Source organism: Polypterus senegalus, chromosome 2, assembly GCF_016835505.1.
Source record: "Polypterus senegalus isolate Bchr_013 chromosome 2, ASM1683550v1, whole genome shotgun sequence".
In the NCBI taxonomy this organism is placed as follows: Eukaryota; Metazoa; Chordata; class Cladistia; order Polypteriformes; family Polypteridae; genus Polypterus; species Polypterus senegalus.
In genome coordinates this window covers 177,038,402-177,182,580 of record NC_053155.1, presented here as the reverse complement: position 1 = coordinate 177,182,580, position 144,179 = coordinate 177,038,402, and the positions used below count along the sequence as shown (strand labels likewise).

The 144,179-nt window shown below is 38.1% G+C and overlaps 2 protein-coding genes and 1 long non-coding RNA gene across 3 annotated transcripts; 1 reads left to right on the top strand and 2 right to left on the bottom strand.

Moving 5' to 3' along the window:
* Positions 1 to 34,673: 34,673 nt before the first annotated feature.
* Positions 34,674 to 57,790, bottom strand: LOC120523565. The gene is made up of 3 exons (XR_005632651.1): positions 57,506 to 57,790; positions 50,382 to 50,910; positions 34,674 to 35,092 (listed from the first exon to the last, which is right to left on the bottom strand). It is a non-coding gene; the product is annotated as an uncharacterized LOC120523565 (long non-coding RNA).
* Positions 57,791 to 57,859: 69 nt separating this feature from the next.
* On the top strand, positions 57,860 to 142,141 carry arl13b (ADP-ribosylation factor-like 13b). The gene is made up of 10 exons (XM_039744968.1): positions 57,860 to 58,127; positions 75,708 to 75,778; positions 87,185 to 87,434; positions 128,517 to 128,622; positions 133,799 to 134,001; positions 134,298 to 134,415; positions 138,140 to 138,413; positions 138,905 to 139,015; positions 139,400 to 139,468; positions 139,926 to 142,141. Exons 1-10 carry the CDS (start codon positions 58,069 to 58,071, stop codon positions 140,000 to 140,002), a joined length of 1,338 nt encoding a protein of 445 aa, XP_039600902.1. The 5' UTR covers positions 57,860 to 58,068; the 3' UTR covers positions 140,003 to 142,141.
* stx19 (syntaxin 19) lies at positions 113,281 to 125,604 on the bottom strand. Its single transcript, XM_039744969.1, has 2 exons — positions 125,438 to 125,604; positions 113,281 to 115,988 (listed from the first exon to the last, which is right to left on the bottom strand). Exon 2 carries the CDS (start codon positions 115,941 to 115,943, stop codon positions 115,065 to 115,067), a length of 879 nt encoding a protein of 292 aa, XP_039600903.1. The 5' UTR covers positions 115,944 to 115,988; positions 125,438 to 125,604; the 3' UTR covers positions 113,281 to 115,064.
* Positions 142,142 to 144,179: the final 2,038 nt, after the last annotated feature.

The following is a 144,179-nucleotide window of genomic DNA, read 5'->3' as shown; positions in this document are numbered from 1 at the left end:
CATAGTGCATGATGACACTGGGGTACTGTAAAGTTTGTGCAAGATGAGTACCCAAACAGCTTACTGATCTGCACACTAGCCAACATTCTTCAGTGAATTTCAGCAGGTTTCACTCTCTCTACCAAAAGAAATCTCACTACAGTGCATTGGTCAACTGTGGTGAAGCATCTACATTCATTTGACGTTGGCTTCAACAGGACGAACAGCAGAACACTGCATGGTGCATGTTTGAATATCCCATAAGCCATCGTGATTGTGTTGTATTGCTTCTGGTGCTATCCATTGTGGTTACCATATACTGTAATTTTCAAATTGCCTTTGCTTTTTGATTTACCCTTGTATATTGGCCTAGGGCCAAGAACATCTCTAGCTAAATGCCACCACCTAGTGGTTGTTGTTGGACTGTGAAACATAATATTTCCTGTTCTGTCCCCACCACTAGCTTCCTGGGTGTCTGTTAATAAGTCAGTCAGCTAGCCCAAGGTCCAGCTGTAGAAATGTTCATACATCAAGGGGAACTGACACAGTGAGCCAGTGGTGGAATTTTAAATCTTCAGACTTCACCGCAGCTCCATCACTTTCTGCCTCCTAATGCCTTGGAGCTATCTGCGGGTGACTAATCCCAGTGCTTCAGTGCCCACCAAAATGCCAAGCTCTGACCACATGGAGGTACTCACAGTATTGTGAATTCCCCACCACCAGAGTGTTTTTCATGTCCCTTTTCTTCCAGTTTATTTTCTCAATAACAAGCTTTAAAAGCACCCAATCCAAAGTGAAAGGCTCTCCTGACAACTCAATTTTCTTCACTCAGTGTTTTAGTTGGTTTTATTGAAGTCTTTCTGATTGATATGGACAACAAAGACCAAAGAGCAAACTGCTGAAAGCCAGAGGGGTGGCGTGGTGTGCCTCTCTGCCCCTTTTCTGACTTGAACATGCTGTTTAATGACAGGGCTCTTTGATCAGTCGTCTCTGAAAACAGCAATAGCAATTTTCTTAAATGAACAAAGCAATGTCAGCGCAGGCAGTGTGGCTAATTAAAACTAAAATGAAAAATAAATTAAACACAGCCGTGAGGGATTTGCTGTGCCTCTGCATGCTTTCAATGCACTCATCACCTGGAATTACAGAGAATCTAGAAGGCCAGTCTTTGTTTCGTCTGTCTGCTGGAACTTATTGGCTGCTACTCATCCTTGCAATATTCATCCTCACCTTTATATGCACAGGAATTGTTCAGGAAGCCACCCTACCACACCTCATGTTTCGTAGCCATTCTTGATTGATGAGTTCTTCTGTTTTGCCCCATATAGTAGACTCCTGCTGCCGACACATTCCCTGCTGTTGCATGGTACTCAGATAGTAATCCACTTTGGTCAGGTAGACACAAATCTGAAGATCACGTGCAGGCTGCAAGAATCGTTGCATCCACCATGGCTGCACATAATTCAGTCTAACAAGGTTTAAATGTGAGATAGATGGGATTGATGGAGAGTGCACTGAATGGGTCATGTAACAAATCATTCATCAATTTACTTTTACAGAGCAGAGCATCCTTTATGAGAGGTTGCTGAAGAGCACTAGGAAGATAGTCAAGTACAAAATATTACAGAAAGTTGCACACACAGAAATAATACAATAACTCAAATGACATTTTAACTGGAATATTTCATTTTTACTTGGTTTGCGGTTTACTGAGTATGGATGCTCTGATTTGCCATTACAGTACTGATTTTTATTGATTAATGGCAGTTATCCAAACAGTATCAAGTATAAGGCGCGACCCAACCCTACACGAGATGTCTGTGTATGACAGGGTTAATTTATACACACACTTGTATGCTACCTATGGACTAATTCTGAGTCTCCATCCTAACAGAAAAAGTCTTTGCAATTGGGGAAAACCTGCAAACTCTACACGGATGGTAACCAGGGTAGGATATGAACAATGAAGCTGAGGCAGTAGCCTAAACCTTTTGCCACACCAATCTTCTTCTTTTTTCAGCGGCTCCATTAGGGGTTGCCACCGCAGATCATCTTTTTCCATATCTTCCTGTCCTCCAAAACAAATCCAACAAATATATTCACACATCTTTTTATTAAGCGTTCTTTCTGTTGTTTTAAATCCTACATGTTGAAAATAGCAGTGTGTTCACAGTATATCTTTGTTTACTGTGTTATGAATTAGCATTAAGGACATTAATATCTTGCATTTTATGATGTTCTACGCTACCAGTCCAAAAGCTGCTGCCACTAAGAAAATTGTTGAGCCCAAAGACATGACTGTTAACAGTGAAAGGATCAAGCTGGAAATCCCCTCCATCTATTATGTTTATGGCCATGATTTACAGTCCACTACATTTTGGACACAAAATATTGAAGCAGTATACCTGTAGAGTGCTGCTGGATTATGGTTACAATGGAAAGGCATTATGCAATCTTGTCCTGTTACTGAAAGAAGAAGCACAAATAATTCCAGTTTTCTTTTTAAAATCAAAATACAATTATGCTTTACTACATATAGTGCCTTTAACAAGGGAGGTACGAAAGCATAATCCATGTTTTTTAAATAGCACAAACCAAAAGCAGCTGGGCTTGGGACAGCAGCTGGCATTTTAATTTTTTTAAGCTTTGCCTTGCATCAATGGATCTGACAGCTCAACAGATGGCACTCAGCAGTCTGGAGAGAAGGACCAGAGGGAAAGACAGCATGATGCCAGGGTGTGCCTTGTATGGCAGAAAGGAGAGAGACAGTGGTATGAAAGACACAACCTATTGTCTATAAAGTTTCAGGAATATCCATTTACCTCAGCTGCATGTAGAGTGAAAGAAAAAAAAATTCAATCCAAGTTGGCAAATCAGCAGCATGTGTAGCAAACGATAAATCTCTGGACCCAAGACAATAAAGCAAGATTTTTTTAAGGTCAGACTACTGATATTTAAGATCCAGTTTTAATGATTGTTGTACATACAATAGCATTTTACTGACTCTGATCAAGTAGGAAGGTTGAAGGTGTGACACCGTTGATAACTGCTTTTGCTTTTGGACAAGTGAAAGTCGGCAGTTGTTTTGGAGCCCACTTCCAAAAAGCATGATTTATTGCTTGAAAGAACTATGACATTGGATTGATGATCCTTCATTTTTTCCTAACATTTTCTTTACTGTATTTGGAAGAAAGTGCCTCACAATAAAAGGAGTTACCAGGCTGGCACCCCAAACCTTTGACAGTGTCAACCCTTTTTATATTACAGTGATGTAAATGGCTAGATTTCCCAGAGGTAGATGACATATTGGTCACAACTTAGAGCACTGAATTGGAAAGTTAGAGACCAGCTGAGGTTACATGACTCCAAGTACAGGTTAAGGCGCAGCGGATCAGATTTGCAGAGGCACAGTAAAGACACACGACACACGACTGTGTTAACACTCTTTATCTTACACTAGTCAAAGATGGGCAGTTTTAGAGAGTTGCTAATTAATTTTGTTACTTTCCTCTGTAGTTCCCTAATGTCTGACATATTTCAATTGAAGACACTATGGGGTGAGAACCTTTGGGATGAGGTTTGGTCCATCAGTTACAAAAGGGTGCACAAAAACACAAAAAGTAACTTCTTCTTCATTCTTCTTGAAATAAAACCCTTTCCTGTCTTAGAATTACTTCTGTGCCTCACTTGATTTACTCAATAAATAAGTCTGCAGAGTCCATCACTTTGCTAAAACTGTCAAAAGTCAATGAAACAAATTTATTAGCATTTCAGAAGGAAGACTGCATCATTAAAAAGCTACTTTGAAGCAGCCTGAAGATCTCTGTAAAATTACAGATGTGCATGTCTCATGTTGCAAAACAAGGATTACACTCAAATCTTGGCTGGCGGTGAAGTGTTTAGTGGCTGGAAATTCTCTACAATTGGTGTTTATCTAAGTCTTTTATGGTGCTCTTTAATAATGACAGCAGATAAAGATTTTGGAATCTTGGTAATAAGAGACTATCATGGAGTCTAATGTGTTGCTCTGCCCATAACCTAGAGACACACTCACATTTGTGCTCTCCAAAGTGATGTACCAGACTGTTCTTCTGGAGCATAATCCTTTTAGGATATGCAGAATGCACAATTAAATGTGCCGTACATACATTCTTTTGTCTTTATGATGCAGTTAATAGCAATATAAATCACTTTATAAACCAATTAAAGACAGTTGAACAGACAGCCTTTACAGTGAATATTTATAGCAAATACTGTATATTACATTACTTAAATTAGAGCAGGAAAGCCGTGGCTTCTACTCAGATTAGATTGCTAAGTACCATGTAACTGCTACATGACTTCTAGTTTCTGTTTTAAACAAGTTAAAGTAAGTGCATTGTTTTAATGGGGGTGCCAGTTCAGTTACTCATTCTATGGCAATACCTTCGTCTAGGACGTGTTATTTTATGGTTCTAGTACACACGTTCTTACCTGATTGTATACCAGACCCTGACAGTCAAACTCCAATTTCATGCTTGGATTAAAAAGCAGTGTATGAATTTCATCTAGATATTACTACGGTAGAGACCAGTAATCCAACAGTCCATCAAGTGAGGCTAATCTCCACAACAAGAACATAACTCAAAAGTGTGAATTACTCCTTTTGGTTAACAACATAAACCAAGAATGTATTGGATTGAATTGGATTAAAAAACCCCGTAAGAAGAAGAGACAGGAGGCACAGCAAGGTTTGGGGCAGCCACCCGTTTAATTCGGTTTCCTGGCTGCAAAAGTAATCAGTTCATAAGAGTCAAGTTTACTCAACAGAGTCCAATACAGAACTGCCTCCCAGAGCAAAGGCAGGAGGCTTTATAGGCCGGAGGGCGGAAGTGATGTCGTCCTTGGTGCCGGAACCGGAAGTGATGTCGCCCCGGGCGGGACCGAACTGATGTGTCCCGCTTCGATGTGTCGGCTCCTGGTGGGATTTCCCGGGAAAGACCTGTAGAGAACTCAGAAAGAGCGTTAGCGTACCCGCCCGGCAGATGTATAATCAGTCCTCTAAGCCCTTCAGCTGCCTCCCATGTACACGTGTGTGACAAGACTCCCCCCTCAGCCCAGACCCGTCGGGTTGGGCGACCTGCACCGAGAGGTCGTGAGCCCGGGAGAGGGCATCAGCGTTGGCATGAAGAGACCCCTGTCGATGAACGAGTGAAAACTTGTACTGCTGCAGGTCAAGAAACCACCTCGTGACCCATGGATTCGACTCCCTGTGAAGGGCCATCCACTTCAGAGGTGCATGATCCGTCACCAGAGTGAACACGCGATCCAATAGGTAGTACCGCAGCTGAGTCACCGCCCATTTGATCACCAGAGATTCCTTCTCCACCGCCGCACATTATGGGGTGTTCAACACCATCGACGCTTTGGCTCAACACGGCTCCCAAGCCTGTGTCCAAAGCGTCCGTCTGGAAGACAAATGGGAGAGAGAAGTTAGGGGAGATTAATATAGGTGCTGAAGTCAGAGCCTTTTTCAAGTCACTGAATGCAGCCCCCGCTTTATCAGACCATACCACTGTGTTAGGAGCTCTTTTCTTCGTCAAGTCGGTCAAGGGCGCTGCTCTCTCGGAGAAGCGAGGCACAAACTGGCAGTAGTACCCGGCCAAACCGAGAAAGGATCGGACCTGCTGCTTGGTCTGTTGACCGGGCCAGGCCAGTATGGCTTGTAACTTGGAACACTGTGGCCTCACAGTAGCCCCTAGTAGCCTAGGTAGCCCAAATATTTGGCTTCTCTCAATCCGAAGAAACATTTCTTAGGGTTGATTCGAAGCCCGGCCTCCCCCAATGTCCGCAACACTGCTGTGACCCGCTGTATGTGTTCCTTCCATGTACTGGAATAGATGACAACGTCATCCAGATAGGCAGCACAAAATGAGTTATGGGGTCGGAGCACTTTGTCCACCAGATGCTGAAAAGTCGCAGGCGCCCCGTGTAACCCGAATGGAAGGACATGATACTGCCAGTGTCCACTAGGAGTGCTAAACGCGGTCTTTTCCTTCGCGGACTTTGTTAAAGGAACCTGCCAGTACCCCTTTGTCATATCAAGTGTGGTCAGGAATTTGGCTGGTCCCAGTCTCTCAAGGAGGTCGTCCACACGAGGCATGGCATAAGCATCAAACCGGGAAACCTGGTTGAGCCGACGGAAGTCATTGCAAAACCTCCAACTGTCATCGGGCTTAGCAATCAAGATGATGGGGCTACACCAGGAACTACTACTCTCCTCGATTACTCCTAGTTCCAGCATTCGCTTGATTTCCAGTTCCACCTCCGCTTTCTTTGCCTCCGGGAGTCTGTAGGGCCGCTCTCGGACGATCACCCCCGGGTCAGTCAATATGTCATGCGCAATCAGAGAGGTCCGACCGGGCTGTTCACTCACCACCTCTGGGACGGAGCGGATAGCTGCTTCGAGCTCCTGCCTCTGTCTGGGCGATTGCTGCTTGCCGAAATTAAGGGAACTTACTTCAGCGAAGAGAGAGCGGGGCTGACCGGAGGAGGGATCGGGGTCCCTTTCCTTCCACGGTTTCAGCAGGTTTACATGATACACCCGCTCGCTTGGTCGACGATTGGGTTGTTTCACCAAATAGTCGACCAAACCCTTCCTCTCCTTAATTTCGTAAGGGCCCAGCCAATGTGCGAGCAGCTTGGAGTTAGAAGTAGGCACCAACACCATGACGCGATCCACCGGGCGGAACTCCTGGAGAGTCGTGCCATGGTCATAAAGACGGGGCCTGTGCTGCTTGCACCTCCTCCATATGACTTTTTAGAATAGGTCTAATGGCATCAAATCTATCGCGCAATTGGGCGATATACTCCAGAATATTTGTTGAGGGAAGTGCCTCTCCTTCCCAGCCCTCTTTTAAAATATCTAATATACCCCAGGGCTGTCTTCCGTACTATAATTCAAACAGAGAGAAGCCCGTAGAGGCTTGGGGAACTTCCCGGTAGGCAAAGAGGATGAGGGGGAGGAGTTGGTCCCAATTCCTCCCATCCTTGCTGACCACCTTACGTAGCATTTGTTTGAGAGTTTGGTTAAATCTCTCCACTAACCCATCGGTTTGAGGATGATACACCGAGGTCTTTAAATGCTTTATTTCAGTAATTTAACAGTCTCCTTGAACGTTTCCGAGGTAAAAGGCGTCCCTTGGTCCGTCAGAAGTTCTCTAGGAACGCCCACCCGCGCAAAGACTCCTACTAGTTCCCGTGCAATTATTTTAGAAGTGGCCGAGCACAACAGAACGGCTTCCGGGTATCGGGTTGCATAATCCACGAGGACGAGTATATATTTATGTCCTCGGGCTGAGGGTTCTAGGGGTCCTACTATGTCGACCCCAATTCGGTCAAAGGGAACGTCAATCATGGGAAGGGGGACTAGAAGAGCACGGTCCCTCCTGGGAATTTTCCGCAGTTGACACTCCGGACAGGAAATGCAAAAGCGGCGAACTTCCTCATTAATCCCCGGCCAAAAAAAATGGAGCTTGATTCGCTCCAGTGTCTTGTCGGAGCCGAGGTGGCCTCCAAGAAGGTGAGACAATGTGTTAAAAAAACACACACACACAGACATGAAATTGTATAGACAGCAAACAGTCACTAATGAAGCAGGAATTTAAAACTGAGTTTCTGAACCACTGTAATGGCCAGCATGAAAAGCAGATGCATGTGGTAATCACAGTCTTCAATTTTTGAACAGTAGTACTATCCTTCAGATTTAGTTGGCACTAAAGTAAATGGGCTTCCATTTTGTTTTATATTAATATGGCAATGATCTACTTGTTTCATAAAATAACTGAATTCCTTTGTAGGAGCTTGGCAGCAAGTTCTCAATGCAAAATGCCTAGGAAGGAAATTGCGCATGAAAAATGGATTTGAGTAATACAACATTTAAGCATTATTCTTATACAGCAGCGGTCATGAAGTTCACACATAAGAGTGTTTGAACCATATACAAGAGCACAAGTAGTGCTTTAAAGTCAGATAGCTTATATAACTCTCTTTTTTGCATTCTGACAACAAATAAATTAATTGATTTTTTGTTTTGCTCAAGGTCTGGATTAAATTGTTTGGTACCAGATCCGGACAGGGGTCCAACTATTGAGTACTACTGTTATACAGTATGTAGCCTGCTTTTGACTTGTATCACACATGCATTTGTGTAGTTCATTAAGTTTATGTCACCATTATACTCACTCTTAATGTGGATTCCCAGATTAAGACGAGTTTTTGAATTCCTTTAATTTAGAAATAAACCATTATATTATAACACAACTCAATCAAAAAGAAAATGAAAAAACATACAGTAGCTTTTATAATAGTATGTTTTAAAAACTTTTCAGGAAATTTAGCATTAAATCCACCACCAAAATGAGAGCTACTGTAGCGAGTAAAATGGGTTGAGCACAAGCCCTGCATATTTGCTTATTAATGAGTTTTGCCAACTTCTGAAGACGTTCTGAACAGATACTTGTGATAACATAGAAAAGTGATCTCCCACTTAGTTAGAGAGGATGGATTTGGGTTCTTCGAGTTGAGCAAAATAACCCTATTGCAAATAATGTGGCATAGGAAATTATCACACATTTTTCATAGTACACTTTTATTTCAACTGGTATTATTACTCTAAATTTTTCTGTTAAGGCATTAAAAGTGATTTTAAATCTAAAGTATCTAAGAGACAGAAATATTTTTGCCCAAAATGGTCTGATGAAGGGCATTTCCAAAATATGTGACTTAGTGAAGCAGATCCTTGATTACATCACTCACAAACTGGATTTTGTCCCTTGATGCATTTTATACAATTTTAGATAAGATATGTGTAATCAATAAACAATTTTAGTTGAATTATGGTGTGCTTGTCACATATTGAACTAGACTGTATTTCATGAATGGCTGAATTGCATTTCTTTTAAGAAATGTTAATTGAGAGATCCCATTTCTATCATTCCCTGTGAAGATTAAGGGTAAGTTCCTTAACAATTTTGATATACTCTAAAGATGCTGCAGTGCTTTCTAATGTTGTTTTTACACTCCAATCAAAATACATTAACCTTCTATATATGGGTCATACTCTTCTTGAAAATGTCCACTCATACTACACTGTGAAACAAATGACAGAAAAGCAAATCCCTAAAATCCTAGTTAGATTCATTGGAATGGAATTAGGTTTTTATGGTCAACATCTGCTCTTTCTTTAGGTTTTGGAATTTAGATGGTGATAGTTGTAGGTCAAGCAAAAGCGTAAGCAGTAGTTCCTTTGACTTGAATGGTGCCAGTGAGAGTATCAAACAATGGTGAGGTATACAGTACATTGAGAAAGTGTTTAGGACCCTTCATTTATTCAACATTTTGTTATGATTCAGACTTATGTTTAAGTCATTTAAATAAAGTTTTCCTCCATCAAGCAACATTCAATCATCCAGTATGATAAAGTAAAAGTAGGATATCAGAAATGTTTGTACATTCACATTAAGAGTAAAAAAGAAACTGAAACATCACATTGAGAGGTGCACTTAGACCCTTTTTTATGACACTTAAAATTTGACTTCAGCACATCTTATTCTATTGACCATCATTATGATGTTTCTACACCTTGTTTGGGGTCTACATGTGGTCAGTTCAATTGTTTGCACCTGATAAGGACAGCCACACATCTGTCTAAAGATGATCCCACAGCTGACTATTTGTATCAGAGCAAAAACAAAAAACTGCCTGCAAAACTTAGAGAAAGGATTATGTTGAGGCACAGATCTGGGGAAGGCTATAAAAAATCTGCAGCATTGAAGTGTCCCAAGCGTATAATGGCCTCCATAATTCCTAAATGGAAAAACTTTACAAAAAACACAACTCTTTCTATGGCTGGCCACTTGGCCAAATAGAGCAACCATGAGAGAAGGGCCTTTGCAAAAGAGATGACCAAGAAATCAATGGTCACTCTGGCTGAACCATTACTGCAACACTCCACTTATCTAGGCTTCAAGACAGAGTGGCTTGATGGAAGTTTTTCCTCAAAAAAAAGGGATTGGCTAAAATAACATCTCTGTGAATGTCATTTATGCAGCCTAGCTAGATCTAACATCTCTAACATCTCTAGACAGACTTTTGAATAGCTGTCCACCAACAGTTTCCACTCAACCTGACATACCCTGACGGGACCTGCAGAGAAGAATGGCACAACATTTAGGTGTGTGAAGCATGCCACATCATAGCCAAGAAGATTCCAGGGGCCTCATGGATAAATGTTACTTACACACAAAAATGTTCCTTATTCCTGTTTCCATGCTGAAATCGAGATGCATAAAAACTAAACTTGGCGTAAAGCCACGCATGTTTTCACAACATCTTCCGACCATGCATATGCACATACATTTTGGCTTGGTTTTGCAAATGGGCAACGCTCAGTGTCAAAGCAGTGCTACTGTTTCTGTGTGGTCTCCCTTTCTTTTTTAGATTTGCATCCAGGCTTATGAAATACATTAATATTAATTGCATTTCATTTACAAATTTAGGACACTTGATTGTAATCAGTCTGTATGAATACAATGGTGCATGGAAAGGACAAACTATTCCAACTACCATGGCTTCTTTACCATTGTTAAATAACATCACCAGTGGAAGAATTAAAAGAGAACATGTATTTACAGATCATACTAATTTCCTCTCCTCATGATGATGACTGGCTTCTAAGTCGATTTAGATTTCCAAGATCTATCCTTTTGGAGCTGTGTGCTGTTAGAATACTAGGCTGTATACTTGATATCATTTTTATGATGAAATGCATTAAAGTATATACAGTATATTACATTTGACAGATAAATTGTTAACTTTATTTAAATAATGTATACTGTTAATAATTAAACATGTGGGGGGCACAGTGGTGTGGTGGAAGTGCTGCTGCCTCGCAGTAAGGGGGTCATATCCTGGGTGTTCCCTGCCTGGACTTCATATGTTTTCCTGGTGGGTTTCCTATGTGTGCTTCTCCTACCAAAAGCACACAGATTATGGGATTTGGTGATGTTAAACTGATGTCACTAGTGTATGTGTGTGCTTGTTTTCACCCTGTGATGAGCTGGTGCCCAGTCAAGGGATTGTTCCTGCCTCACACTCAATGCCTGCTGGGACTGGCGTGACCTTGGATGGACGGATGAAATAATCAACCCAGTATAATGAAGATTTTTCAGTGTTCCTTAAACGTTTGGAAGAATTGATGTTCTAAGCTCACAGCTGGTTTTACATTTATTACACTTACTTATTATGTGGCGATTGGTTATGTGGAGAAAGAAAACAGAAGGACAGGAATTGGGGGTTGGTATGTTTGACAGAGACAGTCCTGCTGCAATAAATTATTCCATCCAGCTCATCACTACCGCTGTGCCACTTTGCCCCGACCTGTTTAATACATACTTTAATGCATTTCATCATGAAAATTATATCAAGTATAAATCTTAATATTCTAGAATGTTCAAAGAGCTGTAATATCATGAATGTACTGTATTCTGTGTGCCTAGCAATGTCTGCACGCTCCTGCTGGCATAAGAGAAAGCCAGTTGAAGAAACACATAGTGATTAACAATTGGGTCAGCAAATACTTAGAATGCAAAGCATTTGATGGGTTACTTTAGTTCTGATCGGGTCTGAGAAACTCTAGTAAATGAAACATCGATTTTAAGATGAAGTTTAAAACATTCTACTTTAATGACAAAATAAACTATGAGATTAAAGTGGAAGTTTTCTGATTAAGTGCTTAGGGCACCAAATAGTATGTTTTTCCTTACCTACACTTCACTGAGAATGAGCCCTATTTCTCATTTGCTGAATTTCTTCTTTTATTACATGTGCTTTTGTAAATTTTCTTTTAACAAAACACTGAACAGAAGCAGCTATTTATATTGATTTGCATATTCAAATAGGCAATTCTGGGATGAGCTGGGGTGGGGCTATAGGTGTGTGCATGTAAGTTAAACTTCATGTTGATTAATTTAAGCACAGTTTTATGCATCTGAATTTTTGTCTGTATGCCATGTTTTAGTATGAATTCTATGCAAGGTGTTATACACGATTCCCCAGGTTGTAATGGCTGCCAAAGGGCCTTCAACTATGCACTGAGTAAAGGGTCTGAATATATGTATTAATGTATGCATTAATGTAACATTTCAATGTTTTGTTTTTAATAACTTGGTTAAAATTTCTAAAATCCTGTTTTTTCTTTGTCCATTTGGGGTACTGAGTTTTTCTTAATGAGAAAAATAATTAATTTAAATGATTTTAGAATAAGGATGGAATATAACAAAATGTGAAAAAGGTTAAGGATAGGTTTAGGAAAGGGGTCCGAATACCTTCTGAATGTAGTCAATGTATGACAAAAAAATGACAGAAATTAAAGAATGTTTTATGCTTGATAGTTGCTAATAAATTATGTCAGTATACAATTTTATGAACTGCAGCAAAGAAAAAAGGTTTGCCTGAACTCATAAGCTGTGCACTATCCTCAGTATTGTAGAACTTTTAAAACTAACTTTTTAAAACAAATAAATGGTCATAAGGAAAAAGACAGTAGCCCCATTGTTTTTCAGGTAAATGGAGCATAGATCAAACATTTGGGAATTCTAGTTAAATATTAAATGAGATTCTTTACAATTGTAACCTGGCAATGGTTAGACAATTCTGACTAAGGTTATTTTTTTTCCTTTAAGTAAATTAAATGATCTTAATGGTAACTGTAGTACTGCAAAAAATGGTCTTTGTGCACAAACTGCAGAGTTTTCTTTCCTTTGATCTCAAACGTGCTTTTGGACATAAGAACACTCAAGGTGAAACTAAAGTTCAACACATGTTTAAAGTAGGAAGCAGAGTCATTGGGGTTGATCAAACATTTTAGGCCAAGGTCAGCTATATGTAAACCTTATTGTAAAAATAAAAGCTTAAGCAAATCCTTAATGATTCAGCTCTTCCTCTGCACAATAAATTTTGTTCATTGTTTGTTTTGCTTTGGGTTACTATTACTAGTAATGTTGTGTTGTTTGAACTTAGAGTCAGTTACAAAGCATTACAGTCAGTCATGGTAAGTGTTTTCTTGATCTTTAGCCTTTTCATCTCATCTGTTTCTCAATTTCTTCCCTCCTCTTTTTATGAAGAATACTTGCACAGGTCAGTTTGTTCTATTCTATAAATCAGTATAAATGACTAGTTTTATTGTCAATTACACAGTAATAGCCATGTTTCTATATTTTAATTTGTTAATCTGTCTCCACCTGGGTTCGCTTCCCGGATCCTCCCTGCTTGGAGTTTGCATGTTCTCCCCGTGTCTGCGTGGGTTTCCTCCGGGTACTCCGGTTTCCTCCCACAGTCCAAAGACATGCAGGTTAGGTGCATTGGCGATTCTAAATTGTCCCTAGTATGTGCTTGGTGTGTGTGTTTGCACCCTGCGAGTTTGTTTCCTGCCTTGCGCCCTGTGCTGGCTGGGATTGGCTCCAGCAGACCCCCATGACCCTGTAGTTCGGATATAGCGGGTTGGATAATGGATGGATGGATGGATGGATCTGTCTCCACATCTCTTGCACCCACTAACACTTACATAAGCAATTTAAATGCTACTGCTGTAGTTAAAAAACAATAAACTGAAAATCTGAATGATTCGTGTTTTAATATGGTGATTGGCATTGCTATTATATATATATATATATACACAAAACAGAATTGACTTGTTTTTTACTACTACACTATATTTAGTCAACAGTCCTCAAAGTACAAAATACATGTTCATAAAGAATTATGTAATCACTGCACTGTGCAGTAATTTCAAGGAGAAAAAAAGATCAAGCCAGTTCAGACTGTGCATGTTGTAATCAGTGTGGAATGGTAAAATCAGAGCAAAAATCATTTAACAGTGTAGAAAGCCATGAGTCCATTCTTACCCAAACCATAATCAGGCAGGACTTTTATTATTCTTTTCACGTCAAATTGCAATCTTTCATGACAGGATGGATCTGTCTGGATATGCAGTACTGTACTTTTTTAAAAAACATAAAACAAAAAAAGATTAAATAAAGAGGCATTGCCATCCAAATCACAGGGTACATAAATATATTCTATTAAATACAACTATGCAAGTAAATGACAGAATGCCAAATGTGGCCACTAGATACAAGAAGCCCCATGCAAGTTTATCCAAGTTATTTTTAAGTACTGCTTAAAAGCAAAAAACATTAAAGTAGAAACCACACATTTAAAGGGGACTTTATTGCATGCATCATCACATAAAACAAAGGCTGCCACTTTAAATCGATCTTTCAGTGTACTAGTGTTAGGCGTGGTGTGGGTCATGCTACTAAAAAGTGGAAGCAGAACAAGGAAAAAAATGGTCAAGGCGTACATTGTCAATCTAATACAATTATTAAATCACAACATGATTATCGTGAATTTGACATGAAGCCTATGGTTTCGGTGGACTTTTGCCATAGCCTCTACAACATGCCCCGTGTGTAGTCAAACATTCTAAGCTATTAAAATAAGACTGTTACCTTATCAATACTAAAAGAATGAAAGGCTGACTAGAGCATTCTGAAACAGTAAACCTTGGTCAAACTTGTCATAATAAAAAGGAAAAAGCTGAATTAATTGAGAAGGACTAAACAGTAGAAATATTAAAGGGCCTTAAAATAGCCAGAGAATTTAAGCAATTGGAAATTTTTTTGGCCTTCCTGTCTGGTGTTGTGATTCCCCCAATTTACTGGGAGTTAAAAAGATTGTTTCTTCTCACTGTAATCTCTATCAGTCTCCCTGTCGCTGGTCTCCTTTCCCACTATCTTTGAGCCTTCACCTAACATAATTTCCAGCTGCAGACTCAACTAACAACAACAACACTTGTTTATATAGCACATTTTCATACAAATGATGTAGCTCAAAGTGCTTTACATGATGAAGAAAGAGAAAAAAAGACAAAATAAATAAGAAAATAAAATTAGGGAACACTATTTAAAATAACAATGTAAGAATTTAAGTCCAGTCCAGTGAGTACATATACATTTTTAAAGTCTAAGTGAGCCACATAAGTAATTTTTTTTGCAATAACATTTTAGTAAAGTAAGGTCCAGTCAACCTTTTCTAACTTATAATGGTTTCTTTCACATTAAGATTTAATGAAGATATGCTGCTTTCCTGCACGTCCCCTGTATCCTCAGTTACCAATAGCACAATCTAGGTTTTCTATTCTCTGGCTTTCTGCAGCATCATTTTTAGCTTTCTTACTTGAGAGGTCTTAGACAAATCATATCTGAAGTACACCCAGTACTTCCTGGTAGCACCTGCTCACCTATACTGGCATGGAGGTTTACTTGTTTTGAATTCTTCTTCAAGACCCTAGTGGGTATCCAACCCGTCTTGTGCCTCCTTTGCTCTTGGCAAAAATTTACAGCTTTCATTAATTTTCATAGACACAACTAATCTACACAAACGTATTGGCATTGCAATAATCTAAAGCTATGATTCAGAGAACTGTGGCCATTGCTGCTGATGAAATAAACAGATCCATTTGGTGATCACCACCCCTTTACACAGTGTTTTACTTTTGAGCAGAGATGGTCAAGCCAAGATGTAAAAATGAACTGGAGACAAAGTTTAATGCAGTGGCTGAACCCTATTTGAGCCCATTATTTCATATTATAGTTTTCAAAGCATTGACCTGAGTATATGTAGCACCGGAAAGAGTCAGGGAGAGCAAATGTGGAGTATGTGAGGTGAGACAACATCACTGACTTTTTAGGCATGTTTAGAGGACTGACATAAATTGTGAATTGCACCACTTCACATCACTTACTTCTCTGGTCAGAACATCAACCCACATAATTTGCAGATGCTGGTCTCATGTTTCTCCATTGCTCTTAAGGGTTTCTTATAGCACATGCCATCAATTAGACTGGCCATAGTAAAAACCTCCTGTGGGAGTTTGTGCATGCAGCGCATTTTGAATGACCTTGTGCCATGGCTGCTGCGATGACCTCTATTGGATGGAATCTCTTGTTGCAAAACAGGAAAAGGAAATTTTATTAATTTAATATAAAAGAAGTCTTTGGTACTCAAACAACCATACAAAAAAAGATATTAGTTTGTCTGCCAGAGCTCCATCCCATAGTGTCTAATTGGCACAGTTTACACATTTCACTGGCAAAAACATGTCCATAGTGCTAGCTGATTTTGCAGGAACAGTACAGTCATACAGCAGGTTAAGCATTATATAGTGAGTAACAGGTACAAATTGAAACCAAATCCTTGTGTTCTACATGCCAAAGCCTTAAATTAAATTAATTGTTTTTGTTTTCTTGCCCTGTGTTAGGTTTTGGATATCCCTTTCAGTATCTCTTAAGTTGGTTTATGTTCAGTCAGTCAGTCATTGTTCAACCCGCTATATCCTAACACAGGGTCACAGGAGTCTACTGGAGCCAATACCAGCCAACACAAGGTGAAAAGGCAGGAACAAATCCCAGCCAGCTCACCACAGGACACACACACACACACACACACACACACCAAGCAACACACACACACCAAGCACACACTAGGGACAATTTAGGATCACCAGTGCACCTAACCTGCATGTCTCTGGACTGTGGGAGAAAACCGGAGTACCCAGGGAGAACATGCAAACTCCACACAGGGAGGACCTGGGAAGGCTGTGTTTATGTTACTCTATCCCAATAAGTGATTACAGGCCAATCAGAAGCCAGGCAGAAGACATAAATGATGTTAAAACCCCTCTTGGAAGTGGTTTGTGATCCAAGCATAAAAGGAGATATCAATCTGTAGTTGTTGTTTGTTTGTTAAATATTTATATATTACTTTGTGTTGCTAAAGACTATAGTTCCTGAATTGGCTTTAACTATCACAGATTGATAAAATTTCTCAAAAGCACTTTTATTTCAAAAAACATGTAGAAAAATTAAAGTGCACGCCCCACTAAAGAAAGCAAATAAGCTTTATTTTATTTAGTCTCTCATTGAAGCATTATCCCAAAGGAGACTCAAATAGGCATGAGTGTGATTTTAATATGAGAATTAAATAAAAAGGTTAGATGATCCACAAAAACCTAGGCACTTATAGTTCAGGTTGCCCATAACACTTTGGGCATCATTCAACTGCGGGCTAGTGGGGTGCTTGCTGTCGGCCCCTAGCCCCATGTTGTTTCTCTTGCTGCACTCTATGTCCCAACAAAACCTGAATTTGCCCATTATGGAGATTCTTACAGGAGCAGCACACAAATTCTTAAATTTTTCCAACGTAGGGTAAACTGGCTGTAACTGCAGATAGTGACAGATAAAGCAGTTCAGTGGGTAAGTTATTCTGAGATCTGATCAGCAGATCATAGTTTGTGCTGTGGCAGACAACCAGGAGAGGGGAGAGGGGCAATATCTTCCCTGGGCGCAAGAAGGCAGCCCCCCTGATTTCCATCAAGGACCACGGATACGGACCTGGAAAGCTCAACCCTGTGGGGGTTCATGGCCACCCCCAGGGTGCGCCTAGATGGTTCCCGAGCCCTGGAGGATAGCACTTCTGCCACACCAGGAAGTGCTGCCGGAAGACAATCTCAGAGCACCTGGAGCACATCCGGGGCGTTATAAAAGGGGCCGCCACACTCCATTCAATGAGTCGGGAGGAGGAAGACAGAGCTTGCGAGAGAGGAGTGGAGGCAGCCAAAGAGAGGAAAAGGACTGAATAGTCATGTGTGAGTTGGTGGAACCCGTATTGTAAATACTGTAAATAAACATGTTTGTTATGGACATTGGCGCCGTGTCTGTCTGTGGCAGGGATACCTTTTATAGTGTACACCAGTGGAGATGTCACGAAACACCCCAGTGGTGACAGGGTAGAAGATGCTACTAGACGATGTTGCCTTATGTTTGTAATGTCATATGTAACAAATTGGAAAGCACTTCAAAGCTTTTACTCTGACTGGGACTGAAGGCAATCCTAAACTCCCAATTATTTTCCAACCATTCTGCACCCTTTGGCATACCTACTAGATCAATCAAGGTTCAGGGACAGTTCATTAACAGCCTTGGACATGCTGCATGTGCATATATTAAAATTTGAAACAACTGGAGATACTGAAGAATGCTAGGCCTGGGATTGACTCTCCTATACTATTAATTGTTTCATTTTATGTAAAAAGTGAGATTTTTGCTGTTGTTGCTTGTGTCTCTCTTGTTTTTCTTCTCTTTTTTTTTCTCTGAATCTCTATTTTTCCTCTGAATCTCTATTTTTCCTTTGTTTGAAGTAAATGGTTGTATCTGTTGTGTTATTATTTTTTGTTTGACTGAGTAGCATGCCATTGCAATATTCTGGGTTTTCGACATAAAACATAATATTTTAAAAATTATGGACAGGGGTAGAGAGGAAAGAATATTTGGAGCCTAACTACAAAACTAATAAAAAATGTATATACTGTATAAGGAGGGATATTCACAATGAGGTTCATTAAAAGTCAGTTTTGAAACACAAAACCAATGAGCAGGTCTGACAAAATTACAGATGACAGGGAATAAACAAATTTTGATTTACAAGACAAATTTTACGATAAAAGGGAAAATGAAATAAAGAAGATCACCAAATAGAGAGTTTCTTTAGAAAAAAAGGGAAAAGAAAACAAATGTCCTAAACAGAGTGCAAGAAATGCACAAGATTCTTTAAAAATGAGAATTTTATTTTTTTAAAGATGAGAAAATGTACAACAGAAAGAAGAAAAGATAGCAACAGTTGTAGTCTTTTCCACCCAACTTTACAAAATCATAGGGAGAAGATAGGAAAAGAGGATTTGGGGAAAGTTATAAAAGAAGTAAAAATATCCAAAGAAGGATTAGAGAGGATGATAGATCTAAAAGAGAGAGAAAATGCACTTAAAAGTTTCAAAACTAAACAAAAGTATAAACTGTCCTTCAATTGAGTTGTAAACATTTGGGAAATATGTACAGTAACAAAGACCCATTAAAAGTTTATAGAGAGGTAAGAAAATATGTAAGGGTCCCAAAAGATGGCAATAACATTAATCCCCAAAAAAGAAGATTTGTAGAAGTGAAAAACTGGACACCCTTTACTTTATTATGTGTCAATAAACTATGGACTAGATTAACTAGAAAACAGAGTAAGGGAGAAACTGAAGAGTATAAATGGAGATTAAGATTGTGCAATGACAGAACAAAAAATAGCGGCTAACCTTATACTTTTGAGAGAAATAATAGAATACACAGAGGAACGTTTATTGTATTCATGTAAGAAAACACAATACTTGGATTAACATATGTATCTTCGTGGCAACTAAGTCAGTGCTAATTACTATTACTGCTTGAATGGCAGATATCTTTACAGCTGTCTCTGTGTGTGTGTGTGTGTGTGTGTGTGTGTGTGTGTGTGTGTTTTAAATGAAGCAACAGAAAGTGATCTGGAATAACACAGGGAGTCAGGGTCAGGAAACTGGAACAGCAACACTAAGGTTTTGAGGCCCTCTGTGCCAAAACAGAACTGAACAGAAGGTAGAGACATAGCTTATTGCTTTTGTCTGTCTCCTATTTTAAAAACTAATGGCTAAACAGAGTAAAGGAAAAATATATTTCTAATTGCTCACAATGTGCATGTGTAATGAAGCAGAAGAAACAAGATAAAACATTTGCCCTGTTTGCTGCTCACCTATATTTTCTGAGATTGTGTGTTGATTATGGAAATGGAATCCAATTATTCAAAGATGCAGGCAGCCACTTCATTGCTTCTCACAGAGATATAAGGGGATTAAAAGATTAGACAGCAAGATGTGCCAAATATGGCATGTTTCACTCTTTATTAACTTTGTGTCACCTGAAGCAAACACACCACTCTCATTGGGAGCTTCTTGAGAGCTCAGGCTGGTATCAGCAATCTCAGGTTTTATTAAAATGTGCTTATTTCTTAAGATTATTTCTGAAACACTGTTTCAGCTTTCTGTCTTGTCATGAAAATGGCAAAGATACAGGTTACAATTTATGGATGTTTCAGTGGTAAGACAAAATACTTGTACTACATCTAAATCCACTTATCTTTTGTGTGCCATAGAGGACAGGCTGGCATCCTGGCTGGATGACAGCATGCCATCTGGATCGAATGGAAGGTGCCAGGGGATGGACAAACAGAAGCAAGAGACTGGAGTCTGGAAGTGCAGCCCTGTTGGGGTCTCTGGGTGCTACAAGGGGCTGCTATCAGGGGTGGACTGCAAATAACCCAGTACTCCCCACAAGACATGCTGGGTAAGCAGATGCTGGTCCAGGTCTAGTATAAAAGCAGTCCATTGCCTTACTTCAAGCAGTTGGAATCAGAAGACAGCTGAAAACACTCAAATAGTGGTGGAAGGAGCAGAAAAGTTGTATTGTTTGTACGGTTTTGGCTATGTTTCATTGTGTTTAGTGGTTGTTGGTTTAAAAAAAATCCATTATTTAAACCCGTGACAGTGCTGGACATTACTGGGTCTGGGGTTTGGTGGTAACCCATAATGGGTACGACCTATAAGACCAAAGCAGCCTGTCTGGAGAGAAATGATTTTTAAAATAGTGGGCAAAGATGAGATTCAATGGAAATCAATAAACTCTGCTCCTGATCAAAGTTACCTGTCTTGACGTCACAGTGGTTTAGGCTTTGGACTTGAAACCCTGAGGTTGTGGGATTAAATCACACAACTGATAGTGTGTAACCCTGACCAAATTACTTCACCTGCATGTGCTCCAATTAGAAAAAATAAAGAAATGTAACTAATTGTATCTCAAATGTTGTTAGTCACCTTAAAAAAATATAACAGTAAAATAAATAAATAATATAGTACCTCCAAATATTTAGTTTACTTATTTTTAGACTATGTCTGAGTCCGCATCTCTGTCACATGAAATGTAATATTAGGCAAATTCATGCGAAACATTAGGATGGTGCATTACAGTGTACATGTAATCTAAAAGCCATGTTAGCTTCTAGAGACGCTACATAAAAATCTTTTTTAAAGAAGATTAGACATCATTAAACTGCATAAGATGGTTTGCTCACACATAGCAGAACCTGTTTTCCTACTTTCTATGTACTAACACTTTATATTCTATTTTTATTGTGCTTTTCAGAGCCCTGATGCTCATTTTTTAAACTGGGAAATGTTTACTTTCATGAACACTTGAAGAAGAGGATTCCACAAGGCTGGAACACAGACTGAAATGTCTCTGTCACAGTACACTTTGTAATCTTAGTAACAAGAAATCAGGGACCAGATTGAGAGAATCAAAGTTGATGGCAGAAACATACAGTAGAAAAGTGTCAGAAATATAAAGTGGTGCTTGATCATTCAAGGCCTTATAAGTCAGAACAAGTAGTCTGGATTGAATTGGCATACAGAGTAGTGTTTGAAAGTTGGCATGACAAGTTCTGACTACCACGAAATCTTGAACACTACCAGCAGAAATTTAGAAAAACTATACTTTGAAAAAGACTTTATAAGTTCATATAATAATCATTAAAACCCACAAATGTTTAAAAAGTATAAGCTAGCTTTATTTTTTGTTGTTTGTGTTATTTGCTTTCAGGAAAGGATTTGATGCATGGAAACCAGAAGCTGTGTTCAACCATCTTATATTGGTGAGACTAAATGTCATTGAATGCCATGTGACTTCATCACCTGATCAATAACTTGCATAGCAACTATAAAAAATGTGCTAGCCATACCAAGGCAAGAAAGAAAAGTATGCAGCCAGAATAATGATAACAAGTAATAAAAAAGAAAAAGGAATCTCCAAAGTTCAAAAATGAAATGATGCCAATAACACATGCAATGATCGATGTATTCCTGTATGCTTTTAGGTGTATTCTAAATGCATTTTTCTGTTAAACATATATGCCTTAGTTGACATCCCTAAGGTTTCGTGGGGTCAAGCTTTGAACTATACCAAGAAATGAAATAACCAAAAGTAACTATGTGTGATTTCTGAGATAAAGTATTCCGAACTTGCAAGAGCAGAACAGTATAAGAGTGACCTTGGAGTACACAACCACAACTATAACATCACATGGATTTACTGATTTAATATTTTTTAAAGAAACTGAAAATTTGTAAGTAAAAATACAAGTAAAGCTTGGGGGGGGGGGTTATATTAAACCAACAATAAATGGAAATGATCCAGAGTTTAAAAGCCTTATATTCAAATAAGGTAAAAGCATGGCATGATATGTGATTGATTTGAAACTCCCTATGAAATAAAAGCCAAACCATCATTTGCAGAAACATGTGGTTCCATGTATATATATAACCAGGTGGTGGACTTGAAGTAAGAAAAAATAATTTGGCTGCTGGTATATCTCAGTAACATAATGTTCACAAATTTGTCAGTGATGAAGTAACTTCAGCCTTTTTGTTTAAAGAACAGCCACTAAGCTGAGCCATTTAGTTTCACTAAAACTTCAAGAAGATGAGGCTGATCATCTCAGTCAATGCAACCAAACAGCAGTTATGAAAGGTGTACTGTTTAAAATGTTTTCATTGATGGAAATCTTCTGTATCTTTTTTGTTTATTTGGGACATATAAATATGCAGATTTCCCATTGTGGATATTGAAGTAGAGGATATACTGATCATGGAGGGACTCAATCTGCTTTCTGCTGCCTTAACGATTTTTGTCAAATCTGTTTAGAGATAAGGGTGACTTTAATTTGGCTAACTGCCATGGTTGGGAAGCATGCAAGTGTAATTAAGCTCACAATGTGAACAGGTAGACACTGCACCTTTTAGAAATTTTACTTAAGGAGGAAATGTAAAGGAAACAGAGAGGGACAGAAAGAGAAAATCTGCAATGCAACGGTACAGTAGACCTGGTTATAGATTTTGTTTAGTTTACATATCTTGCTTCATAATAAAGGTATTTGGCTTTGATAGGGATATTTTCCTCCTAATAGAGCATTAGAGGGCTTAATTCTCTTAGAGTTGTTCAGAGTGTCAAATGTGGAACATAAGCCCTCAATTTTGCGTGTTCAGGTCAAATATTTTACCCATTTGGCTGAATTATTGGAACTTTTGATGTATTAATTTTAACTTTGCACAGTACAGTATAGCTTATTAAGAAATCAACTGAAATCTTAGAAATATGATATCATAAACTAGGGCTTTGAGCAGCCTGGAGCACATATGCAAACAGCTGGTTGATGAGCAACTAAACCTTCCCGATGATGATCCAATGTGAGAAAGATATAAGTACCTCAATGAGAAAAAGGTTATTTTAGAGATGAAGAAACTACAAGGGAAAATGCATGTTTTGACACATTGATAAATATCTGAGTTAACAGTACAGATACGTGTTTTCCCAATTATGAGTCATTTTATGGCATCTAGTGGTTACAGTGCTAAAAATTCTGAAGATGCTTGCAATGTGGATGGCTAGTCTTCTGCAGTTACAACCTTTCTCTGCTCATAGCTCTGTGCTTTAAAATACATCATTGATTAATAATTCTCTCATGCTCCCAAGTTGTTTGTGCATTCATCCCCTTAGTATCTATCACTCTTATTCTGTTTGTCCATATTTACAAAATATGGCAGACTAACAAGGGTCCATTTAATCTGTCAAGTTTATTTGGTTAGCAAAGTTGTCCCAGCCTCTAATCCACATATCTATACTTTTGATCACAGGGTTTTGAATTTTGACTCCAAATTTTGTCCAGCTCTTTATGCATTTGCTTGCTCAGATGACCCTCATCCATCCAGTCACTTTATTAACTGTGTGAGCTCTGTGAATGTTAACTCCAAATCCATGTTTCACAACATTAGTAGTTGTGTTCTAGTTTGCTTTAGAGTTTAAGTGTATATTGATGTAATAGTAAAGATTACCTAGAATTATCATGGCTTAAAAACCTCTGAGGTGCTGGAACAGTGGAATTCTCAAGTGAACCTTAGAGTGAGTGTAACAGCAATATCGTACATGAAAGCTTAATGTTGGGCTACTTAATAGTATAATGTATCAGTAGTAATCCCTATAACTCCAAAGTCCTGGGCTATGCTATGTGGAGGTTTCATGTTCTATGTCCATCTGAGTACTTGCTAGTTATTTTTTCCTCACAGATCCCAAAGATATGCAATGAGTAACTTGCTCCGATATGAGGGAATGTAAGTGTGAGAGTGAGTGTGCCCTGAAGTTGACCAGCAGGATTGTGAGAATTGTTACAGACAACCCACAGATCATATCCAAAGACCTGCAAGAACATCTTGCTGCAGATGGTGTATCTGTACATCGTTCTACAATTCAGCGCAATTTGCACAAAGAACATCTGTATGGCAGGGTGATGAGAAAGAAGCCCATTCTGCACTCATGCCACAAACAGAGTCACTTTTTGTATACAAATGCTCATTTACACAAGCCAGATTCATTTTGGAACAAAGTGCTTTGGACTGATGAGACAAAAATTGAGTTATTTGGTCAAAACAAAAAGCGCTTTGCATGGCGGAAGAAGAACACTACATTCCAAGAAAAACACCTGCTACCTACTGTCAAATTTGGTGGCGGTTCCATCATGCTGTGGGGCTGTGTGGCTAGATCAGGGAAGTCGAGGGTCGGATGAATTCAGCCCAGTATCAACAAATAATGTTCAAGCATCAGTCACAAAGCTGAAATTACGCAGGGGTTGGATATTCCAACAAGACAATGACCCAAAACACAGTTTGAAATCTACAAAGGCATTCATGCAGAGGGAGAAGTACAATGTTCTGGAATGGCCGTCACAGTCCCCTGACTTAAATATTATTGAAAATCTATGCGATGATTTGAAGCGGGCTGTCCATGCTTGGCAGCCCTCAAATTTAACTGAACTGGAGAGATTTTGTATGAAATACCTCCATCCAGAATCCAGACACTCATCAAAGGCTATAGGAGGCGTCTAGATGCTGTTATATTTGCAAAAGGAGGCTCAACTAAGTATTGATGTAATATCCCTGTTGGGGTGTCCAAATTTATGCACCTGTCTAATTTTGTTATGATGCATATTGCATACATTCTGTTAATCCAATAAACTTAATGTCACTGCTGGAATACTACTGTTTCCATAAGGCATGTCATATATTAAAAGGAAGTTGCCACTTTGAAAGCTCAGCCAATAATAAACAAAAATTCAAAGAATTAAGAGGGGTTCCCAAACTTTTTCATATGACTGTATCTGCCGATCTATCAACATCCACTGTTTGATGTATTACAGTATTTGTTCCTATGATTGGCTTTTCATCAAGAGTAGTCCATTTTTTAAATAAAATAGAAGCAAACTTATCATTGCTTTTACTACATGCTTAATGCTAATGTTCTGCTAAAAGATTAACTACTACTACTGCTACTACTAGTCCATCCCAGACTTTTGGCAGATTAGGAAAGCTTTTCCTCCTGCATATTTGGCCTCATCCACTTTTCCTAGATTTTCATATTCATAGAAAATTGTTTGTCTGGTCTAATGTTCAAAGTAGGCCAAGATAGAGCAGTCCATGTTTAGCCGTGATCGATTTCTTTTCCATAAACCAAAACTATTGGCTTTACAAGGAATGAGGAACCATCTTTGTTAGGTCAAATTGTTTCCAATTGAAATTCATAGTGTGCTTTGAAGGGTAACTTCAAAACATAAAATTCTTCTAATCACCTTTCACAAATCTATACTATTCAATAACTGTTCCCCTGAGTGATTCAAGTAACTCATTAACCTCACTTTGTATATTAGGTGCTTCACAAAGCCAAAACATTAACTATTCAAGCACTCCATCACATTATAGGGCATATTGCTAAATACTGTAGTCATCAGAATGGCATTTATTTTCTTTAAGAGATTAAAGAACACCATATATACAACACAGAGATTACCTTTGAAAAGCAAGTGAATTGACTTCTTATTTTCATTCTTATTATATGAAAACCAGCATGCATGGTTTTCACTGACTATTTTAATGAAAACTATGTATAGTTTAGGTAGTATTTATATCTTTCATGTTTGTAAATGTCATCAGTATAACTGTCATATTTAAATACTGAGGATTCTGTCAACATTTTATTTTTAACATTGAGTTATAAGCAGTTAAGAGAACATTACAAAAGATTCTTTATATTCTTTAAACTGGGATACTGTGTAAACTGGGAAAGAGTCCTATCCTATTAATTCAAAGTGAGGACTCATAGCCGCTTAACTGCCCATTCCTTACAGGAAGGCAACACTAGACTGTCCACATGAAGACATATGAGTGAGCACTGGCTTCCTGTTAAATCCTCCCAGCCTTGCCTTGGATTGGCCTACCTGGCTCCAGCTAGTGGCCACAGGCTGCCAACGAAAAGGTGCTGTTGGGAGAATATTATACCAAAACTGGCACTGCTTTACCACGCTACACTCTTAAAGGTTAGTTTTACTTTGTAATACAGAGAATACTGGGGAACAGGAGAATTAGAAGTAGTTTCTGGTGATTTTCTTAGTATCTAATCAAATTCTTCATGATGGCGAAGCAAAGGATTTACAGTTACCAAATAGTTATATCAACTTGACATTGTGACCCCAGCCTTTAAAAGACTCATACAAGGCAAAGTAGATTACAGCAGGCTGGAGGCCCCCAGTGTGTGTGGGAAATCACTTAAACCATTTCTTCATTCAAAGGATAGTACCATTCTTTAACTGGACCCAAAGCTTAAGAAAACAAGTCTCCATTTCAATACTTCCGACTTTGATTGTTGTCTTAACATGAAGTAACACAAGGAGGGCATAGTAGATAGGGACATGGAGGACAGTGAAAGGCTTTATAATCCTTTATAATCCAACATAAAATCCAACAGAACTGTCTTCACAATGCAAAACACAATCCAAATCAGCAGGGGCATTTGATAAAGGATCTTTGAGCTCAACATTTAGCTCCTGTGGTCTCATTTCTTAATTACACATGCATGTTCTTTTTTCCAGCATTCTGTTTTTGCAGCCATCTTTCTTAAGGCAATGTGCATCTACCTTTGAATCTATTTCCCTCTCACTCAGTTAAGGTAAGCAGAAATATTATTTAAATGTAGCTGAACACCTCCCTCCCCACATCTTTTACACTTAGATACCTTTAAGAGGTTTTAAATTACTTTAGACATGATAACCCACACCATTTCCACTTATTCATATGCAATATATGGGCAAATTTAGGAGATTACTATGAATTTGCTAACTCTAAAATATAACAGATTTGTCTAAGAGACTTTAGAAAATGGGACTGCACTGCCACCTTGTGTCTGCTTCTGATAGTGCTGCCATATAAAGAGTAATATAAAGCAGGCATGTCAAACTCACTACTATTGGTGGGCCGCTTCGACTGCCATATGTGCGTCAGTGTGCCGCACTGTACCAAATACTATTATACTATTATACAAAGTTACTGTAGCTTTCTTTCCAATACTGAAAACTTTAAAAAATGTAACACTTAAAGTTTAAAGTTTAAAGAAAAGCAATTTATTTCCATACAATCTCTGTACAACAGCGTACAATTAGAGTCTTATCTTCTTAGCTAAGTCCTTATATTATTATATTATTTTCATTATATTATATTCATTGCTTATATAGGAGTCTTAAAGTGTGAGATCTATTTCTTTTGTCCCGACACTTGTCATCTCTTGTTAGTAATCAGTTTGTCAATATCAGGCTTGAAATCTTGTGCAGCTGCAACTTTTATGAGGAACTAGCAGAATACCCGCGCTTCGCAGCGGAGAAGTAGTGTGTTAAAGAAGGTACGAAAAAGAAAAGGAAAAATTTTAAAAATAACGTAACATGATTGTTAATGTAATTGTTTTGTCATTGATATGAGTGTTGTTCTCATATCTATTATATATATATATATATATATATATATATATATATATATATATATATTGGCAGCTTGGAGAAGTAGTGTGTTAAAGAAGTTATGAAAAAGAAAAGGAAACATTTTAAAAATAATGTAACATGATTGTCAAAGTAATTGTTTTGTGTATTTGGTGGCAGCGTCACGAAGTTGTTTTCGTTAGCTGAATCAGAAAATGTACCACGACGTCTGACACGCCTCCTTTTTACTGTTTTCTCACAGCTTGGATTGCTGCTGTCATATATATATATATATATATATACACACACACACACACACACACACACACACATACACATACATACATATATATATATATATACACATATATATACACATACATATCTTCATATCTACATATCTATATACATATCTACATATACACATATATATATATACATACCTATCTACATCATATATACACACACACAAATTATATATATGTGTGTATGTATGTATGTATGTACGTACGTACGTACGTATGTATGTGTGTGTGTGTGTGTATATATATATATATATATACACATACATACATATATATACACATACATATACTTGTGTGTATAGCTTTTATATATGTGTGTGTATAGCTTTGGTCACTGAGTGCAAGTGAGAAATAATAAAATATAGTCTATAAGTTATTAAACAGTAAAACATTAACGTTTTAAGAAGTACAGGTACATTGAGCACTACTGGAGTGGTTGCGGGTAAACTACATTTTAAAGACTGTGTAACACAACAGGTAAGTAACTAACAGCAGCTAAAATGTATATGGATCATCTCTCGGTAGTAGATCCCTTTTGAAAGGCGCTACACGACGGCTGTGGTATAGAAATTACATTTTCTATGTGAACGTTCAAATTTGTGCCTCTGGTAATGTGCCTTACCGGCATTTAAAGAAAATTAGTTTTGTGTCCTCTGCAGTGTTAAGCGAGAAAGGCTTTGGTTTGGGATCAAAGGAAAAAAGGTGTAAAGAAAGGAAAGTTGCCTTTTTCTTTTATATAGTATAGAGAGATGTGTTCGCTGACGTTATGATCGGCTTTTGGGGACAGTCGCGGTGGGTCTTGTGTAGACTGGTGAGACGTCCCTGCCATTAATCGGCTGTGATGGCACGTGCAAAAGAAAGTGTGAATTGCCTTAATATTATTTTGCCGTGGTGTAGAAAAGGGGTCCCGTGTTTGCACTTGTCTGGGCTATAGCGCAGGGGGAGGATGAAAAAATTAAAAGTGCTCACTTTGACTTAAGGCAGAAGCGCAGTCAGCGTCTCAAAGGCCGGCACAGCTATGCACGCGCTGGCTGATCGACTTTTGCTGGGCAGGAGACCACAGTTTTTGCAGACTCGTTCATGATATCAAAAGTCTCAGCGATCTTTGGAGGTCATTCATATATTATATGATATATATATATATCAAAATACCCGCGCCTCGCAGCGGAGAAGTAGTGTGTTAAAGAAGTAATGAAAAAGAAAAGGAAACATTTTAATAACAACGCATCATGATTGACATTGTCATGAGTGTTGCTGTCATATATATGCCTGCCTAAATAAGTCACCCTCGCTTTGCTCTTAACTTTTTTACCGTTCATTTAATCATGACTAGTGGCGGAAAAATTATAAAATGGAAGGAGGATGGCTTTACCAAAACAATTATTGATGGCGAATCGATTATTTATAAAGCTTGAATTGGTGATCTGTTTTTCTGTGTTAACCTCATATTTTTCATACTTCTTCTCAAACTAAGGTGGTGCGAGGGTAAAATGAATGGGATGCGCTGATCAATGTAATCTGCTTGTAATGCAAAGTGTGATTAAATGCATTATTTTTTAACGCGTTATGGAGCACATGCATCGAAGCTTCTCAGCTGTGCTTGTGCTAAGAAAAGGAAAGTTTTAAAAATAACGTAACACGATTGTCAATGTGACCTTTTGTAAGTAGTGCCTGGAGGATTCAGTGTGTAGAAACTCTAGAGAGAGCGTGTGTATTAACTTGTGGATTTTTCTGTGAGTATTTGGTGGCAGTCTGACAAAGTTGCTTCGAAGACGGCGTTAGCATGAGCTCAGCTCAGAGCGAAATTAGATGAATGGGAGGGGATATGATGACGTGACTCCCCCACCCGCCTTAACTGTCAATCCCCACAAACACAGTCTCGGAATTTGCATAAGCACACCCCTTCACCTACAATTTTAACTTAGTTATAAAGTGATCAAAACTCTCGTTTATATCCTGCGTCCTCTCATTAAACTTGTATCCCGCATTACCTGTGGGCATGTGAAACGCCAGCGGTAGCCTGTCTATGAACTTAATTTAAAGTTTAGGTTTACACCTTGCTTTCTTTTCGAGGTAGCATCACTCATGAATATGGTAGTATATGTCACTCGCTCGCTTCTTATTGTTTCGCTGCCTTCTCAATTATATAATGCATGTTTTCTTAAGCGCTTTTTGGAGGTCTTCCTGGTTTTCTACGCACTGCGTTGACAGTCAGTTCACATGATTACGTAGGAGGCGTGAGGATGTCACACGAAACTCCGCCCCCCACGTCATTCCAGCTCAACTCCATTACAGTTAATGGAGAAAAATACCTTCCAGTTATGACCATTAGGAGTAGAATTTCAAAATGAAACCTGTCCAACTTTTGTAAGTAAGCTGTAAGGAATGAGCCTGCCAAATTTCAGCCTTCTACCTACATGGGAAGTTGGAGAATTAGTGATGAGTGAGTGAGTGAGTGAGTGAGGGCTTTGCCTTTTATTAGTATAGATGAAAGGTGCTCGGCAGTAAGTCTTAAGCGATGTGGGGTTTTGATAGCTTTCATTAATGAAAACAATTGCTCACAAAGGTAAGTGCTTCCAAACATAGACAGTACTCTCCATGCCAACTTATGGATCTGCACATACGAGGGTGGCAGGTAAGCATACAAGTATACATGTATTTTGCCATCAGAATAGAATCTGACTGCAGTTCAATCAATTCTATTTGGATATCCTCAGGTGCATTCTCAACGTTGTAAGAGTATGTGACGTAAACAGCGCAAAGTCATGTTTGTGTGAACTGAAATCGCGAAAATGCTCACTGAATTAATTGCTCAGTAATACATGTTGGAAAACAAATCCTCCAAAAATCTAATTTTACTTTACTAAGTTTACTTCAAAGTTAATATTGTAAAATAAGCCAATATGCAAAAAGCCCCCTGACCTACACTAATTATACAAACTCAAAATCACAAAAATCTGTTAATAAACAACTCACCAACTTCTCGCGTCCACTTCAGATCTTCAGCTGTAGTCTGCACTGTTTGTTACAATACTAGCACAAAATTACATAAAACTAGAGCAAGAAAATGTGAAAATATGCGGGCAATTACTACTCGTGATGTTCAGTTGTGCCCAGTGGCCAGTCTCAGCAGCCCAGCCAGTAGTGTAGCCCAGTGGTCCGCAACCTTTTTGACACCAAGGACCGCTTTACTAGAAGCAAATTTGGAGTTGGAGTTTGTGGGATGATTATGGGAGGGTTCGTAGGGCAATTTTATACACAATTTACATTACATTTCTATTATTAAGTTATAATATAGTAATAGAAATTATACAGCTCACCATAATGCAGAATCAGTGAGAGCCCTGAGCTAGTTTTCCTGCAACCAGACGATCCCATCTGGGGAGGATGGAAGACAGTGACACGCGAAGTGTGTTGTTTATGTTCAGTCTACTCCGTAATCTCGTTTTGGTTGCTGTCACTGCAGAAAACGTGCATCACAAAGATAGGATGATGGAAATGGAAGCAGCTTCAATAGCTTCTTTCGTGTTAGTTTAATCTTCTCCTATCTACAAGTTATGCTGACGATAATTTTTCTCAGCATTTCCTTGCGATAATGCACTTTCAGGGTGCGAATGATGCCCAAATCCAATGGCTGAAGCACTGCCGTGCAATTGGGTGGGACAAATTCAACGTGAACATTATCCCATCAACCCATCTCTATTAACTAGTGAATCTTACTCTGCATTCATTGCTTCGTACTCCTGCAAAGCCTTCCCAGCATCTTCCTCTTTCATAGTCAGTATCTGGGGCAACTGGACCAGACCAGTGAATTGGTGTTGGCTGTCACTGCACCACTGACTGGCTGTTTTTGCATGTGCAAGGACAGATACCTTAGACAGCAATAAAAATTTGGTGTATTTATGTAAATATGTTTTATGCAATTATTATTGATATATAAAAAACTGATAAAAAAAATGTACTTGTACTTCTGGCGGTATTGACGCATCCTCACAGTATAGTACGTATTACAACTCTGATATGTAAGATTATTAATGACACAAAATTGTTCTATTTGTTTTATTTTAATTTTACTCATTATTCACACGTAAATACTGTATACATTCAATTTAAATAATGTTAGCAAGTTATGATGGTTGCATAATTGTTTTTTCCTTGGGATAACAGTGGGAACACTAAACTAGCACGCTATAAACATCAGCGCTCTCGCTACGCTACCACGGCCATGGTGCTAGTAATTACAATAACAGGCAAGCATTTACCTTGGCTAACTTGATCTGTTAAAATGGTAAACATGTTAATAAACCAACACAGGCCAGCCTGTATATTAAGAATATTCCATATTGTTCATAAATGGTAAGACTATAACTAGCAAACGTACCAACTTAGCAATCGGGAAACGACTCCCCGGTTGCACTACCTGTTGTGGCTGAGCGTGCATCTGACTTCAGTGGCTGAGCGTGCATGTGGCTGAGAGTGCACGGTCTGCAGCCAGACCCTTCTCCCTCTCTCTGCGCTGCTGCAAAGCCCCGCCCGCCTAGCGTTCTGAAAAGTGTCCTCAGTGAAGGGGGCAGCCTTTCACCTTTGAGTCTCGTTCAGCAAAATGAACAAATCATTTTTCGAGTCGTTTCGTTCAATTCTGTTTCCGGCTCAGACTGCATAGGTTAAGCTTATGGGGCTATCACGTGATGAACGAACGACTCGAAAAACCCGAAGACTCAAAACAAGTGAATCAATTTCAATGCAGAAACTATAGGATCACTCCCACGAGATGACTCGTTCTTCCCGAGTCACATTAAAGATTCGTTCAAAATGAACAAATCGTTCAAGAACGACCCATTATTAGCACTGCACGCAAGACAGAGAGCCCTGCCGCCAACTCACAGAGCACCGCCCACCAACTCTAAGACCATAGGATACACACGCATTTAGTGTATAAATGGATATAAATAATTGCATGTAAACGATTCGCCAATATCTGTTGTATTTAAACGATACTGTTTAAAATGTTATTGTTTTTTCATCAGAAAACCCGGTTTCCACGTCTACCTGTATTAGTTTAAATGGCACTTTTACCAATCACAATACGGTGGACGTGCTGATTTATCGTGTCAACTGGGCAACACAGTAAATGCAGTGTCTATCTATATATGTCTATGTTTTCCGTAGCCTGCTACAGGAAGGTACTCTCTTGACCATTGGCATTGGATTCGCTCCTTGCTATTTTCGTTATACTGCAACGGTGGTTTCCTAAGCCTTTGTTATACTGAATTCCTTTCTCACCATTTTCCGTTCCTATTCTTACACCGCCGTATGCTACGACGGGCTTCGGCTAGTTATATAATATTTGTTGCAATAAATTGCTATAGGTAAAACTGCATTTAACTACATTTAATTATGATAATGATGATGGAAATAAAAAAAATCATAAAATTAAATGTATTACCAGGAACATGACGGGGATGTAGCAGCTTATTGTTCCCATTACATCTTACATCTTACACAGCATGTTCAATGTTTATACGTTATTGTTAAACTGATTATGTATAAGTTAAAATTAAATGAATAATAGTTATTGAAAGAATATGCATTATATTTATTACAGTATAGTTTTTAATATCGTGTACACATTTATATTTCCAAGTTACAGAAAATTCAGATGGTTGTTTCAATAAAATACACCTTCGGGTTGAGTCATTTTCTCATATTTCATATCTGTTTGCTTTTTATCATTACAAATATCTGTACAAAATTTGAATCATCCATCTGTAATTATAACCATAGTTTACTTGAAAATTCGTGAAAGTATTTAGTTAAAGTACCACTTTTGGTTACCGGATGTGGCCCAAAAGTTGATAGGATTCCTTATTTTTGATATACAGTAAAGCAGGTGTACAAAATGTCACTGACCTAGGTCAAAGCATTACACACAGACATAATTTCAAAAATTGTATTTTCGGACTCAAGAAGGTCTAAAACATCAAGACTCATCAAAATCTCAAGGTCAAATTTTTTCACGATTCCTATACTTTCTCTATACTATGTATACAAGAAAGTAAAAAGAATAACATGAATAACTAGAAATGGAGGAAGCCACTGAAACCATAGCATGCTGTCTACTTTATATCAGTGCCATACAGGGTGGTCCAGATCTAATTATGCATATCCAAATCGTCTAGGTGACTTTGATTTATGCGGGGACGATTCCATTTCGGCACAAAGACAATTCTTCATGTCATCAGTTTGCACACTTTTCGCTGGTCTGGGATTTTTCGGGTAATTTTCTATGTAATAAACCTAATAAGTTATAGCGTAATGAAAATTGCATAATTAGATCTGGACCACCCTATAGATGTGTTACAACTGGCACAAAAATAAGAGATTAAAAAGCTGTAGCTAAATTCTGGAGTCTCATGATAAGTAACACAGTGTATGTTCATCTTGAATGAGGCACAAAATCTCCACTCCACCCCAAACTGTTAAGATGTCTTTGTTCTGCCACCTACCAAACCCTTACTAAGGCTGGTATGGCTTTTCTTGTTCTTTTTGTGTACACTCTGCTTCCTCATTTATGTGTTGTGATAAATTACTTCACAAAACACTTTCAAAGAGTTGGGAAATTGCCCCATATATTGATGTGGTGCAATATTGCTGGTCAAAAGATGAAAAAACATCAAACATTCAACATCAAAGGATGGGTGATCGTCGTTTTTAATACAGTCAGAAAATGACTACAGGAAATGGTTATACAGGAAATGATGTAATATGGGAAGTGATGTCATCAATGGGGGACGGAAGTGATTTTATTGGAGGAGGACCGGAGGTGATGTCATCAATGGAGGACCAGAAGTGACGTCATCAATGGGAGCCAGAAGTGACGTTGTGGATGAGGAAGTGGATGAGGACCCATTTTCTGAAGTACGGAATGTTGGAGGTGAGATTTGTCTTCTTTTGTTCTAGAAAATTAGAGAGAGAGGCATCAATGCCGCTATAAAACTCTTATATCTGGTAACAAATCGCTCAGCTCTGGGCTTGTTGACTGTCTCCTAAGCGCGTGTATGTGACAGTGTAGATAGGGCATTATTTATTTTACTAAAGGTGTCTGCGCAAATTGGGAAAATATTCACTATACAATAAACGGTTGTAAAATCCAAACTGAAGTGTTAAGCCTGTGCTTTACTATTACTTGTTACACTTTTTACACTAATTTATTGATGTGAAGAACATTAATAGTGCATAATGCATTTAGTTGTGTTTTGACTATTTGTGAATGTACAGAACATCCATCCATCCATCCATCCATCCTCTTCCGCTTATCCGAGGTTGGGTCGCGGGGGCAGCAGCTTAAGCAGAGAGGCCCAGACTTCCCTCTCCCCGGCCACTTCTTCCAGCTCTTCCGGGAGAATCTCAAGGCGTTCCCAGGCCAGCCAGGAGACATAGTCCCTCCAGCGTGTCCTGGGTCTTCCCCGGGGCCTCCTCCTGGTTGGACGTGCCTGGAACACCTCACCAGGGAGGCGTCCAGGAGGCATCCTGATCAGATGCCCGAGCCACCTCATCTGACTCCTCTCGATGCGGAGGAGCAGCGGCTCTACTCTGAGCCCCTCCCGGATGACTGAGCTTCTCACCCTATCTTTAAGGGAGGTGAGAATGTACAGATGTACAGAATGTACAGAACAACAAAACATTAAATATCAAAATAACACAAAATAATCCCTGAAACCACAAACCAGCTTTGTGGAATTAACCTATGTAAAATTGATACAAATTAAAAGTCAGTTTATTTCTGTTTATTTTCATCATTCATCTTTTCATCTACAACGCTCATAATTACTCTGACAATAGGGGGCACAACAGAGGGCACAGATGTTACATATCTTACATTTTTAAATAAGTTCTCAGACTCATGCACTGAGGTGATCACTACAAGAGAGATTTCATTTAATTGATCATAAAAACCATGGAGTTAAAAGACACAAACACAAAAACACATAAAAACCCTGGGGTTCCATCTTTTGCATATACCTAAATTTATCAATTCCTTCTCCATAATCTCACTGTTTTGTACCATAGTGGTTAGTGTGTGACTTCTTTCTGATACCAAATGGTATTCCAATTGGTAACTTGGATGCACATGTGTGACAGGGGCTGGAGCCATACAGCTAACTAATGAAAAATGATATGAAAAAGTTCAGAAAAATACAATATTAATACATAAAAAGCTCTATAAAATGACATCCTTCAATGGTGCAATAGTCTATAGTGGCAGCTTCAGGCAGTGCCAGTCCACTGTATGACATATGTACAGTATATATTGTAATGTTTTGGGTTCTGTGTTGCACTAAAGATATTAATAAAGTTATTTTTAACAGCACACTTTATTCTTGAAGAAGTAGAAACATTTTATACGTCTTTTAGCAACAAATAAAAACACAAAAGAAAGATCAATTCATCATAAAAACTGACTCCATTACAGTCTTTTCAATTTTTTTTTATATTCTAATTTTGAAAACTGGAACATTATAATGGCAAGCCACTCAATCAAACACATAATAATAATAATATGACAGATACAACCATTTTCTTTAAAATGAATACCAAGAAAACACAAGAAAGCTAAAAATACAAGGAATAATTCTGACCCCAGTGAAAGTCTTCTCCCCTAAAACAGTCCATTCAGACCTAATAAAATTCCAAAGCATCTTCTCTTGAAGAGAGGTAGGGATACCACTTTCAAAATACAGAAACCCCATAGCTAGGAGACAGCCTAATTGTATTAGCAACAACAGTTTTAAATACTTTTATTACTGTGAGATACAGTACGAGAGTTCCATGTTAAGGCACTTGGTCTTGCAACTTTCTGACTACTGTTTATAATAAAGTGTGTTTTGTTTGAAACTAAATCATGTCTAGAAAGGGAAAACACAGCATTTAGTGGCCAGCATGTAACTATATATATATATTAACTGTTTAAGAGAAATACATTTGAAATATACTGTTTATATGCAGTATTCTTTCTAGAGTCTTTTAGCTGGGCGCTCCGCCCGGATAATTTAGTTGAGCGCCCAGCTGCCACCTCGCATGACATTGTGAGATGACAGACGCAGATCTAATGATTGATTGCTTATGTGGAGAAAGAAAAAAAGAAGGATAGGAATTGGCGGTTTGGTAGGTCAGATAGAGACAGCACACATGCAATAAAGAAAGCTCGCTCAGAAGAACATCCATGTAATCCTGTGTTCGTGTCTCCGACCACCAGATCACGAACCCAACATTTACACAATATTTAAGTTAAACCTGTGCAGTACCCATTCATTCATTCAGTTTTTTGGAGCCTCGTAACACCTGCCATAAAGTTCTCTACACTGAACGTACACCTGGGGACCCCTTACTGTGAGGGAGTAGCACTACCGCCAGATTAGTGTGCATGTTTAGTTCATGCTTTAATGAATTTCATCATGAAAATTATATTAAGTATTTACCTTAGCATTGTAAATGTTCAGAGAGCAGGAATATCATCAAGTGAATGCATTCTGTGCTGCGATCCCTCACAGTGTCTCCTCATTCCTAGAGGAAGTCCATTTAAGACGCGCGTAGTAATTAACAACTCGGTCGGGGTACACTTAACACAGCATTTAATGTACTACATTACCTTATGACGGGGTTTGAGAAAATCTAGTAAATTGATTTAGTAAACATTGATTTTAAGATCAAGTTTAGTTTATGACATTCTACTTCAATGACAAAATAAACTATGAGAATAAAGTGGAAATGTCGAGAATAAAGTCAACATGTCGACTTTATTCTCGACATATAGTTTTTTTTTTCTTCACTGTGCCTGTTTTTTTTTTTTGTTCAAAGTGGCCCTAATACACTTCTGTAGTTTTGTTAAAGTGACCTATTTGCCATTCCTTTTTGTTCATATCTTGCCCTGCCGTAGTGCAAGTGTGCACTGAATATCCAACAGGCTCTCACTTTCCCACTCAAAAGTCTTATTCATAGGTACTTTTAAATTTTTCCAAACGTTTTACCAACATGAGCAAAAAAAGTGTTCAGAAAACAACACTGCTCAGTTATTTCAGAAAAGAGACGCCACAAACTAATGAAGGTGCAGCGTCAACTCTTCATGTGGCAATTTCAGACAAAGACATTGTAGAAGCTGGTCCTTCTGGGGAAATGTCTTCAGCACACACTCCGCCAATCGATAAATCTAAGCACCGCTTATCCGACTTAAACAAACAATGGTTTAAAGATTTTGATTGGCTAATGGTCAATGAAAATGGTATGTGAAAAGGAGTTACCTTAGGTAAACGTGCCATGCACAAGAATTCGAAAAGAAGGCAAAAAATGAGTTACCACATACGTTGTTTGAAAAGCTGTTGGGACACTGTAAAGAAATGGGTTGTTCCTTTTTCCAACATCTCAATGTTGGTAAAATGCACATTACACCTCTGAAAGAATAATGTAAGAGCTACTGGATTTCTTAGCATCAGAAATAAAATCTAATATACTGAAAAATATACATGCTGAAAATTTTTCAGTATTCTGTGTGATGAAACCACAGACATCTCAGTTGTAAAACAATTAATTATTTACATTAAATATGTTTGCCAGGTCACTAAAGAGGTCAGAATTAGTTTTGTATCAACCTACAATATGATTTATGGCAAAGCGGAGACTATAACCAGCACGCTGAGTGAGACAATGGACACTCTAGGCTTGAAAACTGTGTGAAATGATGAGTCTCAACACATTAAAAGAAGGTTTGGGGCAGCTACCCGTATATTGTTCCTAGCTGCAAAAGGATCTTTTACAGCACAATCGATGTTGCTGGTTTAAGTTCCAAAATGAACTGACTCGGTTTGGCTACATGGCGGATTTATAGTCTGTAACCCGGAAGTTACTTCAATCGGGGAGCCGGAACTGGAAGTGATGTCAGTCTTGGGACGGAAACCGGAAGTGATGTCAGTCTGGGAGTTGGAACCGGAAGTGACGTTGAATCAGGCAGGTTTTTCCATAAGTGATCTGCAGAATTAACAGAAATAGGTTTATAGCACCCCGCCACCCCCTGGCCCGGCAGGTAATCACCTCCACTTGGTCCATTCAGCTCACTCCTAGTCGCCCCCCTCAGCCCAGACCCATCGGGTCGGGCGTACCTGTTCGTGAGGTCGTGGCACTGAGAAAGGGCATCAGCATTGGCCTGCAACAGACCTCGACGATAAATGACCGAAAACTGAAAAGGCTGTAGGTCCAAAAACCACCTCGTGACTCGTAGATTTGAATCCCTGTGTAATGCCATCCATTGTAATGGAGCATGGTCAGTCAACAGGGTGAAGTCCCGACCCAGGAGATAGTACCTCAGCTGCGTAATGGCCCATTTAATGGCCAAAGCCTCCCGCTCCACTGCTGCATGCCTGGTCTCCCGGTCCAACAGTTTCCGACTTAGGTACACAACGGGGTGTTCCACTCCATCGATGTTTTGGCTCAGCACGGCACCAAGACCTGTGTCCTAAGCATCCGTCTGGAGAATGAAAGGCAAAGTAAAATCAGGAGCTTTCAAAATAGGAGCTGACGTAAGGGCCTGCTTAAGGTCACTAAATGCAGCGTCAGTATCATCATCCCAAACCACGTGATTAGGTTTCCCCTTCCTTGTAAGGTTTGTCAAGGGCGTTGCTGTCTCGGAAAACCGGGGTACAAACCGGCGATAGTAACCCGCTAAGCCGAGAAATGCTTGTACCTGCCGCTTGGTTATCAGACGGGGCCAATTCGCTATGGCATCAATTTTGGAGCATTGTGGTTTGACCATACCCCGGCCCACTAGGTAACCTAAATATTTGGCTTAGACCAACCCAAAATAACATTTCTTAGGATTAATACAAAGTCCGGCATTTGCTAGTGTCCGTAATACAGCCTTAACCTGCAGCAGGTGTTCCTTCCATGTGCTGGAATAGATGACAATGTCATCTAGGTAGGCAGCACTGTATGAATTATGGGGTCTGAGCACTTTGTCCAGCAGACGTTAGAAGGTAGTGGGTGCCCCATGTAATCCGAATGGAAGTACACGATACTGCCAAAGTCCTCTAAGAGTCTTTTCCTTTGCGGAATCCGTTAAGAGAACCTGCCAGTACCCCTTGGTCATATCAAGAGTAGTCAAAAATTTGGCATGTCCTAGCCGCTCGAGAAGGTCGTCCACTCGTGGCATCGGAAAGGCATTGAATTGGGAGACTTGGTTAAGCCGACGGAAGTCATTGCAAAACCTCCAACTTCCATCTGGCTTTTTAATCAATACGATGGGACTGGACCAAGGACTAAAAATTTCCTCTATCACACCTAGGTCCAGCATTTGTTTGATCTCCAACTCCACTTCTGCCTTTTTTGCTTCGGGAATCTGATATGGGCGTTCTCTGACTATAACCCCTGGTTTCGTCACTATGTCATGCGCAACCAGGGAGGTTCGTCCATGATTTTCGTTCACTACCTCTGGGACAGACAGGATAACTGCTTCAAGCTCCTGTCGTTGTTGGCTAGTCAAATTATAACCGAAGGTAAGGTGTAATTTATGAGCGAAGAGTGAGCAGGGCTGTCCGAAGGAGGAATTGGGATCCCTTTCCTTCCAAGGTTTAAATAAATCCACTCTTTAGGTCGACGATTAGGCTGGATAACTAAATAATCGACCAAACCCTTCCTCTCCTTAACTTCATATGGGCCGTACCAATGGGCCAGTAATTTGGAATGTGAGGTAGGAACTAATACCATGACTCGATCTCCCGGGCGGAACTCCCATAGAGGTAAGCCACGGTTATAACACCGAGTCTGGGCTGCTTGCACCTTTTCCATGTGAGAATGTAAGATAGGTCTAATTTTTGCAAATCTATCGCGTAATTGCACAATATATTCAAGTATATTTACAGAGGGAAGGACCTCCTCTTCCCAGCCTTCTTTTAATATATCCAATAAACCCCGAGGCTGTCGTCCATACAATAGTTCAAAAGGGGAGAACCCTGTGGAGGCTTGTGGGACTTCCCGATATGCAAAAAGGATGAGGGGGAGGAGCTGATCCCAGTTCCTTCCGTCCTTTGCGTAACATCTGCTTGAGAGTTTGGTTAAACCTCTCAACTAGACCATCTGTTTGAGGATGATATACAGAGGTCTTTAAATGTTTTATTTTCAGTAACTTAGCAGTTTCCCTGAACGTTTCCGAGGTAAATGGAGTCCCTTGATCCGTCAGGATTTCTTTAGGGATTCCGACTCACGAAAATACTCCTACCAACTCCCGTGCAACATTTTTGAAAGTAGCTGAACGTAATGGAACAGCTTCAGGTTATCGGGTGGCATAATCCACCAGGACCATTATATATTTATGTCCTCTGGCTGAAGGCTTTAGTGGTCCCACCAGATCAGCCGATACGTTCAAAAGGGACATCAATTAGGGGTAAAGGGATTAAAGTAGCACGGTCCTTTCTAGGAATCTGCCGTAATTGACATTCCGGACAGGACATGCAAAAGCGGTGGACCTCCTCATTAATCCCAGGCCAAAAAAATCGGAGCTTCAAGCGCTCTAAAGTTTTCTCAGGACCCAGATGGGCTCCCAGGAGGTGGGTATGAGCTAGTTCACAGACTTGTCGCCGGTAAGTCTGTGGAACTAAGAGCAGGGACCTCACCTCTCCTTCATGATCTGCCACCCGATATAAAAGGTCATCATTTAATACAAAGTGGGGACCTTGTGGCATGGGACCACTACTAAGACCACTGCATTTTTCACAAATTTAAGGGAGTCATCATTTCATTGCTCCCTTTTAAATGAAGCCGGTGTCTGCCTAAACTGAAACTGCAGACGACTGAGGGGATCAGATTCGACCTCAAGGGACATGGTTTCAGACCGAGCCGGCGCAGTGCTTGGTGATGACGTTTCGCTCTGCAACGGTCCGGCTGTTTCCACATCATTTTCTAAGGCCGTATTCTGTTCCCCTACCGGTTGTGTATAAGGCGTGGAGGTAGCCGAGGACGTAGAATCGGTGTCCATGACAAGACCGAGTGCTTTATTAGGGATAGCGAGCGTTATGCCGCAGTTTATATCTGACCAGTCTCTACCCAGTATCAAGGGGAATGGAGGATTGTTGTGTACCACCACTGTTATTTTCTTTAGAACGCCGTTTTGGCAGATGTAACAGCGGGCGGACTCATATGACAACACTAAATGGCGAGCAACAATGGAAATGTTACTGCCAGAGTCAAATAAAGACTAGCGCTTCTGTATGAGAAAAGGCCAGAGGATTAGTAGGAGCACCCTGCATCAGAGTTTTCCAAAGCATGCTCCGCAATGTAAGAGTAAGACTCTAAGTTAGTGGCACAACTCCCTCTGGGTTCACAGGGATTTCCTCCTGCAAGGTGTTAATAATCCCCACAAGATTGATCATGTTATTATTTGAATGTCCCCAGGTCAGCTTAGCAGGTAGGCCCTTTATTATTATGGCACAGGCCACCTTTTCCACAATTAGTCGGGCATTTTTACTATATGGCCTTAGCCAACACCCGACTTTCTGCTATAGTGTCATGGCCTGCTCTCGGAGGGTTTCCTCTGGGTTATATTCCCAAGTCATTATTTCCCTCACCTGCCGACCCAGGGCATCCCCACCTTTCTCAAAGAATTTTTTCTTTGTGGGGTTCTTTGGGTCGGTCCCCATCCTTGAGAGCCCATAATAGGTCCCCACTGTGTTCCTTTCAGAACCTGGCCCTCGTCTGTAGGTCTTCTGCCTACGCTCCCAGGTCCTCTTTAAGGAGAACTGGGTCGGAACATACTCCAGATCTCCCCGACACACAACATCAGACCCCAGCTCGGCAACACAAGAACGGTACTTCCCTACCTGATGTTGGTGTGTTGAGACGTAAAATTGGTTCGGCTTCCGATTCCACCAGGAGGCCATCCTGCTGACTACATCACTGTGAAATGATGAGTCTCAACACATTAAAAGAAGATTTGGGGCAGCCACCTGTATATTGTTCCTAGCTGCAAAAGGATCTTTTAGAGCACAATCGATGTTGCTGGTTTGAGTTCCAAAATGAACTGACTCGGTTTGGCAATATGGCAGATTTATAGTCCGTAATCCGGAAGTGACTTCAATCGGGGAGCCGGAACTGGAAGTGACGTCAGTCTCGGAGCCGGAACCAGAAATTATGTCAGTCTGGGAGCCGAAACCGGGAATGACGTTGAATCAGGCAGGTTTTCCCGTATTTGATCTGCAGAATTAACAGAAACGGGTTTAGAGCACCCCGCCACCCCCTGGCCCGGCGGGTAATCACCTCCACTTGGTCCATTCAGCTTACTCCTAATCGCACGCGTGTGACAACTGCTAATCTGGTTGGACTAGGGTCAGATGGAGCGGCGGTTATGACTGGAAAACAGAAAGATGTGGCACAACTGCTTAAAGATAAAACATTTGGACTCTTGGTCAACTGCCACTGTGTAAACCACTGATTGGCCCTTGCAAGTGCCCAAGCAGCAGCTGCTGTACCTTATTTAACAAAACTGAATGACATCTTAAGGCAGCTGTTCTGTTTCTTCCAAATCTCTTCAGTTAGGATGGCTGGTTTAATGGAAATTCAAAATATTCTGAACATTCTTCAGATTAAGCTGAAAATGGCCAGTGACACTAGATGGCTGTCTCGTGACTTTGCAGTACGGTCACTACGACAGTGTATGATGAGTGTCAAAGCTGCACTGGAAAGAAAGGCCACTGAAGGAAATGACATCACAGCTGGAGGATTAAGCAGATGTATTAAAACATACAATTTTGTTTCCTCTTTGATGATGCTTTCAGACGTATTACCTTTCTTGTCCAACTTATCTAAGGCTTGGAAAAGACAAGATATCAATCTTACCGAAATTGAGCCAGTTTTGCTCGACACATAATTGTCCATCATGGAGTTGAAAGACACTCCTGGGAGATATTTTTAAAGCTTTCATCATTGTCTGGCAGAAGAATGGTCAGATCTCCACATTGTTTATACACAGAGTGATGTAATGTCATTCAAAACTGCAATATATGATAAATACCTAGAGGCAGTTGCCAGCACCTAAATGCAAGATTCCCTGACATACCAATTATTTCCAGCTTTTCAAAAGTTTTCAATGCAGAAACTCATGATTCAAGCAAGTCTGCTGAAATTCATTTTGATCATTACTCCAAAAATGGTAACCCTCCAATTTTAAAATAGTGAAAGTAGCAGGCAAGAATGGACAGTTGCATCAAAAATGATCAGAAGTCAATCATACAAAGACTTCTGTCCAAAACAGATTTTACTATAAATGGCAATGACATCAGAGCTCAAACAGTCATTTCCAAATGTAGCCAGACTAGCTCATATTGGGCTAGTGATCCCTGTAAGCACAGCTGAATGTGAAAGGGGGTTTTCTGCCCTTAAAATGATCAAGACATGTTTGAGAAATTGCATGAAACAAAGCACACTAAATAATCTCATGCTGATCTCCTTGGAGGGCCCAGATCCTGGAGACTTTGATTATGGAGAAGCTACAGACAACTAGGCCCCTAGGAAGAAAATAAGAATAAATATTTAACTGAAGACACCTTCTGCATATGCAAGTTGGCTTTGAGGAATATTTTAAAATTTTTCTTCATTAGGTTTCCCATACTTTTTTTCATTGTTTTCACTTTTCTTCCTGACAGTGACAATACTTCTGCCTCTTGGATTGTCATAACAATTGTTATTTAAAATTTTTGTTAGGGTTGCAGGATCCTGAATTGGATACTTCTTAAATTTAATAAAAATATTCTGGCACAAGTGTCAAACCTTAAAAAAGGAAGTCATATTGAGCATTGGAAAATAATTAATAATAATGTAACTAATAAAAAGAGTGCAAATTTCCCCGTCCTGCCCCACCCGGCTACTTTTTCATGCCACCCGTCTGGAAAAAAATTCTGGGGAGAACACTGATATACAGTATGGATCTATCCCATACTTCACACAGATGATTACATTCAAATTAAGCACCTGAGTGATTTTGTCTTCAGGCTGACAGATTGAACTGCTTGCTTAAGCTTTCGCTATGCCTGAAATCTAAATACCAGGTATGAATTTAATTATATTCAAATTATTTGGAATAATTATTTGAAACTGGACAAAGTATTCATCCAGGATCTTCATAGATTAGTCTGGTATTAATGACTGTGCTATGTAATGGAATGGAGCACCATCCAGCATTGATTCCTCTCTAGCATCCCATGCTGTCAGCACAGCCTTAGCATCTTTACATTTACTGTAGTTCTCAACATGTCTTAGCCTACTTAAATGCCCACAGCCAGCAACATTGTGTGTTCACTCCTGGAAATAACTGTATTACATGTGTAGCAATAGGACATAGGTTGTACAGAGTGAACACAACTGTTAAAAATTAATTGTATTAATTGTTTTGAGATGTTTTTAGCAATACAGAAGATGATACAGAGTGCATATATAAAAATGCAAGTTCTGTGTATACAGCAACAGGTTACTCTGTTTCTTATACTGAAATATGTACAGAAATTATACCTTAATATGGTAATTTGAGAGTTCAGTGACTGATAATACAACCAAAGCCTAATGGCGCATATGTCCCAACAACATAAAAACTATAAGAAAAAGAAAAACTTGCTAGTAAAATCCAAATGTACAAAAGATAAGGATCACAACATAAAAATGCCTATAAAGGGAAAGAAACTGTGATAAAACATATCACTAATATACTGTATAACAACATTCAGTGTGGGGGCCAAGTAACTACATCAGTTGCTCCTGTTAAAGTGATAACAAATTATAGTAAAAAATAAAAAAGTATGAATAAAAGTATGAGAAGGAAAACAAGGGGAAGATTCTAATCCAATAACACATGCATTGCCAGCATTAACTTTCAAAACCCCAAAAGACAGCAGTAGATTAAAACCGGAAAGTTCTTTAGGTGTGGACTCGGCCAAAATCCAAAATTATCCCCGTCTACAGGTTGCATGGCTATATAAAAATAATACTTCCAATTTCTGTATTCTGTTACTGCTTCACTTATTGCTAAGAAAAGTCTGCGAGTCTTCAAACATGACTTCGGCCAGTCCTGCTGTTTCTCAGTTCTTGCTTGATGCACAAATTTGTTTACACTGACTGTTTACACTGAATGGCCTCCTCCTTTACCCTCATTGTCTTCATTTATTTCAGCTCCACACATGAACTAGTCAGATGGACCATTAAAGTCCCTGGGGACACATCAACTTCTCCTGTACTGTAAATGTATCACCATTGGGTAATGCAATAGCATGCCAGCAGCCAGCTGCTAAACTCCATTCACTATAGATGTTTCAAGTAGTAACTTCAAAGTTTGCTCCACCTCCCCATGAAAACCGAGTAAAGATCACAGAGAAACCATAGGAAAATGACAAAGTACTTTAGTTGCCCCATAACTTGTTCTTCAGACTTTTCAGGAAAGGACCTTAAGGGTAAAAGATGGTCACCAAAAGATCCATTGAGTCTAGCCAGGCAGTCAGATTAGGACTTGAAGTGCATTAAGGTCAGCTGACTTGGGGTCCCTTTAAAGGAGGGAGAGGATGAGAACAGGTCAGTTCTGTTGTGACACATCTTGAAGGAAGAATTCCACCATATCAGCACAAGGCATCATGGCTATGATGGAGTCTACTCAGATAAACTAGGAAGAGGCCATTGCTATACCCAAAGAAGCACTGAAGGAGGCCAACACAAGCTTTTTCTGCTGAGCTCTTTATTGGTAAATCTGTTATTTAATTAAATATATACTAACGCTTTAAAAGACAGAAACATTAGTGAAATGCTTTGTTTTATGGTTGAATGGGCACCCAATCATTCACAACACATCCTCGCACAATTCATAAGCCAATTGTGGCTCATGATGGGGTGGTGTTAGCAGGATCCAGCCCTGGACGGAGCCCACATGCAGGTTCAATTTACATTGCCAAATAATGTAAACATGTAAATAATTGAGAATGTGGATGGAAAACTAGAGTATCTTGAGGAAACCAGATACATATGGGGAAAAAGTGAGAACTCCATATAGACAATGACCAGGATTCAAACCGAGGACACGTAAACTCTAACACGTAAACTCTAAGGCAGCAGTGTTAAGTACTGTGCTACCATGCAACTCAAAAGTAAATTCATATTATATGAGCCTCAAGTACATATTGTACTTCATTGGCTTGTAAATATGCCTAAAAGAATAAAAGGAAGCATTTGCTGGTTGATCACTCTACTCACTAGGTGCGACTTTTTTTCATAGGACTGTAGTCCATATTCTGTAAAAGAGTGACACTGAAGAATAACTAAGTAAACTGTACTTTCATTAGTGTTAGCATGTCAGATCTCATTAGTTATTCCTGATAACTTGCTCCACGATCTTCCAATTACAGTATTTGATTTGTCTACATTCTAAAGCACCATCTGTGACGAACTTGAATGGTAACCAAAATGCAAGCCTAGTTCCTTTAAACAGAAGAAAATTGGATGCCTTTTACAGGATACAGAGTCCTCCATTCTGCTTCCTTGCAGCCAACTTACTCCAACTTTTTTGTCTTCATTGTGGACAAATAAGTCCAGTGTGTCAGAATGAATTTCAGTTAAGTGAGCTTTTCTTGAAATGAATGGAACAGCCAGCAGATTTTTGTCTTACTTTCGCCAGGATATGCTGCATTATGGTTGCCTTTAATATACAGAATGAGGGCCAGCTTGCTAGTCTATGCAAACAGGGAAAAAATCCTGCATAACTTGCTACCTTACTACCTGCTATGTAGAAGCACATTCAATTTATGCTACGCTTATAACTTAACTGGAGAATTAACACTATATTATAGAACACTTTCATTATATGATTATACACAATGACTAAAGTTTTCTAGACTGCCGCTGTAGCAGCAACTATAAAATCATCTTATATGGACTCCAAAAAACCTGTATAATTATAAAGTGCCAAAATGCCAAAATATCATCTAACTTTGCAAATTCTCTTGAGCTGAGCTTATTGGCAAAGTCTCTGTTCTCATTATGTCCCTCTGACACTCACTACTGGCAGGAATGCAGGAATGTTGCACCTATCAGACACCTAGGAACAGCCCCATTTTTCTCACCATTTCACAATGCTTTGCCACTTGCACCCTTCACATTTGCCACTCTCACCCTGTGATTGTATGCTAAGTTGAACAAATGTACTTTTTAGAAATGTAACCTTTTTTTTTTGGCTTTAAATTTTTTTGCAACCCATCTTCAACAAAATTGACAACCAAAAAAGAATCACTTTCCTTATTGCTGAAGTTACATAATAAATTCACCTGTTTAGCTGCATGTAAATTACAGCTGAGTTGGACATTCCCAATTCATATGCCCATCTCGCAACTATAATAAGTAATGCCACCCCAAAGTTAAGAAATCCTGACATAGATGCTCCTTTGAAGTTTGGTGTCTCTTATACTGTCTATCAAAATTCACAAGAACAGTTAACTCAGCCAGATGTTATCTATACATATCTAGTGTAACAGTGCTGGCAGCAGCGAGCCAGGCAATCTCCATGTCTTTCCGGATGAAAGACATGTTTTTTTTTTTCAACATCTAAGCTAAACATTTAGCATTCATAATAGTTTTTTTCATCCTCTCTCTCTTCAAAACTGATTTATTGAAATTACTGTCTACAAGCTTGTGTTTCCCATCCTGTCATAGCATGCTAACTACTGCTCAAAGAGTTGAAAATATAACTACTATGATACAAAAAATATTATTTACAAATTATGATATTTATAGATTTATAAATTTCAAACAGCAGCAATATACCTTACTTGAGTAAATTCAACACCTCTCCTCATTACACAATCCAAATTTACTAAGTTTCCAAGGGTTGAAATAGCCAAAGTGATTCAGTGAATAACAAGTGATAACGCTGTAATAAGTGGTCCAGCGCACAGTGCAGGTTTTAAATAAATATTCAAGTCCTGAGAGACTGCAGGTTTAGAATAGATACAGGTGGAAGCATGACGGCGCTGCTCCAAGGTTGATTGTGGTGCTTGACTGATCACACGCTCATGTGAAAATGTGAGTGGATCAGTCAGGTGCCTCATTCTCACCTCAGAATGTACAGAGGATCTCACCCACATCCGATCAGGTAATTTAAAGAAGCCTGTACAGCAGACAGAAGGGAGAACAGAAAAAGAAAAAAAGAAGAAAAAGAGATTAGAAGAGCCAAATAAGAAAGAGAGCTTGTGCAAAAGGGAAATGAAGGCAGATTGTCAGGGTTGGGCCTCAGGAATAGGAGCCTTAGGCTAAAGAAGTGGTCCATTATGCAGTGTCTCCTATGGATGCTGAGGGACTGGCGGCAGGAGACGTGAGTGTGACTCAGTGCTGCACCCCATGGATGCATAAGGCCTGACTGCATCTATTGGTGGGCATCTCCTTTTAACTGCAAGGTCTGCACAGGAAAAGTGGAGGAAACACCATGTTTTAGAGGGGAGTATTATGGCAAATATTCTAAGAAGGAACTGTCTCTGGATTTTAACCTCATTTTATTTGACTATTTATTGACTTGTTTTTATCCTCCACATGCACTGAATTTTATTGAAGATTGCCGTATTTCCCCAACGAAAGGCCGTGGCTTATACATTAATTTTACAAAATGCGTATTGGGTGTGGCTTGCTTAAATGGGGCGGCCTATCTAAAAACATTCGATAAAAGTATAATTCAGTGCACAAAAAGACAACATACTCAAACGATTCGTTGAATTTAAATGTACTGTTTACAGTACTTCAAAAAAATCAGATAGTGACGATGTTCAAAGATACAGTTAAAATAAGTAAGTCCACAGTTTGAAAAGAATATGAATTATGAATTGTCCAGTAGACAAAAAAATCATGACAATTAATAATGACGCCATCATTGGTTCAGTGATCACTTAATGCTGCTGCATCTAGCCTCTTCTTCACATTCGTCTCTTTTAGGTTCGTTGCTGCAATGTAAAAATTAAACTTTTTCAGGGCTTTGCTACATTACATCCTAGTATATAATACAAGCTAGGAAAAAAGGAAAATTTAACAAAAATAAAAGGAACAAAAGTTTATTGTTGGCTGGGGAAAGACAAGTTTTTAATTTTCGTTTGAACCACTGGAGGGTGGGGGTACAGCAGTACAGCAATGTCAATCATCTGTCTATACATAAATTCTTTAGAATAAAATTAGCAACAATGAAATTAGACATACCTTTCTTCAAATCCTTCAAAACCTGATCCGTAATTTCGATTGCGACCTGTGCTGCTGTGCTGTCGCTGATATTGGGCACGCTTTCGTCACTGGTATCGCTCTCAGATTGCAGATGCTGCTTGTGCTACTTGTAGGCTTGTAGGTGGAGGAAGGATTCCGGCTTAGCGCAAACCATTCTGTATGCTTTCTGGTTTCACATTGTTCCACGCTGAAATAACCCATTCACACGCTTGACTGTACGTCACATGCCGCTGCCGGCCAGACAGCTCACAAGGCACTTAAATGCATGATTGACAGCAATATGAAGTGGCTGCAGTTTGCATGCAAGTCCACCAGGTATTACAGCAACGTGACCACCAACCTTGTTCACTGCCTTCTGAACACTATCCATCAGATTAGCAGACATAGATTCGAAAATTAGCAAGGACTTCTTCTTGTTAAAAAATCCAGCTCCAGGCCGCCTTCTGTAGCATTCCACCATAAGGTCTTCATTCATCTAGCCATTCTTGTTCACCGAGACCTCGGTACCCTTAGGTAGATTGTGTTGCATTAAAAAAAAAAAAAAAAATTAAATGTTAGTCTATCATATATCCTCCCTATGGCATTTGCCACTTGACTGACATACAGTCTGAGATCTCATCTCTTCTAACACACTGGTCATCCTGCACACATGATCAAACGTGCGAGCTACTGCAAAACTCTGGCTGTGATTTGGTTAGCCTTCCATTTTATATTGACTAAAGAAGGGATTTTAAAAAAACATTATTTGGGGAGGGTATGGGCTGGATGTGGAATTGGAAGAGGATTTTTTTTCTCACAATGTCACAATCAAAGTGCGTTTATCTGATCTGTCAATCTATAATTGCTATTCCAAAGAAGGAAAATGTGGAAAGGCACTTTTTGAACTGTTCATAAAAACTACAAAACTGACTTCCTTCCGAAAAGCGATCTGAGAAAGATAAAGGAGAGGGAACTAAAATCGCAGTTAATCGGACAGCCATCATTTTTCACTCAGCTGAATTCAAAAGCAAAGGCAGACACACCAAAGAATCGTTCCGGGTAATATATGGGGAACATGCAAAACCTCGCGTCAGAGTTGGAGACGCAATTTTCTGTCTGCTCTGTAGCGTATGCGTGTGTGCAACTTGACAGCATATGCTACAGAGCAGATTGAAAATTGCCTGTCAGACTTTGACAGACGGTTTCAAGACAGTTTTGGAACCTACTCACAGAGGAAAAGTACCCAAACATGAGGAAATGTGCTACCTCCTTGACTGCATTATTCGGCTCTACTTATTTATGTGAGTCAGCCTTTTTCCCACATGAAGACTGTTAAATCCAAATACTGTAGTGACCATAAATTTATTGAATTTTTATTGTGCCATAAAGGTTATTAAGTTATGCAAAGTACAACATATATTTTATGTATAAAGTATACTCAGTATATATATATATATAGATAGATAGATAGATAGATAGATAGATAGATAGATAGATAGATAGATAGATAGATAGATAGATAGATAGATAGATAGATAGATAGAGCATTTTTAAAGTAGGCAGATCATTTCGACCTTGTCGTTTTAAAAGTAGCGCGCAAGCCAAAAAAGTGTGGGCACCCCTGTGCTAGAATAACTACTTTCAAACACAAAAACGTACCAAACAAACCCATGAACAAACTCCCATAAGACAATATTTACAGTCCTGAAAAAAGTCCTTACTGTGACTCTGAAAATGGAAACTATGGTTAAATGATGGAAAGAAGTGTGGAATGCTCCTATTCAATAAATTGCTTCCTGGAAAATTGATAGTAAAATACTATCCTACCACCGGAGTCCAGAAGAATAGTCTTTGGAGGCATCCCTCTTCTCCAAGAGCATCAAAGGACTGGATTGGGAGGAAAAGGAATCCACCACCATCCTTAAATTCAGTGGCCGAGCAACATCCTTCTATGCTACGAATGTCCAGTAACTGAAAGGTTTAGGAGCTGCTGCAGGTGACGTTCATTGAAAAAATGGCACAATCAATAAATCCCACCACATCCTTCACTTTCGGTTTTATTGGTAAAGTGCATACAAACCACAAACTACAAATTGCACAAGCCCCTCCACATCAGTGCAAACCTTTTTAAAAACACTGACATCAGTTTACAAACAGGAATCGATGCAACCAGTGTTGCTATTCACATTTAACAATCATTCAACAGGACATACAGTACTTACATACAAATAAACCCCCTTATGTGGCCCAGCTACAAGATTCCAAAGATACATGGTACAATTCCTCAAAACTCTTACATTGCTCCTTAAAAGAAAAAAAGTCAGGATTCATTCTAGTTCAGGTGGTGGAAGTTGGACAGCTAAATGATTGCATGGTAATGGTAAAAGAAAACAATAAGTGAACCACAGCATGTCTAACTAAAGAAAAGTAGCCAATTAGATAAATAAATCTTCAAAAGTAATAAAAGTAAAATAAAAAACACTAGGACCATGACATTTTTCAACAGATTTTTTTATGATTTTTTGTTGAAGATGTGTAATTTCTATGTTGTATGCTATACACATTATACGGTATATTACACAAAATACATGACTATTTATAGTAGTGTTATGATGTATCATTCCTATAATTATTCAAAATGTATTATCTGTCCCTCTTTCATTTTGTATCTTGGCATAGTCTGATAGCTTCCATGTCTACTAGCAACTGTTTGTGTGATATAGGTCACTTACTGTATATGTAATTGTGCAGGAGCAAGTCAGATGTATGAACTAATGAAGAACAATACAGATAGTTATGATTTCTTAAGGTGATTTCTTAATGTAACTAGTTTACATTACAGAATACAGAAGACAGCAATGGAAAATTCAAAGGAAATCTACTACTTTTCGGACAATAAAATAAGGGAAATAACACATTTAATACATAAGAAACATTAAGTTACAGTACTGTGTCATTTTTTTAGATGGTAACAATTAAAAAAATGAATATTTTAATAAGTTACTGGAAGTCCAATACACTTTTTACCAAATAAGATATTAATAAGGGATATCTTAATTTAATAGAACATTTTTATAAGGTATTTTTGAAGATAAATGGAATTCATTAAACAAATTAATTCTTTGTAAAGAACTGACATAACTTTCACCATGTTAGCTGCATGGGCTGAAGGAATAAATAATTATTTTTTGGGTTTGATATCATTTAAGTAATGTTGATAATTATTCTTCTGCATATAATTTTGTTTACAAAAAATATGTACAATCATGATAAAAAAAAGTGATACAATGTTTCCTTTTAGGGGCAATAGCTCCCTAGTTGGAATAAGTTCTTTTGTAATTGTGGCGTTTTAAGTAACCGAAAACTATATACAGTAGATATGATATTAAAAGGCAATACCTCTCCCATAGTGATATGGTGGTAAAAATCACATAAGAGAAAATAACTTAGCTTTCTTTACTGACGATTTACGCGGCATTACAGATGGGAAGCCCTAATAGCAAGACAATACCAAGGTGGGATCTTGATCTATGCAGTCTGCCATTTTTCGTCGCTGCGCTGGAAGGCTTTTCAGGACAGATGACGATATCACCCATCCGTCCATCAGCTTCAAAGTGTTTGGCTGCTGTCCAAGTCTTTTTATATTGCCTTCTCCACGTGCAGGCCATTAGTTAGGTAAATAGTCCATTTCCAAACAAGGAAAGAAGATTTTGCGCTGACTGTTAACAGAGGACAAAATAGTATACACCTGTCTTTTGGCTGACTATACATTCTTCCAGCTGTCTTTGTCTATCGTGTCCTATACTTGGCCCAGCACTTCTAAATTCTGAGAGCCCCTGTGGGCTAGCTTTGGCCTGGCCTGTACATGTGAATGGATTTATAAAACAATTTTTGTACAGAGCAAAGTGACATTAAACTTATATTCTTATTACATACAATGCTGCCGACTTATACCTCGGAATGCTACCACAAGGCTATTCTGCAAATTACATAGATAATAAAACACTTAAATGTGACAGAGCATTGCTGATTTCTCAAATTTTTTCATCATTAAATTAATTTATCTGTGAGGTGCCATTTTCCTGGGCCTCAGATGAGATTGATCTACAACACATTAGTGATAATCATTTTCCTTAGGTCGTCTGCAAAAACCCAAAAATTCCTTGTCAGTCGGTGAGTCAATCAGGGACATGTAGCTTTATATACACACACACAGATAAAGCAGTTTCAAAAATATTCACAACCCTTCACTTTTAGGACACTTTTGAGTCACAGATTTAATTTTAAATTGATAAATATTCTTTTTTTTTCAATCAATCAAGAATCAATAACCCATAATGACAAAGTGAAAACATGTTTTCAGAAATGTCTGCAAATTTATTAAAGATCAAAAAGTGAAATCTCTCATTTAACTAAACAGACTCTTTGTGTGGCACACCAAATTGTTGCATGGTGTTTGTCTTCATGTGTGTACGGAACTTGATTGGAGTCCACCTGTGGCAAACTGAACTGATTAAACCTAATTTAGAAAGGGGCACACCAAAATTCACACCTGCATGTCAGGACAAAAATAGGCAATGAAGTACAAAGTCCAAGGAACTCTCTAGAGATCAAATTGTGATGAGGCAAACTGTAGATCAAGGCAAGAGTATAAAAATGTTTCTAAAGCTCTGTGTGTTCTCAGGAGCAGAATGGCTTCAAAAATTGTGAAAAAGGAAATGGGAAAACTCTGAGTAACTGAGCAACAAGGGCCTTAGTGATCAAGAGCCCAACGGTCAGAGCTTTATAAGTCCTCTGCTGAGATGGAAGAACATGTTAGAAGGACAACAATCTCAGCAGCACTCTATCAGGCATTTATGAAGACATTGCTAGCCACATTTAAGTAAGATGCATATGATATCCTGCTTCTATGCTAAACGGCATAGGACTCTAGGATCATGAAGTAAACAATTCTCTGGACTAATGAGACTAAAATTGAACTCTTTGGGTAGAACTCCAAGCAAACCACCAGGCATTGCTCATCACCTGCCTAATACCATCCCTAAGGAAAAGCAAGATGGTAGCAGCATCATGTTATAGTGGTGCTCCTTAGTGGCAGAGACAATAAAGTCTGGTTACAATTGAGAAAAAGATGACTGCAGCCATATACAAAAAGGCCCTTGAGGAAACCTGCTCCAGAGTGCACTCGGACCCAGACTGGGTTGATGGTTCACCTTTTACCATGACAATAACCGGAAGCATACAGCTATGACAACACTGGAGAGGTTTTGGGACTAGTCTCTGACCAGTCAAAGTCCAGAATTATACCCCATAGACCATCTGTGGAGAAACCTTAAGATATCAGTTTACAGACATTTCCTGTCTAATCCATTGGAGTTTTAGAGGATCTAACAATACGAATGGGATAAACTGACCAAATCCAAGTGTGCAGAGCTTGTACAGACTTACCCAAGGAGACTCAAAACTGTAATTGCTTCCAAAGTGGCTTAATACAAAGTACTGAATTAAGGTCTGAATATTTATATGAATGAGAGATAGCAGCTTTTAATTTTACAAAGCTTTCTGATAATACTGTATGTAATCTTTATCATTATAAGTTACTAGGTGTAGCCTGATGGGCAAAAACTGCAAATTTATAGATTTAAAATTAAACTTATAAAACAATAAAGTGTTCAGAAAGTGAAGGTTTTTCTATACTTATATACTCTCACCGGCCACTTTATTACATACACCTTTCTAATAGTGGGTTGGCCTCCGTTTTTCCTTCAGAACTGATGTAATTCTTTGTGGTATAGATTTGGCAAGGTGCTGGAAACATTTCTCTGGGATTTTGGTCCATATTGACATGATAGCATCACACAGTTTCTGCAGATTTGTCAACTGTGCAACAATAATGCAAATCTCCTGTTCCACCACATTCCAAAGGTGCTCCATTGGATTGAGAGCAGGTGACTGTGGAGGCCATTTGACTACAGTGAACTCATTGTCACATTCAAGAAACCAGTTTCTGATGATTTTAGCTTTATGATATGGTGCATTATTCAACTGGAAGTAGCCATCAGAAGATGGGTACATTGTGGTCATAAAGGGATGGACATGGTCAGCAACAATACTAAGGTAGTCTGTGGAATTTAAACAATTCTCAATTGGTACCAAGGGGCCCAAAGTGTGCCAAGAAAATATCCTCCACATCATTACACCAGCACCACCAGCCTGAACCGTTGTGACAATGCAGGATAGATTCATGCTTTCATGTTGCTTGATGCCAAATTCTGACCGTGCCAGCCAAATGTCACAGCAGAAATTGAGACTCATTAGACCAGGTAACGTTTTAATATCTTCTATTGTCTAATTTTGGTGAGCCCGTGAGAACTGTAGCATCAGCTACCTGTTCTTATCTGACAGGAGTGGCACCAGATGAGGTCTTCAGCTGCTGTAGTCCATCTGCTTCAAGGTTTGAAGTGTTGTGCATTCAGAGATCTTCTTCTGCATACCTCAGTCATAACAAGTGGTTATTTGGGTTAATGTTACCTTTCTGTCAGCGCAAACCAGTCTGGCCATTCTCCTCTGACCTCTGGCATCAACAAGGCATTGTTGCTCACTCACTGGATATTTTCCCTTTTTCGGACTATTCTCTGCAAACCCTAGATTGTTGTACATGAAAATCCCAGGATATCAGACCGTCTACCACCATCAAACATGCCACGTTCACAGTCACTTAAATCACTTTTCTTCCCCATTCTGATGGTCAGTTTGAACTTCAGCAGGTTATCTTGACAATGTCTCCATGCATAAAGGAATTGAGTTGTTGCCATGTTACTAAGAGCTTATATATTATTTGAGTTAACAAGCAGTTAATCGTGTGTGCCTAATTAAGTGGCCGGTGAGTGTAAGTTTACACATATCGGTTCTACATAAAGATCAAATTCTTATATAATGTAGAAAAATGAGTATGAGTATATATATATTTCTTTTTATATGTAATACATGCGAATTTCCTGTTAATGTTTAAACGTTATATGTAATTACTAAAAAGGATTACAAAGAAAACGTGCTTCATCATAACAATAAAATAAAGAATGCCGTTATATCTTTAACAAAATAACTTACGTTTAACTTCTCACCTAAATCATCCATTACTGCGAGATGTGAAGTAGCAGAAAGTAACAAGTTCTCGAATGTAAACACAAGAACTAGAATTCTAGAATAACCTTGACGCGATAATGCTTTTGTCGTTCACCTTCTAAAAAGCATGATGTGCGTGTATCATGTTCCCTAGATTGTAGTTTTGGGGTGCGGTCATCTGTTTGAAATGTCCAGAATTTGTCCATCCATCTCCCAAATCCGTACTTCCAGAGCAGCACTTATCCATGCCTGCTTATTGCCAGCGTAACTCTTAGGACGCCACAGGACGGAAAATGTATGAACGAGGGGGCGTGGTGAAAATGACGTCACGTCTGCGTGCGCGCTACCACGGTCGCAGCCATAGCAGCAGGAGTAGCGGCGCTGTAAACAAAGGCCAAGCGGTGCTTCGTAGGCTTCTCAGTAGTCTTCTGGTTATGAGCAAGTTAATCCTTAAATAATGAAAACGACAGTGTTGGCCGAGGGAGTGGAGAGAAAAAACATTTGAAAATATCGTCGGGCCGGCCGCAGCAGGACGGAGCCGGACAGTCTTCTCCGGAGGGCCATGTTTAGTCTGATGGCTAATTGCTGCAACTGGGTGAAGCGGTGGCGGGAGCCTGCCAGGTAGGTAGACCCGGCGTTTGCTTCTTCTGTGTCACTCGCATAATCAGAATACAAGTTTCGCTGTCGACTAGGTGTAGAAAGTAACGGTGCAGAAGGAGTAGTGCTCAGAATTCCCCTCCGGAACTTGTGTCGACTACTTCTAACTTAAAGCGTTTTGTCTTGCTGAACTCTTTAATGCCAATGTCATCGCATATGACCTTTTTAAACGTTGAAATAAATATTGAATTACATTTAATTGAGGAATACAACGCCATCCAGTAATAAATGAAGTGATTAAACAATTTGAACAAGGAATCAGACGTCTCAGTAACACTGCCTGAACTTGCCCAGTTTCTACGTGTAAGAACCCAAGTAAACAAATAATTGCAGCAACTTTACTGTTTACTGCCTATTTATAGAACACGGTATGTTACGGTGAGCAAGTCAATTGACCTTCCTGTGCTGCAGCTGTAAAAAAAAAATTGTTTCTGTAATAATAGTTGTATATAAATATGAGAAATTAATCCCAAACTCGACCATGCCAGTTGACATTTTTCCTACTCTAACGTTGTTACATCACACCCATTACTGGTTAAAGCATATGGTCCCTTTAATCATCTTTATATATAATTATTATATTTCCAATGAATGGTAACTGTGAACTAGCACTGTATGAGTATAACTTCATCTCATGAAAAAAAAGAACATTTTGTTTAAACAATACAAATTACAACCTCAGAGCTACTTTGTCATGTTAAAGTTCATACCATTTCCTTTACACCGTATAACAAAAACATTCTTGGTAAGAAACATACATTTTTCCCAAATTTTGTTGTTCTGAAGCCATCATCCCTCCAAAACTTTTAACTGATATCCATTTTACACTTATTATTCTTTGATTTAAAATCATTACCCAATAAATACCGTATTTCACATTTCCCAATATCCACAAACTCTGCCATGTCTCTTTAGCAGCTGCGAATCCACACTTCTCAATTTCTGTATTAACTGTTCATTCTAGCTCCTTTTGCAAACTTTTTTTGTACCCACTGTATATATCTGGTTACATTTCTGTTTATTAGAATACATGTGACATCCCATATTTTTTTTGCCAGGCTGATAAGTAAGCCATATCAAAAAGGCTTCCCTTTAACTTCTGCCATTCTCATCTAATTGTCTCCACCTGGACACAGTCAGGACTTGGACAGTTCCTTGTCTAAACATCCTCTTCCCCACACCACCATCCGGTTAAAGCCCTCTTGGCTGTACCACTGTCCATACCCCACTTCAAATTTTATTGTTAAACTCTGCCATATCTCCAATCCACCACCCCTGTACGCCTAACAGCCTTATACAAGTCCTTCTGTTTGCAGCACAAAGCAACATCAGGAAAATCTCTGTTCTTCATTTTTAATTTTGCTGCATATTCGTAGTCTCCTGGGATTTCCTCTGCCTTTGGTATCAAATTTGACCATGCTGTCAGAGGCTGCACTACTAATGTGAACCACAGAGCATCAAAATATTGGAATTTATGTACAAAGTTTGAATGAAAAGCCTTGTACATAGATGTATAAAAAATGTAAATCCTTAGTTGAGTGTCAATGATATCTCTACATCCATTTTCCACATGTTGTTTTTATATCAGATCATCTTATGCTGTCATACCTGCATCCCCACAGAAAATGAAACACCGCAGGCATCATGTATAATGAACGCCACGTGTAGAATTCACACTAAAACGTGGCATATGGACAAAACTGGAAATGTGCATGCAGATGCATAAAACTGGGTGTAAGCAAAGTTCCACACTCTTCCCCTTTATAAATCCTAGTGAATGTGAATTTTAATGCACATGCATGCACCTAAAGCCCCACCCTGACTCATCCCAGAATTTGCATATTTGAATATGTAAATAAATATAAGTAACCCCTTCCGTTCACTGTTTTGTTAAAAGACAATGGCAAAAGCATGTTGAAAAAAGGAGAGTTTAAGTGAATGCGAAATTTAGGTCCTTCTCAGTGAAATATAAGCAAGGAAAAATGGATTGTTTGGTGGCTTTACTCTCGAAATGTCTGCTTTAATGTAGTTTATTTTGTCATTAAAATAGAATGTTGTAAACGTCATCTTAAAATTGATGTATAATTTACCAGAGTTTCTCAAACCCTATTGTAACTAAACTAGCTTGTTAAATGCTTCATATTCTAATTGTTCCTTGATCCAGTTATTAATCGGTATATGCTTTTTTTTAAATGGGATTTCTCTTACGCCGTCAGGAGTGCACAGGCAGTGATCACCACACAAAATACATTCCATTCATGGCTTAGAAGAACATTCATTGAACTCATTCAAAGTTCTTCCTTTCCACAAATTCAGTATATGCTCTGTTATTCTTATTTTGTCTTCCTAGTTTCTCTTTCTGCTTACTGTCCTGTAAAAATTAACTCCTAAGATTTTTATACAAAACATGTTAACTGAGAGTCCACAAAGAGCATCTCTCCTTTCCATTTTCCAAAACACATGCTAACAGACTTATTCAGATTTACTTTGGAACCTATTGCCTTCTGTTATAGCTGAAATATATCACAAATTTTAATCAACTCTCTACCATTTGTAATAAATAGGGCTATATCATCTGCATATTTAGATACCTGTAGCCTTAATCCTCCACTCCAAAGCAAGACTAGGCCTTCAAGATTCTCCCTTTTCCTGATATCCTCTGCGACTGGTTCTCTGTACATAACATACAATAAAGCTATCCAACTAATGAGATGCCCATGTTATTTTCTTGTAGTACCAGGAACCAAAGTATCCTTTGGAGTTTCTTGCTTCTAATGGGCAACACATGGAATCACTAGGGGCTTGTGGTGTAAGTGGAAACACATGTGTAAGATTCTCCGGTAGGGTTGTTGTGAGTCCCTGAGTTATTTGATTAACTCAATTAAAGAAATCCATGATTAAAAATGATCTCCATGGGTAAAGGGCAAACAAAGCATGGATTTGGGTCCCAGAAGAGTCAGGGGTTTGGCAGCTTTTCACTTTAAAAGAAAGACTTAAAATGAAATTCACCAAAAATTACAATTTTAGTGTTTGTTACTTATCATACAATGTTTGTAATGAAGGCTGAAAAAAGTTTTAATGTCATGTTTTAATGGAGAACAAAGATCATAAAATTCCTTATACAGTGGAACCTCGGTTTGCGAGCATAATTCGTTCCGGAAACGCGTGCTTGCAATCCAAAGCACTCGTATATCAAAGCGAATTTCCCCATAAGAAATAATGGAAACTCAGATGATTAGTTCCACAACCCAAAACTATTCATTTAAAAATGATTAATACAAAATATAAAGTAAAAATACATAAAACAAATTAACCTGCATTTTATCTTTGAAAAGAATCATGGGTGGTGTGAGTGAGTTTCTAAACTCATTTGGGATTCCCCCCAAGGGGATGACATGTGGAAGAGTGTCCCAAAGCAATTGCAGTCTCCCAGCACTGTAGCAGTTTGTGCATCCAAAAAGATCGCAGACATGCTATAAGCGCCTGCCGTTGATGGGTGATCATACAAGGAACATTATAAAGATCCCGCTACAATAAATAACAGCACTGTTACTGTTTCTAGCTGAATAAAGATGGTGGTGTTAAAGTACTGAGACAGCTTCGTGTTTTGGGGCGCAAGATGGGGACGCGCGCGAACACACACACACAGTCACAATGCTGTAGTAAACAGTATACGCTCGTACGGATGTTGATTATATGAGTGAGGCACTCAGACGGAGAATAGGAGACGATTGCCAGAGAGAGAGAGAGACAGACAGACAGACAGACAGACAGAGAGACAGAGAGAGAGACACGCACGCGCGTGCTGCGCGCGAGTGAGAGAGATAAGGAGAGAGAGACGCGCGCAAGAGAGAACCATCAGCTCAGTTGTGATCACATGACGCTCAGCAGACAAAGTGTATCCATACTACTCGTATTGCAAGACATCGCTCGTTTATCAAGTCAAAATTTATTAAAAAATTTTGCTCGTCTTGCAAAACACTCGTAAACCAAGTTACTCGCAAACCGAGGTTCCACTGTACAGTGGACTTCAATGGTGATCCATCTTGAACAGCAACAAATTATGTCAATCTCAAAGTACTTGGTTTAATCCACATATTCCCTCATTTGTTTGTTGTTAAGATTCAACTGCAGTACTTATGGATTTTTCAGCAGCAGTTTCTGAAACTGCACCAATTAATTCTCGCTGTACTTGATAAAGGAACTCTGATGTTCATGAATATGAAGCATACTTTCTACCTGATAATGTTTTCACTCGCTTTTCTTTAACTTGTAATCTCTTAAATGTAGAAGCGCTCATCTCTTAGGCTTCACTCTTTAATGCTAAACAATGAATGAAACAATCTCCTCTGCAGAACTGACCAATTAATTAAATTTTCTTTTCCAATTACTCACGATTATTTCATGCCTGACTATTTTGATGCTGGCAGCCTGTGGTTACACATCCTATTCTAGGCTCCAGTGCATGTCTTACATCATCTGCTCACTTCTGTCCACCTGTGAATGTCACCCTGATGTCTCTGCATTAATATGATTAAAATTAATAATAATCAACTTAAAATAATAACCAGTGAAACATAAATTTGAAAATAATCAGATGTTTTATATTAGTGTGACCATCACTATAAAAAAATACATTAAACAATACAAACTAAAGTACACATAGTCTTTAAACAAAAAAAGTGCATTTAACTTAACCAAAAATGGCCACTGGTGTGTCTTAAAGTCCAAAAGTTTAAATAAAGCTTCAATACAAATAAAATAAAACAATAATGTACAGTTTATAAAAGATTCAGTTCCTATATTGCTGATTGCAGTGCAGGAATGTGAGCATTCCGACATGCTCTGGTGTGAGGCTGGCTCTCTTCTTTGAGACAATGTTCCCAGCTGCTGAGATGAGACGCTCAGAGGGAGTAGTCAGGGAGTAACAGGAATAAACAAGAATGATTTTGCAGACAGAGAAAGATGTTTTAATCATCACACTCTGAAGGAAAAGTGTTGTAGTACTGTAGTCATGTACTATATTATGCCAAAATAAAAAAAACCCACAACTCGCGGAAAATGGCAAATATAGGAGGCAATTGGGATAAAACCGTGGACTCTTGATTACAAGTCAGCAAATCTTACCGCTACGCCACGGAAGTCTGTTGTCTCATGCTTGAAACTTTAGTGAAAGTGTTTATTTGATCTTTAGACTTCAGGTTTCACACATTAGTTTATGCCAACATTTTGTCATTTACTACTAAAATATGAAAAACATTTCTGTTTTAACAATGTGTTTACACAGATTATTGTAGAACCGGAACACACATGAAATGCATGTGTTCCAAATAACGATCATTAATTCCACTCTAAAACTCCAGCACTTCACTCCCAGATAATCAAGGCATGAGTTGGGAGAACTTTGTGCCCGTTTTGCGGTGGTGGGGGGATGGAATATCAGGCTATTTGCTGCTTGTCTTTAACGGCACATATACAGGACAAAAGATGCTGACGGAGTGGTGCGATGGGATTTAAGGTGGGCTGGATCTACAACTTTTTTCATAATTTTAGTGTTAAGGGTGTCATCCTTTCCCAGTTTCTACAAAATGTTGTGTACACTCGGCTCAATGTTATCATAAAAATATTCAAGTTCCCCCATCAAATTTTCTTTATAAATTACAAATTTTGTGTTGAAAGTTTTGTACACAACTCAGTTCACACACAAGGCATTTTGCTCAAGCAAAGCTCCAAGAATGTATCCAAATATCAGGAAAATGTTAGGACAGTGAAGTTAAGATATTTCTAGGTTTTGTACTGGGAAATGGCTATGTGGTTGTTAAGTCAATCTATCAAAGCCCCATCATGTTTCAAGGGATTAGCTTCTTCGTCAGGGTATTACTGTTGCAGAAAATGATAAAAGAAATAAACAAATGGAAGATACGTTGTGTATTAATGTATTGAATTTTCAGGATAAAACTGAAAGCTATTTATTGCTAGTGGTATATTATCTTTTCTGAAGCAATATTAATCACTGTATACAGTGGATTCAGAAAGTACTTAGACCCTCTCAATTACTGTACACTTTATTGTGTTGTAGATTTAATTTTAAATGGATACATTTTCCATTTTTGCTCATTAATCTACACTCATTAACCCATAATCTATATATATAAAAGCCAAATACCACTGACTCACTCATTACGAAATCTCCCGAACCATGAGGACTTGGGACTTGAAATTTGGAATGTAGATTACCCTTGGCCCATAGGTGCTCGCTAAGAAACGTTTTTTTTTTAATTTCATGGTCCAAGCACATTCTGTGTGTATGTCTGTCCGCTTTTCACAAGAGAATTACTTAACGGATTTAGATCTGGTTGTTTTCTATAATTTGCTTGAACTTTCTGGTTGATTTTGCGACTTCTGTCATCGCGCTAAGTACCATAGTTCACTTGCGGTACCGATGTATTTATGCAAATCGAAGAGAGTGGCTGTGGGCTGAGAGCAGGTGGGTGGGGCTTTCCCCATTCACTCACCAGCCTCTGTTCGAGTTGGTCTATATCTCACCACGTGTTGGAGTGCACCTTGTCTCCGCTTAGCTAGCGATACCTGTTTGTTCAACAGACATTATCATCTAAGATTGTTAAGGAGTAATGTTTGACTTTTTGAGAGAGAGAGATCGGAGCTCCATGTGTTTTAGAGGGTAGCTGCTGATTGCCAGAGATATCACGGCCATGTGCTTTTCTCCCTACGCGGGGTACGCTCTCCCGTCAGAGCTGAACACGACCAGATATAGTGCCAGCATCTATTGATTTTTAAAGATTGTCCTGTTTCATTACTATGTGGGCTCAGTCATGTGGTACTGTAACCGTGTACGTTATCACCCAGTTGACGCTTAGTAAACAGAAGGGGGCGATAGAGAGCCCCAGACACAGCAATACAGTCCATGATATAAGAATATAAATACAATAAATAGTTTTTATTCCACAAAGCATGTTCCAATAAACACATCTCCAACAATTACCCACAATCTTGTATATAAAGCAGACAGCAATTTTGCTGTCTTGTATGTATGTTTATCATCCAGTTGATGCTCTGAGATTTATCAATCCGTAGTATTATTTGTCATTTAATATTTGTTTTTGTTAACTATATTTTATTCTTGAATTATTCTTATAGTAACAATGTTGTAGTCGTAATAGAATTAAATCAGCCTAATATTAATTAATTGTCTTAATTTAAAAGACAGTTGGAGAGGAATATAGCAGATAAGGCGAAAGAAGACCCCAAGAGATTCTTTCAGTATTTTAGTAGTAAAAGAACAGTTAAGGAGGAGGTCAAGTTCATCAGGAATAGTAAAGGGGAATTAAAAGATACAGACAATGAAATAGCAGATGCCCTAAACTTACATTTTTCTGAGGTGTTTACAAGTGAGCAAGTGGATAACCTGCCAGAGGTAAACACAACTACTAAGGAGGTACTGAGGGATTTGGAAATTGTAGAGGGAGAAGTGCTGCTCAGATTAAATAAGATAAAATCAAACAAATCACCAGGCCCAGATAATATTTATCCTCATGTTCTTAAGGAGGCTAGTGAGTACATATATAAACCCTTGACACATATTTTTAGGAAGTCACTGTGCACTGGAGAGATTCCAAAGGACTGGAAAATGGCAAATATCATCCCATTATATAAAAAGGGTGACAGGGCAGATCCAAGCAACTATAGGCCAGTAAGCTTAACAAGCATCACAGGAAAATTAATGGAAGGAATTATTAAGGATAAGATTGAGCAACACATGACAAGGACAGGAGTTATTCTGAACAGTCAGCATGGGTTCAGAAGGGGGAGGTCGTGTTTTACTAACATGTTGGAATTCTATGAGGAGGCAACAAAAGGATACGATCAAAGTGGAGCTTATGATATTATTTATTATTAATTTAATTTGATAAGGTGCCACATGAGAGGTTGGGCATCAAGTTAAAAGAAGTGGGAATTCAGGGTGATGTTTTTAGATGGGTGCAGAATTGGCTCAGACACAGGAAGCAGAGGGTGATGGTGCGAGGAACCTCATTAGAACTGGCCGATGTTAAGAGTGGTGTTCCACAGGGGTCAGTGCTAGGGCCGCTGCTATTTTTAATATATATAAATGATTTAGATAGGAATATAAGTAACAAGCTGGTTAAGTTTGCAGATGATACCAAGATAGGTGGATTAGCAGATAATTTGGAATCCGTTATATCATTACAGAAGGACTTGGATAGCATACAGGCTTGGGCAGATTTGTGGCAGATGAAATTTAATGTCAGTAAATGTAAAGTATTACACATAGGAAGTAAAAATATTAGGTTTGAATACACAATGGGCGGTCGAAAAATCGAGAGTACACCTTATGAGAAGGATTTAGGAGTCATAGTGGACTCCAAGCTATCAACTTCCAAACAGTGTTCAGAAGCCATTAAGAAGGCTAACAGAATGTTAGGTTATATAGCACGATCTGTGGAGTACAAGTCCAAGGAGGTTATGCTCAACCTTTATAATGCACTGGTGAGGCCTCATCTTGAGTACTGTGTGCAGTTTTGGTCTCCAGGCTACAAAAAGGACATAGCAGCACTAGAAAAGGTCCAGAGAAGAGCGACTAGGCTGATTCCAGGTCTACAGGGGTTGAATTATGAGGAAAGATTAAAAGAGCTGAGCCTTTACAGTTTAAGCAAAAGAAGATTAAGAGGTGACATGATTGAAGTGTTTAAAATTATGAAGGGAATTAGTACAGTGGATCGAGACTTGTATTTTAAAATGAGCTCATCAAGAACACGGGGACACAGTTGGAAAATTGTTAAGGGTAAATTTCGCACAAACATTAGGAAGTTTTTCTTTACACAAAGAACGATAGACACTTGGAATAAGTTACCAAGTAGTGTGGTAGACAGTAAGACGTTACGGACTTTCAAAACTCAACTTGATGTTTTCTTGGAGGAAGCAAGTGGATAGGACTGGCGAGCTTTGTTGGGCAGAATGGCCTGTTCTCGTCTAGATTGTTCTAATTCTAATTCTAATTCTAATTTACTTGACTTCTTTTCATCATCAACAATTCTGCATGTAAAAACTTGTTACTACACCACAAAGCAAAAATTTGTCACGTTGTATTTTTTTAAACTATATTTTTTATCATCCAGTTGATGCTCGGAACGTTTCTGGTGTGCTCCGTAATTATGTTTTTCTCAAACAATTTAAAAAAAAAAAACAACTTTATTTTCCTCCCAGGCACTGCCTGGTATTTCAGCTACTGACAATATAAAAACATGTTTTCAGAAAGGTTTGCATAAGCTTAAAAATCAAAAACTAAAATATCTAATTTATATAAGTATTCAACACTTTGTGGAAGCCTTTTTGGCAACAATTGAGCCTTCATGTGTAAGTCTGTAAGTTTTGTACACCTTGATCTGGGCAGTTTATCCCATTCTTCACCAGAGAGAGTGCTTTGATTTCTGCCCGGAGAGTTCAATTTTTGTCTTGTCAGGCCAGAGTATCTCTTTTCTCATGCCCTCCGAATTCTTTAAATGCCATTTGGCAAATTCCAAGCAAGATATCACACACATTTTACTAAAGAGTGGCTTCCTCTAGCCACTCTACCAGGAATGCCTGATTAAATGGAGTGTTGCTAAGACAGTCAGCTTCCCAACAGGTTTGCACAGGACTTCTGAAACTTTGTTAGGGTAACCTGTGAGTCCTTGGTCACATTCCTGATCATTGCTGTTCTTGTATGGTTAATCAGATTGGCAGAATGGTCAACTGTAGAAAGAGTCTTGGTGGTTCCAAACTTTGTCTGTTTTACAATTATTGAGGCCACTGCGCTCCCGTGAACATTAGAAATGGTTTTGTATCCTTGCTCTGATCAATACCTCATCATAATTTTATTGAGAAGGTCCTCGGAGAGTTCCTTGGACTATTTGGCTTAGTTTTTTTCCTGATTAGGGAAACCATTCCCGGAAATTCGGGAATCCTACATGTCATTCCCAGGAATCCCGGGCTTCCCAGGATGACACAGTGCACGGGCATCTCACATGTGAACGGTTTTAGAATGACAGACACTTATTTTTAATAAAACTACTGCAGTATGTTGACACCAATAAAAGACTAACCTTATCTACAAGCAGTTCATGCTGTCATATAAGTATATGTACCTAGTTCAGGGGTGCCCAATGCGTTGATCGCGATCGACCGATAGATCGCAAAGGTAGTGTAGGTAGATTGCGTTGCATTCAAAAAAATTTTTTTTAAACGTTAGTCTATCATATATCCTCCCTATGGCATTTGCCACTTGATTGATGTACAGGTCAGCCAGTCTGAGATCTCCTTTCTTCTAAGACACTGGTAATCCCGCACGCACGTTCAAACGTGCGAGCTACTGCAAAACTCTAGCTGTGATTTATTTAGCCTTCCAATTTATATCGACAATCGAAGTGCATTTGTCTGATCTGTCAATCTATCATTACTATTCCAAAGAAGGAAAATGTGGAAAGACACTTTCGAACTGTTCATAACAACTACGAAACTGACTTCCATCCGAAAAGCGATCTGAGAAAGAAAAAAGAGAGGGAACTAAAATCGCAGTTAATCGGACAGCTGTCATTTTTCACTCGGTTGAATTCAAAAGCTCCTTGACTCCATTATTCATCTCTACTTATTTATGCGAGTCAGCCTTTTCCCACATGAAGATTATTAAATCCAAATACTGTAGTGACCATAAATGTATTGAATTGTTATTGTGCCATAAAGGTTATTCAGTTGTGCAAGTATGTGTGTATATATATACTGTATATATGTGTGTACAGTGATCCCTCGCTATATCGCGCTTCGACTTTCGCGGCTTCACTCCATCGCGGATTTTAAATGTAAGCATATCTAAATATATATCACGGATTTTTAAGCTGGTTCAAATTTCTGCGGACAATGGGTCTTTTAATTTAAAGTACATGCTTCCTCAGTTTGTTTGCCCAGTTGATTTCATACAAGGGACGCTATTGGCGGATGGCTTAGAAGCTACCCAATCAGAGCATGTATTACATATTAACTAAAACTCCTCAATGATATACGATGTGCTTCCCGAGAGGTGCTTGATTGTTTGCTTTTCTCGGTCTTTCTCTGACATTCTCTGCGCCTGTCGGAGGGGGTGTGAGCAAAGGGGCTGTTTGTACAGAGGCTGTTTGCCTAGAGGATATGGACGCTCCTCTAAGAAATGCCGCTTTATCGCGGTGCTTCGGCATACTTAAAAGCCTAAAAGCACGTATTGATTTTTTGATTGTTTGCTTTAATCTTGCGCACTCTCCCTCTCTCTGACATTCTCTGCTCCTGATGGAGGGGGTGTGAGCAGAGGGGCTGTTTGCACAGAGGCTGTTTGCTTAGAAGATAAGGACGCTACTCTAAAAAATGCTGAAAGACTACCTTCACATTGCTCCCTTTTTTGCGGCTGCTTTATCGTGGTGCGCATACTTAAAAGCCCAACAGCACGTATTTTTTTTTGATTTTTGTTTTTCTGTCACGCTCTTTCTCTCTCTGACATTCACTGCTCCTGACATCTTCCTCTTCAAAGGAGTGCCATTTTTGCATTCTTTTAATTGTGAGAAAGAACTGTCATCTCTGTCTTGTCATGAAGCACAGTTTAAACTTTTGACTAAAGGGTGTTATTTCATGTCTAGAGGGCTCTAATAATGTTAACAATGTGGGAGAGTTTATAAAGGCTTAAAATATATAAAAATAACCATACAAACATATGGTTTCTATTTCGCGGATTTTCACCTATCGCGGGGGATCTGGAACGCAACCCCCGCAACTCGATCGAAAAATATTCTCAGAGACACTTTAACGTCCCGCGAGACAAAGGAGTGAGATAAAAGGACAGTTGCTGTACAAGCTTTTAAATGATGTACATGCAGATCGCGCAGCACAACACAAGCGGTAGCTGGCTTAAAGGATTGCTGCTGTATAGGCGTTTAAATGATCGTTGCGCAGCATGACATGCAGGTCACGCAGCACATCACAAGCAGCAACAGCTGTTGTACAGGATTTTGAATGAGCAGCATGGCACTAGCAGTCCCTTGGGGGGCAAGGGGGGTAATAACTCATTCACTACTACTTTATTACTGGCAAATATCAAGAAATAAAAAATTAATTAAATGAAAATAACAATCTGTTTAAATTGTATATCCGAATAACCAAACCCAGGGGTTGGCGAGTGAAGCGAGCAGGGGGCAGAGCCCCCTAGTCTCAAAAAAAATTAAAACAAACTGGATGCATCTGACAACAATTTAGAGTGCCACAGCAGAAGGTCATAAGGCATAAGTATTTTTTAACCAAACCATACATATTGTGCATAAAAACTAGCTGTGTTACCTGGCCTCGTCTGGGAAATTTCATACAACGATGGGCGTCAGTTATAGAGCTCTCAGTTAAAAAGATGTATTAGTAGTATGATGTAACTAAGTACTTTTCTGGATGCAGTGTTTGCAGGGTTTTCATAAAATTATAATATTATTGCTAATATTATTGGTAGGCAGTTTGGTTTAGTGGTTAAAGCTTCAATCCTTAAGGTTGTGGGTTCAAATCATGCTACTTACACTCTGTGGTTATGAGCAAGCCACTTCACCTGACTGTGCTCTAATTGGAAAAACAATAGAAATCTAACAAATTGTATCTCAGATGTGTTTTACAGAAAATTTTATTCTTTTGAATTGAAATGAGTAATCAGTAGGAATAATGTGAAATTTGAGTATATATTATTATCATTATATTGGACAGTCAGGATAGACTCCACTATAGAAAACCGTGGAGGGAATAGGTGGCAAGTTGGCTGAGAACTCCATGACTGTCACTGTATTTTTGACTTTCTCTTTTACAGTTTTAATCTCCAATGTTGTCAACTGGCCACATAATTCATCAATGAATTAATGACCAGATCTTGCTGGTTTCGATTTAAGTTTAAATTATTGTGTCATTGTGTCAAGTGTCATTTCCAGTTAGAGGAGTAGCTTCAGTGACAGACTTTTGTCACTGTCTTGCTCCACTGACAGACTGAGGAGATCGTTCCCCCCCCACACTATGCGACTCTTCAATTCCACCCGGGGGAGTAAATGCTAACATTACTTAAGTTATTGTCTGCTTTTTTATTTATTTATTTTTTCCATTTTTATTACTATTTAATTTAATATTATTTTTTTGTATCAGTATACTGCTGCTAGATTATGTGAATTTCCCCTTGGGATTAATAAAGTATCTGTCTGTCTGTCTGTCTGTCTATCTAAATCAGTTTCTTCCTTGTTCTCTGTACGTTTTAACACATTTGTTTCTTCCTTGTTCTCTGTGCGTTTTAACACATTTGTTTTTTATGTGTGACATTTCAGTATTGAATATAACATACTCAAGTATTTATTTTCATGTTTCTTATCAGTTACATGTTCAAGCTTGAATTTTTTTTGCCATACTCTTTGGCAGACAATAAAATTGTAACACATCACATTTTACTTTAACTTAGTACAAACGGCAATAATGTTTACAGGTTGCATATTTCGACAGCTTGTGTAATGTATTGAATATTTTTTACTTTAGGGATTGTTTTCTCTAGTGTGCTTTTACTCTAGTGCTTGATATGAAAGAAAATAATTGCTGATAATATGTTTTCAAGGTTTTATAAATGATTGGGGGTCATCTTTTAAAGTCTGCAGATGTGAATGTATATTTAAAGAATTTTAGAGAGTTGTGGAGAGTGAGTATGGGGAATCCCCTTTCAAAGTAAGCAGACACCCATATAAATGTAAATGATTTTAGTGGGTGGTGTGATGGTCCCCTTTCAAAGTCAATAGATGCAAATGTATACTAGAGTGGAGTAGATTACGGGGCTCCCATTATATTTAAACTTATGCTTTCTGTCTTAGATTCGAGGCCGCCACTTCTGTTTCTACTCTTTCCTTGTATTTTTTCTTCTGGAAAGGCAACAGCAATACTCGCAACCGCAGTGTCTGGTACCGGCTTTGAGCTATTTGGGAGTTTCTAACAATTACGCTTCACTGAATTTTATCTTTTCCATTTCACACCTCACTCTAGGTGCCAAACTTGATCACGTCTTTTTTCCTATCCAGGACACCAACTCTTCTTCAGTCTTTTATGTACCCTATTGATTTGATGTGATATACTTTGTTAATTCCCAAGGGAAAATGCTGCTTTCAATTGCTTCTGCTGCGCCCTTTCTTTAAATAAAGCCCTCTGTCAGCACTGCAAAAAGTATGTAAGGTAATAAATATAATATTAATATATATAGACAAATAAAAAAAAAAAATACAGGTAGTCCCCAGGTTATGGACATCCGACCTATGACTTACGAACGAAGCCGCAGCTGCGACGCATGCGCCTCAGTAACTGCCGTGCCATCATCTTCGGCCTGTGGATGCTGCAAGCGGTGGCTGGAGGGTTGGTGATTTCTCTGCTTGCGCAATGTAGTGTCCTTCGGGCGGCTCCCAGCAGCAAGCGGTGACCTGTGGTCCATAGTTACCGGGGCCACAGCTGTCGCTCGTGTGGAGGATGATGATTTGCTGCCCGCCCACTACGCCGCCGCAGCTACTGCTCCTGACTGGACGCAGGCTGGATGGAGTGAAGGGGGGCATTTCACTGCCCGCCCAGCACACACGGCTGGTAATGCTGCAACCAGTGACCCGGTTGTGGCTGAACGGAGGCCATTGAGGGTGAACGGGCGGTGGGGGCCAGCATTGTAGTGTGCCTCGGATGGTTGCCCGTTGGATGGGGTGATGGTGGGCGATTCACTACCCGCCTTTGACCGCATCCAGTTCATTCTCCGTGGGTGTACACTGCAGGCAGCATACTGTAGTGGAAGTGACTGTTTATTCTGATAAGAGGTATGCATGTGTGCACAATTAATCCATACTACATACATTTGTTAAAATTATGTTTCAATCCAAATAGTACAGTATATACACTAATACAATATTGTAAAGATCTGCTTAGTGTGGGGGATTAAGGAGTTAAATCAGCCTCTTTATACTGATTTCTGATGAATGGCCTTTAAACTGAGTGTTGGCATCTTCAGCAGCCATTGACATCACACCACTCAGATGTTTAGCTGCTCCACATGCTCCCAGCTGCTTTGTCCTTTTGTCCATTCATACACACTGCCCAGCTCCACCTCAATCAGTTCACCTGGGTTCAGAGGCTACCTATATGCCACACTATCCCCGGCTCCATGAACCAAATGAAGGTGAGAGTCTGCATAAAGACTTCAAGAGCCTCCTGAGATGTATCCTGGAGGTATGTGGAATATCATGTCAAACAGTGAGTTAAATCATATTCTAACAGGGAAAGACTGATGTTTCACAGTAAGCAAAGACTGTCTGTTTCTTAGTTGAAAACAGCAACTCTTCATCCACAAACCAAATAACACAAATAGGGTATTCATTGGAAGTGAAGTGCAAATATGAGGTTGCAATCTGACAAATCACCCGATTTCATATACAGTATTAATATCTAGAGTTATGCAGTCTCAGTGTAATATTTGGAATTTTCAATTCAATTTTGAATATTTTTGAGTAAAGATTGGGGACATTTTGAGTAGGGAATCAGGAGATAATAAGCAGGAGTGTTTGTGGTATAAAGAAAGACAGAATTTGAGTGGCAAGAGATAAACTGATTGGTAGGGAAATCTTACAGTACACAATATGTTATGAAATGAAGACTCCAAGTAAAATGTAGAAAACTCCAGTACCTCTGAGACATGTTTGCTTATTGCACTGATCATTACAATATTATATGAATTAATTAATTTTGGTAATACTGTATTATATTTTGTTAATATAGTTTTGTTTGGTAAATAAATACAGCTATTCGCTAAACTAATCTACAGTATAACATTTTTAAAGTAGCAGTTCTGTTATCCGTCTTTTCTCGTATCTGACATGGCCTTGGTCTGACTCCTTATGGATAATTGAGGTTTTACTCTACTGTCCATATCGGGTGCTCAAACTTTTGCTTCAGGCCCTTTTCACTTTTTTTGGTATTTTGTACCAGTGAATGATGAAAATAAAAATGTGTTCTTGCTTAAAATATTAAACAAATGTGCCTTTTGGTGATCCATTCATCTTCTGCTCACTTAACTAATCAAAGTAGCATACATTTTAAAGAAGGGTGCCCAAATCTTTGTTTGCCACTGTATGTAGCCTGTTATCATATGCATACACACAAGAAACAAGATGGACAAACTGAATCCCACCTTCTTTTGATAACAATTTAAAACGCAGGTAATACTAACATAAAATTAATGTCCGCTACTGTATTGCAGCACAAGCTAACTGAAAATTGTATACCTGTGCTTCATGTTGTAAATGTTGAAATATAAGAAAATCTTTCAATATATGCTGTGACAGTTGTAAAAATATCATTTTTCCAGAACAAACACGTGGTGTAATACAACTAAATACTGTAAACATTAGGAATTGTACCATATTCGTCAATACAGTACAATCAGAATATTTTACATTCTCATGCATAATTAGTATTTTGGAGGCGTTTATTTGGACTATTGAATTCTAGCAATTGATTCCATTCCTGACATCACATTTTCTATTACAGAGATGTAAGTAGCAGGCGCCTATCCTGCAACAAACTTCCAACATAAAAGAACACACCTGTACATCAAATGGCAAGTGCCTACACTGAAGCACACTAGTGCAATTTACCATTTCATCTTAACCTAATAGCAGCATGTTGTGAGAGGAGACCCATACAAAACCTGGGACAAGATGCAGATTTCACGCAGAGAAGGCAAACTGCTTAACAATGAAACTGGCATTATAAATGTATGAGATTATGATCTGAATCTCTTCTATTCTGTGTTTTAACATTATATATTGGGAATCTGACTTTTATCAAGGTTGAAAAAATTAGCCACTTAATTTTCTCTACTCTGCTGTGAAGAGTTAGCACTCTCTGTTATAATATGTAGTTTAAAAATTATAGCAATATTTTTTCTTTTCGAATCAAGCTTTTTTTGTTATCAGTTTGAAAGTAAATGAGTTTATAATAATTTCCATTGCCTGTAATATGCATTTTTTCTGTTAATTATTACTTATTTCTTGCCATTATGTGTATTTTCAGAACTTTGTATTGCTCATTTACAATTACTGTAGCTTAGAATACACATTTGCAAATTTGGCAAATATAGATACAATGTAAAATAACATCCATCCATTATCCAACCCGCTATATCCTGTAAAATAACATTCTATAATAAAATCAGTGAAATCAGAAGAAAAACATTCACCATGCACATTAATATAAGTCTACATATGAATGTTATAATTTTATTAAAATTCTTTCTAGTATGAATTCAAATGAATAGCTATTTTCTGTTGTTTTGACCATTTTTGATAAATAGATATTTACATTGCATTCTCTTATTTCTCCCCATGTAGTATTTAATTACTGTATTTTCTGGTTTATGCAGTTCTATCAGTTGTGGCCTATTTTTGAAGTTGGTAATTAGTGTTTGCCTTTTATTTTCAGAAAAATCACATTGGTGATGGTCGGACTTGACAATGCTGGCAAGACTGCAGCAGTGAGAGGCATTCAAGGAGGTAAGAATTTGACACTGTTCTGAGAAGTAGTAAATTAAATGTATGTATTACATACCGTATATACTCGCGTATTAGACAGGTCTTGAAATCTAAAAAATCAATCACAAAGTCAGACCCCGACTTATAGGCCTGTTCAAAAATATGACACTTAAATTTATTTTTTTACATCATTTTGCTTCCTTCAATCTCTCACCAGTTTCTCAGACACATCAAATTTTGTTGCAGCAGAGCAGTTACAATTCCTTTCGCCACTTCAACAATTTTTAACTTAAAACCAGCTTCATATTTTCTTCTGATCGAACACTCCATTGTAGATAAGGGATGCTCTTGCGATAAAGGTGTATGAGCGTGTGAGATACAAAAAACACAAAACGGTGCAAACGTCGCTTCAGAATAGGTCGGGTATTACCTTGTGGTCACATAGGCACAAAACATAGACAAAAAGGCAGTGTGCTCCGTGGTTTTCTCTCTGGTGTGCATTAGCATATCATAATCTCTTGGACCAATAGTGTGAGTTTTCCGCATTCGACTTATATGACCAACATTATAAAATACCGGAAATTATACTTTAAAATCAACCCCTGACTTGTATGCAGGAGAACTTAAATGCAAGTATATACGGTATGTAAGGTTGATTATATATTTTGCCTATAAACTTAAGTGGCCCTGGTATTCTCAGATGGGCCCATGATAGCCTTGGATAGAAACTATATTTAATTTCTGATGCTCAGAGTACAAGTTATCTCTCTATAGACACTCAAAGCAGTGCAAATAGCATCATGTAAATGACATGTAGTGATATACAGACTTATTGATACTTGGCTGTTTTATATCCAGATTAAGTATTGGTATAAGGACATTGATATGACCCTCCTCTGCAATTCTGTTAATACAGCCACACAACATCAACTTGTAAATTTCATCAGTGGCAGGTTTCATCTATTTAACTTTTAACACCAGAGACTCTGACATCTGAAAAATGTATTACATGCACAACTAGCTTTTCCTAGTATGGATACCAAACTAGGAAATCTTCAACAAGGACTTCTTTATTTTCAACATCAGTAGCTTTCCTGCTGTGTACTTGTTGTGGATCATTAGCCTGGATATCTAGCATATATATCTTTTAGTATCATAGTCTCTGAACAACCCTTTCACTGTTGAGTCTAATTTTTGTGTTAATGCTAATTTTAATCACTTACCATTACAGTGGGGTATGGAGAATGAGTGATATAAAAATATCCTTACACTGTCATCTAATTTATATACTTTTGGTGTTAACTCAAAGGTCATTGGACATTTCTTTTTCTTATGTAAAACTGTTAGTTTGGTAATAGAGTCATAGCAACAACTAGAGCTTAAATTACGTTTCAAGAGGAATCTATGCTACCTGGAAAATTCAGGTTTGTATGTGTGATGAAACTCAATCCATTCAGATTTATGGCAGTTTATTTGGCTGATGTTTAAGGTTTGAGAGCAACGTGCCAAATGTCCTGGTTTAACAATATAAAACAATAAATGCTGCAGCTTCCAAACATGAGAATGTTGTGTAGAACCAAAAGTTAACTTTGAAATGTTTCAGCAAACACAGAATCCACAAAGGACTCGGTTTAATAATAAAAAAAAATAATACAGCAAAACCCATAGCTTGTTAAAGCACTGATATAACTCATTCTGAAAAAGGAATTGTTTCAGATCAATCCAAAAATCCCAGCTTTAAAAGGAAACATGAGCACTACTAACTTATGGGTTTAAGATATTGTTATTCTAACGTTAATTCATATTTCAGGATGTTATGTTGGAGTGTCTTCAGTCCAATGAATATTGTTCAATTTGAAAAATTTTGAAAGATTGGCATCTTTTTTGCAGGCAGTCAGTTTACTTCCGTGTTTGCGCTAGTGTAAAAAAAGCTTGGCTTGCGCATAGAACAGTCTCTACACGGTTCTGATGAATCCTTTGCAAAAAGTGTTCCAGGTAAATTGTGGGTTGAGGAGAAAAGGTTGATTAGAGAGATATGTAAAACAAAACTTTAGAAAATATTTTCTGTGTAATTTTACACAACTACAATAAAATCAAACTATCACTGACATTGACATCTTTACCTTATGTAAAACACAAGTGTTATTTGAACCCATATCATTTCCATGTGGTTGTTAGTTACTCTCCCTTTTTATTTCTACTCTTGTTTACTTTGTTTTTTTTAACATGGGAGATTGAAAATATTCAAATCAGAACCATGTGTATCTGATTCTTTCACATTTTTGTCACATTAGAAATAAATAATTGGACCAGTTTAAAAAAAAAAACTAACCGATTCATGTTCCCCACAAGGCTAGTTTTCATCATATCTATATTAGAGGTCACTACATTGGACAGTTTGTATGCCAACTGAACAGCAGACAACTGTTTCACGTCCTTTGTCAGTATGTCATTGTATTTTTCAAACCGACTTATTTTCAGCTGCGTTGTTCCCTACTCTCATGCATGTTGACTGCTGTTGTGGATAATGGACTTGCTCTCTTCAAAGTAAACACTCTGGGTCTCAAGATCACCAAGTAGAATAGACTTTGTTGCAAAGATGCACAAACTGTCTCAGTTCAATTAAGTAAGTGCCCTTCATTGGAAGAATCTTACATTTATTACAATTCTTTTCAGCGTCTCTTTTTCTCTTGATCACTTTTCATCATTGTCTGATTCCAAAATCATAAATCCTTCATTCCTAAAATGTATCCATACCATCAGTATTTTCTCATGCTTTTTCAGAAATAATTCATTTTCTGCCCCTTTAGTTTGCCACCATTATGTTTAAAACCAAAAAATTGTTATCGCCTGTCCCTAAGAGTGATGTTCACCTAATCACATTTCTATGTCCACTAAATCGCTTCTCATATTCCTGACGTAGGTCTGGTAGATAATAATGACCTTCAATGCATTAAGAGTAATAAAATACAAGCATGAGCCTTTAATGACTAGTGAGCTAGTACAATATGTTCCTTTTTAATTTAATGAAGATTACATTAATACAAGTTTTAAATCCTTTATACTGCTCGCAAAATTCGTTGAAGATTGGGTCATTTATTCACAGTTTTGGTGGGTTATTGAGAAGTGACTGAGACCTTTCTTTGCCTTTTTCCATAAGGACATCAAAGAATAATATTTTTCTTTCAGTTAACAGATCCTCCAACTTCAGGTATTCATATTCATTTGTCAGCTTGATACATTGAGGAATGTCTGAATGGGCAGGTCTAATATTTGATATCATATTCAAAGTCTCTAAAGATGAGTGTGTTTATAAAATCTGCAGAGGTTCCAAGGCCAAAAGACAACTGAACTCCTTATGGCATTCTATCTAACATTGATGTCCCTAAGTCATCCTTCATTGTTTCCGGGCTTTGTCACAGATGATTCGCCACAGTAGATCTCTTGAACAGCCGGGGCACCCTCTTTCATTCAAGCATCACAGGTGACTGCAAAGTTGGTGGTGACACAAAATTCCACCACAGAGAATCCATAAAAAAGACAAAGGAAATTAGAGATTAGTAAGGATCGCAAATTCTGAAAAAGGAGGCCCAGGCCCCTCATGGACCCCGTGATCATCAGAGGAGACTGTGTGCAGAGAGTACAGACCTATAAATACCTGGGAGTGCAGCTGGATGACAAATTGGACTGGACTGCCAATACTGATGCTCTGTGTAAGAAAGGTCAGAGCCAACTAAACTTCCTTAGAAGGTTGGCGTCCTTCAACATCTGCAATAAGATGCTGCAGATGTTCTACCAGATGTTTGTGGCGAGTGCCCTCTTCTACGAGGTGGTGTGCTGGGGAGGCAGCATAAAAAAGAAGGACGTCTCACGCCTGGACAAACTTGTTAGAAAGGCAGGCTCTATTGTAGGAATGAAACTGGACAGTTCGACATCTGTGGCAGAGAGATGGGCGCTAAGCAAACTCCTCTGTCAATCATGAAGAATCCACTGCATCCACTGAACAGCGTCATCTCCAGGCAGAGGAGTAGCTTCAGTGACAGACTGCTGTCACTGTCCTGCTCCACTGACAGATTGAGGAGATCATTCCTCCCCCACACTATGCGACTCTTCAATTCCACCCGGGGGAGTAAATGCTAACATTATTCAAAGTTATTGTCTGCTTTTACATGCATTTTTTTTTTACTCTTTAATTTAATATTGTTTTTTGTATCAGTATACTGCTGCTGAATTATGTGAATTTCCCCTTGGGATTAATAAAGTATCAATCTATCTATCTATCTATCTATGATCTAGAAAGGAGCATGATTATTTAACACTAGAATTACCAGAGCCTACGAAAAAACTTGTAGATCTGTCCCACCTTAAAACGCTTTGCATCTCTCCGTCAGCGTCTTTTATCCTTTAAATGTGTTGATAAGCAGCAAACAGCAAGCAGCCTGCTAACACATCCCCCACCATGCACATTTTTCTCAGGTCAAGTCTGTTTACCTGCATGTCAGTTGCTTAGAGTTGTATAGAGTGAGAAGTCAAGCAAAATGACACCTTTTATAAATGCTATATCGTTATTTGGAACACTTGCATTTCATGTGTGTTCCGTTTCTACAGTAATCTTTGTAAACACATTGTTAAAACAGAAACATTTTCATATTTTAGTAATACATGTTACAAAATATAGGTATAAACTATAGAATGTGTGAAGCCTGGAGTCCAAAGATCAAATAAACACTTTCACAGAAGGTTCAAGAACGATACAGCAGCTACCGTGGCGTAGCGGTAAGATTTGCTGACTTGTAATCAAGGGGCCACCGGTTTGATCCCCACTGCCTCCTATATTTCCTGTTTTCATTTAGTGCGCTGCTCTTATTGTTAATATTATACAGTACACACATACATTTGGTTTGCGTCTGTAATAGACTGCATACATTTATAGTACTGTACTAGTAAAAGTTACCTTTTTTTTCCACTTTTATTCTCTCACGATCATGATACATACTGCCCCCTTAGGGATCTGACGCTGTTAGTTATTATTTGAAACTGGGAATAACCATACATGTTAGTGGTGTTTTGAGGCAATGGAACTGGACATTTTCTGATCTGGAGGGATAAAAGCTGACACTCAAATGCTGGTGAATCTGCCTTCTTTGTATCTCACCGTCACTTTATTTATTTTTTTTTTTATTCAGTTTTACTGAGTGTTCCTGCTCACCCTGAATTTGTATGCACCTTATGGTGTATGATGTAAAAAAAAAAAAACACAGACATAGGTATATGTGACATTTTGAAGAAAATTTTTATGACCTCAATAGTACCAATCACAAAATGTCATCGCACTAATGCAATATTATTTGAAAACAAACAGCGTCAGATCAGGTGTGTATTTACACAGGCGCTGTTACTTAGAGTCAGATCAGGAGAGGCAGGCAGGCACCTCAGCATCTTGCAATGTTATATTATCAGAAGTCTAACTTTTGCAATGTTCCTTAAGTGAAAAAATGCAGTTCTAGTGATGTGGTTAATGTGCAATTTTAAAGTTTAGGTCAGAGTCCATGATTATACCTAAATTATTTACCCCTGCCTAGACTTTAAATGCTAAAAGATCTATTTTATTTCTAAATTGTTTTAATTTTTGCCAACCACTAAGACTTCTGTTTTCCCCCTATTTAGCTTGAGAAAGTTACTACTCATCTTTTCAGAAATACAAGTAAGACATTGAATTTGAGAGGCCAGAGCATCAAGGTACTATAAACAAGTAGAGCTGTGTGTCATCTGCTTAGCTGTGGTAGTTCACCTTGTGTGGCAATATTATCTGGCCTAATGGAAGCACGTAGATTGAAAAAAGCAGTGGGCCTGTTAAAACTGAAACCAGCAAGACACTATCAGAGTGACCCCATTAATTAAGGCAATTTATATGAATACTGTGCTCTATGAGAATAAGAACAGATATGTGTCCACATTAAACCACAAGTCATTTACTACTTTGATCAGAGCAGTTTCTATACTATGATTTGTTCCAAAACCGGACTGAAACTTATCAAGGATAGAATGTTTGTTCAAAATCATTTAATTGCTAAAGATTACTTAAGAAAGGCGTGTTAGAAATAGGTTGAAAGTTGTTAAAAACAGAGGAGTCTAGATTATTTTTCTTGAACAGGGGTTAACAGCTGCTGTGTTTAGACAGTCTAGGAAGACTCCCACATCTAATTCACTATGTCAAGTATACTATTAATAAGTACATCAGAAACTTCTTTTCGAAAGCCTGTTGGGACGCTGTCAATTGAACAGTTAGTTTAAGCTTTCTCCATTTATGCTCAGCTTATCTGCATTTTGTTCCAGATACTACTGAATCTTCAAAGTTATATTAGTGCAGAGGATTTCTTAGCAATTTTTTCAGGGGCTAGTATGTCAGCTGCAGTTCTCGCCTTAGCATTCAAATATTTTTACTGTTTACATTACTGGCTGTATTAGGGTAAGCACTACATTTGGACTGATTATTCAAAATACGTATTAGTAATCCTAGAGGCTATTGTGTCATTAAGATTTTTTTTTTTCCTTTTTAACAATTTTCTATTTTTTAGTTCTAGTTACCAGTATTTCGGAGTTGAACAGAATTCAGAAGTAGTCAAAGATACCACCCTCCCTCATGTGTCTGTTTAGTCCTTTTTAATCACTAAGTCCAGCATGAGTCATCCCTTGTGTGTAGGCTGGCTGACATGCTTGCTAAGGTGTAATGAGTTTAGTAAGTTCATAAATTCTCTTGCTTTAGGGTCACACTGAATATCTATATGAAAATTGAAAATGCTTATAATTAGGAACCTGCCATAGTTATTTTAACAATACCAAGTATGAATGTTCCTTGATAAAATATACATATTTTGGAGGTCTGTAAACGGTCAATATGAGAGACTGCGACACTCCTTGAAAAACTATGGTAAGATACTCAAAAGATGGAAAGTTGGCATTTTGCATTTTAAACAGCTCAAGAAAATACCTGTCTAAAATGCCACATTGGCAAAAATAATGAACATAATTCTAATTTTGAGGATCAACTTCAATTAACACTGTCACCATCACTACTGAGTCATGTTTTATTCAGTGTACATGCTATTACTTATAAGATCATTAATGTAATACATCTTACTGTTTAATGCTCTAATATTTAGTAAAGCCATATTTAAGGTCTTGGAAGAGCATTGCTCTATTGCGGTGATTCCCAACGTAGGGTGCACATCCCACTGAGGGGCAATTTGATTTTTTAGGGGGGCAATTCGAGAATTTAGGTACGTTAAACAATTTATAAAATGAAAAAACAGAAATTCACTGTTAAAGAGAAAATAATTTTTATTTTTTACAGAGTCTAGGGGGCTCTGCCCCCTGTTCGCTTTGCTCGCCAACCCCTTTGTTTGGTTAATCGGATATACAATTTTAAAAGCTTTTTTTTTCTTTTGAAAATCGTTGCTTTAACTGTTGTGGTGAGCACAGATTCTCATAGCGTGTGGTCCATTCTTGTGTAAATCCACATTTTGTACATTGAATGATGCGAAGGCGAAAAGACTTTGTTTTCCACTCTTTGCCTTTTATTTCTGACCTCAATTTGTCCTGCTATTTTTTCCATTACACCTGGTTCTGATGATTAATTACCTTTTGTTTGCGTTAATGCGATCTTTTTTTTTGATACTGTAGTGACTGACCTAATAAATTGTCACAAAAGTTCTACTTGAATAATCGCTGACTTCGTAACCCCAAACACAACTTTCTAGCACCCTCTCCAACCCCTCCTCCCACGGGTCTCGCCTCCCCCTTACCGCATCAATCAGTACCCCGCTATCAGTCTTCCGTGCTGTACTCTGCCCTCCCTCAATCGGACCTAACAGTCACTTTAAAACAAAAAAGGCTTCAACTTGGCTGGGACGTTATAATACTTTCGAATTTTACTGCTTTCATATTCTGTACCTTTCTCTGCATGTGTATCATGCCATCGTTTGTTTGAGTCTTTCGAATTCCACTGCATTCTCTTATCTGCCTTATTTTCTGTCCAACGCTTTTGGGTCTCTTTTCTCCACACTGCTCTTTCTTCTTTGCTGAAAGCACAGGATCTGTGTGTGCTACGTGCTTTTACATGACTGAGTGTTTTGCTGGCTGTCTCTTATTTGATAAGAAGGGCATGTCTTGCAAGAATCTCATGTTCCATGTCCCCGCGAGACGGCCCTGGGACAATCCCCTGGCACCAAGTCTCATATTTACGATCCCCGCAAGACGCACCATGGCCAGTCTTTTTTGTCTCGTGGGTCTTTTAAATGTCTTCCGAGAACTTCCAAGAAGATTACATCTCGTCGCCCTGCTTTTCCTTTCCAGGATTTTTTTTAGAATAGTAGATACCGGGTTGGATAATGGATGGATGTATAAATAAATGTCTTTCTAAGTACAGGGTCACTGGGGTCTGCCGGAGCCAATCCCAGCCAACACAGGGCACAAGGCAGGAAACAAACCCCGGGCAGGGTGCCATCTCACTGCAGGGCACCCACACACTAGGGACAATTTAGAATCTGCAATGCACCTAACCTGCATGTCTTTGGACTGTGGGAGAAAACGGGAGCACCCGGAGGAAACCCACACAGACACGGGGAGAACATGCAATCTCCACACAGGGAAGCGAACCCAGGTCTCCTAACTGCGAGGCAGCAGCACTACCACTGCGCCACCATGCCGCCCTAGAGACATTTATATATTTATATAAACATAGAAGGGATGGTGAAGAACCCTTTAATTTATGATTTTACAACTGGCTTTGGTTTTTCTACTTAGAAAACGTTTTTACTATTAAAATAATATGAATTGTAACAATGATTATAAAATTTTGCAATATAACAAAAATATAAAATGATCAAAATATTACAGAAAAGCTGACATTAACGTTATTTTATATTTATGAATATCACGTCTCATGTTTTCAAAACTGTATTTGCTGTATTTTCATATTATTTCATATTATATATATATATATATATTTTTTTTTTTTAACAATTTCTTACTGATTTCTTTGTCAGTACTTCAACTATCCTTTCCCTCTTTTGTTTTCATGTTCCTTGGAAACTTGTTTAGACCAAATTAATGACATTATGGGCTTCCTCCACGTGAGTAGGAGTTCACTTTTTGAATAGGTAATAATAAGAATAAGGTATATGTTACACTGGGGGACCATCATGATTTTAGAGAGGCCTAGGTAGGGCATAGCCAAAAAAAAAGGTTGGGAACCACTGCTCTATTGGATTGTTGTTTTTTATTTGTGTTTATACCATATTGTCCATATTTTTTAGTTAAATTATGGTCCATTATTTTAGTGCTAATTCAGTGCATATCTCTAGGTGAACCCACTACAGAGTTATTTTACCCAAACATGGGTTCACAGTTGATACTAGGACTAAAACAATGTAGTCAAGAAAGATAATTAACCTTTGAAATATTGCCAGGGAGGACTCAAACACCAAACTGTTTTGGATACAGGCCTTCGCGTTGGTATAAAAGTGATCTCCGTGGAAGAGGTTATTATCCAAATGTTTAGTGCCAGGAGTCAACTGTAGGCTTGATCTGATCTATACAGCATGGAAAGTGGATCTGACACAATGATTCTCGCAGATGGGGTCCTCTCCATTGTGGCCTGAATAAGGGATGTAAAGTCTGTTTCAGGAGTTCAGAATGTTGATGTTGAATGTTTTAGAATTCAGCGTGGATTACAGTTGTCCCAAAATTCCTGCCCTTGTGTTTCTCAAGGGCTGTTGGGGCTCTTCGTTCCACATCTTTAACTCATGCCTCAAGAAAACGACACAAAAATGTTATGGTTAGGAAACCGCAAGTTCTGGTGGTGCACAGTCAAGTCTCCCGTAAAAACTACATCCATCTCCACTGACTGCAGGCATGCTGGGGAAGCAAAGAGGGTTGATAGAATTGAAGGAACAAATGCAGAATTTGATTTTGTAAATAAATTCCTTATCAGATGTAAATGAGTATGCAGTGACTATTACCAGATTCATCAAAAATGTATGGACAATTGTGTACATTGTGACCTTCTGAGGGTGTAGCAGCACCCCAAACCCTCAACACAACTGACACAACAATCATCACATGTTCAAATACAATAATTTTTATTATTTCCAGTACCTCTACAGGAACCTCTAAAATCCTCCTGCACAACACACCTCAACCTCCTCCTCCATCCTACTCCTATTCCTGCATGCAAGTTGTGTTCTCTGCCTGCCGACTCACTGAGGTGAGGCGCAGTGACAGGACCTGGGAGTACTTCCGGTGTTAGGACATGGTCTTTTAAAAGTACTTCTGGGTCATGCGGAACTCCTGTAAAGTAAGGTTCACAGTTCCCTGCAATACCCCCTGGCATCACCCATGGAGCCCACCAGGGACACCTTGCCAGATTACAGATCCCTGCATGCCCTGCAGGTGTCTGTATGGGTAGACCAGGCATGCTGCCATCTTGTGTCTTGGGAGAGCACATAGTTCATATTTTATCTCTCTCTGTCCTTCTGGTATAATGGCCTCTGGGCTGGGCAAGTATCCATGATTGAGCCCTTCTGGGACATCCATTGTGTCGTTGGCACCTTCTGCCCATCTCTTGATTGAGGCAGGGAACGTCCTGCTTTTGTTCCTGTCCCAGTATTGGTTTGGCCTTCCTGGCCAGGCAAGAGTCTATGAACTATCTCAACCGGATTACCAGCCCATACTTGCCATCTTTTACAGCCTCCATCAAAAAATCTACAGAAGGCTCAGAGCAGTGAATATTAGCTTTGCAAATTGGAAATGCATAAGAAATGCAGATAAGCAATTATAGTTTTTAAACCTCAATATGATGATAAGCTGGAAAAATACCCGTTGTAGTAGTTGCATTGTACATAATCTGGTTTTGTGGCTGTTTACAAGTACAGTTTTAAGCCTAACCCAGTTGCATTCAGACGCATTTTACACCTTCTTTGATCATAATAACAAACTTCCTTTTGATTGATGTTGCCCATCCATTCTGACCTTTACCTAATCCTGTTTTTTGGAGCAATGGCCAGAAGTTGTGAACCAATTCTGGATATTATGTTTTAATAAAAAAAAAATTAATACAAAAGTCAAAACCCCTCCCTGCTGCTAATTTGTTCATGTTTAAAATCTGTGTGACTGATTGATTTATGTATTTATTTTAATGTATAGTTGTATTTTAATTTCTATGCTTTTCTAAATGTTGAGTCTCTGCAAAATAATTCATTGTGGCTGGTGTTACATACAGTAAAAAATAACTTCCTGAAATCTTAAAAGTGTTAACTTCACGTCTTATATTTATTTTGGTCTTGGTATAACAAAGAAAGTCAGTAAAGCTGCAAATTGATTGAATCATCATTTGAAGTGCTTTTGTTTTTTGTTTTTTTTAATCAGAAAATCCAGAAGATGTTGCTCCAACTGTGGGATTTTCAAAAATTGAACTGAAGCAGGGGAAGTTTGAAGTGACTATATTTGACCTGGGGGGAGGCAAACGAATCCGAGGGATTTGGAAAAATTATTACTCCGAGTCTTTTGGAGTGGTGTTTGTAGTGGACTCCAGTGACGTAGAAAGAATTGAAGAGACTAAAGAGACAATGGCGGAAGTTCTAAGGCATCCAAGAATTTCTGGAAAGCCTGTCTTGGTGTAAGTTATATATTTGTTTGTTTACTCATTAATTTTTACTTTCAGCATGTTTGTATAGTACTGTAAATTGTTCTACTTTAGCTTTAGTAAGTCTGTCATTTCTTTATATCAGGCAATATATTGGGAAGATGAATATGATTTCATCTGTATGTTCCTGATCCTGAAAACAATGTTTTTATTTACAGTGTCTTGTATGCAGGATTGCTCACTGCAATTTGATTTAATGTCCCACCATTTTAACATAAAAAATGGATGCTACTTAGGAAAGCCATTAATATTTGTTAGGTTACATTACAGATTTATTAATCTGTATCAAAAACTAATTAGACTTTTTCACAAATTCAGAATTTACATATTCACAGGTAAATCTCTTCCTGTTAGTTTGCCAGAAATGAATGATGTGTACTTTCTTTCTTTACTTCTAATAATTGTTTTTTGCAATGTAAGATGTATTATTGAAAAGCATTACATAACAAGCCATCATATCTGGGCAAAGACAGTAAAGTTTCAATGGAGGAATTCTTTTATATTTGCTAAGTTCTTATGCCAGTATGCTGACAGTTTAAGGTAACCTTTTTTCCCTTTAATTTACTATTAGTTATTTCTGTTTTGACAAATGCTAGTATATCTCTCTATTATAAAAAAAAAAAATCTTGGAAGGAAACAAGACGTGATTTTCTCACAGGGACACTTTCACGCCCCGCGAGATGAGTCTTTGTGGCAAGAGATTTAAGCATACCCTGGTCCAGAAATAAAACAAAGAGTAGATGAAAAAGTAGAACGTCGTAAAAAATTCAAAAACATTGGTGCGGTACACATGTAGAGCAGGTTAGAGATGATGGAAGTACAAAGATTCGAAAGTCTCAAAAAAAGGATAGTAAAGATCGCATTAGCAAACAAACAGAAATTATTACTCAGTGAAATAACGGAACAGCGAAAAGAGATTGAATATATTGTTTGGAATTTAAACTTTAAGCCTAGATCGTCTAATGCATGTTGCCATCATGGGGAAAAAAAGTAGTGTTTCTTCCCAATTAAAAGGCGTATCCATGAGAATTAAAATATTTGTTTGGTGAAAGTGTAATCCCACGAGAAAAATCATTTCTCATTTGTGTGAATGCTAATGTCAGACACATTTCTTGTAGAGAGAAAGAAACGCTATTCACTCACGGGAAGTTATATGTTGTGTTGGCACGATGAAATTCCAAACACGGAATTAAAATTCAATGTGATATTGTTGAAAAGGTAAAAGCGAAAAGAGATTGAATATATGGACATAGGTGATATGACAAAAGTGTGCTGCGCAAGGTGCAAATCACGCGGCACAGCAGCAAGTCAGCAGTTGATCGAGCAAAGAGGAGGTAAAAAAAATATATATTTTTTCCCACTGTATCAGCATTTAAGAAGGGTTTCGGGGGAGCGTCCGTGTCCCCGTGGGGTGCATTCAGCCCCCCTCTTCAGCAAAGACGGGGGGTTTGGCAAGTGAAGCAAGCAGGAGGCAAAGCCCCTTAGTTGTCATATAATATAAACAAGATGACTTAGTTTTAATATAACCATACTAGCCAACCGCCGCATAATCTCTCCGGTTTTTTAATGATTTTTAAGCACAGGGAGAAAATTAACATTTGAAAAATCGGTAATGTAATAAATCAGCAAGAAAAGCAACATTATAACAATGCACGGAACGAACCAAAACTGTAAAACAGTTTGCAATGGTGCACGCGGTTGTGCGTCGTAACCGAAAACTCGGTTTTTAAAGACTGCTTACTTAATTGTGTTTTAACCTCTGTTGTAAAGAATTGTTTTGAGGATCCCATGGGATACCCCTCACACACCTTTTAACACGCTGCATATGGCGATTCACCTCTGCGAGAAACACGCCTCTATGAACAGTCAACGTGGCTCGAAGGTGCCAGGAGTTGGTGGGCGTGGCTCCTTCTGCGTGCGCCATAGGTGTCTGTCTTGTCGACGGCTCAGTGAGTCCACGCCTCTTCCGGCGTGCTTTCCATGGTTGTCTTGCCTTAGTGAATTATATATATAGATTTGATCTTTGTTTTCCTAGTGACCTTTTATCAGATTATTTTCAAAAGTTGTTTCATGTTTGCTAGTTCCTGACATATAGCATTTAAACTTGTAGTTCATGTTGTTAGTCAGAAAAAAAAATTATAATTTTGCAGTTATATTAAGTTGTATATTGCTGACTAAGAGCAGGTGCCATTTGCATAGTCATGTTTCATTGAGAAGGCACCTTCTAGTGCTGTTTTCTATCAGCACAGACTCACGCACATTAACTCCAAGACAAGCATTTGCTAATTCTCATGTTAGTACAAAACCAAAGTTGTTCCAGTTAAAAAGACACAACTTCAATCCTAAGGCAGCATGTTAACTTTATGTATTTATCAGATTTTAAGCACTGGCTGCAAACATAAATGCTGCAGTGGCATATAAAAAATGTCATGTTTGATTGTTTGAATCTACAGTATTATCTTTAATATGTTTCATTGGGGGGAAATATATTGAAACTCAGGAAAGCACGTTTATCTTTAGAATTTAAAACCAGAGGAATACTATGGAATATCTTCTTTCATGATTTTATTATTGTTTTGGTCAATGTTTGACTCCACCCAGAAGAAAAAAATTCAAAAGTGTGAAAAAGGATAATTGGGAGAAATTTGACTGCTGCTATTTTTCTTAATTACCACTAGATGGTACTCATTTTTCTTATAACAAAACCAGCAGTGCATATTATGAAGACCGCATTAAAAAAAAAAAAAATAAAAATTACACAAAATATATATTTACAGTTTTGTATATAATTAAAAAAAAAAGTATTTGAATTTTGGTGCAACTTGAAGTAAAATGTGAAATTGTATTGAAAACAGAAACATCAGTGGAACAGTAAACTGACATCCTTTTAGCAGTCATAAAAATGTTTTTCTCCCCTTCTGATAACAATTAGCCAGTTCTCCTGTTAATCAAAATAAAGCTTGATGCATAAAATATAAATATTCATGTATCTTTTCATTTCTGCAAAAGTCTTATTCCATTTGAGGATTGCACAAAAGCTGAGGTCAGACTTGGAGGTATATGTCAATGTCAACTTATTTATACAGTATAGCACATTTAAAACAACATAGTAATGCTGCGGCCAAAGTGCTTTACAATAATAGAATAAAAGAAAAAAACAATAAAACATAAATAGTAATAAAATATATGAACATAAAATAAGGTAAATAATAAATAAATAGAAATAATGTTATATGATCACAAAGAGGAAACCATCAGTATTACTGAAGGTCACTGAATGCAAGTGAAAAGAAGTGAGTTTTTAATCTTGTTTGAACAGTTCAATTGTAGACGACTCCATTATATGATGAGGTAAAGAGTTCCACAGGCGAGGGGCAGCAGCTGCAAAGGCCCTGTCCCCCTTGGTTTTACATTTGGTACGAGGGACAACAAGAGACAACTGACCAGAAGATCTAAGCACTCTGGATGGCTGGTGTAAAACACACAGTTCAGATAAATAGGCAGGAGCAAGCCCATGTAAAGATTTAAAAACTAGCAGCAAGATTTTAAAATCAATTCGAAAACTGACAGGCAGCCAGTGTAAAGAAGCTAAAATAGGAGAAACAGAGTCATACTTCCTTGCCCCAACCAGAAAGCGAGCGGCAGCATTTTGGACCAGCTGTAACCTGTGTATCAGAGATTTGTTAATCCCAGAATACAGCGAATTGCAATAATCGAGGTGAGAAAAAATAAAAGCATGAGTAGCTTTCTCAAGATCTTTAGAAGATAAAAAAGGCTTGATCTTACCTAATAGACGAAGTTGGAAAAAGCAACTCTTGACTACAGAATTTACTTGTTTCTCAAAAGAGAGGTTACTATCAAAGGTAACACCAAGATTGGACTTGAGGTTTGGAAAAGACAGAGAAAGAGCCGAGAAGTCCAAGACCAGTTTGGGCTTTAGCTGGTGGACCCACTATAAGCACCTCCGTTTTATTTTGATTCAGATCAAGAAAATTATTAGCCATCCAGGATCTTAGTTCAGACAGACAGTTGTGGAGTTGATTTGTTGCAGAGTTGCAGATGGGAATATAAACCTGAGTATCATCAGCATAGCAGTGAAAAGAAATGTTAAATTTCCTAAAAATCGCTCCAATAGGGTGAAGGTATATAGAGAATAAAATAGGACCCAAAATGGATCCCTGAGGAACACCATATTTGAGAGGAGCAGTAGATGAAAAAGAGGAATTTAAAGTCACTGAAAAGTGTCTACCAGTTAAATATGACCTGAACCAGTTAAGAGCAGCCCCTTTAATCCCAACAAGATGTTCGAGCTGCATCAGCAATATTTCATGGTCAATGGTGTCAAAGGCAGCGGACAGGTCAAGGAGGATAAGGACTGCCGCAACACCTGAGTCAGTAATAAGATAGATGTCGTTGAACACTTTAAGGAGTGCTGTTTCAACACTATGATAAAGCCTAAAAACAGATTGGTAGATCTCAAATAAATTATTGGAGTTAAGGTGATTGACCAATTGATTATAAATAATTTTTTCTAGAATTTTAGCCAGAAATGGCAGCTGGGAAATTGGACGAAAGTTGGTTAAAACTCCAGGATCTAATCCTGCCTTTTTTAGATGGGGACGGACTGCAGCATGTTTAAAAATGAGGGCACAACCCCCGAACTAATAGAATCATTTATAATGGCTAGTAAAGATGGGCCCAACACATCAAAGGCTTCCACTAAGAGACGTGGTGGTACAATATCGAGGGGGCTGGAAGCTGGTTTAAGGGTGTCAATAGTTCTTTTTAGCATTGAAAGTGAGACTTGATCAAAGGAATCTAGAACAATGTCATGATTAACAGTAGGAAGTTCATAGCCAGTTTGAACAATGCCATGGCGGATAGTATCAATTTTGCTGACAAAGAATGATAGAAACTGCTCACATGAATGAACAGTGCTATTTAATCCCATCATAGAGTGGCCATATTAATTGAATTAAATAAAACCCTAGGATTGTTTGAATGACGAGATACTAAATCGGCAAAGAAGTCATGTTTCGATGTCTTTACTTCAACCTGGAAATTGAAAAGAGAAGTCCTGAAAATATGTTTAGAGATAGTCAGTCTATCTTTTTTCCAACGCCATACAGCAGTTCGACAGGCGGGGCGCAGCGATCGCGTAGTTTCATTTAACCGGGGAGCAGGTCTTACCTTATTACTGCGTATCTTGGGCGGAGCAATTGCGTCTAAAACCGTTTTACAGGAGGAATTAAATTTTACGACAGAATCATCGATATCATTATTTTGGTCATGCATATAAAGACTAGAGAAAATGGTTTTAAAATCAGATATAATGGAAATATTTAAAAAGCGCGAGCAGCGTGGTGGATGGCTATTAGTCAGGAGATCAACAGTAATATGCAGATCCATCATTACAGAAAAGTGATTAGTGAAAGAAACATCACATAAATCAATACTATTCACTGAAATATCACAAGTAAGAACGAGATCAAGGGTGTGACCGAGAGTGAGTAGGCGTATTAATATGCTGTATAAAATCAAATGAGTCCAATAGTGATAGAAAGTCTTTGACCAAAGGTTTCGATTGACAACAAACGTGAATGTTGAAATCACCAACAATAAATATTTTGTCATGGGAGAGGGTGATATCAGCCAGGAGATCAGAGAATTCAGAAATGAAAGTATCATTAATTACAGGAGGTCTATAAACCACGGCAAACAACAAGAAGGGGAGCTGCACACTTCGAAAAGTTGAAGTTCAAAGCTGCTAAACGGACCCCTTGTAAGGCTCCGACACAAGAACATACTTTTAAAAACAGTGGCAATGCCCCCAACGACGAGTCAAATGAGGACAGTTTAAAAATGAGTAACCTGAAGGAACCAAGTCAGTAAAACATGAAGAGTCACCATTTAAAATCCAAGTCTCAGTAAAAAGAAGAAATCCAGATTATTTCATGTAATAAAGTCTTGCAGAATAAAAGTTTTATTAGACACCGATTTCACATTCAGGAGAGCAGCCTTGATAGAAGTAGAAGAGCTCGTTGCAGGATGAGCACGGGTGAGTGTGCGAAGATTAGCAGCGTTTACTGCCCGATTGCACACCGAGGAAGAGTGATGCTGTCTTGAAATGGAGAAATGAAATCCGGTGTCCAGCGCCCATGAATCAGTGATGGATTCCTGAGCAGGAGAAGATGGGTCATAGACAACTCACAGGCATCGGGAAACAAAGCTCTGGGACTTGAGTCGGCGTTGTTTAACAGCAATTCCGGGTCTTTTCCCACGACGGCAGCGGGTGCGTTTGCGTCTCAGAGGGGCATTCAACTCACTGATACAGGTGAACACCGGCGTCCAGGTGAAGAAGTCAGGAGATGAATAAAACAAAGGTGGAGGTTCACAAAAAATCCAATCATAAGATGAAAATTGAGAGGAAAGAAGGCCAGAAAATGTTTAGTAAAACTCCCAATCATAGGACAGTGATCGTTGGGATGAACTAAAACATAAAAACAAAGTTAAAACATAGACTAGAGAGACGAGCAGATGGCCAGCCACACCAGTTGGCGCCATCTTCATTTCCATTTTCAATGGAGATTCCAAGTTTATTGTTTTTGTTTTTTTCTTTTATTCTATTATTTGTAAAGCACTTTGGCCGCAGCATTACTATGTTGTTTTAAATGTGCTATATAAATAAATTGACATATACCTCCAAGTCTGTCCTCAGCTTTTGTGCAATCCTCAAATGGAATAAGACTTTTGCAGAAATGAAAAGATACATGAATATTTATATTTTATGCGTCAAGCTTTATTTTGATTAACAGGAGAACTGGCTAATTGTTATCAGAAGGGGGGAAAAACATTTTTATGACTGCTAAAAGGATGTCAGTTTACTGTTCCACTGATGTTTCTGTTTTCAATACAATTTCACATTTTACTTCAAGTTGCACCAAAATTCAAATACTTTTTTTAAATATATACTAAACTGTAAATATATATTTTGTTTAATATATATATATATATATTTTTTAATGTAGTCTTCATAATATGCACTGCTGGTTTTGTTATAAGAAAAATGAGTACCATCTAGTGGTAATTAAGAAAAATAGCAGCAGTCAAATTTCTCCCAATTATCATTTGCTAATTCTCATGTTAGTACAAAACCAAAGTTGTTCCAGTTAAAAAGACACAACTTCAATCCTAAAGCAGCATGTTAATTTTATGTATTTATCAGATTTTAAGCACTGGCTGCAAACATAAGTGCTGCAGTGGCATATAAAAAATGTCATGTTTGATTGTTTGAATCTACAGTATTATCTTTAATATGTTTCATTGGGGGGAAATATATTGAAACTCAGGAAAGCACGTTTATGTTTAGAATTTGAACACAGAGGAATACTATGGAATATCTTCTTTCATGATTTTGTTATTGTTTTGGTCAATGTTTGACTCCACCCAGAAGAAAAAATTCAAAAGTGTTAAAAAGGATAATTGGGAGAAATTTGACTGCTGCTATTTTTCTTAATTACCACTAGATGGTACTCATTTTTCTTATAACAAAACTAGCAGTGCATATTATAAAGACCGCATTAAAAAAAAAAAACATTAAACAAAATATATATTTACAGTTTTGTATATATTTATAAAAAGTATTTGAATTTTGGTGCAACTTGAAGTAAAATGTGAAATTGCATTGAAAACAGAAACTTAAAAGATGGCACATCATGAACATTACGGATCCTGTACCAAATAGTATATAACGGAGATATAGCAACCAAACAGAAACACCGCTCTGCAAATGTAAATTCTGAGATCTACATTGATTAATTTGAATTCAACTCATCTTAGATGAATAGCACAGTCAATGAAATGCATAAAGAAAAGAGCAACACAAATAAGATATTCTTCTTATGTTCTTCTGTCCAATCTGGGGTCAATTTTCCTCTTGTAGCCATGTACAGGAAGGTTGGCTACAGTCCCATGGACCTTAAACCACTTTATATTTGTAACTGTTCTCAAGGGAACATCAAGCTGCTTAGAGTTTGGAGATTGTCTTATAGCATTTGCCTTTAATATGCTTGTATGTCATTTTCTTTTTGATCTCTTCATATAATACTCTCATTTGCTTTCTCTGGTCCATATTCAGTGTGGGATGCATGATGATACCAAATAGTAGAGTGACTGCTTTTCTCTATTTAAATACACTGAATGACTGCCTGCACAATTGGAGACATGTGTGATATTAATTAAAGAAAACAAAACAGCTTGTTTGAAAAATCACTCTAATCCAGTTATTTATGATCATTTCTAGAGGCACCAACAAATGTGTCCAGGCCATTTTAGAAAATCTCTGTTAAATTAGCAATGCTTCTTCATCTCTTTTTACGCTTGCTTTGATTTACTCAATAACATATCCGAGGCATGCAGGTATACATAGGGCAACTGCTTTTCATGTATTCACTTTTCAAGAGGGATACAGCCCTTTTTCAAATAGCTCTAATGGTAGCAGCACATTTTTCCACATCTGTATTTTGTCACATTTTACAGTATATTAATTTATTTGTGCATTTATTTTATTTTTCCTGAAATATTCCTCCATAACTTATAGCTTGGGATCACAATTACACTAATACATTTTCCTTTAAGGTGCTATCACATCATGGTTGGGCTGCTGTACAGAGTGAGCTGATATTTATAGATCTTGCAAGACACAAATCTATTATCAGATAGATAGTTCCACAAATCAATATATGTGAATCTTAATAATCAACAATGCTGCCCAAACCTGATATTATGGATCTTGCAGAACAAAATTTACATATTAAAACAAAATTGGCTACATCACAAAATTGTTGGTCTCTCTAATGAAATGAAGATCATCTCTCTCTCTCTCTCTCTCTCTCTCTCTCTCTCTCTCTCTCTCTCTCTCTCTCTCTCTCTCTCTATATATATATATATATATATATATATATATATATATATATATATATATATATAGATAATATATATATATACACACACAAATAAAAGGCAAAGCCCTCACTGACTTATCACTAATTCTACAACTTCCCGTGTGGGTGGAAGGCTGAAATTTGGCAGGCTCATTCCTTACAGCTTCCTTACAAAAGTTGGGCAGGTTTCATTTCGAAATTCTACGCGTAATGGTCATAACTGGAAGCTATTTTTCTCCATATACTGTAATGGAGTTGAGCTCGAAAGCCGTGGGGGGGCCGAGTTTCGTGTGACATCATCACGCCTCCCACGTAATCATGTGAACTGACTGTCAACGCAGTACGTAGAAAACAAGTAAGAGCTCCAAAAAGCGCTGAAGAAAACATGCATTATATAATTCAGAAGGCAGCGAAACAATAAGAAGTGAGCGAGTGACATATACAACCATATTCATGAGTGCTGCTACTTCGGAAACAAAGCACGGTGTAAACCTAAAGTTTAAATTAAGTTCATAGACAGGCTGGCGCTGGCGCTTTGTCATGCCCACGGTAATGCGGGATACAAGTTTAATGAGAGGACGAGGATATAAACGAGTTTTGATCACTTTGTAACTAAGTTAAAATTGCAGGTGAAGGGCTGTGCTTATACAAATTCGAGACTGTGTTTGTGGGGATTGACAGTTAAGGCGGGGGGGGGAGTCACGTCATCATCTCCCCTCCCATTCACCTCATTTCGCTGTGAGCTGAGCTCCGCAGCTAACGCAGTCTTACGGAAGCGACTTTATGACGCTGCCACCAAATACTCACAGAAAAATCCACAAGTTAATACACACTCTGAATCCTCCAGGCACTACTTACAAAAGGTTACATTGACAATCGTGTTAACGTTATTTTTAAAATGTTTACTTTTCTTAGCACAAGCACAGCTGAGAAGCTTTGATGCATGTGCTCCATAACGCGTTAAAAAATAATGCATTTAATCACACTTTGCATTCCAAGCAAAGGGGAACTTCTGTCAATGCATGATTTCCTGGTACACCGATTACATTGATCAGCGCTTCCTGATTCATTTTACCCTCGCACCCCTTAGTTTGAGAACAAGTATGAAAAAATATGAGGTTAACACAGAAAAACAGATCACCAATTGAAGCTTTATGAATAATCAATACTTTATTTGCCATCAATAATTGTTTTGGTAAAGCCATACTCAGTGTAATATCCTTCCATTTTATAATTTTTCCACCACTAGCCCTGATTAAATGAACGGTAAAAAAGTAATAGCGAAGTGAGGGTGACTTATTCAGGCAGGCAGGCGACAGCTCAATAGCTCGAATTTGGATATAAGTAGGTTCTATTTAGTCGCCAGAAACATCTTTGGTAGGAATGGAAGTTGAATTTAGTCTTTAAATTTCTATGGTGAAGAAAAATGTATGCAATGATGACTACATTTAACTATATAAAGTCAAAACTTGTATATATAATGTCAGCGTCGGTATATATAAAGTCAAAACTTGTTTCTGAATATATAAAGTCAAACCTGAATATATAAAGTCAGCGCTGGAATATATAAAGTCAAAACTTGAATATATAAAGTCAAAACTTAAATATATAAAGTCAGCATCGGAATATATAAAGTAAGCGCTGGAATATCCATCCATTTCCCAACCCGTTGAATCCGACCACAGGGTCACGAAGGTCTGCTGGAGCCAATCCCAGCCAACACTGGGCGCAAGGCAGGAACCAATCCTGGGCAGGGCACATGCATCATTTTCAAAACATTAACCGAACAGTGTTTTTTTTAATTTAGTTCAGTTCAGAGTTGTTTCAATCAATATATTTTGACTTTGACTTTAAATATTCAGGAATAAGTTTATATACTCCGATGTTGACTTTATGTAATCAGGAATGACTTTATAAATTCCGACGCTGACTTTATATATTCCAGTTTTGACTTTATATATTCGGGAATGACTTTATATATTCAAGTTTTGACTTTATATATTCTGACTCGACTTTATATATTCAGAAAATCAATGTATTTGCCTCTTTGGCACCCCATAGTATATGTGTGTATGTATATACTGTATGTACACATGTATGTGTGTATATCTATACTAATAAAAGGCAAAGCCCTCACTCACTCACTCACTGACTCACTCACTCACTGACTCATCACTAATTCTCCAACTTCCCGTGTGGGTGGAAGACTGAAATTTGGCAGGTTCATTCCTTACAGCTTCCTTACAAAAGTTGGGCAGGTTTTATATCGAAATTCTACGCGTAATGGTCATAACTGGAAGCTGTTTTTCTCCATTTACTGTAATGGAGATGAGCTTGAACGCCGTGGGGGCGGAGTTTCGTGTGACATCATCACGCCTTCACGTAATCACGCAGTACATAGAAAACCAGGAAGACCTCCAAAAAGCGCTGAAGAAAACATACATTATATAATTTAGAAGGCAGCGAAACAATAAGAAGCGAGCGAGTGACATATACAACCATATTTATGAGTTCTGCTACTTCGGAAACAAAGCAAGGTGTAAACCTAAACTTTAAATTAAATAGTTTTAAATTAAAAATGCCGCTGGCGTTTGTAATTTAGTGCCAGCCCATATAAGGCCGTCCGTCAGCGGCAATCCAATAGCAAACTCCCACTAAATATTCACGGGTTAAGGACTGTGCTTATGCAGAGGAAGATGAGATGGTCAGGGTGGTGTTTGGTACAAACTCAGCGAAACTGCGAGAGAAAGTTTTAAGTGCCAGGACTAAGGTAACATTAAATACAGCCACGGACATAGCACGAGATGGCACCAGCACAGCTGGGAAACCGATGCATGTACACCGGCGCTCACGTGAACTGGCGCAGTGCACAGATAAAAGCAACAGTTCCAAAGAGCGCTGAACAAAAACCGAATTACACAATTGAAAAGGCAGCAAAAAATATGAAGCGTCTGATACATTGAAGCATATTCATAAATCCAGCTACTGCGGAAACAAAGCACATGGTGGAAAAAGTTAATGTCCCGCTAAAGGAAGACAGTGTAAAAAAAAATCCCGTGCATGCAGTGTGTCACGGCTCAGGTAAAGAAGAAGACGAGCTGTTTATTGATGCAGTAAGAAACGAATCGATGAATGAAACCTGTCATCTTTACAACGATTGACAAACACGGAATGTAACTTGAACACAACACATCCTACAAATACCAACCTGATTGAAAGAAATAATGATAATCAAATCCTTGATGACAGCAACACTCACAAAACAAATACTGTATATTGACAGTCATGTTACGTTATTTTTAAAATGTTCCCTTTTCTTTTTCTAGCTTTTTAACACACTACTTCTCCGCTGCGATACACGGGTATATATATATACAGTGGTGTGAAAAACTATTTGCCCCCTTCCTGATTTCTTATTCTTTTGCATGTTTGTCACACAAAATGTTTCTGATCATCAAACACATTTAACCATTAGTCAAATATAACACAAGTAAACACAAAATGCAGTTTTTAAATGATGGTTTTTATTATTTAGGGAGAAAAAAAATCCAAACCTACATGGCCCTGTGTGAAAAAGTAATTGCCCCCCTGTTAAAAAATAACCTAACTGTGGTGTATCACACCTGAGTTCAATTTCCGTAGCCACCCCCAGGCCTGATTACTGCCACACCTGTTTCAATCAAGAAATCACTTAAATAGGAGCTGCCTGACACAGAGAAGTAGACCAAAAGCACCTCAAAAGCTAGACATCATGCCAAGATCCAAAGAAATTCAGAAACAAATGAGAACAGAAGTAATTGAGATCTATCAGTCTGGTAAAGGTTATAAAGCCATTTCTAAAGCTTTGGGACTCCAGCAAACCACAGTGAGAGCCATTATCTACAAATGGCAAAAACATGGAACAGTGGTGAACCTTCCCAGGAGAGGCTGGCCGACCAAAATTACCCCAAGAGCGCAGAGACGACTCATCCGAGAGGTCACAAAAGACCCCAGGACAACGTCTAAAGAACTGCAGGCCTCACTTGCCTCAATTAAGGTCAGTGTTCACGACTCCACCATAAAAAAGAGACTGGGCAAAACGGCCTGCATGGCAGATTTCCAAGACGCAAACCACTGTTAAGCAAAAGAACATTAGGGCTCGTCTCAATTTTGCTAAGAAACATCTCAATGATTGCCAAGACTTTTGGGAAAATACCTTGTGGACTGATGAGACAAAAGTTAAACTTTTTGGAAGGCAAATGTCCCGTTACATCTGGCGTAAAAAGAACACAGCATTTCAGAAAAAGAACATCATACCAACAGTAAAATATGGTGGTGGTAGTGTGATAGTCTGGGGTTGTTTTGCTGCTTCAGGACCTGGAAGGCTTGCTGTGATAGATGGAACCATGAATTCTACTGTCTACCAAAAATCCTGAAGGAGAATGTCCGCCATCTGTTCGTCAACTCAAGCTGAAGCGATCTTGGGTGCTGCAACAGGACGATGACCCAAAACACACCAGCAAATCCACCTCTGAATGGCTGAAGAAAAACAAAATGAAGACTTTGGAGTGGCCTAGTCAAAGTCCTGACCTGAATCCAATTGAGATGCTATGGCATGACCTTAAAAGGCGGTTCATGCTAGAAAACCCTCAAATAAAGTTGAATTACAACAATTCTGCAAAGATGAGTGGGCCAAAATTCCTCCAGAGCTGTAAAAGACTCATTGCAAGTTATCACAAACGCTTGATTGCAGTTATTGCTGCTAAGGGTGGCCCAACCAGTTATTAGGTTCAGGGGCAATTACTTTTTCACACAGGGCCATGTAGGTTTGGATTTTTTTCTCCCTAAATAATAAAAAAACATCATTTAAAAACTGCATTTTGTGTTTACTTGTGTTATATTTGACAAATGGTTAAATGTGTTTGATGATCAGAAACATTTTGTGTGACAAACATGCAAAAGAATAAGAAATCAGGAAGGGGGCAAATAGTTTTTCACACCACTGTATATATATATATGCATATATATATATATATATATATATATATATATATATATATATATATATCCCGATCTACATACTCGAATAATGGATACTTTATTCGCCATCAATGATTGTTTTGGTAAAGCCATACTCAGTGTATTCATTAGATGAACGGTAAAAAATTAAGAGCAAGGGGAGGATGACTTATTGAGGCATGCAGGCTGTAGTGCGCGTCAACTCTATCTGAATTGCGCGATCACATTTAAAAAAATATATTTTCAAGTTCTATTTAGTCCATATGTGTCAAACTCAAGGGCCACGGGCCACATCCGGCCCGGCGTGTAATTATATCCGGCCCGAGATCATTTTATATACTGTATTATTGTTATTAATGGCCGGGTATATGAAGCGCTGGTAACACAATAAACTACAGATCCCATAATGCAGCGCTTCAGCTGCCTTTCCGAACACTTACGCGTTAATCAAGTCTAGCTTATGATGCTGCAAGTTATTGCGAAACTAGCTCACACGATGCTGAAGAGAAAAGTTGATTCTGAAAATAGAGCCTTTAAAAACCGATGGGAGGCTGAGTATATGTTTACTGAACCCGTGTGTCTCATTTGTGGAGCTAATGTGGCTGTAATTACAGAATTTAATCTAAGACGGCAATATGAGACAAAACATCAGGGTAACCTGAATGCAATGCAGAAGATACAGAAAGCAGAAGAATTAAATAAGAATCTGACACTTCAGCGGACGTTTTACCGTGCACAATCACAAAGTGATTTCAAGTGAAGCTGCTTTTATGGGAGACACAAATGCACCAGTGCAATTTGCCCCACTTTCCCTGTTGCCAAGTAATGTTGAACCAAGTCATCACTACGGTGTTCCCAAATACGCACTTTGCTGATAAACTGAGCGCACTGAATTTGCACGGCGCTTTGGTGACTTTGAAGAACAAAAAGTCCGTCTACATGCGGCTCGAACCTTGTGCATGTTTGGTAGCACATATCTGTGTGAGAAGCTCTTCTCAGTGATAAAGACTAACAAAACAGCACACAGGAGTCGCCTCACTGATGAGCACCTGCAATCCATCCTGAGAATCTCCACAACACAGAACCTCACACCAAACTTAAACGAACTTGTTGCCAAAAAAAGATGCCAGGCGTCCAGCTCTAAAATGACATATGAGCAAAGATAACTGAATGATTTGATTTGTTATTGCTGAAAGGAACACATTTTATTTATATTTCTAGGTTTTGTTATGCATCATGTTCATATTTGAATTTGTATAATTTTGACAGGATATATTTTTATGGAGAGCAAAATCTTTTGGGATATTTTAAAAGTTTATTTTTTATATAAAATTACATAAGAGTAAAGAAATATGAATGTTTGTTCTTTTAACGTTTACTTTATTTCTAACTTGTATAATTTAGACAGGATATATTTTTATGGAGAGCAAAATATTATAAGTTGTTTAAGGTTTGAGTTGATTTATTCACGAATAATATTCCTGTCTGTTTTTACCATTCCTACCAAAGATATTTCTGTCGACTAAATAAAAATTCCTTCTATTTAAAATTTAAATAGAACTTGAACAAATCGATAGTTCATAATATCCAGCAGACTTGCGTAAGAGCGGGAGTTATCCGTTTTAACAAGCAGCGTATTGCACTGATACGAAATAGCTGTGTGTGTATATATGTAGATATGTATGTATATGTATATATTTGTTTATATATGTGTGTGTGTGTGTAAGTATATATATATGTATTTGTGTGTATCTATGTATGTGTGTGTGTATATATATATATGTGTATATGTATAGATATGTATATATATATATATGACAGCAACACTCATCACTCACAACAGTGACAAAACAATTACATTGACAATCATGTTACATTATTTTCAAAATGTTTCCTTTTCTTTTCATTGCTTCTTTAACACACTACTTCTCGCTCTGAAGCTTGGTATTTTCTAGTATATATATATATATGCCAGCAACACTCATGATAATGACAAAACAATTACATTGTCAATCATGTTACGTTATTATTAAAATGTTTCCTTTTCTTTTTACTTCTCCGCTCTTGAAGCTGGTATTTTACTATATATATATATATATATAGAGAGAGATATATATATATATAGAGAGAGATATAGCTATGACAACAACACTCATATTAATGACAAAACAATTACATTAACAATCATGTTATGTTATTTTAAAAATTTTTCCTTTTCTTTTTCATAACTTCTTTAACACACTACTTCTCCGCTTTGAAGCGGGGTTATTCTGCAAGTAAATATATATATATATATATATATATATATATATATATATACACTAATAAAAGGCAAAGCCCTCACTCACTCACTCACTCATCACTAATTCTCCAACTTCCCGTGTAGGTAGAAGGCTGAAATTTGGCAGGCTCATTCCTTACAGCTTACTCACAAAAGTTGGGCAGGTTTCATTCGAAATTCTACACCTAATGGTCATAACTGGAAGGTATTTTCTCCATTAACTGTAATGGAGTTGAGCTGGAATGACATGAGGGGGCGGAGTTTCGTGTGACATCATCACGCCTCTCACGTAATCGCGTGAACTGACTGTCAACGCAGTGCGTAGAAAACCAGGAAGACCTCCAAAAAGCGCTTAAGAAAACATGCATTATATAATTGAGAAGGCAGCGAAACAATAAGAAGCGGCGAGTGACATATACTACCATATTCATGACTGATGCTCCTCGGAAAGAAAGCAAGGTGTAAACCTAAACTTTAAATTAAGTTCATAGACAGGCTACCGCTGGCGTTTCACATGCCCACGGGAATGCGGGATACAAGTTTAATGAGAGGACGCAGGATATAAGCGAGCGTTGATCACTTTGTAACTAAGTTAAAATTGCAGGTGAAGGGGTGTGCTTATGCAAATTCCGAGAGACTGTGTTTGTGGGGGATTGACAGTTAAGGCGGGTGGGGGAGTCACGTCATCATCACCCCTCCCATTTACCTCATTTTGCTCTGAGCTGAGCTTCGCGGCTAACGCCGTCTTCCGAAGCAATTTCGTCACACTACCACCAAATACTCACAGAAAAATCCACAAGTTAATACACACTCTGTCTCTAGAGTTTCTTCACACTGAATCCTCCAGGCACTACTTAAAAAAGGTTACATTGACAATCGTGTTGCGTTATTTTTAAAATCTTTCCTTTTCTTAGCACAAGCACAGCTGAGAAGCTTCGATGCATGTGCTCCATAACGCGTTAAAAAATAATGCATTTAATCACACTTTGCATTACAAGCAAAGGGAGCTTTTGTCAATGCATGATTTCCTGGTACACCGATTACATTGATCAGCACACCCGATTCATTTTACCCTCGCACCACCTTAGTTTGAGAAGAAGTATGAAAAAATATGAGGTTAACACAGAAAAACAGATCACCAATTCAAGCTTTATGAATAATCGATTCGCCATCAATAATTGTTTTGGTAAAGCCATCCTCCTTCCATTTTATATTTTTTCCGCCACTAGCCATGATTAAATGAACTGTAACAAAGTAAGAGCAAAGCGAAGGTGACTTATTTAGGCAGGAATATATATGACAGCAACACTCATGACAATGTCAATTATGTTACGTTATTATTAAAAGGTTTCCTTTTCTTTTTCATTACTTCTTTAACACACTACTTCTCCGCTGCGAGGCGCAGGTATTTTGCTATATATATAATATATGAATAACCTCCAAAGAGCGCTGAGACTTTTGATATCATGAACGTGTGTACAAAAACTGGGGTCTCCTGCCCAGCAAAAGTCTGCCTTAAGTCAAAGTGAGCACTTTTAATTTTTTTCTTCCTCCCCCTGCGCTATAGCCCAGACAAGTGCATACACCACGGCAAAATAATATTAAGGCGATTCACACTTTCTTTTGCACGTATACGATTATGAGGTCCTCAGCTCGGATTATGAAGATACGTACAGGAGTGAAGGACTGACAGTGCCATCACAGCCGATTAATGGCGGGGACGTCTCACCAGTCTACACAAGACCCACCGCGACTGTCCCTAAAAGGCGATCATAACGTCAGCGAACACATCTCTCTATACTATATAAAAGAAAAGGCAACTTTCCTTTCTTTACACCTTTTTTCCTTTTATCCCAAACCAAAGCCTTTCTCTCTTAACACTGCAGAGGACACAAAACTAATTTTCTTTAATTGCCGGTAAGGCACATTACCAGAGGCACAAATTTGAACGTTCACATAGAAAATGTAATTTCTATACCACAGCCGTCGTGTAGCGGCTTTCAAAAGGGATCTACTACCGAGAGATGATTTTAGCTGCTGTTAGTTACTTACCTGTTGTGTTACACAGTCTTTAAAATGTAGTTTACCCAACCACTCCAGTAGTGCTCAATGTACCTCCATCCATCCATTTTCTAACCCGCTGAATCCGAATACAGGGTCACGGGGGTCTGCTGGAGCCAATCCCAGCCAACACAGGGCACAAGGCAGGAACCAATCCTGGGCAGGGTGCCAACCCACCGCAGCTCAATGTACCTGTACTTCTTAAAACATTAATGTTTTACTGTTTAATAACTTATAGACTATATTTTATTATTTTTCCCTTGCACTATGTGACCAAAGCTATACACACACATATAGACACATACAAACATACACACAAGTATATGTATGTGTATATATATGTATGTATGTATGTATGTATGTGTGTGTGTATATATATATATATATATATATATATATATATATATATATATATATATATATATATATATATATATATATATATATATATATACACACACACACATATACATACATACATACATACACACATATATATAATTTATGTGTGTGTGTGTGTGTATATGACAGCAGCAATCCAAGCTGTGAGAAAACAGTAAAAGGAGGCGTGTCAGGCGTCATGGTACATTTTCTGATGCAGCTAGCCGAAAATAACTTTGTGATGCTGCCACCAAATACACAAAACAATTACTTTGACAATCATGTTACATTATTTTTAAAATGTTTCCTTTTCTTTTCATAACTTCTTTAACACATGACATCGCTGCGAAGCGCGGCTATTTTGCTATATATATATATCACAGCGACACTCATAACAGTGACAAAACAATTACATTGACAATCATGTTACGTTATTTTCAAAATGTTTCCTTTTCTTTCTCTTTCCTTCTTTAACACATTACTTCTCCGCTGCCAAGCGGGTATTTTGCTATATATATATATATATATATATATAGATATATAGATATATAGATATATAGATATATATATATATAGATATATAGATATATAGATATATATAGATAAATATATATATATAAATAGATAGATAGATAGATATGAGAACAACACTCATATCAATGACAAAACAATTACATTAACAATCATGTTACGTTATTTTTAAAATTTTTCCTTTTCTTTTTCGTACCTTCTTTAACACACTACTTCTCCGCTGCGAAGCGCGCATATTCTGCTAGTATATATATATAATTCACTAAGCAGCCAACCATGGCACACAAGACAGAGACCATGGGATATGCACGACAGAGCCACACCCACCAACTCACAGAGCCCCGCCCACCAACTCTAAGACCATGGGATACGCACGACAGAGCCACGCCCGCCAATTCACAGAGCCCCACCCACCAACTCTAAGAACATGGGATATGCATGACAGAGCCCCGTCTGTCAACTCTAACCCTCCTCCCACGTCATGGGATACGCATGACAGAGCCCCGTCCGCCAAGTCTAACCCTCCTCCCGCGTCCACCCTCGCTCTCGAGGCATGCGCACTGCCTGCTCATGTGCCCACACGCAACACCTCACCAAACACAGCCTCAGTCACTTTTGTCTCTGCTACAGTCCACATGCACCTCTGAGCCACGTTGACTTTTTCATTGTTCTTTTCGGTTCTGGCTGCTTTTCTATATACTAAGTTGACCATGGCACGCAAGACAGAGACCATGGGATAGGGATACGCATGACAGAGCCCCGTCTGCCAAGTCTAACCCTCCTCTCGCGTCCAGCCTCGCAAACTGTTTTACATGCTTCATATAGCGATTCCCATTCGCGACAAACATGCTGCTTCTTAGATGGTCCTGCAGGAACAGGGAAAACCTTTGTCTACAAAAACCTGATTCATACCATACTAAGAGCATAGTGTTTTTGTTGGCTTGCCCGCCTGCCCACCTCCCTGACTGTTACTAGCATTCACCGCAATGTACTGGAGTGTAAAACTATCACCGCTGCTACCTCACAAACTGTCCTTATTCCCCAGATTTCCCTGACCCCATCAGATTCACATTTGCCTTTTACTTTTACACGCAGACAATTTCCTGTTAGATTAGCCTTTGCAATGATAATTAATAAGGCACAGGGCCAAAATTTCAAAAAGATATGCCTGTATCTGCCAAAACCAGTTTTCAGTCAAGGACAATTGTATGTTGCTCTCTCCAGAGTTCCATCTTTTCGTTCACTCACAGTCGTATCCTCAAACCCACCCCATTTGGACAACTTTGTCTTTCAGGAAGTGTTCACCCATCAATAAATAACCAAATTCTCTGGTCTGATGAGACAAAGATTGAACTCTTTGGTGTGAATGACAGGCGTCAAGTTTGGAGGAAACCAGACACCGCTCATCACCATGCCAATACCATCCCTAAAATGAAGCATGGTGGTGGCAGCATCATGTTGTGGGGATGTTTTTCAGCGGCAGGGGCAGCGGCAACTGGGAGACTAGTCAGGATAAAGGGAAATATAACTGCAGCAATGTACAGAGACATCCTGGATGAAAACCTGCTCCAAAGTGCTCTTGACCTCAGACTGGGGCGACGGTTCATCTTTCAGCAGGACAACGACCCTAAGCACACAGCCAAGATATCAAAAGAGTGGCTTCAGGACAATTCTGTGAATGTCCTTGAGTGGCCCAGCCAGAGCCCAGACTTGAATCCGATTGAACATCTCTGGAGAGATCTTAAAATGGCTGTGCACCGACGCTTCCCATCCAACCTGATGGAGCTTGAAAGGTGCTGCAAAGAGGAATGGGCGAAACTGGCCAAGGATTGGTGTGCCAAGCTTGTGGCATCATATTCAAAAAGATTTGAGGCTGTAATTGCTGCCAAAGGTGCATCGACAAAGTATTGAGCAAAGGCTGTAAATACTTATGTACATGTGATTTCTCAGTTTTTTTATTTTTAATAAATTTGCAAAAACCTCAAGTAAACTTTTTGCATGTTGTTATTATGAGGAAAAAATGAATTTAATCAATTTTGTTATAAGGCTGTAACATAACAAAATGTGGAAAAAGTGATGCGCTGTGAATACTTTCTGGATGCACTGTATATGTTTACCTGGTAATGAACTAAACCACCCCACCCTCAACATCACCTTGGCCCTGAACCCGTTGGTTTAATTAGTACTGTAATTGAAAATGCCATTTATATTTTACTTTTAGAGCAGCTTTCTGAATGAAATTATTAGATTTAAATTAAAATGACAAAATGCTTATATTAATAATGTTTCTAATGCCGTCTATTTACAGTCTGTTGTCTGTTTACAGTCGGGAGAAGTAAATGGCACAACGAAGGGAAAGATTCGGGTTTTACTATCTTTGAGACATGTCTGAAAACATATTACATGGTACAGTATTACTTTTAGTAAGTAGGTCAGTTTGAATCTTTTGAGATTCCTACAGTAGTTTTTGTTCTATGTCTGAGAACATGACTTAATTAAACATTGCCTATGAGCTGAGCTTTCATATAATAATTGTTGCTTGTACAAGTGTCAGTAAATATGAGATGTGGAAGCAAATTTAATTTCTGTCTTTGTAGTGCTAACACCACAGTATATGTTTTCGGAACCTTGCATTTAAAATGCAATGCCTCTTGATTGCTTTGCTGCTCCTCTATTGCATGCCCCACCTCCTAATTGTCTTGCATTTGCATTTCCAGGTGACAGCATCTATGGGAAAAACACACAATTCAAAGTAGTCTTGTAGTATTATAAAATGTTGTAATAAACCGGTTTGACAGATGTGCAATTTATGAGAAAATTACCAGCCTTTAAATATACTGTAATGTTAAATATCCACTGAACAAAAACATGCAGTGGACTGACTAATGTAAATGATTTTTGATTACATGTCAATAACACCCAGGATATTGTCTTGGAAATTGATATGTGCCGCAAGGGACGAGAACCTCTTTGTTGTAAGATTAATTAAATACATTAGATGAGGTTAGATTAGATAAACTGTATTAATATAATGGGGAAATTCAGATGCACGTAACAGCAGAAACATAAAAGAACAAGGATACAGACTCATGTGAAAGTTAATACTGCCAATTAAATCAATAAATAAATAAAAATAAACTTAATGGGTGCATTGAGTGGAAGCATTGAATTGTCTGATAGTAATAGGCAGAAAAGACCCCCAAATGTGTGTCTTAGCACATAGTGATAGAATGAGCCTATGGCTGAAAGTGCTCCAAGAGAGTGCCTGCTGGAGGGGATTTATCATGGTGGCATCCAATTTTCCCATCATCCTCTTTTCCACAACAGCTTCTAGTGTGTCCAGTGTTTGCCATGTGACAGTTCAGGCTTTCCTGTCCGAGGGACTGTGGCAAGTATGTTTTTTTTGGGTTTTTTTTTTTTTTTGCTATATATGATGGTTCTATGTGGTGCCTTCTTATTTCTGGCTAGAGGTTTGGATGTTACTTTTTTTTTCTAAAATCTGTGAAATTAATTTCACATATTAGCTTTGCCTGGGCTGGAGATAGAAGATTACTCAAATGACGGTCATACTTTTATTTTTGTAACTTTTATTGACGGCTAGACTCATTACAGCTCATCATTGCAGTTCTTCCAATAATCTAAACTTTTTGAAGGTATGAGAATAAGCAACACTCTGCTTCTTTTGGAAAAAATTGTTATTAAAAAAAAAAGAACTTCCACATTCTGAAATAGTTTGGTAATATTGATCAGATAATGGATGCCATCTTTAGTTTGATTGCACAGTTAATGGATTTTGAGTTTTTTTTATTCTTTTTAATTGTTCTGTATAAATATAGTGGGACTGTTTTTTTGTTTTTTATTGTAATTGTACATATTGTTACTGAAGTATGTGCTGTCTTTTTCATTATTAGTATGTTACATATTCACTATTGTTGTCTTTTAGTCCTTTTTGCTGCAAATGTTTGGTTTTACTTTAATAACATTAGGTTTACAAACTAATATGAAAAAACTAAGGCATGAATGGCAGTCATGCAAAATATACACCTTTACATATTCAATCTGATTAGGAAGGTCATTGCTATGTTTTCCTTCGCTGTGTTCTAAAGAGAGAAGTGTTATGTTAAACATGCATTTTAAATTGTAAACACAACTATTTTGATTTAGGACCATTTGGTGCTAAACCTGAATGGTGAATCTGTATATTTTAAACATGCTTCTTTGCCTTATTCCATGGGTTTATGCCTCAGGATGTTCAATCTTTTTTGCTTTGATGCTTTATATCCGAGTGGATTCAGAAACATATTTAGACCCCTTCACTTTCTGCACACTTTATTGTGTTGTAGTTTTCATTTTAAATGGGTAAATTTGCCATTTTTGCCCATCAATCTATTATATATGTTCTATAACCGATAGTGATAAAGTCAAAGCATGTTTTCAGAAAGGTTTGCAAATTTATTAAACACCTAATGCTGATATCTCATTCATATAAGTGTTCAGACTCTTTGCTGTGTCACTCCAAATTGCAGTCAGATGCATTCTGTTTGCTTTAATTGTTCATGAGATGTGCTTAGGACTTGATTGGAGCCCACCTCTAGCAAATTAAATTGATTGGACATAGTTTATAACGGGACACACCTGTGTATATAAGGTCCCACAATTCTCATAGCATGTCAGGAGAACAACACAATCGTGATGTCCAAGGAACTCTTTGTTGACCTCTGCTTTGAGATTTTGGTGAGACTTTTTTGGTTGGGGGATTGATATACTTGAAATGTTTTTTCACAATTTTGAAAAGGAAAGTAAAATTTAGGTGGAATATATTTTGTCAGGTCTTATTAAGTTTATTGATTTACATAATATAGGAATTTAATTTCAATTTAAATCTAAATCAAAGTTATAAAAGGGAAATCATTTTAAAAAAAATTTAATATTGACATATTTGACCCTTCAGTCCATTACTTACGATTGGCTGTCTCACTTTGCGGCCTTGACATGCAGAAATTTGAAAATGTTGATTTTATATATGCTGAAGCACTAGTTTCACATATTAATGTAGTTGATTCCGTTGAATAATCGGAGCTGCCTTACCCATAGTGCCTGCTTATGTGAAGTTCACAGAAGAGTCTTTACTTAATTTGAAGAAATTGTGGTTTATAGGAGTTGATAGAAATGTGAGGAAAAAGCAGGAGAAGTGTGATTTCAAAGATGGTTCTGGTTGTCTATCAACCAAAACAATAATGCACAATATTGAACTGTGTACAGCTTGTGAAAAATTTGAGAAGTACCTGGAGAAAGGTAGAAAGTACTATATACGTGTGAATTTCTTCCTCTTCATTTAATAAATAAAAAAAAAAAGTCTTGACAATTGTTAAAGAGAAAAAAAGAATTTCAGTAGCAGTGTACTGTACACAACTAATTATAAATCACACTAGCCAAAAAAAAAAACATAGTCACTGTCTTGACAACAGAGGCTAATTGGAAAATAATGCAGTAGTTTAAAAAAAAAAAAAGTAACTCAATGGGCTTGGTAGAATGTATAGCATTAACTGTCAGGGATTTAGTTTTGCAGGAAGTGCAACATCTAAAGTGGCCTCACCAAAATCAAAAACAGCAGTAGTTAAAGCAGTGCTTAACATGCTGGTACAGCATGTACAGGGAGTGCAGAATTATTAGGCAAGTTGTATTTTTGAGAATTAATTTTAATATGGAACAAACACAGTGCTATCAGTCAATCCAAAATGTTAATAAACCTGAAACCTGAATGTTTGACAACGGAAATGTGAGTGTGAACATCATCAGGGGAATACATATGTGTGCACAATTATTAGGCAACTATTAGTGTGCAGATTTATTATGCAACTAAAGGAAAAATGAAAATTTTCCCATCTCACTTGTTTATTTTCATCTGTTATAGTGAGAATAATAAACAAACGCCTCAAAATTTACAAATAAACATCTCTGACATTTCAAAAAAATCAATCAATCAATGACCAATATAGCCACCCTTCTTTCCAATAACAGTCATAAGCCTTTCCTATTCATGGAGTCTGTCAGTTTCTTGATCTGTTGACGATCAGCTTTTTGTGGAGCAGTGACTACAGCCTCCCAGACACTCTTCAGAGAGGTGTATTGTTTTTCTCCCCCGTAAATCTAGCGTTTAAGAAGTGCCCACAAGTTCTCGATAGGGTTTAGGTCAGATGAGGAAGGGGGGCCATGTCATTATTCCTTCATCTTTAAGGCCTTTACTGGCTGGCCATGCAGTGGAGAACTTCGATGCAAGTGATGGAGCATTGGCCTGCATAAAAATCATGGTCTTTTTCCTGTATCACTGTTTGAAGAAAGTGTCTTCGAAAAACTGGCAGTAGGTTTGGGAGTTGATTTTGAGTTCATCTTCAATGCAAAAAGGTCCAACTAGCTCATCTTTAAAAATACCAGCTTATACCAGTACCCCACCTCCACGTTGGAGTGGAGCTCTGTGCCCATTACTGATCCACAGGTCCATCCATCTGGTCCATCAAGAGTCACTCTCATCTCATCGGTCCATAAAACCTTTGAAAAAAATCTGTCTTCAGATATTTCTTGGCCCAGTTTTGACGTTTCAACTTATGTTTCTTGTTCAGTGGTGGTTGGGTTTCAGCCCTCCTTACCTTGGCCATGTCTTTGAGCACTGAACACCTTGTACTTCTGGGCACTCCAGGTAGACAGTCTGAGCAAAAGGCCAGCAAATTTCACTGTACTCCCTCCCAAGCTACCAAATATCCCCTCCCTTACCAAAATCCACTCACTTTAAAAGTGCCAAGGGAAACCATGAAAGATATAAATAATCAAAAATGTGTATTGAAATATATAACAACAAATGCGGGCAATACATACTTAATCAAGATTACCTCACAAACCTCACCAGTTTTCAAATTTTGTGTATTTTCTTGGCAAATTACACGTACTGTACATATAAAAGAAAATGAATGAGGTCCCTGATTAACAAAGAGTCCTATTTTAAATGCATTTGTAGAGAAGATTGAAATGTGTTATGGGCCAGAAAAGCAGATGGAGAGGGTGAAATGGGCACTATACTGATGAATAAAATATTTGTCTTACTGAGATATTATTGGCGAGCTTCTGTCTGTTGCTGTTGGAGGTATGCCTCTCTCAAGCAGCTCCAGTACACCACTGCACTTGCAGTAGCCATCTCTTTCCAAAAACATACCTCCCAGCTGGTGATATGTCAGGTTTTTTTTTTTGGTCAGCTATAAGCAGTTGCTTTCTTAAAGGGCTTCTTGTGGCACCAAGGCCTGTTGCCATAGCAATCTGAAAACATCCACTGGAAAACCTCAGACTAAAAAACTGTCAAGAGATGCCATCCCATTACTCTGAAATTCACAGACAGCAAATGCTAAAAATGTTTATGCAGCAAAACAATCACAACTGTACAGATGAAGGGAAAATGTGACAGCACTGTATGGCAGAGGCACAAAATTTAATTGTAAAGATTTGGCCCAAAGCCAAAAGTGCAAGATTTTCTTTGGTGGTCAAGATGGTTTAATGTTCACTTTAAAAATACATTGTCCATGAAAGCCTCTATGTATAAAGTGTCTGAAAACACCAATTTCACTTTTACTCAAATTGTTAAACAGAAGCAAAGCTTTTCTTTCTGCTGGTTAACATTTTTCCCATTATTCACAGCTGAAGCTGCTGCTTTTTTGTCAGGTATTATGCTTTTGTTGAACTCAAAATACACACGTCTTCCTGTCTTTTAAAGTATTAGGTTTTAGTTGTTGACATTCAATGTGGATTTTATTAACCAGATGCTAAGCTATGGAGTATCACGGGATTCATTTAGTGACTTCATAGCACTTGTAATATGATTTTGAATAATCAATGGGTTACTAAATGCCTCTAGTCATATAGAACATCCTTCACCCCTAAAGAAAAGCCAATCAGTTTCCCCCATAGTCTTTCTAAACTGAACTGTTTATACTAGCCCTCCACTAATGTGAACCTTTACATCATGAAAAGCTGAGATTAATACCTCTACAATCTCACATAATTAAATTTTAGTAACTAAGCATGCTTTAGATTCATAACAGATAGTGACACTAGACTTTTCTTTATCACAACTCATCTGAGAACAAAAGCACTGTTAACACTGCTAGTTAAAACCATTGATTTTCTTTATTCTTCTGAGAAAACTCTATATAAATAAAATTAATACTGCAGCTGTAAAAAATACAGTTCACTTCAACTATGTAAACACATTCTTATAATAATAATATTTTTGCATGTGTGTTTATAATTGATTATCGTTTAAAGTTTTAAGCAGAGCATAGCTCAGTGAAGAGACCAATTTTACACAAGTGAAATACTCAGTCCAAAATGCTTTTTTGTTTTTGCATATTTATGTCCAAATATTTAGTCACAGCACGGACAGCAGCAGCAAAAAAGCACTTTGCAAGGATTTCTTTGCCTATATTTCACTGCAAGCTTAATTTCATTATTGGATTTTTCAACATAATCCTTCGTTTCATTCACAATAGCCTCAATGTTATTTAAGGTTCCACTCTGCAATTCCACTTGTAAGTAAATCTCTGTAAAGAGATCCCGTAGGTCTTTCATTTGGCTTTCCAAGTTCAATAGTTCTTTGTGACGCTGTTCTATCTCACTGAGCTGTGCTTTTGTGATCTTCACGTCCTCTAGTAAATTCTCATTGAACACTTCCCACTTTCCTTGCTCCATCATTCTGTTAACTTCTTCATCTGTCACGTCTTTACCTGCCACTTCCAGCTGCCGCACAATGAACTGTTTGCACTTGTCCTGCTTTTCTGTCAAGGAGTCATTGTACTGAAACATAACATTCTGAAAGTGCTTGAAGAGCATATTATACTGAGTGCGTTTTATTCTGGTAATTGCAGAATCACACTCATCCTCTGCCTCTGCTCTCTTGATACTCAGGGACAGAGCCTCAAGACGCTTATGGATATTTTCTGCACGAATTTTAATGTCCCTTGTAATGTTGCTCTCCTTTTTAATGACACTGAAACGTCTCATACTGGATATTAGCCCCTTTTGTTGTTGGCTAAACTTCTTGACATCTTCGTCCAATTCTTGAATATCATCCTGAATGTGTTGAGCATTGTTTAGAAATGTTTCCACAACTGGTTCCTTTTCAAACACTATGGCTTGCTGCTTCATAGTAAACTCCTCATCAGCAGCCCCTGTCTCTCCAGTGACTCTTTCCTTTGACTCTGCTTCCTTGGCTCGTTGTTTCAGTTCCTCAAGTCGGTCCTTCATCTTTAGTTTTTACTGTATGCGTTTTAGGTATGCTATAGAATAGGCCTGTGGAACAAAAATATAAATATTTTAGGTAGTGTTTCTTTGATTGATCAACCGCTAATTAAAATCAATTTGATTTAAACTGCACACTTTGATTAATGATCTGTAAATTTGCTAATTTCAATGCATCTTCATGCAGTGTATTACAGTATGTAAAATTGTGCATGTGTAGTTTTACTGCCGTAAATTCCTGTAAACAGAGATCAGTCAGGCAGACTTTAAGAGGGAGAGAGAAGACCGTAATATTGTCTATTACACTAAAAAGTGGAGTAATAAACTGGTGAAAGGAAATCTGAGGAGTTATGTTGTGCAAGTTCATATGTCCTCCAGCTGAACTTGCAGTGTAGGAAAAGGAACCTCCGCAACAAAGAGGTCTGTGTTTGCCAGAAATTAAAGAGAAAGCTCATTTAATGAGTTCAGACCTTTTAATTACAATCGACAAACCTTGTCTGAGTGTGGACAAGCTTGAATTTAGTGCAGGTCTTAGTTTTTTGAATAAGAAAAAAAAAGAAAATGGGTAAAGAAGACTAAGCCCCCTTGCTGTGAGTAAATATTAAGCTTTTTAGTTTCAGAGCCAAATTTGTCTATTTAACTTGGCTTGTAATTATGACAAGCATTTTATTTTCTTTATGTCTTATGTATTATGGATGCATATTGTATGTGTATTTTATTAGTTGATAAAACTATATATTATAAGGGAATTCTGTTTATTTTAGTACTTTTTATGGTCCTTAAACAATAGGCCTATAGAAATATAATTTATTTTTAAAATATGAACAGGTAACACCAATTGTCTGCAGGTTAATTATAAAAATGCTAAGGTTAACACTTCTACATATCTTTATATGTAGGTTAAAAAAAATAAAAAGATAAAGAAAAGAAATCCATATCAAAATTAGCTTATTCTAGTAGTATGAAAGAAGTGATTGGTTATTGTCGCTAAAAGACCTGATTGGAGCCTTCCTAACATTTAAGGAATATAGAAAAAGAATAAAGTAAAGTTGTCTACTTAAACTATGTGATCTAAGCCCCCAAAATTAAATTACCACCTGTTGTAGGGCAAAGTGGACATTGTCCCATTTTATTAAAACTTTCAGTGTACTACAAAGCCTACTCTGTAGAAATAAACCAACTAACAGAAATGTAGAAAGCTAGTTGCCCATCCCATAATTTTTGAAATTCATAGTTACTTCTTGTATTGCCTGAAGTATTCTGCAACTACTCCAACATTTGGTCAGCTCGCTTGCAGAATTCCTTCTGATAACCATTTTAAAATGAAGAACTAGAAAAAAAAACTCAAAAAAATATATAAGAAGAGCCTCTTCAGTGTTAAGCATTTCTGTCTTGCACCTCTTTTATATCGATATATAAATCAGTAGAGTGTCGTACCATGTTAGCCATAGATTGATACAGGAGAAAATAGGGTGAAATGACACCTTTTATTGGCTATTTAGTTAGTCAATAAAAAGTGTAATTTCACTCTATTTTCTCCTGTATCGATATATAAGGAATTTATAATCAAATCAATAAGTTGTACTATTTAGTGCTAAAATGATTATTTGATATTGTTGATAATTTTGAATAAAATATTTTTGTTGTCAATTTTTCACATATATATTTTTAAATCAGTCAACATGCTCCAGTGGCTTAACGAGTTTCTCTTAAACTTCCTTCTATAGCCCATCCCAGCAGGTAAGAGAAACAAGGTGCAGCTAAGAGTGAAGATACTCTGAGCACATTTTTTTCCTGTAGACAGTGTTCTAACTATAGCACAGCCTGATGAAAAATTACTGTTGAGAAAATTTTCAAACAAAGCAAGTGTAGGAGAATTTTCTTAAAACATAAGTAAGACAGTAATATTCAGAAAATATTCAAGGATGATTTTAGCATTGGATTGGCTGTATGACATACTGCATAAGCTTGAACAAATGAAAACGAAACATCTTGCTGCAGAAGAAAAAACTATGCTGCAGCATTAGCTACATGAATGAACCAGGTGCAATGCCAGGAAATACTAAATAACAATATCATGACAAACAAAATAAATTTATAGTTATTTTGTATTAAAAATCTTTTTTCAGTGTACAGTGCACAGGAGGCTCTGTTGGGAGATCACCATTGAATAACAGACAACTGTAGTTATGCTCATTACATTCAGAGGATGAATATAAAGTGTGTGTTCATTCATCCAGGTCACGTATGGCATCATATTAAAAAGTAATTAATCTTCCCAACTCAATAATTTAGATATGTCACTCTTTGAGTTAAAATGATTACAACTGGCCTTTGATTTTTTTTTCATTATTGTGCCCTTCTGTATTATTTTTAGTTAATTCCATAATGGTATGAATGTAAAAATAATGAAAGCCTTTTTTGCTCTGATATGGCAGCAGGGTTTTTTGTGCTTTATTTACTTAAACCATGAGAGTCCCATAATCCTGCACTGAAATTCAAGGCTTGTTTGCAGGTCCCAGTAATTGGTTACATTACTGCTGTCAAAGCATGCACAAATGTATTTTATTTGTGAATTAATTCCATAGTGAGATATTAATGACATTAACAAAGTTTTTTTTTTTTTTGCCTTGAAATAGAAATAGGATGCCAGATTTTTAAACAATTGGCACAATTCTGATAATCACCTGGTGACAGTTATGCCCTGGCCAATTAGTCTGTTTATATAGTATTAATTAGGCTAAATTGTTCAGGGAATGGAAAGCTAACTGTAATTATTGTCTAACAAAAAAAAGATACAAAGTCCAACTGTTTAAAGAACATTAATGTATTTTTAATGAAACTAAGTAAAGTTTTGATTGGCTGAGAGAATTAGAGGGAAAATTGTGGACTGGATAAATCAACATCATGTTATAAAGACATACTGGTTGCTGCTCCTTTTTTCTGACAAAAATAGATGGCCAATGCCAGTGCAGTAGTTTGCTGTAAAACCAACAGCCAGCTCTTTGGAACTCACTTCTTATCACAGTAATCTTTGTTTGTGAATTCAGAGTGCTGTTTTATCTGTTTTCAAAAATGGATGTCATCTATGAATGAAATGTGAAACATAAAAGCCAGAGGCGGACACTTGAGCTGCAGACTAGTCACACCAGCAAGACAAGTTCTTTCCTTCATAGTTAAAAACTGTTAGTCAAAGGAGCTTCCTTTTGCCTCCAGAACACTCGACAAAACCCCACCCCAATGCCCAGAAGAATTATTGGATGATGAAAAATGGCTAGTAGTATGTGATAAAACATGTGAAATGGATAGGTATATGTGTAGCCTGCTTTGTTTAGACGTTTTCATCTTATTGCATGTGTATTTAGAGACTTCTCCAATTTCAGTTTAGGTGGCTAACACTCAACAGAAGTAGGATGTTTTTTTCAGTTTTGCTTGTGAATGAAGTAGCTGCTAGGACAGAAGCAAGATTTTCAGTTATAATTTCACTTTTACTTACAACTGGCTCAGTAGTTTAAAATTCAAGTTATTCTACCAAAGAATCAGGTTTCATTTGATATTAGCTATGTCTTTACAAACATACAGCAGCACAACCTGCAGCTAACAATGCTTACTAATGGCCACACATGATTAAAACATACTGTATTTTCAGGTTCAGCAGAATGAGGGACAAACATTGTGATCCCTCACATTAAAGTGCCTGTAAGCCTTCATTTGTAGTGTGTTCCTCCTGGGCATGTACCACTGGAACCACACACTTGATTTGATTTAAGAATTCATAATAAAAGGCATGGGAATATGACCTTGCTGGTCTTCACTCGGTGGGTGAGGGGGGTTGTGGACATACTCACAAAGCAGCTTGTTTAGTAGTACTTATTAACCCCTAAACATCTGATATTTCTGAACTTCCTGTAAAAATACTTTTCAAAATGATCCTCTTCACATAAAGACCCCAGTGTTTAAGTGGATCTGTGATCTGTTTAGGAATTAAGCTGATTAGATGATTGGTTGCTGAAGAACATATGTACTGTTTGGCATTTATTGGCTGTACATGTACTTATATGACACAAAGGGAACCCTCTGTGTAGGCATTTATTTGTGTTGCATTCTGTTTCGGCACTACATTTTAAGTTTGCTCCCCACATCTCCATATAAAAGACGTATCCTAAGAAAACATTTTGTATGATAGCAGTGATACTATATTTTACACTACATGTATGTTTTTAGTATGTTTGTTTTTTTGAAAAGTGCGAAAAAGACAAGGTATATATGAGTAAATGCCATATCTAAAGGAGTTAACACATTAAGCAAGTTAAAGATCTGTTGGATTACTTGTCAGTAAAGTGTCCAGCTGGGAAAGTATCTCCAATTGTTAAATCTACATTTTCAACAAATGCTGACCAGGGAAATGCAGTCACCTTTAGCCTTTAAACGTTAAATAAATATGCAAATGTATAGTGATACCTGTGTATTGGAAAGACTGTGGAAGTGTAGTTCTAGCAAATGTGAATTGGATTTTATACTGATGTCTGATATTTTAAATTATTATTGTGGTAAAAATTAAATGCAGACTACTGCTTCTAAATTGGCATGAAGAATGTAAATAGTGCCATCTCAACTGGAATGCTGCTTATATCAAATTCAAAAAGTAGTCGGATTCATTATGAACTTTAAATATCTGTATGTGTAAATCTTCTTGGACTTACTGTATATGCCCTATGAAGCAGATTGATTCCTGCTGTTTGGGGGTATTTTATTCCTTGCCTGAGTTGCAATTTTTTTATTAATATGCTGTGTTAAGCAATTGTGCTCATCTAAGTTTTCAGTAAGATTTCAGGTAATACTACAACTAAAGCAGCATCTTTTTTTGTAAAGCTATCATATGCAAACTTGAATATTTCAATTCTGCCCACATTTCCTGCTTGTGTCACCTACTGTTGCAAAAGTGATAGCCATAAAGCAACTGAAAGCAATTTTTTTTTAATTACCATATGAATGCCAAACCTGTTTTTGGGCATCACAGTTTTTACAGTAACCATAAAACTTGTAATCTTCTTTGTGATTGTTTATGTTGTTTTAAATTTCGCCTAAACCAAAAATTATGTGGTCAAAATGGGACTATGCAGTCTCAGAAAAAATGAGTGATTTATCCTATGTACAATGCAAGATTACAAGGTTCAGATTAAATATATGTATATATAATTTTATCTCCACAAAGTTATCAATAGCACCTGATGGGCACAGTGGTTAGCACTATATCCTATCAACTGTGGGAACCTGTGTCTGCGTGGTGTTTGTATGTTCTCTGTATGACTGCGATCTCCAAGTGCTTTGGTTTCTTCTCACACCACAAGAACATACATGGTAGGTTAATTGACCAACCTAAATTAGCCCCTTAAATCCATGTTTAATTACAGTCTACTACTTGTTGTGTACATGTGCTATCGGACAATAGGTAAATGTGACTTTCCAAGTCAGAAATTCCACATGAATTCCTAAAAACTCAGATATATGAATCGGACAAGTTGGAGAAATCAAAGCTATCTTATGCTTTAGTCAATTATCTAATATATAAAGCAGAGTCGATGTACTGTATGTATGTATGTGTGTATGTGTGTGTGTGTGTGTTTTTCTGTCCACCATACAAATCTACACCAGGTGTCCGATCGCCACCAAACTGGAGATTGGGCTCCTTTGTGACCAGGAGGAGGTCATGGGATATGTTTGGTTGGGAAAAATGTTTGTGGTGAAGAACAGGCACCTTTTCACCGACACAACATTCGGCACACGCGTTGCAACAGACGTTCACAGCGGCGACATCTAGCAGCACATTTGGTCCCTGTGCGTCGCTCTTAGGGAATCCCGGGAACTGCTGTAATTCCTGGGAAACCGGGAACGGCCAAGCTTGCATATATAGCTTGTAAAAATCGATAAAGAAATAACAGTTATAGTTGAAAATAATTAAGTGGCACGGTTTTTTGGCTCACGGTGTAGTGTGTTGCCGATTAATTCAGTCAACAACAGACCAGCAGCAGCCGTCAGTCTCCCGGCTCCCACTAAGACTGAGCACAGTAAACTGGGAGGACTCTGCAGCTCACGAATGCCGGGAGAGGGCAGACTTCATTGACGTCTGTCAGACAACAACTTGAAATTGCAATGCATCATTCTGTTGCATCTGCATTATCTGTGCCAAGAAACTTGCCATCACAGAATGATGAAAGAAACTGGATGCATCAGTAAAGGCTGAAATGGCAGTGTTTCAGAGCAACGGCAAGCAGGGCGTTGTTTAAAACGAGTATATCAGTATCTGATGACTGTGCTGCCTACTTCAGTGGTGCACTCTAGCCTGGACGATCGCATGCTGGACACACGATCGACCGGTACATCGGAAAGGTAGTGCAGGTAGATCACGTTGCATTCAAAATTTATTTATTTTTTTTAATGTTAGCCTATCATATATCCTCCCTATGGCATTTGCCACTTGATTGACATACATGACAGCCAGTCTGAGATCTCTTTTCTTCTAACACACTGGTCATCCCACATGCACCAATACAATCAGATTGTTATTCAAACTAGAAATGCCATGAATGTAATTACCCCGATCTACATGCTATCAAATAAACGAACCACACACCGTGGCTTCGCCTTTGACGCTGACGTCTGAGGTTCGAACCTAGAGAGGGGGTGCAGTGAGTGTATACGCCTGATGAGCCCAGAATTAGGATGAAACACGTGTTGCGTACTCTGCATTATTTGACAGTAAAACTATGCAACATTCTATGATCTGCTTCTTGCAACTGAAGAGGGAACCGTGGCGGATGTTTGCCGACTTGCAGACCAACCACAAGTGTTTCATGGTAGGTAACCACCCATACAATCAGATTGTGATTCCGACTTCGAATGCCATGAATGTAATTACCCCGATCTACATGCTGTCAAATAAACGAACTACATGCCGTGGCGCAACGTAAAGAGGCTTTGACAGTGACATCCGAAGTTCGATCCACGAGAGGGGGTGCAATGAGTGTGTATGCCTGATGAGCCCAGAATTAGGGCAAAACACGTGTCACATACTCTTTGCATTATTTGACAGTAAAACTATGCTATATATATATATATATATATATATATATATATATATATATATATATATTTTTTTTTTTTTTTTAATGTGGGTAAATCATTTCGACCTGGTCATTTTAAAAGTAGCTCGCAAGCCGAAAAAGTGTGGGCACCCCTGAACTAGATACATGAACTTATATGACAGCATGAACTGCTTGTAGATAAGCTTAGTCTTTTATTGGTGTCAACATATTGCAGTAGTTTTATTAAAAATAAGTGTCGGTCGTTCTAAAACCGTTCACATGTGAGATGCCTGTGCACTGTGTCATCCCTAGGATTCCCGGGAATGACATGCAGGATTCTCAAATTCCCGGGAATGGATTCCCTAGTTGCTCTTTACACATATTTCTTTAAATTGCCAAGTGACGGCGCAAGTGTCCAAGTATGAGAAGGCCGACTGCTTTGATCAGGTGAAAGGGAACTGCCGTATGGATGTAAACCGTGAACGACCCAGTGCACGTGACCAGCTTACACACCCGCGTTTCTGCGGTTCACACTCCCATACGCACTTATAGTGCTGTATTTAATTTGCCAACCTCCGTTATATCACACCACATTTGAACAGACACTCGCCTTAAAAAGACAGTATCCTTCCCCCACCATTTTCCCCAAACGCAGCACCAGTTGTATGTCACTTCTCTCTGTAGTTACCATCCCCAACGTCCATTAGATGGCAACACAGTTCAACACAGACGCTCCTTACAAACAGAGCACCCCTCCCCGCCGTTTTTCCCAGTACGGTTTTAGTGCTACTCTTTCTAACTTTCCGAATTTGTGGTGCTATTTGGTCGCTTTCCGCCTGACAGTACGATTTCAGCATTGCTCTTTCTCACTGACTGGTGCTATTTGTTCGCTTTCCGACGTATTGTAAATAATGTAAATTCATCTCACTGTAGTGCTTATTCTGTATGTAATACCATGTAACACATTATAATTGTCCTGCTTTTCGCTAATATACCCATGCCACTGAAAAAAGATGTAGAATTGGAAGGTCCACTTCAGATGCCACAACAAAGTCTATTTCAAGGGCGTGTGAAACGCCACAGCACACAGAATCCAGAGTGGAGGAGCTTACAGTAAAATGTCAATCAGAAAAATGTTTGTTCTATTTCTATGTTCTGTTTCTTTCATTTGGGAAATTCATTGGTTATAGATTCCCAGGCAACTCCGGGTACTCCTGCTAGTATAAACTAAGGTATTTCTTTCAAGCAAAGTAATACACATTTAACAAATTTAGTTTGCTCTTTATTTAAAATATATATATATAGTTTATCTTTATTTGTGTTTTTTACACACCATGTAACAAATCAATATAGCAACCCCGTTTTTCTGCTAATAGTTCCACCAGAAATTCATGTGTCTACACTTAATTGGGAAGGTGAAACATCACAACTTGGAGCCCCGAATTTCTCCACAGCATAAGATGCCTTATTATACAAGGAGATCAATTAAAGTCAGTTATTGATTAATATGAGAAACCAGCTGCCTTTGAGGCCCACCCCTAAAATGAAGAGTGTGGCTGAAGATTACAGTATAAAAAGATAACTTGAATAGAAAAGATGTGACAAAAGCTTTCTGTTACTTAATGGTGGTCATTTTGTCCTGTGGATTTTGAGCTAGAAAATAATAAATGGGCCCTGAAGTGAGGCAGAGCCAGTAGTAACATTCAGAGTCGCGTGATTAAGAAATCATAAGAAAATGTTTGAACAGAGCACTGGCTGTGAACTGATGAAACACAGCTAGGACTTAGGAGTATAGGTTCTATTGAAACATATTTGCCAAGAATAAAAAGTCTAGTGAATTCGGACCAAAAGGCAGGAGAGCCCGCTGTAAAGATATTTGCCACTGCTACAAGCCCAACTGCCTTTAGGCTCTAGGAGTATTCATCATATTGTTTAAAGGCACTATGTCAATCACACTTCTTCACAGCCCCATAATGACCCTGAAGCAGTTACTTAAACTTTCTGTGTTTGTGCTATATAAATGCCACAAGTATTCTTAATGTGAAAGACACAACATAAAAACGAAAGTATAGTATCCTTGACTGTGTGGTTTACTGAAATCTTGAAAAAATTCCATCAAGCAGGTTGCTCCAGCTGTTTCTGTTTTCCTCGATTTGGCTGCATTTTAGAGCCAGGCAATCAGATCTCCGTCTAACAATGAAGGAGGGATGCCATGTGTGTTTGCACAAAGCATGTCATTTTTTTTTTTTTTAAATTGATCACATGAAAGATGAATTCTGGGTTGCAGTAAATTTCTCTGTTCACTGTTATTACAAGGGATTTTACAACATTGCAAAGAAGTATCGAGGGTCAGCAAGTGAAAAGACACAAAGAGCATAAGAGAGAATTACAAATTTGAATATACAACATTGTTACCTTACTATCAGGAAGACTTTAAAAATTGCCCTCCTCTCTGTCCAGCTGTCTTTTCTTCTCAAGCACAGACCCATGCTATCTTCCATCCAGACGGGCGATGCAGTTCTCCGTACTGCACAGAGCTCCTTCAGGGCAGTGTTTACAGCTTGCCTATTCTGGCATTTGCTCTGAACATTCCAGTTTGAGGCCCTGCCCACATAAAGATCTCTGTGCCAGTAAGAGGAAACAAAGTAGACCTCATTAGCTTATCTGGAAAGAATCTGTAAAGAGTAATCCAGGAAGCAGGCACTCAGAATCAAGTCACCATTGTATATACCCTGTTACAATCAAAATAATTCAACATTGATTAGCGTTCTCTGTTTATTTTATTAATTAATAATCACCAAAGTGCTGCACGTGTCCTGTTTTTGAATATGGGCAAGCCCAAGGAGCACCACTCACAGCAAGTTTAGTGAGGAGGGTTTCTGATTGCTTTCTTGTTTAAATACTTTATCCAGCTTTCAGAGATCCTTTGAAATTCTCTCAGAAGGGTGTTGCCCTTTTTCTGACTTGCCAGCCCTCAGGTTTGGAGGTCGTCAGTACAGGAAATTAACTTCAGATAGTCATATTTTATTGTGAAGCTCTTTAAGAATCTTGCTGTGAAACAAGAAAAACTATGGAAGGCACTATATAAATTTAAAAGTTCCTAGTACTAAAGTGAGAAAACGATCAGCAAATTGTATTTAATGAAGGTGATGGTACACAGAGTAGGAAAACTTCAGAATTAATGCTCCAAAAAGTCACTAAGTGCTAGCCTGCCTGAAGTTTTGATGGAGAGAGCAGAGCAAAATGAAGGCATACATTTTGATCCCCACTCCTGTGGTCTGTTTATATAGTTGGAGCACTGGTAAGCTAAGGGGTCACATAGTGAACGAGCAGGGTAACCAGCACATAGATATCACATGCCAGCTTCATTTATTGAATATTGACATGTTTGTGTGTCATTTTGTTTTGCCTGTGTGAAAAGGCACCTGCCTTTTTGCTTCTAGATGGAAGGCTAAGGCACCTTGTAGTACTTTTTTCTAGTGCCTTTCCCATCAGTTCATGTAGACCTCACAATAGTTTTGCTGGCAGACGTACACACTAGAGAAAACTGGATAACTTCTTGAAAAAATATTTAAAAATGTATTTTTGGTAAAACCTGATAAGGAGAATGCAGAGTGGGCCCAGTACAGGACTACTGCCCTGTACAAGTTTGCCTCTAAAATGGCAAATGGTTTGGTGAATGATCAGCTAGGCCATTTTTTTTATACAACGTTGTGAAAAAGTATTTGCCCCCTTCCTGATTTCCCCAGTTGTTCCTGTTATCCAAACAAATGTAGTATTTTTAAATGATTATTTGATTATTGAAGGAGAACAGTTCACCAACACCTACAGCATATCAGCCATGTACAAAAATAATTGCCTCTCTAAACTTAATGCTTGGTTATGCCACCTTTAGCATAACAACTGCAATCACATGTTTCCTGTAACAGGAGATTAGTCTTTGGCATTGCTGTGGAGAAATTCTGCCCCCCTTTTCTCTACAGAATTGTTTTATTTCAGCCATATTGTACAGCTTTCAACTATGATCTGTCAATTTAAGGTCCAGCCACAAAATCTCAATGGGAGTTCAAGTCAGGGTTTTGACTAGACCATTCCAAAACCTTACCTTTGATCTTGTTTTCAGTTATTCAGGGGTGTACTTGGTCTTGTGCTCCAGATTGTTATCCTGCTGCATAACCTAATTGTATTTGAGCTTCAGATCATGGACTGATGACCAGAATATCCACCTTTAGAACTTTCTGGTAGAAAGATGAATTTACTGTATGCTTCTGTCAATTATGACAAGTTGCCCAAGGCCTGAAGTAGCAAAGCATCCCCACTATCACCACCATGTTTGACTGTGGTCATGATGTGCTTATTGTGGAAAGCTATTTTAGCTTTATGCCAGATATAACAGAATCCATGTCTTCCACAGATCATTATCCCAAAAATTTTTAGGGCAATCAAAGGTATTTTTTTTTTGTTTTTTGTTTTGGCAAATGTTACATAAGCGTTTATATTCCTCTTGTTTACCAATGGGTTTTGCATTGCAGCTTTCCTGTGGATACCAGGTTTGCCCAGTGTCTTTCTAGTGGCGAAATTATGGAGGTCTACAGTTAGATGTTTGTCTGGGTTCTTCGGTGTTTTCTCTGTGCTCTTGGAGTAATTTGGCAAGGCTGGCCACTGCTGAGCAGGTTTATCACTGTTTCAAGTTTTCTCCATTGAGTTAATGAGATGATGGTCATCATAGTGGTCCACCGCAGTCCCATGGTTTTAGTGCCTTTTTTGTAACTCTTTCCTGACTGATATGCAGTATTTCAGTAACTTTCTTTCTCACACTTCTTGGAATTTCATTTGATCAAAGCATGTTGTGCTGCTTGTTGAGACATTTTAGCCAACTTAACATAATCAGGAAGGTTCTATTCAAGAAATTTTTAGATTCAATAGGGTTGGCAGCAATCAAGTTTGAGAGTGTCTAGTCTAATTTAATCCTTTATCATTTAAATTCTAGTCTGTTCTATTTTAACCCGTTATTTAAATTTGGTTCACTGGTTGATTGAGTGTCTAAGGGGGCAATTACTTTGTCACATGGGTGATAAAGGTGTTGGTGGAAATCAAAGGATCATTTAAAAACTGTGTATTTGTTTAATCAGATTGTCTTTTGTATTATACTAAATTTGTTTGGAGCGTAGAAACAAGTGTTACGAGTAAGCAAAATAAAGGAAATCAGGAAGGTGGCAATATTTTTTCATGGCACTGTATATAGCAACTGTCACACTAGGTTGTTTTAGGGGACTTTTCAAATGTAAGGCAGACTGTTGATGTGCCAAAGAAGCAATAACACAAGCAATATGTCATATGCTTAAAGGCAGAAGGTCTCTCCAGTTTTACTGCTGGTTCACTTGTGTCTTTTCTGTTTGTATTAAATGATTTTACCAGAAGGATGTGACAGCTATCAAACCTTTCTGTTGTAGCTTGTCTACACATTTTCTGTTTTTTTGTGTGTTTTTTTTAGGCTGGCGAACAAGCAGGACAGAGATGGAGCATTAGGGGAAGCGGACATCATTGAGTACTTGTCTCTGGAAAAGCTTGTTAATGAGAACAAGTGTTTGTGTCAGATTGTAAGTAGAATACAGTGCTTTTTATTTTCTTAACATTTTAAATTAACTTATTAAATGGAGCTGTCAGACAGCATAGTATTTCACAACAATCAACACAGAAAAAATTATTTGAATCCTATCTCAAGACATTTTGAGAATAATGCAATATCAGACCTGGCCCATATGCAAGTTTTCTCTTGCCCCCAAAGCCATTCGCAAATACATTTTTTTTCCTGCTTATATTAAAATGATGTAGAATTTATAAAAATCAGCATCTGTAAAATCAGGCATATTCAGAGTGTTTGAAAGGGTTAGTTAATTCATAATTCATTTTAACAAGGGATGCAAGATATAGGAGAAAATTCATAATCAAATTGTTATTCTTGTCCTATTTTCTGCTTTGACTGTAATGCAGGAGAAAGCAGAAGGGCTTCCCTTCAAAAGCAAAGGGCTCAGACAGCTTCAGAGTCGGACATAGAGTAAAAGGTGCAAATGATAAAGCTAAGTAAGTCCCATAAAACACTGCTGTTCTTTTTTTGAAAATTAATGCCAGGGTTCTGAATGTGGTTAATAAACTTTATTGATAAAGTTCCATGCTACTATGGGTAGATGCACTGCACATTGTACTATAGTGACGGTTTCACTGTACTGTATAGATCAGAGAGGTCTGATGAGCATTTTGGAATAATGGTATTTTAAAGACATACTTTTTTGTATAAAAATATAATTCTCTGTATTAGGGCTGGGCGATATGGGCACAAAATAAAATCTTGCTTTTTTTTAGTGTTATGATCAATTTTCGATTTTAATCGATGTTTACATGAACTCAAGACTAAACAGAATTCAAAAACAGTTTTCTTTATTTTGAAGGTCTATGGAAATAACAATAGCAAAAAAGCTACACTTCAGGGGTGTTATAAAAATGAAATATACAATGCATATTAAATAATAAACATAAAATAAAGCATTAAATGCAGAAAAGTAATTTAACAAATAAACTGAAATACATTTACATAAAACAAAGCACCATGGCCAGGCAATAACAACATAAATTATAAATAACAAATAAGAAAGGTGTGCTTTTTCTCCCAACATTGTGTAGCCATGCAACAATAACACAATGTTAAACATTCTTTAATCATTAAAGTGCAAAAGAATAACAAGAACAGCACCAAAAGACTACCATATATCTTGAGGTTGTGTTTGATCCAAACAAAATAATGGTATACAATTTGTGAAACAGCTGTACAATGAATTACCTGTTATTTTTTTGTCTCAGATTTATTTAAAGTTTCACATTTCTTGCCAGGAAAACAAGTCTGTCTACAGACTCTGGCTTCGAGGCATGCCCTCTGACATGTCACAGTGTTGCCAACTGCACTATAGACCCTCTCAGAAGGGCACTTTTTGCAGGGATTGATAAGTATTTCCTAGCCAAATTACTGAGCCTTAGGACGATGGCTTCATGTACTTTCCACCGCTGAAGTGGGTCTGTGTCAGGGCACAGCAAGTAAGTTGACAGTTCAGCTCTGATTTTGTCTTCTTCAGAAGTCAGGGCAAATTCCACTGGCTCCTTGAAGAAGCTCCCGGGTATTTTTTTCCTCTTTGACACAGGCTCAGCATCTTCTTGGGGCACCTTTTCCAAAATTCCACACTGAACTTAAGGATCCTCTTCATGTACACTCACAGCTGTACATGATTCAGGGGAGGAGTCTTGTCAGCCAGCAAAGACAATAGCTCTATAATAGCCCTCTCCTTTACTCTGCTCACCTTGTCATGTTCTATATACATTGTCCAGAATCGGGGGTCTACAAGTGACACCATGTCTAAGAGTTCAATTGTAGCCAGATCTCAGTATTTCTTCTTCAGATACTCCAGTATGTTGCTTTTAATTTTTTTGTGAGCTCAGTCTCTCCCTGCTCAGACTTCAGTAGACTGTTGTTGAATAGGTGGAGCACCGGTTTAAGGAAAGAGATACTCAAGTAGGTTTCACCAGACAGTGCATCAGTGAAATCATGCAGTGGTTTAATGGCATTGTTCACAGATTCTAGCACGTCAGTGCCTTGCCATATGGGTACTAAGTGTCTTGTTTTGTTTCTTTTTTATCTGAGCCTAGCACTTGCCCAATGGCTTTCTCTTGGTTTCAATTATTTGTTGTCTTGAACTCCACTGTGTTGGAGGCTCAGAGATGAGCTGGTGGTAGGTAGACCAAGTTCAGTTTGTAATGCTGCAACGTCTCTCTGCTTTTTCCAGCTAAAGGACTTCATTGCACACTTTATTGCACACATTTTCTAGCTAAAGTACTTTATTGCACACTCCAGTGGCATGGTCAATCTTCCTGTCTTTCCCGGCATTCTCTGTGAATGGAGAGAAAAAAATTGGCTTTAGAATAACTAATTAAATCACTATAGTGACAAGAAGAGTATGTTATTATTATTACTAATTATAAGTACTTAGGCTATTTGAGTATAAAATGATTAATTATCTGGCTCAGATTAACACTAGAACCACTGTTTCCAACGTCAGTGAACGTCATATGCAGCCCTTTTGTATGCACTAATTTGCAGTTAGTGTTAATTAATAACAGCAGCAAATCTAACACCCTCAACCAAAAAGCCGTAATGTTCCTAACACAGTGGCTGCTCTGTCCTGAAATTGTACAGCTGAAACGTTTTCAAACGCAGTATGTATTTTATAAAATGTTGTATAAGTGGACGTAGTTTATTGGTGATTGCATGTTCTTCAGAATTTACACTTTTTAACAACTGTACAAAGTAATATTTTTATACAAATCCACTCAAGTGAAACAAAAGCTATAAGTTTTCAGGGTTGCCAGCTCTCACGCATCTGGCGTGACACTCTGGCTTTCAAACTCTCACGCTCATGCAAGAAATCTTACAGCAAATCTATATTATTCCGTTATATTAGTAATATAATTTACTACTATTAATAATTATTATTATTATTATTAATTACTATTGATTTAATTCAACATAATTTATTATTATTAATATTAGGTACATCAAAAGTGTTGGGGTATTTTGCACACCCTATAGACTATTTATAAGGTAATAAAACTGTTTCATACATGCAAACTTCTCACTGCAGACAGCTGACCAAAGTTGGCAACTCTGCGTTTTATTTGAAATGAACTGTAAAGTGCACTGTTTTTGACTGAAGTATTTATGTTAAAGATAGGCTTTTATTTTATGACCAGTGTGGGATTATCAAAACCAATATTTAAATAAATGAGCACTAAAATATGTGACAAACACGACTGTATTGTTTTATGGTGTTTTTGGGATGACAGCAACACTGCTGCTGTGAGGATTACTGACGGTCTCATTGTTTTCTTGATGGGTGAGTGAGCGGTATGCTAATGCGATGGCCCATTAACAAAAAATGAAAGGTGTGATATGTACTGCTGGCGGTTAAAGGTGGTCCTGGTGTTCTGAACACCGGTGGTTCTAGGGTAAATTGAGATTGGCAATAGGCCCAGTAGGCTATATAACCCACTTATCTATGGTGTTGTGCAGCCTGTATCCAAAGCACTGAAGGTGAGTCCACCAATTGACTTTCAAGGCCTTGATCTTATTTGTCTCCGCATCAGTGGTCATACAAACCATTTGGCCTTCTGTGAGCTTCCAGGATGCCAAGGATTCTTTCAGCCCTTGAGCCATTATTTCTCCCGTATGGTCATTGTGAAAGTAGGACGTCTGGAGGCAGATGCTTTTCAGTGACCAGTCCTTGTCAATAAAATGAACTGTCTGGCTCATTAAAGGCTGCATAGTTCTGCTCATCCAGAGATCTGTTGTTGTGGAGAAAAACAATGCTTTTTCCAACTGCACCGCGATTTCTCCCCGTGTTTCAGTGCACAAACGAGGCAATTCCACCTTTGCAAAATATTTGCAGCTTGGTATTTCATGTACTTGGGGTCTATTACTTTTAGCATTCTAACAAACCTAGGCTTTGCTACCATATTAACGGGCACCATGACTTTACCAATAGAACACCTCACTGCATCTGTAATGTTCTTCCATCTCTGCCCTGTCTTTTCATACGGTGTGACACTAGAAAACGAGGCAATTCTGGGAATATGATTACAGCTAGCATCAGAATTTCGATGGAAAAAACATTGCTCCCATTCTGCTGGATGCCTTTATTTCAGATGCTGGAACATGTTTGTAGTGCTGCTACTTTTTAACAGCCTTTCTTTTACAAACCTTACACCGCACAGTGCTCTGTTCCATGTCTGATCTTGCAAAATCAAACCATGTCCAAATGACTCATTAGCAGCAGTCATTTCTCTTCACTGGTGTTTGTCTGACACATAGGTCTCTGTACATGTTGTGGTAACTATTAGAATTACAGCTGCAGACTTATGTAGAAGGACATTAAATTAGATCTGATTTTTCAATTTTAAGCATTTTTCAAATTGATTTAAAACAAAACCTCGAATAATGGGATTAATTAGATTTTTCGCCCAGCCCTTACCTGTTTTAATTGCCATTTTAAGGCATTTTCACAGAGACATTTTTGTTTGCTAAGTGATAATTAAGTTACAATTTGAGTAAATCCTAGCTAATGAGTAAAAGTTATGTAATTTGGTACAGCCCCTGTGGATTTTCATGAAAAAAAGAGTATGATTTTAAAATAGTTGAATTTGTTACTTTTGAAAGAAAACACCAGAATGAATTAAGTACAATGTATGCTTCATAATGTCTCACTTTGAGTATGTATAAATTTGATAGATTTAAATTGGTATTATCTGTGTTTGATGAGAATGAGTGGGTGATTTGATGAGAGTGTCCAGGATTTAATGAAGTAGTGTGCCTGTTAAAGCGTGGGCGCCGAGTTGGGATAGGTTTAAGATGGGATCTGAATTGAAAATGACAAATATATTTGATGATCCCTGTTGTATGCTAATTTTAACTAATTATATTTGTAATAAGGCTTGTAAGTGGAAGAATTTCATGAACATGTATTACTTTTGATAACATTTTTTTACCGGCCATTCCTATTGTTGAAGAGGTCATTGTGAAGGGAGATTTCCTCCATTCTTCAGTTTCATGTTTTATTAGTTGCATAGTTTTTAAGGACAGCAGATAATACAGCACTGAAGGCACCTTATGCAGGTTAGGCCTTTCACAAGCTCTCTTGAAGCAGAACTGTGATACCCTGTTATGTATATCCATAGGAGCCTTGCTCTGCAGTTCTTGGGTATGGAAAGAAGCTGGACAAGTCCATTAAAAAAGGCCTTGGATGGTTACTAAGCAGTATTGCCAAAGACTATGAGGCCTTGTGTGAGCGTGTACAGAAGGATACTGCTGAGCAGAAGGCTCAGGAAGAGCGAGACAAAAGAGAAAGAGCTGAGAGGGTCAAAAGAGTGAGAGAAGAAAGGTAAGATAGGTGCTACAGCATTTCTCTGTCACAATTAAACAAATATCATTTGGGTAAGCACTCTGCCCTAGATGTAAAAAGTGTAATTACATCATCTAGGAAAACAATTAGAACACATCTTTCTATATTCTTGAGCTTCATCATCTTGCAGCTGTCAGTGACACTCCACAGACTGGATGTCATCATAAATCTTTTTCTGAATACTCGGGCCTGTAATCTGTCAACTCAGGCGTTTTTATACTGCCTTATTGGGTAATGTCTCTACTACTGGGTTTCCTGAAATATTCTCTTTGCAGGGAACAGAGGGAACGAGCAGAAGCCGAACGAGAGGGACGTCCCATACAGGAAGATGACCATGATTCCAGTACTATAATGGTTAATCCCTTTCAACCCATCGGTCATGTCATTCAAGAGGTATGTGATCATTTTTTCGAATTAAGATGAAGAAAGCAATGCAGTACCTTTAAAACTGTCATCCTGTGAATTTGCTTAATCCTCAGTCCAACAACAAATCACTCAGGTTATCTTTGTTTGCTTTCTGAATGGAATATTTACAACAACATTTAAAGGGACACAGTGGTCATCCTCCCTTCCTTTACAATTCCAGAGACCTTGGATCAAATTATGTTAACCCCAGCACTTTTCCTGCCTTGTGTCTGATACTGCCAGAATGGCCTCCACCAACCTTGAAACTGGACAGTCAGGTTTAGTAAATTATTAAATGTAAAAATATGAAAGATTTTATTACGTTTAAATTTTATCTGGCACATATCCACCCAAATCTGTGTTCTGATTAAGTCCATTTGATTTACCCAACTGTAGGACAGGAATGAGCAAATGTGTTCTTGGAGGACCTTTTTTGATTTTACATATTTCATCTGGCAGTAAATCGTGCCTGATATTAAAATGATTCCTTCAATTCTGTTGCTAATAAAGCATCGTGATCTAGTATGAATGCCAGAATCAATCCTGGCAGTTTCAGGCACAAATGCCAGTCCATCCCAGGATACACACACTCTCACTTCTGCATGATCACTTTTAAACTGACACTCAACCCAACCTTATGTCTTTCACCCAAAAGTATTTCTTTTGTTCCCCTAATTTTCTATGTTCAAAAATATCAAGCCATATAAAGTTAATCTCTAGGAAATCATTTTGTGTATTGTTTTGCAGTGTTTTTGATTCTAAGGTTGCTGTTTGTCCTTTTAGTTTATAGCAGGGCTATTCAATTACAAATTCAGTTGGTCCAGATTTTCACACCAAGAAATTTAGCTGGGCCAGACATTTTCAGCGGCCGGTACGCAGCAGGTAATGACAAATTTTAAATCAACACAAATGAACGTATTTAAAAACAAGTAATGTTTATTCATTGTTTCCCTTTGAAATTTGGTCATATCTGACCCAGGCACATTAAAACGTATAAAAAACAAGTTATATCAGAACAGAATCTGAGGTAGTAGCAAAACTTTTTTAAAACTTTTGAAATAAAAAAAATAAACATTTTGTTCACATCTGACCCAGGCACATCTCAAAGTGCATAAAAATCAAAAAAGTGCACAGTATTAGCAATAACATTTGTTTCCCTTTTAAAAATATGAGATCCTCCCCCAATTTAAAGGGGTGGTCATGACAAGCAAGGGATTTTTTTTTTCCATAGAACTTCAATTTACACGGTTTTATTCACTCATATGACAGGTTAAATTTGAGTTGATGACCAATTGCGTCATATTCAGCCCTTCGTTCAATATTCCGGCACAAGTGTAATCAGCCTCTCACTGAATTCACGGCTGTCCCATCAGCAGTGCCATGTACTTAGAAAGATTTTCCCATGCACGTCTCCACCTCTGACGTCATTTTCATTGCGACTCCCTCATACCCAGTGCGGGGTATAAACCAGCCTTTACGCGGCTCAGGGATATGCAAGGGGTGCCTTTACTGATACATATGTTAATGGCACATACGCTCAACAATAAAAAATAATCCGTTACAATATAATAGTTTAAAGTTGCAATGATTTCATTCACCACTGGCGAACTCTGTAGAAATGATAGTCGCCAAACCTATTTTTGGTCGCATTTGAGATCATTTTAGGCTGGGCCACTCTGAGGTTACTTCTGGGTCTAACGTGGCCCATGGGCCGCCATTTGAATTGGCCTGGTTTATAGGTTGAGTTTGTTTGAAGTCTTTAAAACTGGCATAAGTGGTCAGTTTTAATAGTTAATGGCAAATGGTATTATTTTTGTAACTACTCTTAAGAAGAATTCATTGTAGTACACATCTGGGTCATACATTATTAAATATATACAGTTGTCTTGAATGTAGGATACTGAATACAACTCTGATTTACCATCCTAAAAGACAGTATATGTATAAATGAATATACATTTTGAAGATGACAGTTCCAATTGCTGACTATATTGAATGCAGAAGTAGCTGAAGAGGTAAGTTATTTAAGAGGTTGGAATCAATGAAAACCTACATTAAACCTGTGTGTAGGATATTTGGTAAATCACCTTTTTAGTCAAAATTAATTAAAATCATTTTAGAGGTGATTTTTTTTCTTTTGCTCTTTAAATCACAACAAAACTTTTCACATTTTCTCAAGGAAGATTATTTCTCTAAATTGCTACTTATTTTCATTCCACAAAAATCAGCATTTCCTGATCTGTCTGCTGCTATAGCTTAATTTAGTTTAAACCGATCACAGACTTCAAACAAAAAGGTTCAGATTTGGTTGTTTGTTTTGGGGCAAAATCTGTAGATACTTAATCTGATTAATCGAGTCACACATACATTTCCATTGTGTTTATGTGTATCGAAAGGCCAGACAAGTATAGAATTTAAATTTTCTGATTTAATTTGGTAAACCTAAAGGCTTCAACACCCTGTTGTTGTCTCACACATTTTTTAATCCAGGCCAAGGCGGCTCTGTTCCACAGGGAGCCAGATTGTCTTCGGGGATTTAGTTTGGAAAAATTTCTCAAATGTGAGGCCTGTTACTTCTTATAAATGATTTATTTATTCAAGTGACTTGGTGCAGCTTACTGCCTGAATTCTCTAGAACTGTTTTCAGAGGAAAACGGAGAGGGATGCTCAATGTGGTCACTTTATTTTAGTTTCAAGAAATGTGATTTCATAATGCAGTGTATGTACATTCTGCTTTCTTCATTTTAGCCAACTTTTAAAGATTATGACTTCTTAATTGCGGGTGGTGTGATGAAGTATTAGTTAGTGCTGCTGCTGCAAAGATCCAACACCCTAGGACTGAATTCTTTCTGGAGTGGCTGTGTATGTGGACTTTCACGTTCTTCTCATGTTTGTGCCAGTTCTGTCAGATCCTTATGCCTTCCTGTAAGACAGCATCCTCCATCTTGTATTTATAATTAATCTTTTTGCTTGTGTTTAGCTCTTTGCGCTTGCTACGTTATGTACATTTTTCACGTTTGTTCACTTTTGAAGAGTATCCAGGTATTTTTAAATTGTTTTTGCTGCCATGACTGTATAATTTTATTTTCGATTAATGGCAGTATTTAGATCAACAAACTTTGGGAGGACCAGAGAGTCAGCTCTGAGCCCTGGTCCTTTGCTTAAGGTCTGCACTCATTTCATCTGTATGCCTTATTCATGGTTTCATTTACATGGATTTATTTAGCTGATGTGATTGGTGAATGCTTTTGTACTAAAACAAGGGTTGATTTGTTTCTGTGTATTTCTACTTGAGCACTGAGGGATTAGGTGGCTCAGTCAGGGTTACACAGTGAGTCATAATTAAGAAGTGAACTGAAAGTTCTGTGTTTTACAATCCAACACCATATACATTAAACCACGCTGTCTATTGTTTCTGACTTTTGACTTGATCCTCACAGGATTCTTAATTTTGTAGGATTATGTTTCAAGGAGCTACCTTATAGACCCACTGTTTCTCCTTTGTCTCCAAGACCAAGCAGTTAAAGTCCTGGGGCACACAATCTACAAAGTGCGAGTTAACTTTTAAAGACAAATAAGCACTGTGCAAAAACACATGCATTAACTGCCCTTTGTAAGTCATAAACCATTATTAGCTGTTACTGAATATGGTAGTTTTAGTACAGTACTGAAATATTTATATTTAAACAAACAACATTTATATATTTTTTAGAATGAACAAAAACTGGGAAAAGACAACCCTAAGAGGAAATCTGAGACTGAAGTTGAAGACAAAAGTGCAAACCCTGCAGCATCAACCCAGAATGTTAGAAAAATGGAGGCCACAAATCATCCTCTCGAGGAACAGAGTCCACGAGGAAGCAACAGTAGCATGGTTCAGACATATGCAACAGCACTAAAGCAGCAGCTTGAGCAGGAAGACGAGGGTGAAGAGGGGGATGAAGAGGAGTGTAGCGAACGACAGACTCCAGACAGTGCGGGCTCAGGTGAAGAAACATTTTTTAACATGGCTTTCAAGGATTTCACACTGTATGATTCAGCAATAACAACTCTTAAACATCCCGCTGACAGTACTGACATTGATCTAGGTTTGGTGTCTGCTTTATGCCAGATCAGATAAAGATAGAGGCAGAGCTAGAACCTGTTCCACACAACAAAGAATACGGCAGGCCCAGACCAAAACAAGGCACCATTCTGTCATGGAACATATACATACACACACTCTCCCTTGTAAAAATATTGCATCTATGACAGCGGGGCCATGTTGAGGAAGTTAGACTGTGATGATTCGTGAATCACAGAGCAACACAAAACAACTCAATCAGTCTTCATATTACATGCCATTGTGATCAGCAGTTATCCACTCAGCTGCATTTTAATCTTGTTATACACTGGTCATGTTTTATTTAGGCAATTCCAGTAATTTAGATAAGAATGAATGAATATGCAAATATATGTTTATATGTGTTTTTCACAGAGCAAACAAAAAAGAAGACTAAGAAGTTGTGTCTGAAGAGGAAGCACAGGATAGAGCCAGTCAGCACAGATGAGGCTGTTCCTGAAAGCCCAGCCCCGCCAGCACCCCCTGGTGAGTGAAGAAGCTTAGTGCAGAGAGGGAGGTGGACAGTAGATAAGTATTGATTAGTAAACTTCATGAAACTCTTAAGTCATAATGTCTTGAATCCATCAGAGGAGCACAAAATTAAAATGAACTGAGCAATTTTAGTTAGATGCTGTATATTAACTAACTACATAAGAGCTCATCTGGGTACCACCACTGCTGTTCCAGATGGGGCATCTGCCTGACTTCCGGAATTTTTTAAATGAATGCCTCAATGATGGCCAATCCTGTCTGAAGTAGCCTATATTGCTTAAAGAATTAAAAAAAGAAAAAAACTTTTTGAAACTTTTTCTGGTAAGATATAAAAGGCAGTGGTATTTATGTTTGACATGTTCTTATTTGTTGTTTTAGTTGGCTGGGCCACCCCAAAAGTAACTAGACTTCCTAAACTTGAACCACTTGGGGACACAAGACACTCTGGTAATTGAACTTGCTGGTGTTTAACACACAATTGATTTCACTCTGTCATTTGTCTGTCTTTTGCAAAATTACTAATCCTGTGCATGATGCTCACAAATTGTGTGTCGTCCAGTCATCTATTCCATGTCATATCTTGTATGTACAGCTGCATAGTGTGCATCAAAGCACCAAAAATGAAAGGTGCATTTCACGTGGGTAGTTCCCCTCCACAAAGGAATTTGAACCCAGGAATATGTGTTGCAGTCTATCTAGTATCTTTGCCTTTAATGCTCAGGAGGCGAAGGATCACTGTATAATGGTGCACTAGATTTCTGACACTCTCTATGTCGCTCTCCTCACTATGCGTTTCTGTTCTGCCTTTACTAATGCCAGGATGTTTGGCTCCAGCTTCCACTAGGCATTTTCCTAAATGCCTTCATGCAGGATATCTAATTTGTTTTTATTTTTTCTCCAACAGATTTTTATGGAAAGCCTCTTCCTCCAGTTTCCATCAGGCAAAGACCAAACAGTGATGCACATGATGTAATCTCATAAGCAGTGCTTCAATAGCTGGCTACAAAGCCAGTGAGATAAGAGCCATGCCACTGCCTCAGCTGAAACAGGCATGAGTGAAGATGTACTCTTCAGGATCAGTGCTTGTTCTGCTGTGAAGGGCGGCCAAGCAGTCAAGGCACAAGCACTTGCACATGACACTCTCAAGTCAGGGATTAGTTGGGACTGGCAAACAGTCACTTTCTGGCTTTGCTGGCACACTTGGTAGGGCTGATGTGATCATTTCATAATAAGTGGGCATGCCAGCCATCATTCTTTCTGCTTAGTTGCTTATGCAGGTGGTACAGCACAGACCTTAGCTTAGTTATCTTAGTATTTAAGTGATTGCTGTACTCTATAGTGGCCTATCCAGATGCCCTTTGTGTACATTCTGTGCTGAACCTCAGGCATCCATGCAACTGTGGAGGTGTCTTTCTAAAAGAATACATGAGGCTGGCAAGAAGCAAGAGTTTCCGAGTTTATTTAGTGACCCATGTGCCAAAAATTGCTTCATGACAATGTGCAGTCAGAATGTGTATAGAAAACAAAATCATGCTCTTAGGGTTCGGTAAAATATATATTTTTCATAAAAACATTTTCATTTCTAAGCTTATTTTATCATAACAAAACTACTGCTTCTTTCTCAGGTGGTATTCATGTGTGACATTTCATTGTGGGGCCAAAAAGGGCACAATTGCCAATGTCTAGTCTTGAACTTAAGGAGCTGCTAGATGGGATTCATGAGGCAGGACATTGGGTGGACTGAAATGGCAAATAAGCAAAAGCAGTTAATGTTTTTTTGTGTGGCACCTTTTATGGTAAAAAACTGACGAAATTATTTAACAAATAATACAGCCATTTCAGAGTAGTGGATGCTGTGCCAGAGCATTTATTTTGCCTGCTTGTGATGACCGCTAAGTGATTCTGTTGGAGTACAGAGAGATATCCTTAGAATAAAGAGTGCAGTTTGATTAAGGCCTCATGGACAGTCTTGAGTTAGAGGAAGACACCTAGTGGTGTAACAGTCAGTTACTGTAGAGAGGTGGAATATACATGGTCTTGAAGGATAGGTTTGGTATTTTTCAGGTCAAAGTTATTTCTTCACAATCATGGTATATATTAATTTGACACACAAAACTATTCTAATGTAAGCATTTTTTATAAAATTTTTAAAATATTTTTTTTGTTCTTGCAACTTACAATAGAACTATATGGAACCACCTGTCTATACGTGAAAGAACAGCCTCAAAACCTACCAAATACATCCATTTTTGAGCCAAAAATGTCAAGTATTGATCCATGTCTTGAGATTAAACACATATTGCCAAACAGCATATTCATGTCATTTTAAGAAGGAAAAATGCAAACAATTGTTGTGAGATTCAGCGATTTTAAAAGGAGACTGTGAGACTCCCGTCTTTGCCAAAAACAAACAATTACACATTCACCTATATTCTTTCATTATAATAAAGATAGTATCTTCTCCAATTAGATTGATAAAGCATGCATGTACTTCAATGAGAGAGAATATTGAGATTGCCTAACAGGCAAGTGAGGCAGATGACCAGTGCTTGAGTGGGAGAAAGCCGCTATAGGGTATTGGTGTGTACTGCACCATTTCAAGCCCTGCATAAATTAATTCATTCATTCATCTTCCTAACCAGCTTCACGAGGGCAGAGTCACAGTCTAGATGGATCTTATCCCAGCAGGTATTGGACACAAGGCAGGAACAAACTGCCAGAAAGAGTGCATGTCTTTCGCAGAGGAAGCACACACACACTTTAAGGCCTATTCACTAAAGTAGTCGCGTCAAAGTTTAGTAGGTTCAGTACAAATGTTTTAACATGGGCAGAGTGGGTTGTTATTCCTGCCTCACAATGCCAGGTTCAACATGGAGTCAGCATGCATTTACAGATTGATTGACATCAGGATCAATTAATTTACTCACTTAAAACATTGTACTTAGTTCTTTTATTAGTGTATCGTCAGTATGCCTGACTTATCTTGCATTAAATAACAATAATGGGCTTATGCCACTTCAATCTGCTCTTGTTTCTGAGGAATTTTTTTTGTTGTTTTTGGATTGTTTGTTCCCAAGACATGAAAAGGCAAAAGTGTCCTGTCACTTAAAAAAAAAAAAACAATACAATGCAGTGTAATTAGTTCTGTTGAGATGTATTGTTATGTGTAGCCACAATGTTACTTCCTGTGTGCTCTTTTCACTGTGTTGCCGCTCACTATGCATCTCACTTCATAGCCTATAGAAAATAACTACAGTGATCCCTCGCTATATTGCGCTTCGACTTTCGCGGCTTCACTCCATCGCGGATTTTAAATGTAAGCATATCTAAATATATATCACGGATTTTTCGCTGGTTCGTGGATTTCTGCGGATAATGGGTCTTTCAATTTATGGTACATGCTTCCTCAGTTTGTTTGCCCAGTTGACTTCATACACGGGACGCTATTTGCGGATGGCTGAGAAGCTACCCAATCAGAGCACGTATTACGTATTAAATAAAACTCCTCAATGATATACGATATGCTTCCTGCGTGGTGCTTCGCACACTTAAAAGCTCAAACAGCCCGTATTGATTTTTGACTGTTTGCTTTTCTCTCTCTCTCTCTGATATTCTCTGCTCTTGACGAGGGGGTATGAGCAGAGAGGCTGTTTGCACAGTGGCTGTTTGCTTAGAAGATACGGACTCTCCTGTAAAAAATGCTGAAAGGCTGCCTTCACATAGCTCTCTTCATTGTGGCCGCTTTATCGCAGTGCTTCTACTTAAAAGCCCAACAGCCCCATTGATTTTTGATTGTTTACTTTTCTCTCTCTCTCTGATATTCTCCGCTCCTTACACGCACTTTTAAGAGGAAGATATGTTTGCATTCTTTTAATTGTGAGAAAGAACTGCCATCTCTGTCTTGTCATGGAGCACAGTTTAAACTTTTGACTAAAGGGTGTTATTTCATGTCTAGAGGGCTCTAATAATGTTAAACGTATTTAGAAGGTCGTAATCAGGTTTTCAAAGCTCTAACTGCAAAAATATTAGATTTATAAATAAAGAATCCTACTTTGTGGAAATTCATTTATCTGTCTGGAGCGGATCAACCACTATAAATGAGGGTTTACTGTATAACTGTGCAGAGAATATTTATAAACAGTGTGGGAGAGTTTCTAAGGGCTTAAAATATATAAAAATAACCATACAAACATATGGTTTCTACTTCGCGGATTTTCACCTATCGCGGGGGGTTCTGGAACGCAACCGCCGCGATCGAGGATGTATTACTGTACACACATTGTAGAATGGCAGGGGAGCTCACTGTTGCATTTTCTTAACCCCATAGCCACTACAAGCATACAAATGAGCAAATAACATATCTTTACCCCAAGAAAATAGGACCAGGAACTAGTGGAAGTTTTAAGTCTTTTTTTCTTATGAGGTATGGAAATGGGGTTTCATAGAGTCCTATGGATTGTATTAAGTTACATGCGTATTATGTCACAATTTGTGTTTAGCGGCCATTTTACCAAGGAATTTCGAAGATGTCGTACGTTTAGTGTACTAAGTATTTCTGTTTGTGAATCATCAGCATAGCCTAGTTTTAAGTTAGGAACCCAGTCAGGGTTGACTTCATCCTGCATACTGTATATGCTGGTGCTTCTGTCAAAATGATGCCTTGCTGAGTTACAAGAGAATTTGCTGACTTGGAATTGAAAGCAAATACTTTGTATTTAATTAAAAGAAACCCTTTCGATAATAAGAATCTTTTCAAAATGGATTTACTTAAAGACATGCCAAAACATTACAGATAAAAACTCACTATGGAGTTCAGGATGTTTTTAACATTTCATCATTTCTTATGGTCACTTTTATATCCCTATTTTGGAAGGCACTAGTGTGTATGTATGTGTTATAACTGTAGACCAGATAGCAGCTTTTGATGCTGTCAGTAATCACTGTCACATGTGTTACTTAGCATAGCATTCCCAAAAGATGAACTGCAGTTTGAAATATATTTACTGCGTTTATAAAAGTAAATTTGTGTGGATCTAACCTGCCTGTAAGGAAATGCTCAGAACACACAACGTGCACTTCCTGATAGTATGGTCGTTCAAGTTTTTCCAGTTGATGGCTTTTAGCCAAGCTTTTCCGCTAGTTCTTTGGTTTCTTTTCC

Coding starts and splice junctions, on each gene's coding strand:
- arl13b (XM_039744968.1), top strand. CDS start 58,069: ATGTTTAGTCTGATGGCTAATTGCTGCAACTGGGTGAAGCGGTGGCGG. Junction 134,002..134,297: donor AAAAGAGTGAGAGAAGAAAG/GTAAGATAGGTG, acceptor TTCTCTTTGCAG/GGAACAGAGGGAACGAGCAG. Junction 139,469..139,925: donor TGGGGACACAAGACACTCTG/GTAATTGAACTT, acceptor TTTCTCCAACAG/ATTTTTATGGAAAGCCTCTT.
- stx19 (XM_039744969.1), bottom strand. CDS start 115,943: ATGAAGGACCGACTTGAGGAACTGAAACAACGAGCCAAGGAAGCAGAG.